Here is a 122799-nt window from a genome sequence, read left to right on the forward strand (position 1 = left end):
AACACTTTCTCCCAGACCTAAGAGATCACCATGTGTTGGTGCGCACCGACAACACAGCGGTGGTCTCTTACATCAACCACAAGGGAGGTCTGTGTTCGCGCACCAGATCCTTGTGTGGTCCCAGGGCAGACTTCGCTCGCTGAGAGCCGTCTACATCCCTGGGTATCTCAATATGGGAGCAGACATCCTGTCGAGGCAGGGGCCGAGGCTCGGGGAATGGATGCTTCACCCCGAGGTGGTGAAGCAGATTTGGAGAGTGTTTGGCCAGGCACAGGTGGACCTCTTTGCGATTCAGGAGACATCGCAATGTCCTCTCTGGTTCTCTCTAGTTCCTCCAGCTCCTCTAGGACTGGATGCTATGGTACAGATTTGGACGAGGCTTCGTCTGTACGCCTTTCCCCCGATCGCTTTGCTCCCGGGAGTTCTGGCGAGAGTGCGCTGGGACAAGGTCAGTCTACCACTGGTAGCACTGTTCTGGCCGGGCCGAGTATGGTTCTCGGACCTGATTTCTATCCTCGACGGCTCTCCATGGGAGATTCCTGTCAGGAGAGATCTCCTCTCATAGGCAGGGGGCACTATCATTCACCCCCGCCCGGAGCTGTGGAAGCTGTGGGTGTGGCCTCTGAGGGGGCGCAGCTCATAACTTCCGGTCTCTCAACCGAGGTTGCTGAGAACATCCTCAAATCCAGAGCTCCCTCTACGAGGAAACTGTACGCCCTGAAGTGGAAACTTTTCACTTCATGGTGCGGAGACCACCACCTCGACCCAGTTAACTGCCCGATTGGTACAGTGCTGGAGTTCCTGCAGGCCCGTTTCTCCGTAGGGGTAACCCACTCCACCCTGAAGGTTTACTTGGCGGCTTTATCGGCCTACCATGCCCTTCTCGGTGGCCAGAAAGTGGGTAAGCACCCCCTTTTTACACGTTTCCTCCACGGTGCACTGAGGCTGAGGCCTCCAGTACGATCCCGTGTCCCTACGTGGGACCTGGCTGTGGTTTTAGAAGCTCGCTGTAAGCCTCCATTTGAGCTTATTGAAGAGATCTCTGATCGCCTGCTTACTATCAAGACTACCTTCCTTCTGATATCTTCTCTTAAGAGAGTTGGGGATTTACAGGCCCTGTCAGTGGCCCCTCCTTATGTCGACTTTGCGCCCGGTCTGGCCAAATTACTTCTATACCACGGCCTGTCATGCTGCAGGCCTTCAGTCCTCCTCCCTTCCGGGAGCCCGACCAGTGGAAGCTTAATTGTATGTGTCCAGTGAGAGCACAGAGGAGAAGGACGGACCAATTGCTGGTGTGCTTCGGTCCTCCTAAGCGGGGTCTGCCTGCCTCTAAACAGACCCTTAGTCAGTGGATTGTGGATGCTATCTCTGTCGCTTACGAGTCCTCAGGTCTCCCCTCGCCTCTGGGGATCAAGGCTCACTCCACCCGAAGTAAGGCGGCCTCCAAGGCCTTCCTGGCAGGTGTTCCTATGCAGGACATCTGTAACGCTGCGGGGTGGTCCACGCCCCTGACTTTCGTCAGGTTCTATGGCCTTGATTTGCGGGCCACTCCAGGCTCGTCCATTCTCTCGCCCTCGTCGTGCTCCTGAGGGATAAACACAGGGCAGGGACTGGGAAGTCTGGTGGCGTGGGCATCTCCTTCCCCTAGTGTTTTCGACGCAGCTCAAGTTCCTGGAAGGGAATGTCTCAGGTTGCGTATATAACCCTGGTTCCCTGAAGGGAATGAGACGCTGTGTCTTGAGGCCATACTTCCGGCATCCCTGTAAGTGGTTGCTTCATTCCTAGAAGCAAACGCCGGTTCCACCGCACGTGCTTTTATGCTTCCCGGTCGGTGACGTCACCCGCCTATGACGTCTCGCCCTTCCATTTGACAGATTACACACTTGGTTCAGAGCGCGGTCACGCTGAAGGCATTCTCCTAGCGTTTTCGACGCAGCGTCTCGTTCCCTTGAGGGAACCAGGGTTACATACGTAACCTGAGAGGTTTTCTATTAAATAAAAAAATATTAGGAGAGATATTTAGAATAAAAAGACACATGCCTCTTAATGTAGCTCTTGGCAGGACTCAGCCTCAGCAATGTGATATACTAGCCTCTTTTAATGAGTCACTGAAATATTTCATACATTCAGCACTGTGCTTGCTGCCTCAATAGGATTGTGTTACATAAATCAGCAAAACTTCAAGAGTCATAGCCATAGTCTAGTGGTTAGTGCATGTGCTCCAGACATAGTGAGCCGTAGTGCTCTCATTCATACTCTCTACAATTTCCTGTCACTCAGTATTTGAGTAGTTGACATGATGTTATTACTTTTTTTAATATTGTGTACTCATTAATCAAGTAATCATGCTCAATTTTTGATAACCTCATATTAATTGAGACTATATAAACAATTTGTATGTCAAAAATTTGTATTTGTATGTTAAAAAACTACTGTGGGTAAGGGTCCCAAAGTCGGAGACCACTAGTGAAAGTTCATCTTTGCATTTTTATTATTAAAGTAGTATTAAATTCAAAATTACATTTCGAAGCCCAGTTTTTTTTTTTTATGTGGACTTTGGATTTTGATGTAAAAAAATATCTATTGACATATCTAATATTTACATCTATTAATTTTTTTTTAATTAAGAACCAAAAAAAGCACAATATACCGCAAAACATTTTTTTAGAAGTTTTAATAAAGATTATGTTTAACTCCAATTCTATTTCAGTTTTTCTACTTCTAGACTTCTACTACTATAAATGTCATGTTTAATTCAATGCCATTTCTTTGTAATTATATGTGAAATATACTAGCAATTTCAGAGTGAACATTTTTAATTTTTCAGTGTAAATAATGTAAAGTAGTTTAAGAGCAAGAGTTCAGGCATTATTGCGTGCTGTACAAATATTGAACAACTTGGCTGACCTCCTGCAGAAAGACACTGGGCACTGGGTAGTGCTGTCCTGCATTACCTACTATGTTATCTGAGAGCTTTGGAAAGAATACTTTACTCAGACTGACTGCTCTTAGACATTAGCTTCTAAGGTGACTGACAACTACAGTGGACGTCTAGGCCTAGGGAATACAACAGATCTATGATCAAAAACTAAAGCACGAGTTCAATTACACATTCAATGTCTCCACTAATAGCTGATTGCAAATCAAAACCAACAAGCACAAGAAGCCTAGAATCAATAAACAATACCATTTGAAGGAGGCCTGCAATAAAATTCAGAAAATAAATAACATGTACGCCACATTCTCAAGAGGCTTGCTATGCCTACTTCTCAGCGAATTAGTAAAAAAACAGAGGGACAAGCAACTTGACATACCTGATGGGTCCATGAAGAGGTGCAAATGCAGCAGACATTTAAGGCTTCATGGTTTCATTGTGCATGTGTGGTGCTGAAGTGGACAGCTCCGCTGCAATTAGAAAAACTCCTACAGCAGACAAAGCAGTCAGTACTCTTGTGTCCGTGTCTTTAGAGAGTGTCCATATCACATTCACAGAGCACTGGCAGGAGGCCCATCTTAGTTTAAGGTGGACTACAACTTTGTCAAGAAGTGCTTTCTATCTTCTAAAGCTGGATAAACTTGGGTTTTCTGGACAAAATACACAACTAATCTATAATTTATAGCCTAATTATATCTTTGCGCATGTCTATCTTGCAGTTATTTGACAGTTTGAATTTAAATTTAATTTTGAAATTTAGAATTTAGCAGGTGCCTAGATAAAGGGATAGTTCAGTCAAAAATGAAAATTCACATTCAAAACCTGTATCACTTTCTTAAAAGAACAGTTTTTATTCATAGAATGAAAGTCAATGAAAGCCGACTTGTATGGACAAAACAAAAAAAATAATGACAAAATTTTAATTATTGATGATGCAATTTTTAAGGTGAACTATGCTTTTTAAATAAAAAGGGCAAAGTGGTTCATTACATTTAATTGGAGTTAATTTGTCAAAAATGTTGTAACCTCTATGTTGCACCTCTTTCTCACTTTTCAGTTTTAAAACACCCAGAGCACAATGCGTTATTTGCTACATTGAGGTAGAAATTACAAAATAGAATTAAAGTATTAAATCATATATATTTCTTGTGATACTAACTACACCAAACTCAATCATATAAAATAGACATACAATAGAATGATTCATCTATTATTTAAGCACTGTAACTGGGAAATTTATGGATTCACACAATTTGTGAGGGGCTTTGAGGAATATTTTTGTTTCTTAGATGTACAATGGCAAGAGGCTGACTATTTTGGCCATTTATGTCAATACAAGGATTGAAGATGGGATAAACTGGGACAGAAAATTCAACACAGAATGAGTGGAGCAAAGCCAGCGTATCGCCATCATAGAAAGACACATTCCCTTTCTGGATATCTACCCAAACTCCAAGTTTTTGTATGGTTTTCCTTACTGCCAGTGGCTTTTCATTTGAGTCCTGACAAATGAGATATTTTCCATTACCATGATAGATGTAGCAGAATGCATTGTTAAAGTCACCATTGCAATGCTCTGAATCCTGATCTCCAGTAGCTGACCCATATGACAGGCCAATCAACCAGTAGGGTTTCTTCCAGACAGCCACTTCCCAGTAATGGGAGCTGCTGGAGAATCTCTCCTTGGCCCGGACACTGTACTGAGAGTTGTTGTTTGTTTTCTGCTTCCTCTCTGGGGTTGGTTTCTTACTCCAGTGTACCTCCAGCCTGTCTGCTGACACATCCAACTCAGGGTGTGCTGTTTCTGGGTCTAAACTTATTGCTCTGAGACCTGCAGGTGGAAAAATGTTATATGTTACATTATAAGGTAGGATTATTGTTAAGTCTATGTACGTCTAAGTATGTCATTGTGCATTGAAACATCACACTTACTAGACCACAGCCGCTGAGTGTTCTGAAGGACAACTTCATCTAAGTTATCAACCAGCTGTTCAACAGTCTTCATCTTGTCTAGGGTGCTGTACTCTTGCTCTATCACAGACACAAGTGGCAATTCCACCTGGGAACTAGAGCGATGATGCAGGCTTCTATTAAATATTTATTCTGGTACTAATTTCTCATGGCATAGTAGAGGAAAAAAAAACACTTTTAAAAATTAGAAAAAATTAATTAATTGGAAAACTGAAATCCCCATAACATACAGTGTTATGTTATGTTTATAAAATATTTAGTTTCTCATAAAGTGCAATTTCAAGAAAATGCAGAAAGAACTCACCGTAGTCCATGTTTTTTGAAATGCTGTAAAAGCAATTTTGTTTTATGTTAGTGACAAAATACAGATGAAAAATAAAAAAGGAAAATGTGCACAAAAATAAACTTATAATACACACCTGGAGAAATTTGACATCATTCTCTTCCTCGAGGAGAGTTTGGCTTGCTCTTAGGGCAGCATTAATATCTTTAACATGACACTTTAGTGACTCATTCCTCCATCTTAGCCACTTGTTGGTGTAAATCTCTTCTGTTTCTAGAATGGCCAACATCAGCTTCTGATCCTCCTCAATGTGGGCTTTTATCTGGCTGTATTTCTCAACTATTCTGACTCTATATGCTTCTGCATTTTTCTGCAAACCACCACAAGATGTCAAAAAAATTCAAAGCCTGGTGAACTTACAAGCTATCAGAAAACACAGCATATCAGAACACCTCTTGCTGCAATAAATTCAATAGTATATGACTCATATTGAAATACCCACCGACACCTCTGAAAATGGCTCCAAATCTTGCAAAGCAGACTTAGCTAAATTCTTCCTTTGTAGAAGAAGTGATTTGTTGGTCTCCAACACCTTCTAAAAACAAGATATGTGTCCATAAGTTCTCAATACACTGTTACTTTCCACAAAATTTTAGACATAATAATGGCCCATGAAGTAATTTGACAGTATTTATCTTAAAAAATTTCAATTTTTTGTTTTTTGTCCAGATCTATTAATTTATTTTTAAAAATCAAAATTAATTACCTGAATACATATCTTCAATAGATTGTGGATACTTATATCACTACTAGACCAATCTATCAAAATAATGTTGTTCACTCAAATTATCTGAAATTTAATTAATTAAATCTATCCTACCTTGAACTCTGTGCATGCCTCTTGCAGCGTAACAGCTTGATGGTTTTTGTGTGTACCAACTGCAATGCACAGACAGCACACAGCAATCTGGTCCTCCTGACAGAAGAGTTTCAGCTCATCCCCATGCTCATTACACTTAAAGGAAAACAAGTCTTCAGTTACTTTGATGATAGAGTGCCCTCTTAAAGCCTCTCTCTGCTGGTGCAGGAGGGTGTGAACAGAGCACAGAGAGGCATCGCAGGTGAGGCAGCTCTTCACAGCCACCTCAGTCTTCCCAATGCACTGATCACACATGATAATAGAAGGTGACATTTGAGATGATTCTTCTAGCAAAGGTGTTCTTGCAAAGGCATCCTGGACTTTCCTTTGAAGATCCGAGTTGATCTCAAGCTCGAGGTCAGGAGGAAGGAGGATTTGACATTCCGGACAGAACAGTGGCCCTTCTCTAGATGTTTTTGGGTCATCCATGTTCCAGACCACTTGGATGCAGGTTTGACAGAAGTTGTGCCCACATGGAAGGTGTACAGGGTCTGTGAAAGGCTCTACACAAACAGGACATTTTAGTTCTTCTTCTCTAGCATCCATGTCAGCAGACTTTCTACTGTCTGTGTGTGGGGGCTCTGCATGAATATTTCAAAGATGAGGTTCATGTTTCATGCCATTATGTTAAAAGTGTATTCAGTTACAATAAACTTTGCATGTCTTCTAATACAACACTATATAAAATATTTCAAACCAACTATGACATGCAGTGATATTCAAATCCATCCGTGTTTATTCAAGTCTAATCTCAAATATGGAAGAAAACCACACCAAAAAGCACACAAATACCTTTATTGCTAAGTTAAAAAAAAAGTGTAACATGTAATTTTGATATAAATTCAATTTTCTCCTTCCTTTCATGTTTATTTGTGTATATTTCACATTTAGGCCATTCATTTCATATCAGTATTTCTGCTATTGTAATTTATGTATAGCTCTGTGTACTGTATATTTAAACAGTCCAGTATATAAATGCACATTTTCTGGTTTGGATTACAATATGCATCACATATCGTTGTCATGTATTAATGAGAATCATCTGTAAACCACTTGAAAGCAAAACTATATAATTATTATACCTAATATGTATTTTGTTCATAGCAACTTAAACAAACATAAACAATTGTTTGAAACGTACATAGCAAAACGTGCTTACCATGTTGACATTCAAAAATGCGTTGTCTTGGTAACTACAAACTTCTTTTCTATTAGACAGAAAACAACGATATAATGGACAGTTTGTCTTTTAATTATATGACATGAGGCTAACGGAGTGCTAATAATAAACGAGCAGATTTGTTTTCAAACTGTGTAACAGCTACAAATTCGAGCATTAATCTCTCTGACGCTAGGGGGCAGTGTATGGATAATGGCGACGTAAATGCAGCAGATAAAAAACAAAGAGGAAATGTTTGCTTTGATGTGATGTTCACTGACTGCACGCGGGAATTTTGAGATCGCAGTGTTTACTTTGCATGGATGCAGCAAGAGTTGTTTATGCTAGAAATCTGCTATTTTTTAATCTTCTATGAAAGCATATGTGAGAACCGTTTGGATGACTGGAGAATATCTGCTTCTGGACTCATTTGAGCCGTGAAAGCGGTGGCTATCTTTATATGCAGTTGTCACAGTGCTGTGAGGGGTTTTTAAGTTTTGATATTGATATAAGTTAGGGGTTTATGTTATTGGATTCTCCGGCTATTATTAATTTATTTACTTACGGTCCACGATGATTAAGTGTAAATCCAGAAAATCTTCCGTAAGTAACTTAACTTATTTGATATTCATCTCTGATGCTTTGATATTCATCCTCATCTTACAATGAAGGTGTAAATGTTATCAGCTGTGAAAGTGTACTAACTAACTCCTGGTTGTTGTTGTAGATGGTCACTGGAGTTCAGTCAAATATTTCTGCCTTTTTTGTCTCAAAGGTAAGATAAGACAGTGAACTCTTCAAGTTGCTCTTAAAGGGATAGTTCACCTAAAATGTTTGTCGTCATATACTCACCTTTATTTATTTATATATACATATATGTATATATATATATATATATATATATATATATATATATATATATTAGTGCCTTGCGAAAGTATTCATACCCTTAATTTTTTTCACGTTTTATGTTGCTGCCTTATGTGAAACTGCTTTAAATTACTTTTTTCCACATCAATCTACACTCCATACACTATAATGGTAAAGCAAAAAAAAGGAGGTTTTAATATCTTTGCAAATGTATTATTAAAAATAAAAACTTAAATTATTCCATTGCATAAGTACTCATACCCTTATTTGGGACAGTTGGAATTTAGCTCAGGAGCATTCATATTGTTTGTAGGTGTTACTAGACTTTGAGTGAAGGTAACCTGTGGCAAATTCAATTGAATGGATATGATTTGGAAAGGCACACACATCTTAATAAAAGGTGAGGTGGGGGGGGAGTAATTTAAGAAGGGAAAGGGAAGTGGTGTGTGGCCAAGTAAATTTGTGCTCTGCATTTAACCCATCCAAGTGCACACACACAGTAGTGAACATACACCCGGAGCAGTGGGCAGCCATTGCTGCGGCGCCCGGGAAGCAGTTGGGGGTTCAGTGCCTTGCTCAAGGGTCTCACCTCAGTCGTGGTATTGAGGGTGGAAGAGAGTGTTGGTTATTCACTCCCCCACCTACAATCCCTGCCGGACCTGAGACTTGAACCCACGACCTTCGGGTTACAAGTCCAACTCTCTATCCATTAGGCCACGACTGCCCCTATTTAAAGCAGTTTAACATAAGGCAGCAACATAAAACGTGAAAAAAAATTAAGGGGTATGAATGCTTTCGCAAGGCTCTATATATTATTAGTCCACCAGATAGGCTCGGACCACACAAACGTCTATATATATACTATATCTTGTGGCAGAAAGTTACAGTTTTCAACTAAATTAGCAGTCTATGGAAGCCATGCAATAAAAGAATAAAATAAAGGTAAATTTGAGTTAGGGATGTTCACATTCATTTATTTCTCCTAATCGACAGCCGACGCTCGTTAACCGATTATTAACCATTAACCGACAAGATTATTTTAAATTAGAATTTAATTAAATTAGAAAGGATAAGTGTCTGTGACCCGTTAAAAATACAAAACATTTGTTTTCCGGGGATTAATTTTACATGCACAAAAGGCAGCAAACAACAGAACAGGAGGATTCACATGGTCATATATCACATTTCTGCGAGCGGAGAATATATAGGCTATATATAAAATGAATAAATTGGCCTATACGAGAAATATATCTTTACTTAAGAAATTAAGAAAAAGAAAGAAAAAACTGCAACAAGTATGCAGAGTTTTGGTTCATTTTTGTGCTGCGCAAAAGGAAACGGCAGAAAGCAGCATCCTATTTTTCTTTAGGGCTATTTTACAAAAGCACAAAGATTTGTTTGTATTGTGAATGTACACAAATAAAAGCAAACCTTTTCCAATTCCCATTATCTTTATGACTAAAAGGAGTAGTTGCTTCCTGTTAGAAGGAAAAAATTAAAATGAGTTGAGCTTTGCTACCTTGACAATAATGCAGCCTGTTCATTATCATAATAAAATACAGTCAGTCAAGCATATGGGAAAAAAAACCCTGCTCAGTTTAAATATGTAGAAAAATCTATGCCATTAAGCGGTATCACCGTACCGCCTTGATGTTATGCAAAACATTTTGTTTTACGTGGATATTGAAACGGCAGTGAAGTAGGCTACATAAATAATATTTTGGCATTCAAATACATCGCGAATATGGAAACATTTGATTTTGTCGAATGAGAGACACAACGTTGGTTTCAGTGTCGTTTATATAGCTATAGCTTCTTATATTTTTAATTCTTGTTCTTTTCTAAATACTGTTAAATTGAAACGATTTGTTGTGGATTGAGTGGAATAAAATAACCTAGCTGTGTTTACAGTGTTTATTATAATGTTTGTAAACATTTTGTGTTGGCATCAGGCCTATTTCTGAATGAAATAATAAAATGCGACTTTTTTTTCTCTAAAAAACTAAAAATTTATACGCGTAGCATTTTTTAACCATGCAGCATAAGAAATTAGGCCTACTGAAAAAAGAAAAAAAAACGTTTAACTGATTGTAATAATCGGTCAAAATTCTTACGGTCGGTTAACTGTTTAAAATGAGCATCCCTAATTTGAGTTCATATTTCAAAATTCTGACCTTATTCTCATAATTCCAAGACCTGATATCTCACAATTCTGATAAGGAAAAAAACTCGTCATTCTCTCTTTTCCCACCTGAGAATCATGAGTTTATATCCTGACTTCTGTTTTTTTTCCTCAGAATTGACAAACTTACTATTGTTGAGTTAAATCGAGTTATAAAGTCAGAACTTGGAGATATAAACTTGCATTTGTGAGAAAAAAGTCAGAATTGTGAGAGAAAATAAATGTTAATAGTAATAGGTTTAAATAATATTTCATGCTGTAACTGTAGGGCTAATACAGTACGTCCCCTATGAACTGCATATGTGAATTTTACGTAGACCTATTGTTTAAATCAAATTTATGCTTTTAAAGTAGAGTAATCATAGCAGTTTTCATCCATTGTCTGTTTAAACGTCTGTTTAGCTTCAAATGGCATCTTTAATGATAGTATTCTATAAGAATGGTTTGCATGCTGATTCTGACATCCAGAGATACAAAAATATTTTTTTCTCTTATTCCATGAGTTTTATCCGTTTCCCTTCACTTGTTACCAGTGTTTTTCTACCACCACTATGCGCACGCAGCTGCAAGTGACCTAACTAACAGCTACTCCAAATTGGTCTATTGTCCCAAACATTTATGATTGTATGACCTGTAATATGCATTTTATTTTTCAAATAATGAAAGTAAATGGGGTCTGAGGATGTCATTTAAAATTTAATTAGATTTTTTTTTAAAAGGCACCCACGTTTTCGTTAAATTAATTTTTTATGTAGTTACTCTTGATCCTTATATTAAATTATGTTGTTCAATAAAAGTCTTTGGAACCTTCTTAATTTTTTGTCTTTTTAAAATTCAATTTAAAAAGTAATCAATACCTTGCATGTTAAAGTAATGGCCACCCACTCTTATGTTAAAAATAAGGTTGACATCACAGCTCACACCATAACATAATTTTTGTTTTATCAGGTTTCACCAAAGTCACCTAAAAAAATTGCATCTGGGATTACAAGATTCCCCGGTTTATTGAAGACTGGTTTTGTGGAGGCTAAAAATGTCCCCTGCTCTCCAGCCCCTTCTGTTGTTCCAGAGACGCCTGACAGTCTGAGGAGCGAGAACTCTTCAGACACTTCATATGAGAACCGCTCACCTGTCTCCCGTGGCCTACATACTAAAGGTGTCAGGGGTAAACCTAGCCTGATGGCACGTAAGCTGATGCAGCCACAGAAAAACAGCAGTCCAGAGCCAGAGGAAGCTTTTGAGCTTAAGAATGGCCTAAGTCACTCTGGCTCTGTGAAGAGGTTGTTGCACAGCTCAGAGAACATCCAGAGTGCCAAACGGTCCAGGACCATGCAAGTTCAGAAACTACCTGATTGTGACGCAAGCTCTCCAGGGGCCTATCGAAATGCATTTTCGAAGAGTCCTGAGAAAAAAATTAAAGCAGAGTCTGTCAGTTTTGAGAGTAGCCGATTGGCAACTGGGTCTTGTGTGAAAATGAATGGAAAAACAAATGGTTTCTCAAAACTCTCAAAAAAATCCTCTAAACATCTGAGCTTTAGTACAAGCGAAAAAGAAAATTCACTTGGTGTAAACCTGAAGCCGGACATGGGTACAGTTTCTGGAACAAACGTCCTTGACCTTGTGATGTCATATAGTTCATGGGTACAACATGGATCTACTGAAGACAAAGAGTCTTTTCTCAGCTGTCCAATAACTAAGAAGAAACCCTTGAGAAGTGCTGATCTTCAAGCGAAAGACAAAATTGCTGATGGAAAAACTTTGCCAGTCCCATTTGAAGGTGATTTTACTGATCTGATAGACGATTGGTTTGATGATGGCATGGAGCAAAAATCGGAGGTGCCAAAACCCAAAAAGTTCAGTCATGAGTATGAATGTTTTATTCATTCTATTTATGTGCACATAAGTGAGCTTTAGTAATATTTGATAGTATGGTGATTTTTTTTGTGTATTAAAACCAGTATTATTTATATAATATTATAGATTTTATTAATATTTTGAATTTGCGTTTATTTTTATGTTTCTGCATGAACATATTTTTATATTTCTATATAAATATTATGTTTCAGCTTCTTTTCTTTAATAGATTTAGTTTGTTAACAATAATCCTGCTTAAAACTGGCTTCTTTGAATTTTAGAAAAAGCAAATGTATACCAGAGCATGTTATACTGGCCTCTGGTGTTCATAACCGATACTGGGTACTGGATGTACGGGATATCACCTCATCACGATGTTGCACGGAGAAGCACTTAATCATCACCTGCTCCAAGACGACACAGTCCAGAGAGACCTGTATTCTCAAAGATGGCTGGTACAAAATGTTACTTGGCATATGAAAAAGACTTATGAGAGAGTTGTTTCTTTCTGATTGTCTTCTTGTTTTTGAACTTTCCAACCTTTTTTCTAAAGGGAGAGTACTCCGGTTGCTGTTGGGGACGTCATTCACTTGGAAGGGAGGTGTGTTTCTGGCTTGTGGACGATTGATAGAAACTCTGGTTTCTTGGTTCTGCTGCCTGACCTGTTGATATCGGGGACCAGCATTGCCAACAGTATTCGCTGCATGAGGCGAGGGGTGCTGGGAGAGATGTTTAAGGTGTGGAAATTTAATGTTGTGCCTCAAACATAAGCATATGCACTGTCGTTCAAAGTTTTTGGTGTCAGTAATTTTTTTAATTTATTTATTCAATTGGTCAAAAATGACAGTAAAGACATGTATAATGTCTTTCTTGAACTTTCTTTTCATCAAAGAATACTGGGGAAAAAAATACTATGTTTCAACAAAAATATTAAGTTTACGTTGATCATTGATGATAATAAGAAATGTTTGTTGAGCACCAAGAAAGTGCTGAAAATTCAGCTTCGCTGTCAAAGAAATACATTACACTTTAAAATATATTCAAATAGAAAATGGTTATTTTAAAATGTACCAGTATTTCACAGTATAGGTGTTTTCACAGTATTTTTGAAATAAATGCAGCCTTGGTGAGCATAAGATAAAAAAAAACTTACCGACCAAACTTTTGAGTAGTAATATATTATAATGCACAGTATGGAAAATTAATATTCATTCTGAGATTTGCTTGATTATATTTAACAGTGTTAATGAGAGTGCACAATTATCGATATCAAATATCATTATCCAGTAGCTATCAAATGCAGAATGATCATACAGTGTATACTGCTCATATTAATGTTTTCAATAGCGGAGAACATTTAGCATTTATGTCCTTCCCTTAATTGATGATGCAAACCTTTCTGTGCTTTTAATTGTTCTTCTTTCAAAAATGTAGTGCTTAAAATGAAACAGTTTGTGTGATTTTTAAACAGGCTTTTGATGGTGGATCTAAGCAGATGTTAAATGGTACCATAGTTCATGACATCTTCCAAAAAGCAGCCATGTCCTCAGATTTTTCCCTAGAGAGGATACGGACATTTGCTGCAGAGGCACTAAGAAACCCAAACTACCTCGGACAAATGTAAGAGCTATCTCCATCTTTAGAGAGCTGTACTGTCTTTATAAACTATGTTTTTACATAGTTTTCTAGTTTTCTTAAACCTCCAATACAGTGTTTGACGACAGAAGTAAAGATCTCTGTTATGTGTCTTAAAAGGACTGTGCTTGTCTTTTACTTACTTTATTTAGGTATGGTCTAAAGCTGACCCAGGCTGACATGAAACAGGAAGTAGAAGAATATCTTCCCTCTTTATCTGAGTGGTCTAAACACTACCTCCACACTTCACCACAGGCTGGACAAAAGCAGCTCACTCTCAAACTGTGAGTGTATTTATTTAAAGAAGATTGAGAACATGGTGGGTTCGGTTTTAATACTATGAATAAATGTGGTTTGTGTGGTTATTTACCATCAGCCCTAGTGATGGGGCTCTGAGCAAGCAAGATGCCACCTGTAGCGTTACAGTCACAGATTTTGCCGACATCGAGGAGAACATCTGGTGTCCACGTTTTGGCCTGAAGGGGAAGATAGATGTCACAGCTGGAGTTAGGATTCATCGGAGAGGCAGAAAGCCCACAGAGAGGATTGTGCCATTGGAGCTGAAAACCGGCAAGGAGTCCAACTCCATTGAACATCGCAGTCAGGTACAAAACGCACATATTAAAAATATGACTATTTATGTCACTACTGAATATTGCTTATTATTTGACTTTTTTAGGTTATTCTGTACACTTTGATGAGCTCAGCTAGACGTTGCGATCCAGAGGCAGGCTTCCTTGTCTACTTGAAGACTGGCAGTCTACATCCTGTTGTGGGCAACCACATGGACAGGAGAGGTTGGTTTGCTTTGGTCTTTTTAAATGTATAGTTCACCAAAAAGAAATTCTGTCATTTGCGCACCCTTAAGTCATTCAGTTCATATATAAGTTGAGCTATTTTAATGGAACCTGAGAGACTTCTGTCCTCAAAGCACAATGCTCATTGTTTAAAAGCGATTAAAAGCCTAAACTAAATCTGCTCAGGATCAGAAGACTTGGATCACGCTGCTTGATCTTCACATGGATTACTTTTGTGGATGTCATATGGATGTCTTTCTGAACAGTTTGATGCATGACACTTTTGAAGTAGTTGACTGCAGAGAGACCGAAATCAAAAATATCTTCGCTTGCGTGTCAAAAATGAATGCAATGGGCTTATGGGTTGGGAGTGTCATGAGAGTGAGTAATGACAGAATTTACATTGTTGGGTGAAACTATCGCTTTGAATCATGTAGTTTAAAAACAAATGTTGCAAACAAGAGCCAATTGACTTAGTCATAACGGAGTAATATTGAAATCTAAGAGAGGCTTACATCCGTCTTATGACTGTACTGATTAATATTTTTTTTCTATCACAGAGCTGATTAAAATCAGAAACTCATTGGCCCATCACATCGGAAATAACCTTATTAAGGTGGATGAAAGAAGTCAAATGGCCCCATTGCCTGCCATTGTATCTGACCAGCAGACATGCAAGTACTGTCCTCAGAAAAGGAACTGTGCAGTTTACAACAGGTACTGTTTTTTTCTCTCTTCATGCATCATCTTCCATGACAACTTCAAACAGAGTTTTGTGATTTCATTGAGCTTCAGCTGAAATGCACCATTTTGTATAGAGCTGTAGAGAGAGATCCTGTGGAGAACTTTTATGAAGATCCACAGGCCTTTGTGCAGTCGGAGAGCGAGCACCTCAGCCATGTGCACCTCCAGTACTTCAGCCACTGGCTGCTGCTTTGCACGCTGGAGGCTCTCACCATGGAGAACAAAGGAGGTCGACGCAATATCTGGCTTCAGACTGCCCAGCAGAGGTGGGTGTTTTATAAAATATGACTTTTACTGTAAATTGTGTTATTCACCCATCATTTACTCACCCCTCATGTCATTCCAAACCCATTCCGAAGACTTTTGTTCAACTTTGAAACACAAATGAAATGTTTCACCAAAAATAGACACGCAATTTTTATATGAATTTTGAAGAGACATGTTTACTTTGTATTATATGTAAAAAGCCCTAAATAAATAAAAGATTAACAGTGTTTGTTTGAATTAATTGAATGCTTTTGGCCTTAATGAATGTCTCTGTTGCATCACTGTTCTTATGTTGTTCATTCACAGGGAGAAAAGTGGTGGCTGCTTGGGTAACATGCAGTTAGCTGGAGATGTCAGCGTCCTGTCTGATGGTGTATATAAGCACAACTTTGTGAGGAAGGAGGGCGATCAGACTCTCACTGGGCTGATAGTGGGCGACAGGATTGTGGTCAGTGATCAGGACTCTGTGCTTATAGGCCTTGCCACAGGATATGTCACAGAAATAACTGTCAGTGGAGTGACTTGCTCTTTGGACAAGTAAGTCTCTTGCAGATGCTTTTCATAATGCTGTTTAATATTACTGAATCTGAAATGTTCAAGGTTACATCAAAGCTTAATTCCACATTCATATCATTTCTAGAAACCTTTTTAAGTATTCCTCAAACACAGTTTTCCGACTGGACCAGGATGAAGGTGTAGGCGGTCTTGGCACCCATTTAGGAAACCTGTCTATGTTAATGGAAAACACTCCAACCAGGTCTGATCATAATTTTCTTTTTGTTCCTTTGACTTTAAATGTCTCACTGATAGTGTTTTTTGTTCTATAGTCAAAGCTATAAAATGTATATTTTTCTACAGTGAAAGACTGAGGGAGTTGGTTGTGGAATTCAGGCCTCCCCAGTTCATTGACAGCCTCAGCAGTGTTTTGCCACGAGACGCCAAGGACACTGTAGCCAACATTCTGAAAGGTGTGTTCAAACGCTGCCTTCTCCTGATAACATTGAACCATAATCTCACTCTTTCTGCAGTGAGATGCTTTAAAACATGCCCTTGATGTGTTCTTTGAATAACAGAACTTCTCTGTTCCTACTTGATGAGTTTTAATCATGTTGCTTTTTAGGACTCAACAAACCCCAGAAACAAGCCATGAAAAAAGTGCTACTATCCAAAGATTACACGCTTATCGTGGGAATGCCAGGTACTGGGAAAACTACCACCATCTGTACGCTGGTAAGAAAAAATGAATTTTGAAAACCAGTTGAGTTTTAGGACAACTGTATTCAGTTTCTTGTCATAATTTTGTTTGCATTATCTTTCTGACCTGTGGAGTGAAATTGTTTTTGCTACTGTTTTCTATATACAAAGGAATATTAATCTGACATTTATTTTACACTTCCTTGTTTTACAGGTGCGTATACTCCATGCTTGTGGCTTCAGTGTACTTCTGACTAGCTACACCCACTCTGCTGTGGACAACATCCTCCTGAAACTAAAGAGGTTTAAGATTGGCTTCTTGCGACTGGGTCGTTCTCAAAAAGTACACCATGACATCCTGCCCTTCACAGAGGACTCATGTCGGGCCAAAGGCATCCAAACACTAGAAGAGCTTGAACAACTGTATAACAAAGAAGTAAGATATATTAAAATACTTAATCATATAAAATAATTAAAATAAAAAAAAATGCACTGTTATTCAAAAGTTTTGAGTCTTTAATGCTTTTTGAAAGAAGTTTCTTATGCTCACCAAGGCTGCATATATTTAATCAAAAATAAACCTGTACAAAAAAATACAGAAAAACAGTAATATTGTGAAATATTGTTACAATTAAAAAATTTTTTTTATTTTTTTTATTTTTTTTTTATTGTAATGTATTTTATAATGTTTTTCAGCAGTCATTAGTGCAGTCTTCAGTGTCACGTGATCTATCAGAAGTAATTCCAATATGCTGATTTGGTGTTTAAGAATCATTTCTTATTATTAATGTTAAAATATTGTCCTGCTTAATATCCAAGTTCAAAAGAACAACATTTATTTGGAATTTTTTGGTTACAGAAATCTTTACTGTCCCTTTTGAACATAAAACTTTTGATTTCTTTCTAACCCCAAACTTTTGAACTGTAACGAATATGACATGTAGTTGATAATGTTCAAACTCTGATTGATTGCTCTACATTTAAAAATCCAAATAGTTTTGTAAAGCTTACCCCATTGTCTTTGTAGCTGATTGTGGCCACCACCTGTATGGGTGTAAAGCACCCAATATTCAGCCGTAGACGCTTTGACTTCTGCATCGTGGATGAGGCATCTCAGATCAGTCAGCCTGTATGTTTGGGTCCGCTGTTCTACGCCCAGCGCTTTGTCCTGGTGGGAGACCACCAACAACTTCCTCCGATTGTACAGAATGCTGAAGCCAGGTAGTACACTTCTGTACTCATTCAGAACTTTTTGAAAGATTGTCATGTTGAGCCGCTGGATACAGCAGTTACACTATCACGATATTATTACACTTCATCCCATAAAGTTGTTTTATTTCTCCATTGTTCTAATTTTTACTCAGAACACTGGGCATGGATGAGAGTTTGTTCAAACGTCTGGAGCACCATAGTGATGCAGTTGTTCAGCTGAATGTGCAGTACCGAATGAACAGGTGGGAGTTACACCAGTCAGACATTCAGACTAAGATATATGCGATCGTTAAATGGAAATAAATAAACAATATATGTGTAATTTGATAGAATGAGTTTAAAAATTTAGACTAAATCTTTAAAGGGATAGGGATTTACCCAAAAATGAAAATTCTGTCAATAATTACTCATCCTCATGTCGTTCCAAACCCGTAAGACCTTCGCTATTTGGAATACAAATTAAGATATTTTTAATGAAATCCAAGAGCTTTCTGACCCTCCGTAGACAGCAATGCAAGTACCATGTTCAAGGTCCTGAAAGATAGTAAGGACATTGTTACAATAGTCCATGTGACATCAGTGGTTCCACTGTAGTTTTATGAAGCTGTTAGAATATCTTTTGTGAGTAAAGAAAACAAAAATAACAACTTTATTCAACAATTTCTTCTCTTGTGTGTCAGACTTTGACACAAGTTCATAACACTACCACAATGCATGCGTGTGCATTCCTCTAATTAAAAACAAGCTGCAGCGCATCCACGTTCTACATCAGTATGCCAGCTCCTGCATCAGCAGCACATGCATGCGTGGTACTCTTTGTGAATGTGCGGTGGAGACTGACATGGAAGAGAAGAATAGTTGAATGAAGTCATTATTGTTTTCTTTGCACACAAAGTATTTTCGTAGCTTCATAAAATTGCAGTTGAACCACTGATGTCATATGGACAATTTCATTGATGTCCTTCCGATCCTTGAACGTGGTAGTGGCGTTGCCATCTATGCAGGGTCAGAAAGCTCTCAGATTTCATCAGAAATAACTTATCTTTGTGTTCCGAAAATTAACAAAGGTCTTACAGGTTTGGAACAAGTGTGCCACACTAGTCCTCAAAAGTGAAGCCATTGCATCTCGATCGCCCCCAGGTGGCTGGTCCCAGTACAGGTCATAAAGCCTGCCATCTCCGTGTAATCTAATGGGACATGAGACAAACTAAATTAAATTTCACTTCAAATATTTTGTTTTCAATCATGGTTTTTGTCATTTGATGTCGATTTTATCACACTGATGTAAGTTCAGGTGTTCGTTTTTTAAATCAGTTTGGTTTTAGTTAGTTATGTGATGCTATATAAACGGGAGTGTGACTTCATGATTGACAGCTCAGGACTTTTTCGGGATCTTCAGGAATAGATTGGAGTTGTATTTACCTTATTTCAACACACGCCTCTTATATGGCAATAAGCAGACAAAAATTGGAGCAGTCAGGCTAATTTAAAAAAAGAGTCAGAGGCGTTTGCTTGTGATCGACTCAGTTGGAGTGTGGGCGGGACGCACCTCCACTTCGCTCACTACTGCGCAGACTCTGGTCCCAGATAAGCGCAATATGGCCGCGCCCTATTGGGACGATGGCGGCTTCACTTTTCTTCAATGGAAGTGAGTGAAGGTGCGTCGTCCATCTTTTTTTACAGTCTATGGTTTGGAACGATGTTAATTTTTGGGTGAACTATTCTTTTAATATTAAATTTCCACTAAATGGGCATTAAAAACTCATGTGGAATACTAATAGGTGATTTTTAAGAATATTCACAAGCAGCAGTTCCAGCTCTTACTACAATTGCCATTTTCCGTCCTGCAGTGCGATCATGTCCCTGAGCAATGCTCTGATGTATGAGGGCCGACTGGTGTGTGGCTCTGAGAGGACGGCAAGCGCAGTGCTGCAGCTGCCCGGTAGAGCTCAAGTTGAGAAGGAGCTGGACCTGTTTGTGTGTCAGCCGCAGTATAGCGCTTGGGTCCAGGCTGCACTGGAGCCCAATATTCCTGTCTGTTTCCTGGACACCTCTGAGGTCAGTCTGACTTCCTTTTTTTCCTAGTCTTCATCTCATTTTACCTGTTATAGAATTCTAAATTTGTTTTTCATTTTCATTTTATCATTATGTACTGTACCTCTCTTCAGGTTCCCGCCCCTGAGACTGTGGAGAAAAGTGGTATCAGCAACCACACGGAAGCCATATTGGTACAAGCCCTTGTGACTCTGCTCCTCAAGGTCCGAACATACCATTTGTTGTGAAACACACAACCCCCCCCCGAAGTACTTAAAATTATGTTTAATTTTAAATGTGTTGTAGGCTGGATGCAGAGCGTCTGATATTGGGGTCATTGCTCCATATCGACAACAGCTTAAAGCCATCTCCAGTCTGCTGCAGAGAGATGCCTTTAAAGCTCTGGAGGTCAACACTGTGGACAAATACCAAGGACGTGACAAGAGCGTCATCATTGTGTCCTTTGTTCGAAGCAACCCTGAAGGCAATGTAAGTAGCCTTCCCCCCTGAATTTAAACAAACTACCTATTTAACATTTAAGCCAATTAACTGTTCATTGCAGTGATCGAGTATATGATACAATACATGGGCCATTATGTGCTCGATTATTTAACTATTCTCATGTGTAAAATCATTTTACAGCTGGGTGAGTTGCTCCAAGACTGGCGCAGGCTGAATGTGGCCATCACTAGAGCCAAACACAAGCTTCTCATGCTGGGCTCAGTGCCCACCCTTCACCGGTATGCACCGCTAGAGAAACTTCTCTGCCATCTTCAAAAGGAAGATATGATATCCTTTACAGCTGTGTTTATGTATGAGAATCTTATTGCAGGTTCATTCAGTGACGTTTTTCACTCTCACTTGAAATTAGTCAATAATTAACTTTTTTTTTGTTTTTGTGAAACAGAGTTTTTGAAATTCTCCTTAATTTAAGTCACATCTTCCAGCTGCCTGCTGCTGCTCATGAGGCACTACCCAGAATCCACCTGTGAAAGAAACAAAAACCTCTTCTGATCCATATAGTGTACGTCAAAGTTAATACTGTGAAACAATTACTTGGAAAAAAATAGAAGTGAAATGGCATACGTAAGCTTCAGATAACTATAGACACCTTTTATTTTGTTTTAATAATGGATGTGAAGTTTAATAATAAATCAGTGCTGACAGGCCCTAGTACATAATTACTCACAAGTTTCTTTGCCCAATTAATTCCTACCTCAAGTTGCATTTTTTTTAAATCTTTTACAGTTTTATCCATAGTGTACACAGTGTTTTGTGTGTGTGCGTTTTGTTTATATATAAGAATTTTTTTAAATTTATACTTTTTTGTTTAATAAAGATTGCAACAAATGTTACATTCTCTGACCTTTTTCCCCACCTAAAACTGTTGACGAATTAAAAGATATAATACATAGAAAAAGAGTTTGCAGGTCCGCGAATTTGGATTTATTAAATGGCATATAACTTGCACCTACACATTAATATAAGGAAAATTTAAATGCACTTGATTTCCATCAAAACCACAAGTTTGTCTAGATTTTAAGAGTTCCTTGAAGAATGATCTGCGCCTGACCAATGATGTCCACTCTACCATCATTTCTTATCTCCAGCTTTAGCTCGCCTCCTCGACTGGAGCACTGGTAAGCTGCAAAAACAAATATTGTGTTGATGGAATGCTTTATTCTGAGCCAAGAGCCTTTGTTCATGTAATCAGAACTTGGATTACTCATCCTTAAACATTTGCTTTTAAACTTGTTTATGTTAACTTCTCTTTTAATGTGGATTCTGTGTGTATGATGACATCATGCAGTGAAGGATAAGGAGGCCTTTACCCAACATTTTCTTTTTCTTCAGCTTTTCAGACCAGTAGCCAGCAAGGACTGTATGTGCAGACCCTTTTAGAAATGAAGTTGTATTATGATGCTTTGATTGCCAGTGAGAATTGATTACTCTGCATGTAAATGGTTTGAGTTTGCATGATAGACATTTCAAACTGCTTTTAAATGTTCTTCTCACCAGTGACTGGATCTTCAGGGACCCCAACCCATGGGGCAAAGACACGGGAGTAAAAGTCATATCCAGACTGAGTACTCTCTGCTCCTTTCAGTGTAATGATAAGACTGTTAATCTTACCAGTGGTTTCATCTCTCAGAAGAGACTCTGCCTCTGGCCTCAAAGACACAAGTTCAGACCTGCCAACAATTAGGAGTTGAAAAACCAAAAACCATTGTAAATAGGTAGTATATGGATAATTATTTTTTTTTTCTCTGACTGAATGTTGCTCTAAAAGTTTTTAAAAATATACTTCACATACAATTTGCAATAGATCATTAATTTTTCTTTGCAAAACTGTTTTCCTATTGCCCATAAACACGTTGCCATAATCAATAGAATTTTCTTGTAATTTTTTTTTAGAAATGAAAAGAAAAGAAGAGAAAATCCAGCAGTAACTACCTGTCGCATGTGTCAGCAAGACGAACCATCAGGTTCTTTATGGTTGGACTGTAACACACATCCTGAATGGGTAAGTCTCCAACAGCAGCCTACAAATGAAAAATAAATAGACTAGTTTCTACTTGTGTCATACTAAAAACAGAATTAGCACCTGGCTGGTAGTGTTACCTTTAAAAGTTCCTTGATTTCATGTTGGTCCTGCAAATATATCATACAAAACTCAATAAATTCAGACCACTACTTGATTAATCATGAGAGGCTATAGAAGAAATGGTCCTTGTTGTCTTTTGGTCATACCTGGGGGTTTGGTTTGTTTAAAGGAAAGTCCATTATTAGAGATTCTTCATGCTGGCGCACATATAGCTCCCCACTCATCGTCTCAAACACCAGCACAGGGTTGACATTTTCTGTGTGATGATATTGTGCTTTTAGAATAGTCACAGTCCGTTGTCTTTGGTTAAATATTAATGTAAGAACAAGTGATTCTTACTTTTCAGGTAAAAGAGCACTGCTGCTGAAGCCAGTGTTGCGTGTCCACATAGTGGATATTCACTTTTGGGAGTAAACCAGCGTAATCCAAACCTTACACCTTTTAAAATATAACAAGTCATTTTACAGCAAAGCATAAGGTTTTATATATATATATATATATATATATACATATATATATATATACATACATACATATATAAAATCAGCCTAAAAGAAAGAAATGGCTTTCCACCAAGTCGAACCATTGTAGATACCAAAAAGCACTTGTAAGTACTAAAGCAGACATATGTTAATCAGACCTGAAGAAAAATCCATATTCCGTTTTATGATGAAAGCAGTCTCTGATAAATTCATCTCAGCAGCAATGCTCTGATAAAGATCATCTCGTAGCTCCTAAATGTATTACAGAAAACGTTTTATTATATTGCAAAGTGCCAACACATTTAGATTTTACTTCCACGAATAACTAATCTATACACTATGAAGATAACATATGGAAGACTGTCTTGTGCAGTGTACTTACATTCTCTATGAGACATACTGCAGCAGGATTACCTTTAAAAGGCACATTGGTAAAAGCATCAACAGTAAATACTGGAATTTCCATTTTTTACAGTTCTTCAGCTCTAGGGATTTTTCTTGCACCTTTAGTATTTTTAGAGCGGTATTTGAAATCAAGTTAGACTTTGACCCTAATGATATAACAGCTCACTTTAAAGGTACAGACTCAAGATTTCAAAATGTCTTTTCAGACAGACCTTGTACTGATGTGATCTGTAAAATAGAGTTGGTGAGTAGAAGAGATGATAATGCTAATGCTATATATACAGTTAGGTCTATATATATTTGGACACTGGCACAATTTTAATAATTTCAGCTCTGTATGCCACCAGAATAGAATTAAAAATAAAGCAATCAAGATGAAATTGAAGTGCAGACTTTAAGCTTTAATTCAAGGGGTTAAACAAAAATATAACATAATATGCTTAGGAATTTCAACAATTTTTATACACATAAAATGCATACAATAAATATAATAAAAAAAAAAATAGTATTTAATATTTTGTTGAGAATCCTTTGCAGGCAATGACTGCCTTAATTCTGAAACTCGTGTACATCACCAAAGATTAGGTTTGCTCCTTTGTGATGCTTTGCCAGGCCTTTACCGCAGCTGACTTCGGTTGTTTGTTGGTGGGTCTTTCTGCCATTAGTTTTGTCTTCAGCAAGTGAAATGCATGCTCAATCGGGTTGAAATCAGGAGATCGCCTTGGCTAAACTCCTGGGCCCGTATTCATGAAGAATTTTAATGCAAAAAGTAGCTCCTAGTGACAAAATTCTAAGAAAATTCTTAGAAATGTGGGCGTTTACTCTTAAAATGAAAGAAAAATCCTAGTAAAGAAAAAAGTAATTCAGAAAGCATCTTAACCCTTAAAAGAGGTCTTAAGGTCAAACTTGTTAGGAGTATGGACGAGGACTTTTAAGGGGCTTAAGAGTTTCTTTAACAGCGGAGAAAATGGACGAAAATGAAGAGGGAGAAGAAATGTGTTGCACACAATGCATGACAGTGAGTTAATAAGACACTACACATTAGTTCGTGCAGGGATCATGTTTGTGACTGATCTTATTAAAGACATGCTAACATCTCAGACACCGCGCAGAATTGCCATAGCGCCAGAAATCACTACATTAACATATTTGGCAACTGGAAAAATGCAACTATGCAGCAGTGATGATTTGGGTCTGTTACAGCACTTATTAGGCTTATATGTCTCTGTTCATTTCCTATAAAACACAGTAAATATGCAGGGCCGGCGCCAAGGGGCCTTAATTTTTCCTTATGGTTTTACAGCCTAAATCAATCAATTTGTCATTTTCTTGTGTGGTTTTATGGATTTTCTTAGAGGATGTCAGGTTAGATAAATTGGCCAAATATTCAAATATATAATTTGTTCTCTACAGCTATATTGACACCATCTTGATTGTGAGGATAAATTCTGCCTAGAAAGTTGTCTAAGTGAGCATACTTTTGGATGGTCAATTGCTGTCACATATTTTTCTGTGCTGTTTTGTGCCCATCTGTAATTCTCTCTAATGTTGTACAGCTTACTGGACTGTTGTGTGTATATTCAAATTTGTTGTCCTTTTTAGGTAAACAGTAATTTGACTGTGGTCTGATAGGGGTGTTAGAGGTTTGACTGTGAATGCTCTGAAAGAGAGTGGATCTAGATCTGTGATCATATAATCAACTGTTGAGCAGCCATGAAATGAACTATAGGTGTACCTTCCAAGAGAGTCGCCTTTCACCCTGCCATTGACGATGTATAGACCAAGGTTTTGACAGCTCGATCAGAAGCTTCCCGTTTTTATTCACTTGGTTATTTCTTGAGAAGTTTACAATGTTTTGTGGGAAGGCCTGTCCAAAAATATAGTTATTCTCATTATCTGTGGTGTAGTCGGGAATAGATCCTGTCCTAGCATTTAGATCACCACAGATCAACACACTTCCCTGGGCCTGGAAGCAGTTAATTTCACTGAAGAGATATTCAAAGATGTCCTCGTTATAGCATGGAGATTCAGAGGGAGGAATATAGAGAGCACATAAGAAAACATCTTTGGTGGTTTGGGTAAGGTGCTTGTTGACTTTGAGCCAGATAGGGGATTCTTCTTTTTTAATTGTTTGGATGTATTTGTCAATTTCTTGTTTGTGCCAGATTATGATGCCCCCTGAATTTCTTCCATGTGTGTTTTTTTTTGTTTGTTTTTTTCTTTCCTCCCATGTTTTATAGAGGATAAAAAATATTTCACAGTATCCTGTGGGACAAAGAGTGACTTCTTCAGAAGAGTCAGAGGCGTGTGCTTGCGATCGACTCTGCGGGAGTGTGGGTGGGATGCGCCTCCACTTCGTTCACTACTGCAAGTAGGGCTCACTGCAGCCCACAAGATCCAGGGGGCGTGGTTGGATCCACATCTAGGGGGTGGAGATTGGTAGGTTTAGGGGTGGAGATGGGGTGGGTTTAGGGATCAGGGGGTGGAGATGGGTAGATTTAGGTACATGCAGTGCTTGAAGTGGGCCGGTACGCAGTGAGTACTTCTGTTTTCCACTTCAAGCACTAGGTATATGTAAGGTGGGAGGAGTTGGATCTGGATCCAACCACGCCCCCTGGATCTTGTGGGCTACAGCGAAACGCTCCTCCACTACTGCGCAGACTCTAGTCCCAAATCAGTGCAATATGGGCGTGCCCTATTGGGACAATGGCGGCTTCACTTTTCTTCAATGGAAGTGAGTGAAGGTGCATCGTCCATCTTTTTTTACAGTCTAATGCAAAACCAGAAAAGGCAGAGGAATTGTGGTCTGTAGTGCAATCGTCCTGGGCTGGGATACCTGTTCACAGGTGCCAGACTCCATGTGAAGCAGTTCTTAGAAACCGCGCTATTCAACTAAATGTTAGTTCAGTCATTCACAAGAAAGTTACATCTTCAAGCATTTTTCTGTTTGTACAGTAAATGTTTGACTTTGTAAAGATAAATACAGACACTGCTATTTTTTATAACAGCTTAATATTCCTTTTTCTTCACTTTCTGTTAAGTAATAACAAATTTGCTAAATTTAGTTTTAGAATAGAATGTGCAATGTTCTCAATGCATTAGTGTGTATTGAAGTAAAAGTTATTATAAGGACTTTGAGCTTTTTTTAAACATTTTGAACACAGCTGTATTTTGTTTCTTCTATTTGCGAATAATCGTATCAGCTGTTGTCACCTTTTCACCAAGCTGCTTGGCGTTGGTCTTGTAGCCCATTCCAGCCTTTTGTGGGTCTACAGTCTTGTCCCTGACATCCTTGGGCAGCTCTCTGGTCTTGGCCATGGTCGAGAGTTTGGAATCTGATTGATTGATTGCTTTTGTGGACAGAGAGTCCTCCTAATCTCAGCTCCTTACCTGTATAAAAGACACTTGGGAGCAAGAAATCTTGCTGATTGATAGGGGATCAAATACTTATTTGACTCATTAAAATGCAAATCAATTTATAACTTTTTTGAAATGCGTTTTTCTGGATTTTTGTTGTTGTTCTGTCTCTCACTGTTCAAATAAACCTACCATTAAAATTATAGACTGATCATCTCTGTCAGTGGGCAAAGGTACAAAATCAGCAGGGGATCAAACTATTTTTTCCCCAATGTATATATACTGTATATATTAGGGGTGTAACGGTTCACAAAATTTATGGTTCGGATTCGACAGTGGTGTCACGGTTCGGTATGTTTTCGATACAGCAAAAAGAAAGAACTGCCAAAGAATTTTCTCTAGCATTTCTTTCTGCAATTTCTTTGGCAATTTTTTTAACAATTTATTTACTGATTAAAACAAATTTTTTACTTAGAACAATGATGGAGCTATAGCCTACTTGACCCATCTTCTGGGGTGTCATCTTAGCAGCATATAAAACAAAAACAGCTCCGGTTTGAAGTATTCCAGCTGATGTAGCCTATTGTCATGTAGCAGAATAATCTTTTCCAGTAAGTTTAAATTGATTTGTACCATTTTTTTACCTTTTATAAAGCTATTTTTTTTCTAAAAGTGTGCATCACCTTTTGAGTAATTTTTTTAAATGTACTTTTAATAAGTCAATAAGACATTTTGGCTGTTACCAAGCAGTCAGTCAATAAAGTCAGTATTGACTAAATTCATCTTTGCAATGCAGATGAGTTGCTTCTGAATGGTATTAATGCAGTTCAGAGGGATGCTTTAACCTGCAGTTACAAATAATGCTTTGATATTTTAAACATAAAACGTTGACAACTGGTGTTTAAAATTAATTTAAAAAAAAATTAAATTAAAAGATACTTTAAATGCGAAATTATACCCGCCAGCAGGTGGCAGCAAGTCACTGTTAATAAATGAGTCATTGCGATTGAACCGAATCGAAACGGTTGATTCATTCAGGAACGCAATGCTGTCATATTGCTCAGAGACGCAAAACAGTGCTGTGGCTGTGTTTGGAATATTTTTGTTGTCGAAATTGACTATTTCAATTGTCAAAAATTGTCAATATGCTGTCTAAAACATAAGTCTCTTAAAATAACTACTTGCTTATTGAACTGTTGTAAGAATCATTTGTAATCATGCTGATTTTTGGAGAGAAAAAACTGAACTCTTCTGTGATATCGATTAACTATATGAAATTATGTAAATATATACATTTTCTGCCCCCATATCTTGAATTTTGTTATCATTCTAAATGAAATTTAATAGACTGTCACTGAATCATGCAGTGAAAGAAAGCACTCTAAATGTGCACGCGCACTAAACTAATAGGATAATATGCTGTAATGGGATTAGTCCAACGAATTGTTCGGTGTGTAATGCGTACCGAACCGAAAATAAATATTAGTGCTGGGCAACGATTAATCGCATCCAAATTAAAAGTTTTTGTGTACATATGTGTGTGCTGTGTATTTTTACGTATATATAAATACACACACATACAGTACATATTTTGAAAATATTTACATGTATATATTTATATTCATATAATTTATATTATATATAAATATATATATTTAATATAAACATAACATTTATAACACATAATGTGTATTTATGTATACATAATAAATATTCACAGTACACAAATATTATGTACACAACTTTTAGTTTGGATGCGATTAATAGTTGCCCACCCACACACACACAATGTATATGTGTGTATATATATTTTATATATACACACACACACACATATATATATATATATATATATATATATATATATATATATATATATATATATATATATATATATATATATATATATATATATATATATATATACACACATATACAGACAGACAGACAGGCAGACAGTAAATCATCAGTGCCTGATGAGTGATGTTAAGTCAACCTTCATCTCTGATCTCTCGCTTCAGTTTCTCCCTATGACTGTAGCCCTGGTTTGCTGCATCCTGAATCCGTATCAGAAGATCTAGCCTTACTCTGCCTAACAGACCATTTTATTAATATTCTGTAATAAAATTAATAAAACATGCATTCGGATTTGCAGACTTTTAAAACCAAATCATTTTTTATTCTATTTTGGCACATACAGTAAGTCCACTAAGTGAGCGAAACATCAGTTTGCAGATCTTTGAGAAAGAAATTGCACTTATAATCTCCATTTAAGCTATGAACACATTCACTGAGAAGGTTTTACAGGTTGTCTAGATTTTAAGAGTTCCCTGAAGAATGATCTGTGCCCTGCCACTGATGTTGAGTCGACCATCATCCCTGATCTCCAGCCCCAACTCCCCTCCACGACTGGAGCACTGGTATGCTGGCAAAACAAATACAGAAGAGATTAGTACCTTTTTGTGCATTTTAAGTTTTTGAGAAAACTATTTAATTAAATACTTCATGTGGACTAGTGTCCTTATCAGTTTCCATTCTCCAGAGCAGAAAAAGAAAAAAGGCATTTACCCAACATCTTCGTTTTGTTCAGCTTTTCAGACCAGTAAGCAGCAAGAACTGTATGCGCAGACCCTTTGAGAAATAATTATTAGTTTTTTAAAGCATGAAACATGTTCATATGAAATTTATGATGACTATAATTGTGCATTTCCATTTATAAGCTATTTGAATTCATGGCTTTGCATTCACATGAGGAAGCTTCTACAGATTTCTCCACATGTATTGTAGGCTGCTGCATTTTGAGAATTATGTGATCATTTCGGCTCACCACAGACTGGATCTTCAAGGATCCCTAACCAAGGAGCAAAGTAACGGGAATAAAAGTCATATCCAGGTTGTGGAGTTGAAGCTCCCTTCATTGTAACAATGACACCTTTAATTTTCCCAGTAGATTCATTTTTCAGCAAAGCCTCTGCTTCAGGCTTCAAAGATGTAAGTTCAGATCTGCCAACAAACAGTCAACAACCTTGCATGATGATTTAGATACAAAAATCAACTGTCTTTTTGGACAATATTGCCAACATGTTCAACAATTCTTGTCTGTTGCTTTTAAAAAAAGTTTTAAATGTACTTGGCACAAAATTTGCTTCTTTCTCGTCTTATTATAATTTTCTTCCTTGTTATTTTCAGAAATGCCTCTGGATGTCCAGCAGTACCTGTCGCATGTGTCAGCAAGACGAATCATCAATTTCCTTGTGGTTGGACTGTAGCACACATCCTGAATGGGTACATCTCCTACTACGGCCTGAAAATGCACATATAAGCTTGTTTTTCCTAATGTCATTTTAAAAACCTTACATAATGTTAAATTACTCACTTTCAAAAGATCCTTGATTTCATGTTGATCCTGCAAAAAAAACATACAAATCTCACATACAAAACTACTTGATTAATCATGAGAGATTTTATGAGTTGTACGAGAAAGCGTCTACAAGGTGTCTTTTGGTCATACCTGAGGGTTTGGTTTGTTTAAAGGAAAGTCCATTATTAGAGATTCTTCATGCTGACGCACATATAGCTCCCCACTCATCGTCTCAAACACCAGCACAGGGTTGACATTTTCTGTGTGATGATATTGTGCTTTTAGAATAGTCACAGTCCGTTGTCTTTGGTTAAATATTAATGTAAGAACAAGTGTTTCTTACTTTTCAGGTAAAAGAGCACTGCTGCTGAGGCCAGTGTTGCATGTCCACATAGTGGGACCTCATTTGTGGGAGTAAACCAGCGTAATCCAAACCTTGCACCTTTCAGATAATTTGATTTAAGTATCTATATAGTGTGTATTTTTTCCTTTCAAAACACATCAAATAATTTTACAACAAATCAAAGAGATTTGTGTTTATATTAAAGAAAGAAATAGCTTTCCACTAAGTGGAACTATTGTAGATACTAAAAGATAAGATCAGTACTAAAGCAGACATATGTTAATCAGACCTGAAGAAAAATCCATAGAATTCCTTCTTGTGATGAAAGCAGTCTCTGATAAATTCATCTCAGCAGCAATGCTCTGATAAAGATCTCGTAGCTCCTAAATGTATTACAGAGAAACATTTTATAATATTATACAGTGCTAGCACATTTAGATTTTGAATCTATACACTATGAAGATAACATATGGAAGACTGTCTTGTGCAGTGTACTTACATTCTCTATGAGACATACTGCAGCAGGATTACCTTTAAAAGGCACATTGGTAAAAGCATCAACAGTAAATACTGGAATTTCCATTTTTTACAGTTCTTCAGCTCTAGGGATTTTTCTTGCACCTTTTGTATTTTTAGAGCGGTATTTGAAATCAAGTTAGACTTTGACCCTAATGATATAACAGCTCACTTTAACTTTAAAGGTACAGGCTCAAGATTTTAAAATGTCTTTTTAGATTGAATTTATGTATAAATTAGGGCTATCAGTCAATACATTTTTTAAATCTAATTAATTACAGGGTGCTGTATGGAAGGCAGTTTCCGCCGCTGAATAAAAAATGTTATTGCGAATTTTTATCTCACAATTCTGACTTTTTTTCTTCGAATTCACTGAGATGTTCTCAGAATTATAACTCCCAATTCTTATTTTTTTTCCCCTCAAAATTGTGAGATATATACTCGCAATTGCGAGTTAAAAAGTCATTATTGCGAGATATAAACTCACAATTGACTTTTTTTTTCCTCAGAATTGCAAGTTTATATCTTGCAATTCTCACTTTATAACACACAATTGCGAGTATATATCTCACAATTTTGAGGGGGAAAAAATTACAAATTTGGAGTTATAATTCTGAGAACATATCAGTCTATATGTTTATATCTCACAATTCTGGGAAAAATGTCAGAAAAGTCGAATTGGGAGTTTTTATCTTGCAATTCTGACTTTATAACTCGCAATTGTGAGTTTATATCACGCAATTCTGAGAAAAAAGTCAGAATTGCGAGTTTATAGATCACAATTCTGGGGGGGGGGTAAACAGCTGTTACCAACAGTCTTCAAAATATCTTCATGTTGTGCAAATGAAAGTAGGCTAAGTCATTTCAGGTTTGAAACAACATGACAGTGAGTGAATGACAATTTATTTATATATACAGTAGGTACGGAAAGTATTCAGACCCCCTTAAATTTTTCACTCTTTGTTATATTGCAGCCATTTGCTAAAATCATTTGTTAAATTTAAAATCATTTTTTCCTCATTAATGTACACACAGCACCCCATATTGACAGAAAAACACAGAATTGTTGACATTTTTGCAGATTTATTAAAAAAGAAAAACTGAAATATCACATAGTCCTAAGTATTCAGAACATTGTCCTTCAGGATTTTTTGGTAGACAGCTGAATTCATGGTTCCATTTATCGCAGCAAGTCTTCCCGGTCCTGAAGCGGCAAAACAGCCCCAGACCATCACACTACCACTACCATATTTTACTGTTGGTATGATGTTCTTTTTCTGAAATGCTGTGTTACTTTTACGCCAGATGTAATAGGACACACACCTTCCAAAAAGGACAAACACTTTTTCACACAGGGCCATGTGGGTTTGGATTTTGTTTTCTCTTCATAAAAAAAAACTCTTCATTTAAAAACTGCATGTTGTGTTTACTTATCTTTGATTAATATTTAAATTTATTTGATGATCTGAAACATTAAAGTGACAAACATGCAAAAAAAAATTAAATCAGGAAGGGGGCCAACACATTTTCACACCACTATATATATATATATATATATATATATATATATATATACACACATGTATATGTTCTACACTAAATCGTTGCAGTGTTGTTTGTTGATAGCATTTGCATTTTTACCTATTGATATATTCTTGTAAATGTATGATCTCTCGCTTCAGTTTCTCCCTATGCCTGTAAAATAGACAATTTTATTAATATTCTGCAATAAAATGTATAAAACATCCATTTAGATCTACAGACTTTTAAAACCAAATATTTTTATTGTATTTTGGCATGCAAGTAACCACATTTCCCCATTCAGTTCACAAAACATCAGTTTGCAGATCTTTAAGAAAGAAAATGGACTTATTTCCATTAAGCAATTAACACATTCACTGAGAAGGTTTTGCAGCTTGTCTAGATTTTAAGAGTTCCCTGGAGAATGATCTGTGCCCGACCAATGATGTTGAGTCGACCATCATCCCTGATCTCCAGCCCCAGCTCTCCTCCACGACTGGAGCACTGGTATGCTGGCAAAACAAATAGAAGAGAATAGAACCTTAGTGTGCTTTTTTTATTTAAGTTGTTTGAGAAAACTATTTAATGGGAGGAGGGAAGAAAAGGCATTTACCCAACATTTTCTTTTTGTTCAGCTTTTCAGACCAGTGGGCAGCAAGAACTGTATGCGCAGACCCTTTGAGAAATAATTATTAGCCTTTTAAAGCAGGAAACAAAGTAATATAGTGGATTTTACCAACAGTAGCAAGGCTGGACCACACTGGCCGATACTGTTTAATCAGCCGATAGTTCTTCAAATGAATTCTGAATGAAAACTAAAATGGTGCTGTACAAAAAAAAAAAAAAAAAAAACAGTACTGAGCCGTACTAGATCTTGAAATTAACATCTTTAAATATTTACACAAAAAGGCCATATGAAATATGCAGGTATGCTGTCAGGTCACACCGGACGTGTCACATTCAGCCCAAACTACAGTCTAAAACAGTTTATTTAATCACCAAACGGTTCGCTTCAAAAATGATCAAAAAGCGGCATAAATTATTTTTGTTTATAAAAAAAAAAAAAGGGAAAGCGCGATCTGTATCATAGCTCTATATAGGCTCATAAACACTTTATTAGAGCCATAGAAATAGAAAAACATTTAACTGAAAAAGCACAATACATAATCTTCCATTCCAGGCTTAAGTCTTAAAGTAAATTAACAACGGTTTGGGACAAATTTAATGGAAAACTATATGAATGGTGCTCTGTGGCGCAGCAGGATTTGTGTCGGCTGAATGAATATATCGGGCTGATTCATAAAACAAGTTTACCAGTTAAGCCAGGCTTATTATAGTTGGTCTGATTTATTGTCACTTGATTTGGTTCCATAAAGCAAATTTACCATAGCTCAAGCTCAGTCACTCTGGCAACTTAGGCTGTGAAACTAACATTCAGTATGGAAGCAGAATAATGACAATAGTTTTTTTGAAACAGCATGCTGAATTCCACAAATCGAAAAAAAAAAAAACAGTTTTACAGCTGATCACTGAACGAGCCGTATAACAAACTCTGCACTGGATATTAAAATCCAAAATATAGTGAAAACTATTTAATAGCACAGTAACAAGATCGGCAGATTAAGACATTAACTTGTGAGCACAAAACACAAGATACTTCTCTTTTCAATATAAATAAGATTTTATTTATATAAACCTAAGACAAACTAATCTAACACATGAACACAAGCATTCACACGTTGCAGAAAGAAAGTAAGGAAAGGATGAGTTTAAGAGAATGAAAATGTGAAATCCCAAGTTTACAGCAATATGTTCAATTGCATAGACCTGAACAACCAACAATCCCTTATTTAACCCTCGCTTTGAGTTTCTCGATGAGGCTATAATTTATATTAAAGACACCAATTCATTTAGAACCTGGAGGTACTTGCTTGCATTGCATGTGTTAAGGGGTTTCCTTTGTGTCTCCTCATTGCAGACAGGGGGTTCCCCGAAGTTGCTGATTGGCTGGAAGTTCAATAGTCTTTGAAGTGAGGTCTTGGGCGTTGGCTGAAAATGCCGAGTTGGTCTGGTTGAAGTTTGAAGCGAGTGCAGTTGGAGCTGAACTTTGCAGCAAACTTACATTAGAACACGAAACTCCACGGAAAGAAAAGAAACTAAAGTAAAAGAATAAAAATAAAAGGAGGTAATGAGATTAGGTGGTTTTCTTCTCATTGTGGTAGCAGCTGGCACATGGGCCAGAGCACGCTCAAAGCACGGTGGCAAAAGAGAAGAAGAGGAGAGAGTGACTAAGAGGACCAAGAGAGCATTTTTAAGAAGAAGAGGACCAAGAGGTTGTAAGAGAGCATTTTTAAGAAGAAGAGAGAGTTTGATGGTGTCCTGAGTTTTTAATCTCGGCTTTCAGACCGTCCCATCTGGACGTCTTGAACAATTAGATACTGTCCTTGCTCGGGGTATTGCTTTGTTTCTCCACCCCATCAATAAATCAACATGTTATCTGTTCAGTCAGAGGTCGGAACTTTACAGGCTCTTGCAAAGTATACTTTTGAACATGGTTTCTATAACAAGACTATGATACATTTGACAAAGAATTGATTGGAAGAAACATTTAAAGCATGATTTTTCAAACTCATAGATACCAAACACGCATAGGAATCCTTCAGCTATTCAATAATGATTAGAAAGACATACATAATATGATTAAAACATGATAGTCTAATATGTGGGTTACAAACATAATATGGGGTTCTGCATAGAAATGTCCTTTTAGAATGATTTTATGTGCATATGAAAAAGAAAGTCTTTGTATAGTTCTATGGAGAACGAAGATATGTTCTTTAGACAAAGGAATTTTGGGTTGGTCTGTCTTCTATGTGGGGGAGAAGTCAGTCGTGGAACTTGTGATGGCCATCTCTTTGACCATCAGTCTTGATTATTTCCCCCAAATTTGACGGTCTCCTTCCTGAATTGGAATTATCAATAAGTGTTCTTTTGTCTCAAGGTTGTAAGCTGTTCTGTGAAAAAGTTGGTTAGTTTGCTTGCTTCAGACTAGTGGTGCCAGAATCTAATTTATGACATTGTCCTGTTTCCTTGGGGCCTCTCTGAATTCCAGCTCCTCGGGTTTCAATGTTCTGATGCATCTTAAATTTGTCTGATTCAGTCTCTGATATTCTACACCAGACTGACTTACTACAGTTGAAATTTTGCCAACATCTTCCTCACTGTACATACAGTATATAATTATTCTTATGAAATTACTGTAATTCAGTTTGTTTGTTTTTTTATATGCTTCAAAGGTTGTAGTTCACTCCTAGTGACTAGACTGACTTACTATAGGTGAAATTGTGCTACTACCTCCCTTAATGTAGGCTACATAAAAGTACATCAATATTTTATTCTACAACCTTTGGAACATGAACAATTCCTTTTGGGTCTTACAGATTTTTTATTTATTTAATTATTTTAGAATAATTGTGAATTGTACATACAGTAAGGGAGATATTGGCAAAATTTCACAACGCACTACAACCTGTGGAACATGAAAAACCCTTTTGGTGAATTACTGTAGTTTAAAAAAAAAAAGATTTGTGTACTGTACATACCGTAAGGGAGATAATGGCAAAATCTAACCTGTAGTAAGTCAGTTTTGTATCTAGCAACGTACTACAACCATTGGAACATGAAGAAAAAAAAAAACTTTCCAGGGATCTTTTATATGTAAATAATTGTGTACTGTACATATACATACATACATACATATATATATATATATATGTGTGTGTATGGAAGGTATTGGCAAAATCTCAACTATAGTAAATCACTATGAGCAATGCAAGCTTTACAATTTGATAGTGTTATTTTAAATCTTAAAAGTCATTTTAATTTAAATACATTGGACGTTTTAACCCAGTCGGTGGAATTGTCAGACGGTCCCTTGGATGCGATAGCGCGTCAGTGCTTTCTTCAGTTTACATTTGCAGCAACAATACACCTAGGTGGTTTTGAACTCCTTTTTTATGTCAATATAAAGTGAATGCTTACTGTTAAAACTAATCATGGTATTGATATATTTGTAGTACTTGCTGATGAGCGGCTGACATCCGATGCATCGGTGCTCTACTGCTATTCCTGTGGTTTCCGGATGTGCACCGCTGAATTTTCTGCCCAATTTTAACCACTGAATTTGTAGCAGCGAATTTGGAAAGTGAAATAAATAATATTCGTTGCCTGTCGAATATTATACATCGTATTTTTAAACAGATTGAATATTTTGGAAGTGAATTCTGGAAGGTGAATATTGAATTTTTAATTATGAAAATTTGTGTGAAATATGAAATATTCACAGGTTAAATAAACAACTATGTTAAATTTCAGGACCTAAAAATGCAAGCCCTGGAAATACAATGCATTAAAATGTAAGCACTGTTAATTGCAATGCATCTTTTTTTCGATTTGTGGAATTCAGCATGCTTTGTTTCAAAAATTATTGTCATTATTCTGCTTCCATAATTCAGTTGATCAGCAGTTTCTAGCCATGCAGCTTTTCTCTATGATTTTATGACAGCTGTAACTTTTATGGTTATTAGTACAACATTAAAACATTGTCCCCCAATGTAAAAATTGCATTCCAGACCCCCTCTCTCTCGTCGGGCCCTAAGAATAGTCCTAACCTTCCCCCCATTATGGCGCCCCCTCCAGCTGGATATAATGCACATAAATAGTAACAATCATTACATTATACATTTACGTCAGACATGCATGTGTTTTGGTCACATTGTTTTAAAGCTTGAGGGGCTGCTGCACATCCTCTCAGCCTTGATAGCAAATATACTGCTATACTTTCTCCACTAAAGCAGCATCTAGTCAACAAATTAATTAATTAGTTATAATATGAAGACAAAGTATACGGTATACACACCATTTTGTTGTCCATGTTATAACAGTCATGATGTTTTTTATGGGTGGAGCCTATCTGGTAGCAGAAAATTAGTTTTCAAGTGGCGGTCTATGGAAACTTGAGTTTATATTTCAAAATTCTGACTTTATTCTCGCAATTCCGAGATTATATCTCACAATTCTGATAAGAAAAATCAACTCGTCATTCTCTCTTTTGAGTTTATATCCCACACTTCTGGCTTTATTTCCCCCTCAGAATGGACAAACTCACTATTGTTGAGTTAAATCGAGTTATAAAGTCTGAAAGACGAGATATAAAGTTGCATTTTGAGAAAAGTCTCAAAAACGAATTGCGAGACAAAATAGGTAACGTTAAATTTAATGTTACAGGTTTAAATATTATATTTGCCCTACAGTTACAGCATGAAATACTAAGTTCCCTATGAAATGCATGTGAATGTTATGTAGACAAATTGTTTAAATAAAATTTATGCTTTAAAAGTGGAGTAATCATAGCAGGTTTCATTCACTAGCCTGTCCGTTTTAAACGTCTGCGTTTAGCTTCAAATGGCGTTTTTGATGAGCGTATTCTATAAAAATGATTTGCATTCCGATTCTGACATCCAAAGGCACAACAATACATTTTATCTCTTATTCCATGGATTTTTCCCATTTCACTCCACTTCTTAGGGTGTGTTTCTGCCACACCACAATGCGCGCGCAGCTGCGAGTGACGTAACTGTGACGTCTACACAAAATTGGTAGGGAGCGGCCCGGGTTCTGGCAAACAATTATCGGTGCCAATTAATTGACAAAACCGTTACATTGTTCAACCTCTAAAAATGGTGCACTTTCATTTATAAGCTATTTGAATTCATGGCTTTGCATTCACATGAGGAAGCTTCTACAGATTTCTCCACATGTATTGTAGGCTGCTGCATTTTGAGAATTGTGATATCATTTCGGCTCACCACAGACTGGATCTTCAAGGATCCCTAACCAAGGAGCAAAGTAACGGGAATAAAAGTCATATCCAGGTTGTGGAGTTGAAGCTCCCTTCATTATAACAATGACACCTTTAATTTTCCCAGTAGATTCATTTTTCAGCAGAGCCTCTGTTTCAGGCTTCAAAGATGTAAGTTCAGATCTGCCAACAACAAACAGTCAACAACCTTGCATGATGATTTAGATACAAAAATCAACTGTCTTTTTGGACAACATTTACTATACTATTAATTATTGCGTGATTAGATGTTGCTTTAAAAATGTAGGCCTACTTGACATAAAATTTGCAATAAATTCTCTCTTTTTGCTTTGAGCGAATTGTCTTCTGTTTCTCTCTTGACATTATTCATCTCTTTTAATATCCACAAATACAATGCCATTTTTAATATAATTTTCTTCCTTATTATATTCAGCCTCTGGATGTCCAGCAATACCTGTCGCATGTGTCAGCCAGACAAATCATCAGGTTCCTTGTGGTTGGACTGTAGCACACATCCTGAATGGGTACATCTCCTACTACGGCCTGAAAATGCACATATAAGCTTGTTTTTCTATATGTCATTTTACAAACCTAACATAATGTTAAATTACTCACTGGTGAACTCACTTTCAAGAGATCCTTGATTTCATGTTGATCCTGCAAATAAAACATACAAAACTCACTAAATTCAGACCAAAAAAACACTACTTGAATAATCATAGGAGACTACTGGTATATGAATTTTGTTGAAGAAAGGGTCCACAAGGTGTCTTTTGGTCATACCTGGGGGTTTGGTTTGTTTAAGGGAAAGTCCATTATTAGAGATTCTTCATGCTGACGCACATATAGCTCCCCACTCATCGTCTCAAACACCAGCACAGGGTTGACATTTTCTGTGTGATGATATTGTGCTTTTATAATAGTCACAGTCCATTGCCTTTGGTAAAAGATTAATTAATATAAGAACAAGTGCTTCTTACTTTTAATGAAAAAGAGCACTGCTGCTGAGGCCAGTGTTGCATGTCCACATAGTGGCATCTCACATATGGGAGTAAACCAGCGTAATCCAAACCTTGCACCTTTTAAAATATATAAAAACCAAAAGCAGACATGTAAATCAGAGTTGTTTGAGTATTTCAACATGCATCTCAGCAGCAGATTACCTGAGGAAAAATCCATAGAATTCCGTTTTATGATGAAAGCAGTCTCTGATAAATTCATCTCAGCAGCAATGCTCTGATAAAGATCATCTCGTAGCTCCTAAATGTATTACAGAGAAACATTTCATATTCTGATCTTTATAGCTGCTAACATGTTTAAATTAGTGCTGTGAACATAAAAAAATAAATCACTTTTTTTCTGAAATTAATCGATTAATCCCACTTAAATTTTTTAAATATACATTTCAATAATTTCACATATAATCTTCAAAATTAATGACAACATAAATACAGTATTTTACTATTTGTTTAGTGGCGTCTTTTTTATGACTAAAGGCGAGTATCACTGATACCAATACTACTACTGATGTCTATATGAAATAGATTTTTTTCCCCCTAATATTTAACCATGACAATAGCCATTCAACATTAGCTACAGTATAATTGAGAGCAATCAATTTTAACATTTATTAGACTTTAAAAATAACTTCTAATTAAAGTGTATTTAAAACAATCTTCACATAAACCAATTATAATAAATGTCATATTTAGCTATCTGTACCCTTCAGCAGGTAGGAAAAATACAGAAATTGAACAAAGTTATCAAACACTAAAATCTAAATTCAATATAGATGAATCCTTAAAGTTATTGATTATCTCTTTTTATGTTCTTTGATTAACAGACATCACAGCATCTGGTTTATTAGGTTTTTATGGGTACTATTACTTTACAGCTGCTGCTGAACTTGACGCGGATCTGACATGCATCGTATTTTCTCACAACTCGAGACTATGGAATATGGAAGGCCGTTAAGGCCAAAACGTGTGGTACTAACGCATCAACACGTAATTACATGTTAACACGCAATTACGCGTTAAAATAAGATTGTGTTAACGTGTAAATTGCGTGTTAACGCATAAATTACGTGTTAAGCTGTAATTACCTGTCAACACGTTAGTACCGCATGTTTTGGCACTAACGGCCTTCCATACCAGATTGAGGTCTCTGCAGAGCAAAAGTGGGCGTTTCTGACTTTGTGGGTGTTTTCAAACTGCTGCATGTTTCTAAACCATGCAATAAAAATGATGTCCGTTACCTGACCCCACCCCTAAACATACCCGTCACTATGACATGGGCCAGTCAGGTAATGCCCCTCTGTTTTGGCCTCACCCACTGATCTGGTAACTCCCATTACTTTCATGCAGAGACCTATACTTGTGGGGAGCACAACTCTTTACCTTTTCTGGCATGCTTCAGGTCTTAAAGGCTCTATTTAACGGACGAGTTGGGTGTGTTAGATGAGGAGGACAGTACTGGCGTGCTCCAGGACAGTTTTGAAAACCGCTGCATTTTAGAGACATGTTCTTACATCTGACTCATATATAACAAATATTATAATAAATATCATCAATATCAAATATCATCAATAACTCATATATAACTAACATACTACATGCAAAGTTTTAAAGCAGCTTTAAATTTTTTAATGCTGTTGAACTGGAAAAATGAATTGCATGCATTACCACGCTAATTTTGATAGCACTAGTTTAAACAATCAGGAACTAAAAAACAAAACTATCTCGTGCAGTGTAATACTTACATTCCCTATAAGACATACTGCAGCAGGATTACCTTTGAACGGTAAATTAGAAAAAGAATCAACAGTAAATATTGGAATCTCCATTGCTTATACTCTACAGCTAAACAGCTGTAACAAGTTTAGCGTGACATTTAGCAAGTCATAGTCCAGTGCTGCTTTGAGGCTTGCTGAAACTGACCCCAGCAGTGTAACCCCCCTTTTTAAAGTTACAGGCAGCACGTAATTATAAATATTTTTAAACAAATGAATTACATGCCAGTATATTTATTTTTTAGTTACACTTTATTTTAACGTGTCCTTGTTACCGTGTAATTATACAAATAAGTACTGAGTAATATTAATTAACATGTACTTACTATATGGTTAGGGTTAGGATTTGGTTTAGGGTTACTTGCATGTAATTATGTATAACTTATTATTATAATAGAAAGTAGCCTACATGTAACGTGTAACAAGAACACTTTAAAATAGTGTTACCTTTTTTTAAATATTAATACAGAATAAAATGTACACAATAAGTGCATTGCATCAAATGATTCATTAAAACGTTAGTACATAGTTAAACAACACTTGTTTATCTGTAATCAGTTGCAATATTAATATTGTATAATATATTTGCATTGTTGAATTTTTCCACTGTCAACACAGTCAATTATCACAGTCCATTATCACTAAAAAAAATATATATCTTCATCATAACTGTTATTTAGGAGGGAAAAATCAAAGTGAGAGTTCTAATTAGCTTCACTGGCCTTCTTAGCTGTACTTGTTTGTACAGAGCTGCAGATAGTCTCTCGCGGTAATACACATGGCTCTTTTATGTGTCTGTGGCGTTCGAATGTGCCACACTGCAGCATTATACAGGATTAAGTATAAACCTAGTGACTACGTTTGATGACTCTTCCTTGATGCATGCGCTTGGAGCCTCGGCTCACACGACAGGCCGTTCCGTGCGCCTGCAGCGAAGTCAGTGTCCTCCGACAGGCCGCGTTCTCGCGAGACTTCGACTCTCTGGACTACTGTACTGTCGTTCAGGGTTACCTGAGAGGACGGCGCTTGACGGTGAGAAGCTATTCGCTATTCATGTATATATTTCTTAATATTTAACTTTTCATTTATAAGTTGATCATTTACACGCAATGGTGAATATATTTTGTTTACTTTGGATTGCGGAAGTGCTGTTTTTTGTTCCAGAAACTGTCAACTTGTCGGTCGTTGATTCCTGTCAGAAGAATATCTCGCTAATGTTACAGTCGTTGTGTATAAAGTTCATCAGTTTCGGTTGCGGTTTGTTTGACACATGACCGAGCTGTTTTCCGAATGCTATATATAACATGTTAGCATGGTCTCAAGTTTAAAACCCTCCCGTATTTTGACCTACCAAGTAGTGGTTGTTTAGCTAGCTAACTAACTTAAATTGACGTTTAGTATAAGGTGCAAACTGATGTAAGCTTGTCAGTATTCCTAACTACACCAAAACATTACGTTTGTGTGAAATGTTATTATTGTTTTCTCTTTTTCTCTCTTGAAAGAAGCCCCTGGCGCTTGACAACATGGCTGTGTCTCAAAATATATCGACTTGCCTACCAAGACAGCATTTTTTGGGCGTCATATGTTCCAAACTGTCGAAATGCCCAGAAATTCCTTCCAAGTAGGCAACTTCCTGGGTTTGATGCACTGCCAACGTTGTCACGTTACAGAGAAAACACTAATTACAAACTATTCTGATCGAGTTAAGAGTATTGACTAATTAACACAGTGCTGTCTAGGTAGGGAATTACTGGTTTTGATACACTGCCAAGGTTGTCAAGACAAAAAGCAAAAACAAAACTAAAACTAACTATTTTGATCGAGTTTAGATAGGCAGCTCGCTAGGTTTGGAGGCACAGCATATGTGTTATATTAATTTGTTTTTCAGATACAGTCCTGTCAAGGTAAACATGTCTCATAATGATGAAGGATATGTGGTACGGATCCGTGGTTTGCCTTGGTCATGCACACAAGAGGAAGTGGCCTCCTTTTTCTCTGGTATGCAAACTCTCAAACTAAAAGCATCTTTTGTAGCACTCTATGTGAGTTTACAGAAAAAGAGCTGCAGTTATGATTTTCCCTTTTTACCTTACAGATTGTGACATTGTAGGGAAAGTGAACGGGGTGTGTTTTACCTTCTCCAAAGAGGGAAGGCCGAGTGGAGAGGCGTTTGTGGAGCTGAAGACATCAGATGACTTTAAAAAGGCTTTGGCAAAAGATCGTAAATACATGGGTCATCGTTACATCGAAGGTACATTCCTTTAGTGCACACAATGTAGAAAATTCTGTCAAAATGGTATTTAAAGGAATAGTTCACCCAGAAATTTAAATTGTCATCATTTACTCACCCTCCACTTGTTCCAAACCAGTTTGAGTTTGTTTTCTTTTGATGATATTTTGAAAAATATTTAACAAAGCAGTTGACTTCCTGTACTGGGTGAACTATCCCTTTTCCATGAATGATTGGACAATTCTTTTTTTTATTGAATATTGCATGGTTTATTATAAATTATTTATTTGTGCATACCATTTTTCTTGTTTAATTCATGTGCCCTTGTAATCAAAAACATTAACAAACCCTCCTTCTCACAACAACATTTCACAGATTGCCGCAAACAAGTCCTGCCCTACATTTTTTTCTTTTTCGAGAAGCCACTTTACTCAGATATGCATCACTATAGGAAAGAAAAGACTACCGTTTCATGCTGACTTAAATAGCACAAGTTAAAGCAGTTAGTATGGTTGTGCATTTGTTTGTTAAAATGTATAATAATTGATTGTCTGTGTCTTGACCCTTCCACAGTGTTTAAGTCAAACCGTAGTGAGATGGATTGGGTGCTGAAACGCTCCGGTCCCACAGATTATGAGAGCAGCAGCGGTTGCATGTTGCGTCTAAGAGGACTGCCGTTCGGCTGCAGTAAAGAAGAAATTTTACAGTTCTTTTCAGGTACATCTGTTGTTTCACTTCAACACCTCCTAGACTTGCAGATATTGCTAGGACATCATTGAAAATTTTGTTTTTTGGTTTGTGTCAATTCTTCCTTTTAAATGTCTTTAGATAGTTAGTCAGGTCATATTTTGAAGGTTTTTCTTTTTATATACTCAACCGATTATTAAGCATGTTTTGGTTATATTTAACATTATTTATGTCGCCAGCATCACAGAGGTAGCTGTGCTATGATTTCTTGATTGATTTTATGTTATGGATTTTATTTACCTTTGTGGTTTGCTCTAGGGTTTTTGTCTGACATAGGGAATGATTTAGGGGCTCAATTGGGGGGGGATGTATTTTCTGCAGATGAGAATGTTGCGGCTCTTTAACATGTCTCCCCATGTGGGGTTATTTGTCCTTGGGTTAAAGGGTTGAAAATCGTGCCAAATGGGATAACATTGCCGATGGACTACCAGGGGAGGAGCACAGGGGAAGCCTTCGTGCAGTTTGCCTCAAAGGAGATAGCAGAAAAGGCTCTGGGGAAACACAAGGAAAGAATAGGGCACAGGTGGGGCCGGCAAGACTGGGCTGGGTGCTAATGCTATCTCTAAATGTGGGGTGGGGGGTCATGCATCTTTCTGCTCTGGAAAAAGATGGTATGATCATGTTATTACACTTGAAATGTTTAATTTTACATTATACTCTGTCATGAAGGGACAAAAAAAATAGGCAGAAATATGATTTCGTAATATCGTTGGGCAACATACTGCAGAAGCAAAGGAGCCTTTTAATTAACAGGCACTTCACAATACTTTTTAAGATTTTGTTTCTGTCTGAAATTGGCCTTTAGATACAGCTAAATTTTATGATGGGGCAGAATTTCAGACACTTACTACTTCTTCCTCTGGTCAATAACTGACAATAAACTGTCAGTTATTGTGATTCCATAATGAATTTAGTCAGTGGGCCCCAAATACTGTCTTCCCTGAAATGTTCCTCATTGCTGTTAAACATTCAGCAGCTTGTACGTTTATTAACATGTTGCATTTCCAAATAAACTCAGGTACATAGAGATATTCAAAAGCAGCCGAAATGAAATGCGTGCATACTACGAAGTACCCCGGAGGATGATGGGACAGAGGCCTAGTCCATATGACAGACCCATGATTGGACGCGGGGGCTTCTTTGGGCCCGGGCCTGAAAGGGGAGGTGCTGTCCTGGACCAGATGCGCAGCGGAGGCGGTTACAGCAGCGGTATGCTACTTTAATAGTGCTTTGTAACTTTACTAATTCTCACTGGGTTTTAGTTAATAAGATGGGTAGCTAATTAACAAATGTGGGTTTGAATGGCTATGTGCCCTACCGTTCAAAAGTTTGGGCTCAGACGGAATAAAAAATAAAAAAAAAGGAAATTAGTACTTTTAAACTGTGAAGGTGCATTAAATTGATCAAAAGTGACAGTAAAGAAAGACATTTGTTACAAAAGATAACATTTTTTAAATAGGCCTGAATGCTGATTCATCAAATAATCATTAAAACTGTATTACCCATTCCACAAAAAAATGATTATAATAAAAAATATTTCTTGAGCAACAATTCAGCATATTAGTCACTCTGAAGAGTGACGTGACACTGAATTTTCAGCAGCCATTACTTCAGTTTTCAATAGCATTAAATTTTCTGCTAAAAATTCTGCTGCTTTGGGGAGTTTTCCTTAAAAAAAAAAAAACCTTACTGATCGTAAACTTTTGAACAGTTCTTTCACTGAAAGGAAGTAATGTGAAAAAAGATTTGTCTCTCCTTCATAAGGATATGGTGGGTTTGACAACTACAATGGCTTTAACAACTACTGCTTTGGTAACGGCATGTTTGAAGAGCGCGTGCGTGATGATAGAGGAAGAGGAAGAACGGGAGGTCATGGCTACAGCAGTGACTCAAACTCAGGCTTTCACAGTGGCCATTTTGTGCACATGAGAGGCCTACCGTTCCGCGCTATAGAGGCGGATATCGCACATGTAAGAAACACCACAGTTTTGCCATTTCTTGTGCATATATTCTTACAAAATTTAGTTTTACAGTAAAGTATTATTGACCTTGTGAGTGTTTTATTTATTTTTTTCAGTTCTTTGGCCCTTTAATTCCTGTGAGGGTACACATTGATGTAGGACCTAATGGAAAGTCTACAGGAGAGGCAGACGTGGAGTTCAGATCGCACGAAGATGCTGTATTGGCCATGTCAAAAGACAAGAATCATATGCGTAAGTTGTCTCCAAACTGTACCACTGTTTTCAGTATCATATTTATCCTCGCACTGTTTTACTCTCTGCAGAGCATCGTTACATTGAGCTTTTCCTGAATTCAACTTCAAGTGGGCCATCTGAAACGGGTTAGTATGACTGGGTGGAGATTGTTATTATGTAATAGTTTTGTTGAAGTGTATGGATGAGAAAGTGTGAAGACATTCAAATCTAAGTCTTTTGTTTTGGGGGCATAAAAACACTGCAGGCCGCGGAGGAGGTTTCTATAGGAACTCTGGTGATATGGGCTCTCGTGGAAGTGGACTAAGGGGGATGTATTGAGGATGCTTACAAATCATGCACTTTTCAACCCAAAGTTGGAACTTCCAGCTTGGAAGGTCTTTTTATATGAATATGTTTTCACATGTTCCTATGAAAAATGCCCAAACTATTTTCCAGGATTGAAGAAAATGAAATCGTAATCCATCTATATATCTAATATATATATATATTTGAGCTGTTGCATATAGATTGACCGGCTACTGTACATTTTGCTTAATGAATTTTATATGACATTCTGTGTTAAAGTCTAACTAAAGATATGCGCTTTGTATGTATTTTGACTCAGAATTGAATATGAATAGCTTGAAGCCCAAGTTGCGTGTGTGAGATTGCACATTTATTTTCTTTCCCAAAGCAATAACATCATTTTGGATGTTTACCTGTTTTTGCTGCTCAGTAAAATTTCTAATTGAAACCTGTGAAATTTACACATCCAACCTTTTATTGATATATTTTCATTTTTGACCTAAGAATGTTCATCGAAAACAACTGTAATGTAAAGAATAAAGTGAGATCTTGCTTTTTATTACACAGGAAGATTTGTGTAGTCTTGAGTTTTGTACATTACCGTTTAAAACTTCAGGGTCAGCATGTTTTGGTGGTATTTATTTAATCAAAAATACTATAAAACATGTAATCATTTAAATAATGTAACGGTTTAAAAAATGTATTTTAAAGCTGAATTTTCACAAGCCATTACTCGAGTCTTAAGTAATTCAGACTTCAGTAATTCTATACAATTTTAAACATCCATCTTCAGGTTGTGGTACACGTCTTTCAGCTGTAAAATCTTAGTAATTAACTTAGTGATATTTCAAGATGAACAATTATTGGACTGAGGAAACTTAGGTTTACTTAATTACTTAAAGCAGAGTTCATGCGTTCAGAACAGACAAACCAAAAAAAATCTTACTGACCCCAAACCTTTGATTAATAGTGTGTACTGCAGCACCTAAATGCTAAGATCCATCAAACTAGACTTTATAATCAACTTTAGTGGTTTAAGGCGTATGTATAATTTCATACATAAACTCCACATTTAAGTTAACAGCTGTATTTCGAGTAATTAACCAGACAAACATTAGCACAAATACTCAAAGTGAGTAGTGTTCCAGTTCTGTACCAAAGTATATCTGCAATTGTGAAATAATACCGTTTGCAGACAAGAAACCTGAACACCATATTCAGAACATTATTTCTGTGCTATTTGATGTGAATCCACCTCAGTCATTCTCGAGCAGCACTGACAATATTTTTTACTTACATATACCCATACATTTTTTGCCCATCTAGATTCAGGGAAACATTTCAAATCCCTATTTTGTCAGTTTGGCTTGTTATACAGGCACACATGAATGTAAGGTTATGTATTTCAACTGAATTTGAAATATAATTGCTCAAGAAATGATATCCCTTTAAGTAACTGCATTTGCTCACTTTTGACTCTTGAGGAATGAAACCTGTTCACCCTTACATATCAAAAGTATACTTACAATGCATGGGAGTGTTGTACTAGTATAAATAATCTAAATCAGACTACTTGCAGCCCAGATGGAGGCACTAACCCATTTGTAAACTCATTTTCTTTCATTGCACGCTCGTGACAAACACTGCATTGGCCATCTGCACAAGTGCCATTAAGTCTTCTGAGACAACAGGCCTATGTGAAATGTAAACTTCAAACACAGAGAAAGGAATGCATCCATTTTGGTCACTTTGACAATGCTGGACAGAGCAGTCTGTGAGTTAAAGCTGATTTTGGCCCTTGTGACGATGTGCTGTCATTTCTATCTTACGTGGCATTGGAGGAGCAGCGCTGGAGGAGCAGAGCGTGGCAGGTGTCGCAGACTCTCACGGGTTTGGGTGAAGCGGGGAGTGGCAGCTCATTATCCGAGCAGGCGTTGCAGAATATCTCCCCACAGTTCCTGCAATGATGCTGTTCAAACAAAGACAAGCAAGAGAGCTTTCAATTAAAGGGCCTGTTGTTGTTTTTTTTTTTTGGATCGGACTCAAAATGACTCAGTAGAATCTTCACTACTGATTTTCTGGGATTCATCCAAACAGTTGCTCTGGGGAATTTCCTTTTAGTTATTTTTCATGGGAGTTAAACATAAATCAGAAGTTTTCAGAGCAAGGTCCCCTTTAATGATAAAACAGGAGTAGTAATATTTTTTTTCCTATATTGTGACATACAAAGTCAAATGGATTATCGAAATGAAATTATCGAACAAAAAAAATATATATATATATATAAAATGGCAGGACTTGGTTCTATGCGTCACTTGTTGATTAGATGGAGGCAGATCTGAATGTCAGCTTAATTGTATGAAAAGGGGCTGGGCTAAATCTGTGTCCCAATTCAGGGGCTACATCCTAAGTAGTCCACAAATGTTGAACGGAACGTTGTTAAATGGAAAAGTCTAGCCTAGTGAAGCTTGTTCTTGTCACCTAGCAACTGTGACAGCCGCATTTGACGAGCAGCAGTAACATTTGTACAAGACTTGAAAACAGTCTGAAAACAAACCAGGGTTCACAACCCGTCTAAATATGTTCAGCCTGGTCCATTATATACTTAATAAAAAGAATAAACTACCAATAAAATAACATCCTGGTATTTGTTTTTATATATTATTAGATATATTAGATTTACTCATCCTCACGCCATCCTAGGTGTATATGATTTTTTTCTTTCAGAATAAATTCTGAGTTATATTATAAATGTCCTGACTCTTCCAAGCATGTAATGGGAGTGAATGGGGGTCGAGATTTTTAAGCCCAAAAAAGTGCATCCATCCATCTATCATAAAAACTACTCCACATGACTCTGGGGGGTTAATAAAGGCCTTCTGAAGTGAAGCGATGCATGTGTAAGAAAAAAATATCCATATTTAAAACTTTATAAGCCACAATCTCTGGCTTCCACTAACTGTCATACACAAGAGAGTGGCATTCCAGCAAAGTACGAAATAAGGATTTGGAAAGAAAAATGTCAGAGGATTTCGATATAAGCCAAGAGGAGACTGGTTTTTTGCTGTAAACAAAAGTTGGTTCTCACGAGACTAGCATATTCTCACGGAATCTTATGCTACATCCTACATCATCTGCTAGAAAGCCACTCTCTCGTGAACGTGTGTTTATAAAGTTTTAAATATAGATGTACTTCTTACACAAACACATAGCTTTGCTTCGGAAGGCCTTTATTAACCCCCTGGAGATGTGTTGAGCACTTTTTATGATGAATTTATGCACTTTTGGGGCTTCAGAATCTCAAACCGCATTCACTGCCATAATAAAGTTTGGAAGGGCCAGGACATTTTTTTAATATAACTCCCATTGTATTTGTCTGAAAGAAGAAAGTCATATACACCTAGGATGACTTCAGGTTGAGTAAATCATGGGGTAATTAAAAATTTTTAGGGTGAACGATTCCTTTAAAAGTGTAATCTGCCATTTTCTCGCTCTCAAAAAAACACAAAAGAGCGTCCCGTCATCTCCAGGGCACAATGTCTAAGCCTTGCCACATTGTATCCTCCACAGATTGGGAAACAAAGGATTCAATTTGAGGCCGCATTTGAAGGAGACTTCGAAGTGGAACAACATCTGTCGCACCACTGTGATACATTCAGTCTTGGAATGCAGCCTTCATAGGATGCAGCCTCTGAATTGGAACACAGTTTAAATGTTTGGAGACATCTGCATACGTCACCAGAAAGAAGTCTGTCATTTCACTGGAGGATCAAGTTATGACATTTTGATTAAATATTAAAGAGGTCCCAAAAAAATTAAACAGGTTTGGATGAATCCTTCACAGTAGGATGGATAACAGGCATTTAGAATTTGTTTTTATTTTTCATGCCGACTTCAAGAGTACAGAGCATAATTTGCCAACTCAAGTCTTTTATTCAGGCGTCATCTAATCCTTATTTGGAAATGTTTTCAAGTGCATAATCCAGTAGTACTTTGTGCCAGTAAATTTCTTTATTTAGAGCAGTTGAATTAGTGTGGATGTGTGAGAATGGACAGCAAGCTGTGATAGAGACACCGTTATGCATTACAGAATAGCTTTTTGGTTCTGACCTTTCTTCTGGAGATTGAAAATTCCTTCTCACAAAGTTTGCAATGCGTAGCATCTTTGTCCTTCAGCCAGACCTGTCCACCCTGTTTAATATGAACATGTTAAATTACATAAGGTTGATAAAATTTTGACAGTACAAACAAAAAAACCACTGTGGTGGTTTCTAATAGTACTTTGATCTATAAGCCACGTCTTTAAACATGTTCCAGGTACTTTCTTATTCATCTCAAACAATGTTTCAAACCTGAAGTGCCTTGTTGGCTTCTTTTATATCTTCGATTTTCAACTTTGACCTGAATAAGAAAAATGTGTATGAGTGTAAGTAAATAACATGATTTGAAGGCTCCCAAATGACACTGATGTTTAAATCATCCATACTCGCTGAGTTTGCAGCCCAGCTCCTCCAGCGCCTGTTCCTGCTCCTCACAAATTCCCTTCAGCTGCGTATTCTCATCCTGCAACCTGTGAAACTCCTGAAAGGACACGAAGACACGTCAGAGCACAATAGAGAATGTTTGGCATTCAGCAAAACAAAAATATCCATGAAGCAGCACATTATATGACACAAGCACCTCGGTCCTCATACAGATTTATTGTGCATTCTAATGGTTATTATTAATTCATCTTACTTTTTTGAGTCTGTTGATTTGCTGTGCTTCAGCAGTGAGTTGGGTGATGGTCTCTCGTTCTCTTTCCAATTCATTCTGTAACGTCTGCCGCCAGTCCCTTTCTATTTTCAAATCTGTTTCCAGCTGCATCCTAAACGAAAAGTGTCAATTAAAACCCACTTCCTATTTTCCACTCCAGCATTAATGAGACGTTGTGACAAATTCTAAAATTCAAATTCTATTCTATAGCCTTTGCAAAACTTACATTTGCTTCTCTCTCTGGGCAATCTGCTTTAGGAGACTGTCAGCTTTGTTTGTGAAATCCTGCTTGAATTTGCGCACCCCGTCTTCGGCACTGGCACGTTCCCTCTCGGCATCCTGCAATCTGGTGTAATTCAAACCAACTGGGTAAAACTACGGCTCTGAATGTAATGGAATGGGCGGGAATGTATTGGAACATATGGGAACAAAATAAAAAGATGGCCATAATTCAACAGCCACAATAGAGCGGGGACATACAGAGCCAGACAACAGAAATGTTGCGCTGCGGGAAAAGCCAGAAAGTTGAAATGAGTTGGCAATTTCATAAGGGTCGAGGCTACTTTGATTTTCTTGAACGGTTTTTTAACAAATAATAAACAGCCACAAGTAGTTGAAAACATCAAATTTATTGAAGATGGTGATAAAAGACATGTCATATTTGTGGTTTCTTTGACTGTTAAATGTTACAGGTAAATATTTATGCTATAGAACCACAAGAAAGATTTGCTCACTAAATACTATGTGGAAAAACAGTAACCATCATCAAATAAAACTTAAAAAGGGGCTAGTGAAGAACGATCAACTCATCACACAGCGTAGCGCCACACAACTAGCATTACAAAGAGCAAATTTATCTTAATATCAGAAGGAAATATCTTTGACTAGTTTGTATTGGTGCTCGGTATCTGTGCTAGCGCATTTTACAAACGACATAGCAAGAGTTCTTGTCTGGCTGAGTAGGTCTTTGTCGCTATTTGTTGATAGAGAAAACAATGGAATTATAGGAAGGGAGAAGATGAGGAAAAAAAGAAATGAAAAGGGGAACAAAAAGGGAAAGAGGATGTAAATATCAGTGAATTTCAAATTCATCCCAAAGCTTTAAGAAATTGTTAAGCAGTGCAGTCATAAAACATCAGAAATACGATGGCGGTAAATCAACAGAGAAGAAAGGGAAGGATGATTCGTGTGGACAGAAGTGGACATGACAGCACCACGTCACCACAAGAAAATAACACAAATGCTAAAGGATGAGCGTTTAGATGAGAGAAACCCATTCAATGCGCCTTCAGAATACATGCATGCAAAGTCCTTTGCATGCTATCAGGTATCCAACGCTTCTAGACCCTCTGAAAACCGGTTCTACTGATGAAACAAAAGCACTGATGGTTCGGACGCCATCAATGCACACTAATTTGATTTAGCCTGGAAAAGCAGATATCATATCCTGAAATGCATTTACACTGGTCCGCTAATGGTAAGGTTTCTTAATGTTTTTTGAAAGACGTCTCTTAGGCTTGACAAGACTGCATTTAGGCCTATATGTTCAAAAATACAGTAAAAGTAGAAAGCCTTAAACTTTGAACTGGCCATGAATGTTTTGAAACGTTTTTATATACACCATATAAATACAAGGTTAGAATCAGGCTAAACAAAATATTCTAATTTCATTCAAATAAACACTTGAAACACTCTAAAGTGACTGAAGATGTTTTTTGAATGCACTTCAGGAGTATGATGACTAAACATTATGATCGACATGAATCGAAATAAATTAGAAACTGCTTCTCACCTTTGTTCTAGTTGTTTCATAGTTGCCGTCATCTGATTGGTCTTCTCCTCCAACCGTGCGATCATGTCTTTTTTTTGTATCATGCTGTCATCTGAAGACTGTTGATGATTAAATTGCTTGATTACAAAGTATTTTAACCACAAATTGTCAAGAACACTTAATTAAAACAATGTTTTACCTGCATTTTTTGGTACATCTCCACATTGATGGCTTTAACTTCATCTAATTGGTGCCGAAGTCCAATCAGAGTGTCTTGCTTTTCATGGATGTCCTTTTCTAACAGTTTCATGGCCATTTCCATCTCCTGCTTCATGCTCACCTGCACAACCAGCTCGTTCTCCACATCCTTGAGCAAAGATGCATTCAAAAACAGGTTTGACCTCTTCTATGTGCCAGTGTGCCACTACACAATCTGAACAGAGGTTCCTTATATATATATATATATATATATATATATATATATATATATATATATATATATAAAAACACAGACCTGCCTGAGTTGACACTCCTCTTTGAGTTGGCGTCTTGCCTCGTTGTACATTTCATCCAGGCCCTGCCTTGACTGCTTGTACGTGTCAAGCTCGCAGTTCAAATCTCCTTCTGCAATCTGAATAGAGTACAATAAAGACAGCAATTATAGTATATACTGAATACTGTGTATCTTGCAGATAACATTTTTTACACATTTGATAATATTTTTATTGATTTAAACATAAATGGATCACAAAAACTCAAAGTTCATAAAACAGAAAGTTCTTCAGGAACACATAATATAATGTTTATAAGAACTATATAATAAGTTTGTGTGCATGAACTACTATCTGCCTGATGTGTGTCGTATACGAACACATTAAAAACAACAATACCTCAAGACGCTGCTGTTCTTTCATAAGAATTACTGAATTTTCTGTTCTGAGTTGGTGGTTCTCTTCTTGTAATTTAATTATGTTGTTTTTTGCTATTGCCAACTGTAATAAAAAAGATAGCAGCAACAAGTTAGTATACAATACTTCTATTTCACAGATGAGATATGTTCTTCTGAAATCAAACAGTACCTCTTCGATGAGTTTGGAGTTGGATTTTTCTAAGGACTCCACGCGTCCCTGTAAGCCTTGAACTGTAGAACTTTGACCAAGACAATTTTTTTTATAAAATTCATAAGCACTCATATCAAAATTTTAAAGTGCTTTGGTAGATGAATCTGTTTTTAAAAGCCACAAATCACTAAATATATCACAAAAGCTTTTGAAAGAGCATGAACTTACTTCAGCTGCCTATTTAATTCTTCAACATAGTTCTTCTGATCCAAAATAGCTGCAATTTGTCCATTTCTATTAAAAACATATTTATGATGGAGGTTATTTGAACAGCATAGTACATCAAGGTAATTATGTAATCAATTATTGTCTACCAAATATACTTTCTACCTTTCTTCACTTCTGTAGTCATCAATGTCATTCTTCAAGTACATGGAGAAGTCGATTACACCAACCTGTGGATTCCAATGCAAGGCATTAATATTTCTCAAACATAAACCAGACGGCAGGTTATTAAAAATGGCCAATAAACGACGCTCATACTTGTGTATCAAGGTCCTCGCCCTTCACACACAAGTTGGCATCTATGACGTTAAGTCCCACCAGGAGACCAACGATGACGGCTCCCTCCTCCTCCAGCATCACTGCTGAGTTCTCATAGAACTCACTGCAAATGCACACACACAAATGCTCTGACGTTTATCACTGGTTTATGAATATCAAAACAAAAAAATATAAATACATTAGATAGATAGAAAAAATACCTATTTCTATGGATGCAACCAAATATGATCACTTCAATATAACTGTCCAAATTCTAGCTTCATTTATTCAGTCTAAAAAAAAAAAAAAAAAAAAAAAAGGAAGCCACATGGTCTATAACAGGGGTTCTCAAAGTCTACATTCAAAGGTCCAAATCTGAATTTTCATCAGTGTCAAAGGTCCGGAACAATTTTAATAAACATACATAACATATAACAAATAAACACTCATTTAAAAAAAAAAAAAGGTTCCCTTTGCATTCAAAATACTTTAATAACAAGTGAAAAAGTGGCAAAACAATTAATTTAAGTGTCAGCAGTAGAAGTCGACCTATAATGTTTTTTCTCTGGCCAATGCCGATATTTAGAAATCAGGGCAGCCTATGGCCGATATATGATGCTGATTTTTTGGGCCGATTTTATCTTTTTTTCCCTTTATATCAAAAGAGAGTTTGCGTAAATGGTTATTGCAGGGCACAAGATAGTAAGAGTAGTAGTAGTAGCCTAATTCATAGTAATAATACATGGCTCAAAACTTAAGCACCTTCTCAAAACAGTTCTGAAGCATGCTTTTTTGTTTATGTTTGCTGACAGACACCGGTGTTTCCCGTAGACTAGCAAATGCAAGTTGATTCTCTGCCAGCAGGAGGCGCTGTTGGAGCGTGATATATAGCTGTTTCCCCGGTAACGACTGTAATCAAATAAGAGCTACTTTATCAGCCATTACAGGAAAGACCAAATGAAAATTGACATCAAAGCTTTTCTGAAGAAAACGGACGGTTCTTTTAAAAGATACATTCATATAAAAACACCCGCGCAGCATTTTATTGAACGAAGTATAAGCCTTTTGTAAAATCTATTTGTAGCGGTCAGTTTTGATATTGTGACAAGCCGCCACAAATAAATGTATACACTGGGCACTATAAGACAAATTGCCATAATATAAGTGATAGCAAAACAAAACAAAATAATTAAAATATTAGTGGTGAAATGTCGCCCGATTATGTCAAACGTCATACGCTCACTGGATGTCATGATGACAACAAATGTCATGAAGGAAAAGTTTCAATATCTCGCCTGCAATTTCGGACCTTCTCCAAAAGACAAAAAAAATAAGAATAAATAAACAAATGATTTACAAGTTTAACGTGCGTTTATCAAAGTAGGAAATATAATTAGTGTTCTTGAAATATGAAATAGAAGCGGGTCCGGATTGAATTCCCTCCGGGTCCGGATCCGGACCGGAGTCCGGACTTTGAGAAGCACTGGTCTATAAAAACATAAATATCTTTGCCTCATACTGATCAAGCCATGAAATTGCAATGTGTCGATTTTCCATTGTAAAAGAATTGCATTATATAGAATTTATTATGTTCCTAAAGCCTTAAAAATGGCTTTTGACAGCATGCACAAAGGTAATACATTTTTAAGTAATAATAATTCTCTTTATTATAGTCGTAGAGTAAAAGTCATTGCACACAGAGTCAGAAATTTTTGCACACGCTTTCCCGTTTTTTCGTATTCCCCATCCTATCCTATCAAAATGCATGCTACGGATGCGAAAACGAAAATTTAACCTGATCCAAATCGAAAGACGAACGTTTCGGAGGCAGTGTGCAAACGTGATTGACACAACGTGAGGTCGTATTTATTTTTTAATGTGAAAATTTCGGACTCAGTGTGCAGTGACCTTAAACGATCAAAAGTGACAGTAAATGCATAATACTCGTATGCTGCTCTTTTGAACTGTTTAAAATATAGACTATTACAATCGAAAACAGTTATTTTATATACATTCTTTTATAAAAAAAAAACTTTCTACATGTACTGTGTTGTCATAGACTTGTTTTAGCACTTGCATATTATTGCTCCTTTGTTGGTTTTGATTCTTCTATTGTCATCATTTGTAAGTTGCTTTTTGGATAAAATGTTTTAATCTGTAATAATATTTCACAAAAATACTGTTTTTAATGTTTATCAAAAAAAAAAAAAAAAAATGCAGCCTTAGTGAACATAAGTGACTTCTTTCAAAATAATTTAAAAAGACATAGCGACCACAAAGTTTTGAATGGTAGTGCATATAAGAAAATTATACTTTTAAATCTCAGTCAGTAGTAGCGGAAAGGATTTTTTTAGATGGCTACACTGGATGCACAACCTCTAGCGAGTACTGCTCACTGCACACTGATGGCCTGAGCAAGAAACACAACACTAGTTTGTCTCAGACACAACTTATCACTTCTCTAATTACTAATACCCCACCACAACTGTTGTGACAAAGGAACAAAGAATGAATTACAGGAAAATACTAACCTAAGTATATCTTTCCTGGTGATGAGGAGACGTAGGTAATCTGCTAATTTCTTCTGCATCAGTGCCAGTCTCAGCCATGCTCTGGCTCTGCCCAGAGGTGTCCTAACAAACACGTACAGACATGTTCAGCTTGATTTAAAAATCATAGATGGATAGACAAATACACAGATAGCTAGCTAGCTAGCTAGCTAGATAGATAGGCAGATAGTGATATGCATGATTCTGGAAATAGTCTTTACTTGCGGTTGCAAGTTTCAGTTTTGTCAGGGAACTAAAACTGAAATTTGCATTTCCCTATTTTGAATGGCACATTTCTTATTGTACTCAGGAATGACTGTAAGAAAGAATTTGTATATTTATACAGCAGTGGGCTTGATAGCTTTTTTTTTTAATCAGAGTATTTGAAAGATTTAATCAAAATTGAAATGCTACAGATGTGTGCGCAATGTAATCAATGTAACAGTAAGGCTGAACTTACTTAAGGCCGGGAAGGTCTCGTACACTGGCTGCGATTTCGCCTGCTTCTGGGCAGAGCTTCTCAACCATCTCCAGAGGCCCCCACAACGACTTGTTGTATCCAAGAAACGATTTCTTCACTGGGAGATGGAGACAAATGTGTTTGTTAAAGAATTTAGGATCACAACATATAATACGGAGTATGCAAAAGCTTTGATGAAACACTCAAAATAGTATTCAAATTTTGTTGCAGCACTGGCTCACTGGACAAGAAGTTCAGATGATCTGTCATCTGAGAATGAATAAAGCATTTCCTCATTTTCTTTTCCAATAATAGATAAACACTGCATAACAGTGGCTGCTATCTGTCTGGTGCCTAAGAATAACACTAACATAGGCCTATAGGAAATATAAAAGAGATTTTGTAACAGACACTAAATCATACATTCTACCAAAAAGCAAGCATGTAAAGACTTTAAATGATTATGATGTTGTATAACAGTTGTGGTAACAGATGTGTTAACAGATGGTTCTCTGTGGCTGGCTGTTTGGTGATGGCTGAACATACTGTACCTTTGAGACCGTGTTTTAGGCAGTGCTCCATGACAACAAAGAACTGTTGCAGAGGCGGATAGTCAGAGTCCAGAGTTCGTCCAAAGCTCAAAGCTGACTCAATCAAGCCTTTGATGCTAAGCTTAGCCATATTAAGCAAGTTCGCTCTTTCCATTGCCATAGGATCTCGAAACGCTGGAAGACACAAAGTCCACAGACTAATTCATCCAAAAATTATATCATTGTTATGGTGGAAGGACATGACAATGAAAAACAACATCCACAACTCATCGCAGCGCTTTAACCTCTGGCAGTTTCTTTAGAACTAACATGTGACCACACTTTGCGTGGCTGAGTTTAAATTTTAACAAACCCTTAAAGCGCTTTCACTGGTTTTGACTGTACTGTCACGCTCCACTCCTTAACAGCAGCATTTCACTTTTTGCTTTCCGTTTCAACAACAAATACTGGACAAATTATATACTTATTAGTTTTGAATTGTCAGTGATACACTGGACTCTGTTGTCATCATCAGGCTAATCAATAATTCTTATGCAAACATATTCAGACATGCTCTGTCGAACAATACACACACTGTGGTAATCTACTTCCCACTTATATCGGTTGGTTCCTATTTCCAATTTATTTGTATATTATTATGTGAATGAAGCTTTATTCTATCAGATTTCTTGGGTAAATAACTTGATATTTTTTGTATTTCTCCACTCTTCCTAATGTTATTATTAAATTAATTCACCATCAGTTTGGTTATTTGTCATGATCATGGGAGGAGGGTAAACACCAATCATGAAAAACCAGCAGCATGCTAATTTGGCAGATAGGCCTATCTCATCAATATAATACATTTTTTTACAGTAACTGTATGAATGAACTGGTGCTTTGTAGTCTTAAAACACCAAGATTTATTACATGCGCAAATGAATACAAACCAACAAGGCACACTTTTCATGACATCATACCATTATGACATCATGCAGAAAATGTTGTATGGCAAGCCATTTTAATAAATGTCTTAAAACTAATATAACTACTATGTATTTCTGTAACTGTTACTAGTAATTATTACCAGTGAGTATTATTTAGTACACGGCTAGTATACATTTAAATTTCACTAGTAACTAATTATTACATAATCATACTTATTCTTTATCTCCTAGGCACAATAGACTGGTTTCGGTAATTTCAATCAATTGCTTTTTTGCTTGTTTTCTATTATCATTAGTCTGAATGTATACTTTATAGTTCAATTAAAAATCTCACTAGGAAGATTAAAAACTTTAAAACAATCAGAACACATATTTGAAGAGGTAACTAAACAATAAAGTAGTATCTCTTACCAGTAAAAATGGAACAGCTATTAGCAACAACTGTATTTACAAAGGCCTTCTAATCAGAAGTGAACAGCTAATACATAACCACACAGATCCAAATTGAATTCAATGGAAAAAAGTTATTGTTACCAGTAATAATGGACTAGTTACTTCGCACACTATTGGGATGCTGACTAGTAGCAATGGGATATATAATACTAAAGACAACCAACATGATAAAATACTATAGTAATTTGTAGTAAATTCTATAGTGTTTTTGACTATAGTAAAGTGCTTGAATGAATTTGTGATAATTCTATAGTTGTTGTGGTAATATAACAACTAATATAAACAAATTACCCAATACTGTACTACGTTTTCTACAACTATAGGTTATGTTATGCCACAATACACTACAGTTTAAAAACTAAAATATACTACAGTTTATCAGTTCACTATAGTTAATAGTACAGTATGCTGTAGCATACATTAATAAAATGTTGTAAATACTATAATACAGTATCAGGGCTCGCAAAATGTATCACTGCCCTGCCCAACGGGCTACCTTAAATACAGGGCTCCCACGCAGTGTTCCCTCTAAGCTGAGTGCGACCGCATTCTTTCTTTTCTGCTGTGGTCGCGCAGAAGAAATGTGCCTCGCGCACACAAAAATTAGTTGGGAAGCCTTGATTGAATGCCGCCAGTAAAAGGGAATATAGAGCTGATGTCACGATAGAGTTAGAGCCGGTGAATGCGGTTTACAGGTTTCATAGAAAGAGAACGATGTGCACCAAATGAGTTGCTGTAGAAACTGAATACTTCAATTGTTGCGGTGCGCTCAACACAAGAGACAACGCAAAATCAATGACATGTGAAATAAAACGTCCTCATGTATTAAAGAAGAGTGGCTTGAGTCTCTTGCTCATCAAGGCTGTATTCATTTAAAAAATACAGAAAAAAAACAGTAATATAGTGAAATATTATTGCAATTTCTAATATTGGTTTCCTATTTTAATACCTATACTTTAAAATAGTATTTATTCCTGTGATCAAAGCTGAATTTTCAGCATCATTACTCCAGTCTTCAGTGTCACATGATCCTTCAGAAATCTTTCTAATATACTGATTTATTATCAGTGTTGAAACTGTTGTGCTGCTTAATATTTTTTTGGAAGCTGTTACTTTTTTCTTTGATTCTTTGATTAATAAAAAGTTTAAAAGAACAGCATTTATTCAAAATAGAAATATTTTCTAACAATAGAAGTCTTTACTATCTATTTTATCCATTTAACACATCCTTGCTGAATAAAGTTTATTTAACTTTCTTTAAACTTTTGTAAAGTATCTTTAAAAAAAGAAAGAATTTCTGACCGCAAACTTTTGAATAGTTTATATTGTAACAAAATCTCTATTTTGACTAAACACTGTTCTTTTTAACTTTTTTTTTTTTATAAATATCACAGGTCCCAAAAAATACACTATAAAAAAATTAAAAAGCAGTACAAGTGTTTCCAACATTGATTAAAAATCAGTGTATTAGAATGATTTCTAAAGGATCATGTGACACTGAAAATACTGCTTTGCTTCACAGGAATTAATTAAATTTGAAAGTATATTAAAATAGAAAACATTTATTTTAAATTGCAATAATATTTCACAATATTATTTTGTGAAATAATATTCAGTATTTTTTATCAAATAGATACAGCCTTGATAAGCATAAAAAACTTCTTTAAAAAAAATGTATTGATCCAAACTTTTGAACTGCAGTGTATTGTACAGTAAAAAAAAATTCTCAGGTAACCTAAAATATACATCATTTAGTTACATCAAGGGTCAAATCAAATATAAATAGTTCATTAAAGTTAAAATGTACACACTTTTTTTGTGTGCATGCTGTACAGGTCTGGTATAAAGAATGCTTTTGCTCAGGTGCCCGAAATGTCCACCCAATAGAGACAAGTTTTGCTCAGCAAGAAATAATTAGAGGGAACATTGCTCCCACGGGTCCTTAAATTTGATACAACTAAATTGAAGAGTTTTTAAGGCCTTAGACAGTGCGTTAAATGGTATTAAATGCGTTAAATGGTATTAGAAATCATTTTTCAAATTGCCTTAAATAGATTAAGAATTCTGCAGATACCTTGTAAATAGTAAAATAAAACTCTTTCCTTTATTTGTTGATATTTGTGTATTGAAAATGTTTTTGATTGACATTTATGGTCTTTATTTTATTTGGGCTAGTTAAATTAATTTTCAGGCTACCAAAATCTGAAGAGTACCTGCCCGAAGGGCTACCAGAGATTTAGAAATTTTGCGAGCCCCGAGTATTTACTATAGTATGGTTCAAAAACACTAAAGTATTTTTTTCATGTGGGAACTGAGTAACTAAAAAAATATTAATCAGTATTGTACGTATATATTTTAATAGACATTTAAAATAAGTACTAGAAACAAAACAGAATTCGTTTTAAACAAAAAATAAAAATAAATGTTAAAACTGCTTGCCATACAAGTAACGTTAGGCTCTGCATCTGAACAACTGAATCCCGACTTCAGCAACGGGCTTTAATGTTATCCATAACCTACCCTTGGCACCCCATTCTTCTGAAAATGGCGATGTTTTGTGCTCTGTCACTTTGGGCAAGACGTGAATGCCACCCGAGAAGGTTTCTGAAGCTTTTCTGGCTAACGCGAATATGGGCGCCTGCCATCTCCCGTCTCCAGATTTCATGGCAGCGCCGCTCGCTTTCTCACCGGCGGCCGATTTATCCTCCTGCAATCTGAGGATGCCGAACACTTGCGCTCTCTCTTTGTTGTTGTCTGCTTCTGCCAACACAAGGTCCTGTTCTGCAGGTGTCGCCATCGTTAACGAGAATATCATACAGCTGCACCTAACCAGCACGGCGGAGATGTGTTGAGCGGCATTGATAAACACTTCACGACGCAATTCAAGCGCTTTCCCTTGTGATGATGTTCCTTGTCAACGCCCCGAAGGCCACGTATGTTTCCCATTCATATGATCATGTTATCTTTTGCGAACAAATGGCTAGATTGTAGATTTGTTTACACCCAGGCACTCCTGCACGCCCCGTCTGCAGCAAAGGGGTGGTGGCATAACGTTAAAAAAGACGTAATTCAATGGAAGAGTATGGATATACTACCCTCTACCGCTTGTATGGATCATTGTCCTTAACTATTAAATATTTAATTTACAAAATTATGAAATAATCACGGGTTAACAGCCTTAACACATCATATTTATTAAATTATTATGGTTTATCTTGATAATGGCGGAAAACATGGCGTAATTATAAAAATGGTTGGTGATTCGTTGATGAAAGGATCGATGGTTTAAAACAAAGTGAATAGTTCTGATCATGCACCGACTCATTCGCCTATTTCACTTTTAAGGTGAGTGACTGCATTCCTTTTCAAGACAAAACTTAAGAAAAACTCTTAAATGAGGTCCCTCTTATTAGCATGCAAATTTAAATAAATTAAACTCGATTTGTTCGTGTCCGACTGGGATGCATACTTCCATGCTGTATGCCCTAATTCACAGAATACAGTAAGCAAAAAGTACCCGGATGACATAGTACTTCTACCAATTCTGGAGTGCACATTTGATGGACACTTTTCTATCCCATGAAGCCTCAGCTGGAGAGGATTTGTGATGCGACTGGCACTGGTACTGGCGGATATCTGAATTTCATTCATACTGTATAGAATATACTTTTTTAGCAGTCACAAGTAGTACCTACTAGACAATTATGTGATTTCTTAATTTTTTTTTTTTTTTTTTTTTGCCATTATAGGCTATTTCTGACCGCATTTTTTCCTGTTGAAAATTCCTTTTGCAGATTCAAGTCACTGGGATCAATCACAATCCCCATTATAAATTTTGAGTCAATTAGCATCTCTGACACTGAGGAATTTAATATTGTGCTTTAAAAGAACACTCTGCTGACAACCACCTCACTGGTGCTGAGTCAGGATTATTCTCCTAGAGTAGGGTGTCACCATATATGCTAGTTACAATGGGGTGGGTCTGGAGTTCCAAACAACTATTACTTCTATATATGTATTTTTTAACTTAGTATATGAAGTTCTAGAAGCTTACCTTGACTGTAGGCCAAACGCTCCATACTTTCGCTATGGGTGATGCCCCACCGGTGGAGGCTCTGTGGGGAATACATGACTGCTGCTCCACAACCCCTTTCAGGGTGAAGACTGAAGATGAACTTGTTTCTCCGTAAGCCCTGAATACACTGAACACATACAGACAATACAAGGGTGGTTAACATTTAAACATCACTTACATATGTCTAACTGAACTAATAGCATACCTATTGTCATTTATTTGTAACTAACTGAAATTGCAGAAAATAAAAGCTGATTGCTGCATACAGCTGATGATCTACATCCAGACTCGGTCACAAACTCAACATGTTTCTGTTGTTTTCTGCTGATCAGGATCTGGCTATCATATGACTCTGATTTCCTGCACCACTGTCCCGCCTCACATGGAAGGAAATGTATGCACATTCGGACTGAACAGACAAAACACCTTAAGATTTCAGTGCAGTAAACATATAGAGCTGATAACAACATGAATTCAAACATCTCATGCTTTGTCATCTTGCTTAGGCACTTACTTCTGCTTTAAAATGTAACTGAATCACTCATTGGTGCTGCAGCAACATAAAAATTATACACACTTACCCTGTTAAATCCACACCCTGTGCTGGTGTTCTTCTGGTACTATTGGGCTGGGAAAGCTGATTAGATGAGGTGCAACCATTTGCTGCATTAGCAGGCAGTTGGGAGGAGATGTCTCTCGCTGGAACAGCTGAGTGCTTTGGGTGCAGGGTAGCCGAGGCGGTCAAACAAAGGGGGCGGGACATGTGAGCATACTGACCAGCCAATAAGTGTGAAGCTGCAGGCTACTCAGGAGGTGGGATTCTGAATGATAGCCTTCTGCACTGCAAGAGAAGTATGAATGTGACAGGCATACCACTACCAGGCTAAGTATTACAGCTGATGCTTATTGCAGTTGCATTGTGTGTGATGCTTTTGTGTAAATGCATGCCGATTTCAGAGAAAATAATGAATATACACTATTGTTAAAATAAATGAACACTTTTATTCAGCAAAGTTGTATTCAACCAGGGATATTCAAACCTGTTCTTGGAGGGCCACTGACCTGCAGTGTTTAGCACCGACTCTAATTAAACACATCTGAAACAGCATAACATAATACTGTTCATAATATGAAAAGTTTCCTGAGCACCAAATCAGCATATCCTAATGATAATTCTGAAGGAACGTGATACTGAAGATTGCTAATAAAAATCAGCTTTGCCATTGCAGCAATAAATAGCATTTTAAAAATATTTAAAAATAGAAAACGGTCATTTTAACATTTTATAATTTTGTACTGTATTTGTGATTAAATAAATGCAGCCTTGGTGTAGGCCAACATAAGAGACTTTCAAACACTCTTACTAACCCCAAACTGTGTTCTATTCCCAGGATGGCCTTATTTAAACAAATCTGATCTTTTACCTATACAATATTACCTGTATTCAGTCTTTCTTTAAATAACTAAAACGAATCAAATGCCATTATTATCTTCAGTGACTTCCATGAAATTCAGTACTAAAATCCCTCTCCTTCTATGCATTCTTTAACCAGAAGATGGCAGTGTCCTCCAAAAAGAGAAAAAAATCTTAAACTGTATTCATTTGGTCTTCTATCAGTTTGGATCTTGCAATAATACTTTATTATTAGTGGTGAAATGGTCTTTCCACAATTAAATTAAGTGTGTTTCTAAGATACATAATTTATTTTTTTCATAATTTGAAGCAGGAAAGGTCACAGACAGGCAGCATGAATCATTAGGTTAATCTTTCTAAATCATCATTAATTAATCTCCATCACATCATTACTTCTTCAATTACTTCATCTACATTTTCAGCCTTTAATTTAAAATAAACGTCCACTTCAAGTGGACTTCACTTGAAGTCTTCACAAGTGGATTTCGTGCTTGTAATCCTCCTGAAAGCATGAAGCTAAATATGTTGTGATGAGAGGGCAAGTATCAGTAAAGAGCTTTCATCTGGTTCATTTGTTTTCAAGTGCTTTGCATTAGACTCATACAGTTGGTAAAACTCCTTGGGGTTCTTGAATAGTTGCATTCATGCCTTTCATGCAAACAAACAAATCAAAATCTTATATGTAAACACTGAGTGTGATAATGTGGCAGTGAGTGTATTTAACATGCTCACTATCCAGTAGATAAAACCAACTCAAAATAATAGCCACAGTTCATAGTTCCATGGCACACTTTTGAATATGCTTGGTTAATATCTTGGATGGATTCCACCAATTCCAAAGACTTCCAGCATAAACAATCAAATAAAGATTCAACGCTTTTTAATAAACATTGGGTTTAGTTACATCAACATTTTTATATTGTATACCAGGTATACAAGGCAGTATAGTGTCTTTGTTGACATTTATGGTTCTATCCTTTAAATCCATTATACAAATGAGTTTTATAGCAGGAAAAGATTCTTTAGATTTAAAAAAAAAGGGATGGTTCTTCTATGGCACTGTTGTAAAAAATTGGAACCATTATTTTTGTGTTGGAGCTTCAACACCATTCATGGGACGTTTCAAGCATTAAAATTTACATGCCTCAAAATTTACATGTAATTACACACTTTAGCTTTCCATCTCATAGTTATTTTATGCAGTGTAAAAAATGGAAAATCTACATTATGTAAAAGTAGTCCTCACAGCCATCATTATAAAGGGCGAGGAGGGTTTTCATTACCACACAAGCCTTCAGCATTGATGCCTTCCTGTGAAAATCACAAGAACCATCAAACTGGATAATCTTGCTGTTCAACAGAATGGTTTTGTTGGATTTGGTTCCATCTTTCATGACACTCAACATTGGTTTAAAGCCGCCCAGTAACACAAAAGATGCCACAGGCACGGGACCAAGAATCATGGGCAATGCCATGAATAGGAAATTACATCTGATTGAGTTTGAAAGGTTCTTCAGACATTTAACCAGGCAACAACATTTGATTAACTGCTCGATCCTTGGCACACCCTTTAGACGACTCTTGCTAAAGGATTTTGGTTGGTTATAAATAGCATTGCTCTTTCACATCAGTATAATGAGTGCATATTTTGTCTCTCCATTTCCATACCCTTGGGAAGAACGTATTTGCCATAGAGATGCACTCAAACGTCACGGTGAAGCTCCTGTGAAATAGTCAAAGTTTAAAGATGTTTTTGTTGTTTAATATTCATAGTTTTTGTGCACACAATGACATGGTGACAGGCTGGTGTAACATTTATAACCATAGGGAAAGGGAAGGTCAGTTAACTTATAGTACTGACATTTTATTGTGTGTTCAGAACTCAAGACAGCAAAGTGATGAATTTTGATCTTAAACATCAGTTATTATGACAATGGCCTGAAATTCATATCTCAAAAGGATTTGTGTGTGCGCAGATACTGATATTGAGTAATACTTTAATTCGTCTGCCAAAGGGCATAATAAATGAGTCCAAGAATGCCTCTTTTAGATCAGCGAGGGGTGTAGACGGCAAGACCTAAAGTCCTCCTCTACTTCATTATTAACTGAGCCCAAGGAGGTAATTATGATCTCGTCTATTTAAAGAACAAGCTCAAATGAGGAAAGACCTCAGCTTATTAAATAAATAAAGACCTCCTGCTAGAGAATGTGGGCTGGCATCTTACTACATATTGTCTTTTAATCTTCGGACACTGTAATTCAAATGTATGATTATAAAGATCCCTTGCAAAGATCTTTTATTTCATACACGCATGAAAAAAAAAAGGAAATGTGAGGAAAGAAGATTCCGCTCTGTAATTAATGGTGCTTTCTAAGGCAAAAATATTTTATTGCACTATTTACAATATTATTAATCATACATTTTCAGAATCCTTGACCCTAAGTGTAGACTTTGTTACGGAACTTATCCAGCATTGTTTGTGCTCTAATTTTGTTCCTTGTTCATTAAGAACAGCTATACTTTTGTATGCCTTCAAACTAATTAAAGTGATGATGAAATGGAAATAGCAACTAGCCTTTTCTTCTTTAACTGACAGATGATAAAATCGCCTCTAAATTATCTTAAATTTGGGCTTCTTTGATTTGGACCAGTGAACACCCTAGCAACCATTTAGAACATCTTAGCAACAGAATAGCAATGCTCTGGCAACCGCTCTAACATTATAGCATTATGACTGCAGGTTATTCATGCAAAAAAAAAAAAACACTTTTCTGCTTTTCCTTTGACCGTTTTCTTCAGAAATGTAAAAATCTACAATTTATATTCTTTAACCTATACTTAACGAGGTCAGAAATGCTTCTTCGGATCTTTCTGAACCACTGCACGGTGTTGATGAATATGTGGCTGATCATAGATAAGAATACAGGACTTATGATCAATGGTTCATTTTCTGTGATGGAATGATGGTGCTTTCCCATCACTATGTGTCATCTAGCAAGTATAATTATCTCTTGTACTTTTACGTTTATGTTCTTGGTAGACACGTTCTCATGACTTACAAGAGAGTGAAGCATTGTGTTGTAATGACTGAATCAGCAGGTAGAGAAGAATGCAAGAGGAGCTAGGCCTACTATCACGTCCTCGGTTCTGTCAATTCACTCATCTCTTGGATAGTCGGCAGTCTTGTATCAATTTGAAGGAGATTATTTTGTGATAATGTGATTATTCCGCTTATCACCAAATAAAGAAATAAATATGGACATGAAATATTGATTAGTTTATAAAAAAAATCTAGCTCGTTACAACATAGGCTACAAACAATTGTTTTAGCAACAAAGACGAACACTGCAACAATATTACAGTAATATTAATATGTCTTCTGAGGTCATTTTCACTGGAATATAGCCTACCTGATGGCAAGATGGCGTCACTTGCATTTGTGTCAAGAGCAAGAGACAGGAATCAAGGTTATTATTCGATATAGGCCTTTTGTTAAAGCCATCAACCCACATTATTTCAATTTGTTTTTAAAATAATTGTTTAACAGCAGAACTCCTAGTGAAGGAATACAATGATTCTGTCGGATGTTATTAAGTAATAGTACAGTTCAAATCTAAACAAAAGCTAATATTCACAAACAACTTTAGGGTTAGCTGACCTATCTTGTGATATCACTCTGGAGTTGGTCTATCAGCAAATGCTGCCACACCGTTACATTTCAACAGGTAAGGCCTACTTTTTAAGTGTTCCTGAAACAAACAAGTATATAGCTTACTGTTGGACTTCATAGGGCACAATTTTCTGACCTAATGAAAATGACAGGTGATTGTTTGTCATCACATTTAGAAGATCCCACGTTGTGAGTCTCCACTAAAGACTGCAAATCATGTACACCTCACAGGACTGGTGGACAAACAACTGCTTGATTTGTAGAGGTAGTGCCATTAAACTCAGGGGGTTGATTCATATTTCCTCTAGCATGGAGAGGAAGCTTACTTGTAAACTAGTAAACAGCAGGGGAGCACTAAGGATGGATGAGCTCCTTGCGAATAAGAAGCTGTCTTTAATAAGGATGATGTAAAGTTGGATGATGGGTTGGCATCCCATATAGAGCTCACAGACACAAAGAGGTAAGAAGAGGTCATGATTTTTTTTTATATATAAGCATAAACAACTCTCTAAAAGCATATACACTATGTGAAAAACAAAGACAAAAGTCCAATAAATCCCAGTAACGGCATATAGAGTCGTTTATTTTAGGTTTCCTCTACAAATGTGTTAAGACTGTCCTAAATGAAATGAGGTTCTTATTAAAAAAAAAAGGGGGCACTTGGTGAAATGTTCTTTTGGAAGATTTTACCGGCTCATAAATGACCTGGCCATGTTTCTGAGTCTGACATCATCTTCCAATTATGTGTGAGAAGAAGATGGGGGGGGGGGGGGGGGGGGGGGGGGTGATGTGAAAAATGAAATAAAATATATAATAAAATTAAAAACAATATAAGGTAATATTCATATTTTGCAATTCAGCGTACAAATATTGCACTATAAATTACACATGACAAATTTTTCTGTATGTCACTTACCTGCTGGGTGACACTGGACTTCATAAGTCTTTTTTTTTTATGAAATTCTCTTTCACCCTTACTATAAAAGACATATGAACCTTTGAGTCCCAGGCTGTGGTCAAGACTTTTCCAACTACCTTTCCTAAAAGCCTCTTTTCACTCCACAGGAGACCGTAAAGTTTCATTCACATGCAATAGAAGCATCCCATCAAAAAGGCCCTTTTCTTTGATGAAATGTATGCAAGTGTGACTGATTTTAACCTCCTCACAATGATCAGATCAGAACTTCTCCTACAATGGTTTGTGATTGCAGCAATGGCAGGGGTCATCATCACTTCTCCTTTTGACAAACCAAAAATCAAGAGGCAAATTTTATAAGATGCTGTGTTGAGATGACTGCAAGAACCCATTTGATTTCTTCCTATTTTGACATTCAGAAACATTCATTTAAAAAAATAAAACTTTATGGTAAAACTGGTACAGAGCTCGGCTTAATGTTCTAACCTATTAGGAAGCTGTAATCTAACTCTATAAATGAATTGGAGCTATAATAAATTATATTTCTTTATACATTATTATATTTCACGATCATATTTTGGGTACAGACAATGTTGTAAAGACGAAACTGATCTTACTTTTCATATTTATAAAATGTATGAAACAGAAAGGATGCCCAATCACAAGCATTATTGAGAATGTGAAACATACTTTATCAGAATCTGTGGAACTTATTAGAAAAACAGTGACTATATTTGTTTACGGTTTTAAAAGAGATAAAAGGAAATGGAACAAATAAGTGGGTAAAACACAGACTGCCACATATTGACAATACCAGACGATATCAGACCATGTCTAAAGTGCAATATTGAGAGTGCCGCAGTCCCCCTGCAAACACAACAACCAGCATGACAGAGAACAGATAAGATGATCCACTGAAGCAGCAGAACACAGCTCTGTGAACATCATTTATTCATTCAATCAGCAGGACACTCGCTGTGTTCAGGGCAATGCTCAAGCTTTAACAGTCAGGTCAAGATATAGTCACTGAAATCACAAAGACAGCAGAGAAATCCAGAGATAGACCAACAAAAATGTTAATGCTTAATATTATTCACTTCAATCTGTTTGTTTGCAATTATCTTTCACTGAAGAACATATGAATGCAATATTTTGTGCATTAAAAGAAATATGCCATCAGATGATTCTCCTGTCATTTAATGACAGGAAACATCCATCTTATGTATTTCTTTATAAAAACAGGTCAAGTTATGCAGTTAAAATATAAAAACCAACACCATTTGGCAAAAAGAAAGGGAAAAACACTTTAAAGATATACAAGACATACACATGCAGCTCTGACAGAAATATGTTGAGTTCGAAAAATAATCTAGACAAAATAAAAATATCATGAGAAGCACAACATGTAAACGATGGACATTAAAATTCACAGATTACAAAATAATCAGCTCATAATAAGCAGTATATTATTAAAATGAAGAGGAACAACCCATTTCAGGTAAAGGCTCAATCTGAAGTAAAAGTTATTAAATTTAAAAAATGTTTTACAGCAAATATGATGAACTAAAGGATTGGATTTACACAGCTTTTAAATGTGGAAATGTTTTATAGTCAGGATTTATACTATTGCTCATCTTAGACACAATGTACAAAGGAAACAGCACTCTTATTATGATCAATGTAGCTGCCGTTTTTTATAGACTTTAACGGTAGAAGTTAACTTGTGAAGAGCACTGTTTGCACAGGTAATACAATTCCAGGTTTCTTTTTTCCAGAGACTAACAGGGAAACGGTTTAGAAAATTGACACCCTGTCAAACACAACTAACCTGTGTAAAATCTAAAGGCATTCTGACTCTGTCAACATGACGTGTCTTTAGTGTACTGCTTCAGATCAGATTTAGTCCTGAGACAGAAAGTCAGTCCTAGCATAAATAAATTTGACTAAAAAAAAAAAAACTACCCATTTTCAGCTGACAGATGAAATAATAAATCCTGGGAGTAACTGTGAAAACGATATTGACAGTACAAAAATTGCTTGCATCAGTGTGTCTGTGGCTGATATTACAAACGTAAACCGTATCGTTGAGTTTTGCAGAACTACAAACAGTCCATTTCATCCACAGCACATGATATTACCTGTATAAATCCTTTTTTCTTTCCAATTTAAGCTTTTTAGGAGTTTGCACTTAGTCAATTAAAGGCATGCATTTGCAGCATTTGGCCCACTTGCTTTGGTACTTGGTGTCCTTGGTTCCGCCGTCCAGCAGACCATCCATATAGTGTCCATACTCCTCAATGGCATCTTCCACACGGGTGATATAAAGCCAGGTAAAGATCACACCAAAAAACTAAAAAAATTAAAATAAATAAATAAATAACTTTGGACAACAAAATTGTCTTCTGTGGAAAATAAATAAATAAATGCACTGCAAGCACCCCACAGCATAAAAACTGGATTGAGATCTAGACTGTGACTTTGCCCTTCCAAAACCCTCAAAAGATGACCATTTTGCACTATTTGTGCAGCCTGTTTTTTTTAAAGGTTGCCTGATGCACACTCTCATTAACTGTTGCCAGAGCTGCCTGCAAATCTATTGAAGGCACTCTGAGGTTCTTTGGGACTTCCTGATGCATTTGCTCTTGGGGTGAATTTGGTGAAACTGTCTGGTCTGTCCATATTGCCAGTGGTCTGAAACATTCTCCATTCATTTTGCATACAATGGCTTTCAAATCCTTTTCAGATGCATATCTTTAAACAGTCCTTCTTGTCTGAGGCTCAAGCAGTTCTTTTATTTTCGATATAATGATACCATGTACTTCAATGCTTATGACCAATCTAGACCAGTTTACTGAGGTTTATAAAAAGTGTGGCCAGGATTGCCAGATCTGCGTAACAAAACTAGCCCAATAGCCATTCAAAGAAAAATGTCTCGTTCATGCTTGTCACTATGATAGCAGTGAATAGCGACCACCATCAAACTTAAAATAATAATTTAAAAAAGTATCACAGAATGATCCCATGCGACATGTGTCATATACTCTAAGTATTCTGGGGGTATGTGATAGGGTTTGGTGAAAAACAAAACAAAATGTAATGTATTATTTAATGAAAATCCTGACTTTGGCCGTCACAGTCATGAGACTCTATTAGCACAGCTGTTCACACAATCAAGATTAATAAAAGCATGACAAAATCCATCTACCCTCTTGATATAAATATGTTGTGTTCAGAACAATAAATTATTGCATTGCTATCTGTCATTCATGACAATCAGGTTCCAGTCTGGAGATATTCAACTCAGTGAAGAAAAGTACATTTCTAGAAATTTCATGTAATGTTTTTATTAGTCTTGATTTCTCGCAACTTGCACACTTTTCCTATAGGTGAGTCGACATGTGGCATCATTCTGTGATACTTTTTGCATCTTTTTAAAAAGCTTGATGCTGGTCGCTATTCACGGCCATTAAATGGAAGAGTGCGTGTGGGACATTTCTTTACATTTCTCGTTTTGTGGTCAGAAAAATAAAGAAGGGCATACAGCATTAGAACATCACAAGGGTGAAGAAATGACAACTTAATTTTCATTTTTGGGTGAATTTTCTCTTTAATCTGCACACTTATATGCTATACAAATTGTGCAGTAATATAAATCTTGTAATAAACAACTGGGATGTTTCACAGTGTGGGCAGATTGACTAATGACTTCCCCCAACTGTGAATCGCCATTTACGGAAAAACTCCGAAACTAATTATGAAAGCTTCTCGGTTTCAAGAATTTTTTTGTAAAAAAAAAAAAAAAAAAAAAAAGTCCCACTGCTCCTTACTCAAACATATTTGCACACATGCACACAAACATCAGACTGAAAAACATTACAATCCAATATTATGTGAAAGTCATTGCTGGAGTCTCTCTCAACAATACCTGTACTTATCACAGATACAGCACTATATCTTCTGGCATAATTTCCTGCGAAACAGCGTACAGACAGGGACCGTCTGACCAAATAGAAACTCAGCCCTGTTTCTAGCACCTCGAATGTACTGGAGACTTAAATTACATTTGGTGTGCATGAGCTTTCTGTGTTGGTGGGTTATTATCAAAGTTGCAGCATTATTTAAATTTCCACAAAATAGATTCAAAATTTATGTGATTATGATAATCTACATCTGTGACTCTGCTGTGGTGTTTTTCAGTGAAGCTTTAACACTGGTTAAAGTGGAAGGACACACAGAAACACCTGCACATTAGAGGCTGCTTTTGAAAGTGAATCAGATTTCTAGACTGCTAATTTGTTGAAAACTTGTTTACTCATGGTACTCTTTGGAGAAATATTTAAATTCATACAAACCATGCCTCTCTCACCACCCACCTCTTAATCAGTGTGGAAAACACTTAATGAGAGATACTTTATAAAAGGGTTCTTAATTACACTGAATTTATGAGTGGGCACAGCTAATGATGAAACCTAAATAAAGACTAGAAGAAATATCCTCATAAATCAAATTCTTGGTCTTTTGAGGAGAAAAAATATTGGCATTTTGTTTTGTTTTGGAAAGTTCTGTCAAAGTCAATATACGAATAGGAATAATAGGATTTCCAAAAACACTTTTTGAGATTAATTAATAGTTATGCTTTTAATTTGAACGTATTAATAATGATAATTAATATTAGTAGTAGTAGTAGTATTTAGTAATAGCTAAATGTATTACTTTAAATATAGCACATTTACACAAATCAAATCTAACGTCCTACTAAAGTGAAAATTAAATAGAATTTTGTTTACATTTTTTTTTTTTAAATGAGTAAGAAAAAATGAGTGCTGTGGTACTACAGATTTTGTGACGTTCAATGCAAAATGCATGTCTGGAGTGAGACAATAAAAAAAAAAAAAATAATAAAATAAAAATAAAAAAATGTCCCCCACAACCCCACCACCCTTGTGAAAACCATTTAAAACTACAGTAACTGCTGTCACAACTCTTATCTCAAACTCCTCAAACACTTTGAAAGGTTCTTACAGGCAAAGAAAAATGTCATTTTGTTCTTGGCAAGCTCGCAGGCTTTCAATTAAAAGTGAAAAGGGCATGTATGCTTTATGTAAAGTAGATCATTTGTATTAAAAAGTCTTATGCAGACTATCTAAATCATCTTCACTGATAACCATAAGTCTTACCTGAGGAACTAAGATGCCCAAAAGAAGTCCAGCCATGATTTTATAGTTGTCCATGAACCAAATGAAGACGGCATTAGTGCAACCACGGGTGTAGATCACATCTATATTTTCGATCCTCTGCGGGCAAAGGTCAGGCAATATAAATGTTATTACATTGCAGAGTCAAAAAAACTGCCATCACTTTATGTCACTTTAACAACTAGTGTTATAAAGTGATTGATTGAAAATGTATTGAGAGATAGTTGGATGCGGTTATAAGGCAGATCATCATCTGTGGTGCTGCATATCCTCACAGCCTGTTAAAATTCAAAGGTGGTTCTCATAGCTCTTCTCAGATGATCAGACCTTTGACCCCTCCAAATGAATGTATTTATACCCGATGGATTGACACAGGACACACAGCACTTTTAAAATATCAGAATGCACTTATAAGCTACATTAACTTTCTTGATTCAAGGAGGTGTGATCAGGGCACAGGGGAAGTTGTGGCCTAATGGTTAGAGAGTTGGACTCGTAATCCAAAGGTTTGGGGGCCGGCAGGGATTGTAGGTGGGGGGAGTGAATGTCCAGCGCTCTCTCCACCCTCAATACCACGACTGAGGTGCCCTTGAGCAAGGCACCGAACCCCCAACTGCTCCCCGGGTGCTGCAGCATAAATGGCTACCCACTGCTCCGGGTGTATGTTCACAGTGTGTGTGTGCACGTTGGATGGGTTAAATGCAGAGCATGAATTCCAAGTATGGGTCACCATACTTGGCAGTATGTCACTTCACATACCTCTTTCACCAGGGCCTTGTATCCACACAACGTATTAACAACTTCAGCATGCTGTAATACACAAGCAAATGCAATCTTATTATTTTCATAAAAACACCTAGATTCATACAGTAGGTAACAGTTTTATCTTGGATTTCTCACATCAGCTGTGAGATTATGTAATAGTACTGATTTGGCAAACAGCAAAACCTCTTGTGGGGAAGACATTTAACATTCCCAACCCGCTGTATCATAGGTATGAAATTACACTTGGTGCTGATTAATGACTAGCCTACTCTCTACATAACAGGTTTCCATTACACTAGTTTTGATGCCCGTTCTGTCATTCTAAGTTACAGAGGTTTTAGTCTTAAACTAATGCGGTGATAAGACTACTAAGCTTTATAAATGAAGCTGAAGTCATTCTGTGAGTAACTGTACACATTTTGATTCGTTTTAAATGGTTAGTTCACTCAAAAACTAACATTCTGTCATCTTATACTCATCCTAATGTCATTCCAAATTCATAAGACTTTGGTTCATCTTTGAAACCCAAATGAAGAAATTTAATGAAATGATATATTTCTATCCCGTCATTGAAAGTTCAAGCAACTTTCAGTCAATGTGCTCCATGTATGTGCATTGATAAATGTTTCTAAGTAAATAGAAACTTAAATTAAATCTATTCATCATATAAAGTGATAGTGTCTCTTCATAAAAGTTGGACTGAACTTGTTGATTCATATGGGTTTCTTTCCTGATCTCTTTATGAACTTTCTGAAGCGTTAAAGTTTTGGTTGTATGAACTTTCAATTATCTTAATGGAGTGGGATTAAAGATAATTTCATTGGTATTAAAGGTAATGCCTTCATATTTGATTTCAGACTAAATTTTCTGATGTAATCTTCATATATAGACCGCAGCATTGTTTTGTCTTAGACTGAAGTAGTGATGAGGTAATGCTTGTCCATAGGTAATCTGCACACAGCTGGACGTCGGCAAACAGGCTCTGTGCTTTTTCCAAAACTAATGAAAAATGCAGTCCTTTTTGACTGCAAGACCTGCTTTAGTATCGCACTTTTAGAGGACCTATTTTTTAACTGCCCTATGCAACTCCAAAAATGGGCTCTTTTAATATTCAGGTAAAGGTAATTTCAAGCTGGGTCTCATTACGAATGCTCTGGCTTGTGTTGAGAATGACAAGAAAATAAATGCGCAAGAAACTAACAAAAATAGCTTCTGTCTTTATCGGTGTAACAATATCTTCCAGACTCTTCCAGACTTGCAGATGGGTCAAAATTCCTGTTAAGCAGCACATTTTCATGTCATTTAATGGACTTTATAAGACACATTTCAGATTTGGGGAACACAAAAAATATATTCCGATTTTTTTCTATACATTGAAAGTGAATAAAATCTAATGGTGTTTGGAAACCAGCATTCGTCAAATGATCTCCTTTTGTGTTCCAGAATTGGTCACAGGTTTAAAATGACATGAGGATGAGTAAATTAGGACAGAATTATCAACATTTTTAGGTGAACTATGACTTTAACTAACAAAAGCCAGGTCCCTTCCACCAGGAATTGACATCGTTTTTGGCATGATAAAAGCAGCACTCATACTCATGTAAACGAACTCTCAATCCCTCACTGGGCAATGGCTAGCGCTAGCTCTTTATTTCCATCCTGTTAGACAGCTTGTTCATGCTATTGCCATTGTGTAAATCATCAAGTTATCAATCAATGCTTCATCAGAGCATATTTTCGAAAGTCTGGTACCCTTATATAGACATACTTCTTAAAATATAACACAAGAATATTCACTTTCGGCAGTTATAGATTACAAATGTACACAACACAGAAATTATCCAGATAGCACAGGATCATTATGAGCTCAACGATTTCCATAAATGAACAAAAGTAAAGCAAAGCAACTGGGTATTATAAAAACTGGAAAACCTGAGCAGAAAAACACTTCATGCATCATTTCAAAAGTATGATGTGTGGACAAAGTTCTTTCCCATTTCACTGGAAGTAGTGCCATTGTTTTTGCACCTGTAAAATTTGGAATGTGCCAGTTATTTGTGAAACTGAAAGCAGACAGGAGTAGATCTTAAATGTGACAAAACAAAATGGGGAATACCGAGAAACACAAAATGACCATTTTTTATGCTTTCCATTTGCCCACATTCCCCCCTTTAGATCTCCTTTCAAGTGAGCAAACAGTAACCTCATGAAAGACTCACAAAAGAAATGAAAGCTTTTGTTTCCAGTCAAGTGAATCAGGGCTGATCTAAATTTAGAATTTAAGTATTTGCTTCCATTCAGTTTAAGCGCTAACATTTAAACTACACTTAAAAATGCTAGGATTATATTTCTTTAACAGAAGGTTTATTTATATAGGTTATTCGACAGCCGATAGCAACGACTTTGCCAAAGTTTACAGACATACAGCAATATCTGTTTATGAAACATTTGCAAAAAGATCCTGGAGATAAGAGGACTCTGCAATAATATGAGCTAACCTTCTGCGTTAACAGGACACCAAATTAATTCATGACTGCAGCTTCAGACACATTCATTTGACTATTTTATCTAATATGCACACTAGATTTTTTTTTTTTTTTTGAAAGATGCGTCTGTAATATTGTAAAATATTATTACAATTTAAAATGTTTTCTGTTGTTGTTTTTAACATATTTCAAAGTGTAATTTATTTATATACATATAATACATTTTCAGCAGCCATTACTCCAGTTTTCAGTGTCATGTGATCCTTCAGAAATTACTCTAATATGCTGATTTGAATTTGCTCATGATGAAAACATCTGTGCTGTTTAATATTTTTGTGGAAACTGTGATACATTTTTATGGGTTCTTTGATGAACACAAAGTTCAAAACAGCAGCATTTATTTAAAATCTTTTGTAACAATGTAAGAAGTCTTTAGTGTCATTGTTGATCAATTTAATGTGTTTTTGTATTAAAGCATTAATTTCTTTAAAAACAAAAAACTAACAAAAATCCTTATTGTGCATGTCATATAAATGTGACTCCCCTAATAAAAAAGTAATATTTAAAATACATTTATTTCATACTAAGTACAGTCCAAACCTATTAAAATATTTACTGAAATTTTGCTTGATACTTACTGAAATAAAACTGTAACTAAACTTTAGTGTGCACAGCGCACATTTCTTAATATTAAGCCTAAACTGTGTTTTAATGTCACTACTGGTGAGAATTGTATTATCTTTGAATAATATCAGTCTTTAAATGCAATATATTTAAAGTGTACCTGAAGTATACTTGCAAATGTTACAGTTTAGCACCATCAAATATAATTTCGTATATCTTTAGTTGGACTTCAGCACTACTTCTGCACAATTAAAGTGCATGAAGTACAAAATTAGTTGTTAAAATGAGCAGACTCATTTACCAGTTTAGTATAATAAAAGTACAACTGCAGGGGATAATTTATTAAGTACATAACCATGTAAATGTATTTGTAGTATATTTAGCGTGAAATAAATGTAATTCAAATACATTTAGTATTTAGATTTTTCACTAGGGACTTGTTGCAAGAGCTGTGTTAAACAGCAAATTTAACATAATGAGTGAGGGGTGTGTTCATGTGTGTATAGGTTGACATGAAAACATTCATAGACAAACCTTGCTCGGACAACAGGTGTAAGGCACCGCACATGCTAGAGGACCAGGAGCAGAGCAGTTATGATACATGTTCACCTGCCAGTCCGTGAAGTCAGTTCCCCCACAACATTTGAACTGGAAAAAAAGAAATCAAAGCAGTAAAAATCACTTGTGGATTGAAATATCAGCAAAGCTTCAGACGAAGGCCAATATTATTTGGAAAAGTTCTGGCACCGCTGAAGACAGTGATATACAAGACTACTAGAAGAATATTTGTACATTGCATTTTTAAAAGCAACATTTGGGGAATGTACAAATGGTTGGATATGAGTTGAATTTTCTAGTGTGTCATCAGCTAAATTGCACCTAGGTTGACAGGGCATGAAACACGAGAGGTGAAATGAATGATCCGCTCTGTATTCATTCATTGAGCCAAAACTTTCAGAGGACAAGCATGAATCAATTTTAGGCTCCCGTCTTCCCTCAGCGAATGGCACAATTCATATTCCAGCCCCACAGCTCATTTAAATCTCAGTGAATAACATTAGAGGTAATTACGTAAGCAATTGCTTGATTCGCTCATAAGAAACACATCTCATACTGATGTACAAGAATTATATGACAATCAGCTTAAGGAAAACAAAGAGCATAATTGTTTGATGATATCCTACTGTGGAAGGCTAACAGAAACTAATGCAGCATGGAATGTCACTCACAAAACAAATAAATGAGGAATGATCAGGACCACTGGGAATGAAGCCACTCGACACATCAGCCAGACAGAAAACAGAAAACACCAATTATGTTTCGATTCACATGGTCTTGCGCAGTGTTGCACTACTGTGAATGGGATATCTGTAAAATCCACTTCACTTAACAAAACTGGCTCATTTAGAAAGATTTTTGAACACTGTAGAAACTGTAGAAGCTGAACAGAATAACAGAATTCATTTTCACTGCTTATTTTAGCCTAAATTTGTGATGTACTGAGGGGGAACAAAATGACTGTCAGGTTTCTTTCTCCCTCTAAATCTTGTGAATTGATATTCCGATGTAGACTTGCTCCCTGTGATGTTTTTATTGTCCTTCAGATTGAACACATCTTCCCTCTATTGGAATCTTATTCAAGATAATTATCCTGTAAATAAGAAACAAATACCTACTGTGTCATGTTGGGCTTTTTGGGGTGCTGTTTGACAGAAAAAAATAAGTTAAAAAAACCCCATTCAAACCACAATGAAAGACTGCTGTGACAGGCACTGACTGTGGTTTTCAAAGAAAAATAATCCCTTTTTCATAACAATGGACCAAACAGAATGTGCTAAACCTTTTCCTTTCGACCATCACAGAGTGAGGAATGATTACTTGAAATCAACTGTTCTTAGAGGTGCCACTCACTCTACTTTTCTTTTAGGTCAAGTCAAAAAGGAGCTTGTTAAAAAAAATGAAATTGCTGTAATATTTCTATACATGATTGAGCACTGCTGAACAGCTCGCTGTAATTACTCACATTAAACAGGTACATGTAGATGTGCAGGGTGAGGTATGCATCTGGTGGACTGGCACAGAGTCATTCTCTTGCACCTGAATACACCTCTGTATTCACTTAAGAGTGTTTCTATTGAAATCTCTGAGCACTGAAATGTTGTAGATGTGTCTGCTGGGTCCCTAACATTTAAACTACAAGTGGTGCTGTTTAAATGGACTCGTCCTATAAATAAACAAATACATTTCTAATGGTTGGTTTCAATGTGTTACTTCCGAATGCATTCAAGGAGATGTTGTTACCTAATTAATGGTCATAAAAAAGTACATCTGAATTGGCATTACATCTGAGTAACATGATTATAAGGGCCTTATGATTTTCGTGATGTGGAAAACACAGACTGAATTGTATTATCCAGTCATTAAAACAGAATTTATAGAGCAGAATGTCATGGAATTAGGACATCAAGTCAAAATTAGAGCTGTACAATTGATGCTCATAGTTTTTTCAGTGTCTGCTGAGTCCGACTAGGAGTACATCCACCTGAACTTCATCTCCAGAGCTGCTCTGAGATCTGCAAATAAATTCTTTAAAAGGTCTTCACTATAAACTTCAAATAAAAGTTCTGTTTAGCCTGAAAAATGGCAGAATTGATGATAAAAATTCTAAAGAAAAAATAATAATAATTATACTATTTTTGTACTTTTGTAAATAGTTCTTTTTGTAAAAAGGAACTGCTCTATTTACAATCTTTAGATTAAAAGATTGATTAAATTCATATTTTTTTAAAATAAATTAATCATACATTTGAATTAAATCAAAACTGAAAATCTAGAAAAATTAAACAAGTTAAGATTTCATATGGCACTATTTTATTTTTTTTAATAAATGATTACATTATTAAATTCAAATGATTAGACATGGATTTTAAGGATGAAAAAAGAAAAACTTATATATATATATATATATATATATATTCAGGACCCTACCAGCTTCTTTTATTTTAAGAAACAAATAAAGAAAAATAGTTTGAAGTTCAACCAATTTTAAACAGAATGGGTTTGCTAATGGCAGTGCAGAGTGAGTACATGCAAAGAGATCTGGACCTTCATAGTTTCATTATGTGAAACTTTGTTGACAGATCACGTTTAAAGATGCCTTCAATGCAATTAAAAAGTCAGCATATTAAATCTGTACCTTTCATGCGTTCATGATAAATCTCTTACCGTTTTCTGAACAAAGTCCATGATGTTTTTGAAATCAAGGTCATCATAGTAATTGACCATGCCTTTACGGATGTTTTTGTTGAGAAGGTCCTCTGTCTGATTGGCAAAGAAGGTCAGTGTTATAACAGGAAGATGTTGTTTTTGCAACAAAATGTAACAAGTCTGATTTCTTTTAGCATGGGATGTTGAGTCTTTGTTGTTGCAGTTAGAAATAAACTCAATAAAACTGCAATATCTGAGGACTGGTACAATTAGTTTCTTAAAAAATATGATTGAAATTATGTTCACAATGATGATGCTCTGGCATCAAGCTTATTTTGTTAACGATTGCTGAAGTGTCAAGAAGCCAAATAAATTTCCACATCCAGCAGACGCTGAAATACAACCTCAACTAATCAGAAAACAGTCATGACCCAGCAACCATGTAACAGTACTCATAATTATCTTTTTTAAATTAGCATGGATCCCATTAGCCCAATGAAATGAATAACAAAGAGACTACCAGCAATTATTGTCACATTGCATGGCTAATGACTATAAAATAGTGCAATACTGAATTCTGTATGTACACATTTCTTTTTGTGAGACATGTCGCAGTCTACCACTTGGAAATGTACAACCCAAATTCTGGAAATGTTGGGACATTTTTTAAATTTGAATAAAATGAAAACTAAAAGACTCACAATCTCACAAGAGTTTCAAATCACATGAGCCAATATCTTCACAATAGAACAGAGAGAAAAACAAACGTTTAAACGGAGAACGTTTTACACTTCTCTCCACTAAATGAGCTCATTTCAAATTTGATGCCTGCTACTGGTCTCAAAAAAAGTTGCCACGGGGCAATAAAGGGCTGAAAAAAGCAAGAAATGTTTAAAAGATTCAGCTGGGAGAACATCTAGCAACTAATTAAGTTAATTGACATTAGGTCTGTAACATGATTAGCTATAAAAGGGATGTCTTAGAGAGGCAGAGTCTCTCAGAAATAAAGATGGGCAGAGGCTTTCCAATAGTAAAAAAAGTGCATAAAAAGACTGTGGAATACTTCCAAAACAATGTTCCTCAACGTCAAATTGCAGAAGCGTTGCAAATCTCATTATCTACAGTGCATAACATCATCAAAAGATTCAGACTTCAAACTGTTTTGAAAAGAAGAGGAGATGGTACTCCATGATAAACACGCCCCCGTCCCAACTATTTTAAGACCTGTAGCAGGCATCAAATTTGAAATGACCTCATTTTGTGCATAAAATTGTAAAATTTCTCAGTTTAAACATTTCTTATGTTATCTATGTTCTATTGTGAATACAATATTGGCTCATGTGATTTGAATTTAATTTCATTCAATTCATTCAGTTTTCATTTTATTCAAATTTAAAAAAAACGTCCCAACATTTCCGGAATTCGGGTTGTACATCGAAAAACCAGTCTTTTTATATAAAGGAAGGGATTTGTCAAGAACATCATAAATGAAACTAGAAAGAAGATAAAGATGGCTGTACCTGTCTCCTAAAGATCAAAGCAAGAATCCCACTGACAAGCTCCAAAATGAGACAGAGAGCCAGCATGTAAAGAAACTGCAAAGCAACAGTAAACAGGGGATCTCAAATGAAACAGAGACACACGCACATTACTCAGATACAAATGAAACACAACGGTTGCAAGTCTGTTTCTGCCCTACATGGGCAGTGAGTCCATCTATGCATGCGTGTACAGCATCCAGTGACAATTTGTTTTCTAGCTAGTGTGATTAGGCAGTTGTATTAACAGAGAAACTGGAAAATAAGAGACTTTTCTTCATGAGACAAACTTCCACTCTTGCTCTGAAAATGGAAGCACTCTTAGTACTGTTTGTCATTTTCAGCCCTGTTGATAATAATTGCACGTTAATTCTACATCAGGCGATCTGATGTTTGACAAATTGTGAATGTGTAGTCAAAAAGTGTTATTCAAATGGTTCCTTTATTCAAACTGATAAATGACTCATCCCTAATGATACTCAAACGAGTGTAGTGTGGTTTGTTTTGCTACTTTTTTTTAGTTTAAGTGATTTAAGAAAGAATGTTTTCCACTTTCTACTATTGACCCACTTTACTTTTTGTGGAATGCAAAAGATGTATTTTGAAAAATGTTTTTGTCCATATAATGACAGTCAATGGGGAGCATAACACTAGGCATTGACTTTCAATATGTGGACAAAAACAAAATACATTTTGCACTCCTCTGTAAAACGCAAGTCATACAGGTTTGTAGCAACATGAAAGGGTGAATAAATAATGACAGGATTTTCATTTTTAGGTGAACTGTCTTTTTGTGCTAATGATATTTTTTGTTTGCTTCATTCAAAAAGAATCATTATAAACAATAGAATATGAAAATCATTATGGTTTTAATGATAAGTGATGTGCTGAAGAGGACACTACTATATGCAAAAGTCTGATGGAAAAATGAAAACTTACCACTTTGAGAAGGCACAAGTTGTCTCTGAGAGACGCCAGAACGCCGATGAAGGAGATGATGAACATGATCACACCGAGCACAATGAGGATAATGGCAGGAGCCAGGAATACTCCTTCCAGAGTTTTGTACTGTTGCCTCTCCACCTCCGCATAAATTCCAATGGCCAAAATAAAGCCCCCTATGAGCTGAAACAAAATCCCACAAATCAGATCATTTGGATTTCATGCAAAATTACATTACATTACAGATGGGAATAATATCACTAGCCCTATTAGCAGCTTACCTTTAAAAGGCACATGGGTTAAAAACAGCACAAAAGAGTGCATTTAGTCACATTCAGGGCCTCGAAAAGCCACAAAAATTTACATTACTGAATCTAGGTGTATATTCTTCAGTATGTTTTTCATATTTAAAGGTATTATGATTAAAACAAGAGCAAAGTAAAGCTATGTGAACCTGTGACCTCCTGGGTTAATGTATTCCAACCTTAAATCTTAATGGCTCCCCAATGCGCCATGTGATTTCCATTTGGAAATATTCTACATGATTATCATACTCTACTGATCGGAGCTGTGGCTGCCTAATTGTAGAATTAAAGCATGCGGTGTGAACCACAAACCATTTCTGTATCACAATAAAAAGTAGTAGAAAGTAGATCTGGGGGAAGCATATTCAGATTAAGTTGTGCAAAACGGACATAAATGCACTTCTGAAACCCTGAGAAACAAACACTGAACTCCAGTGACATGGCTTAATGGCACAATTGAATAATAACCATCATAATGCTGCCCTGGTAATTGCAGTAAAACCACTCCAAGGCACACCTGTTAACTTGTGTGTGTGTGTGTGTGCGCGTGTACATATGGGCTTTACAACACATTTGTTGTGCTAATGCATTCCTTTGTCATTCAACATCACACCAGCATGTAGTCTGTACGGATAAGTTGTAATCTTTTTCCTCAAATGAATGGAGGCATCATCGGTATGTACCGATGGGATGTCTTAGATACCGATGGGATGTCTGGTAGTGCATAGATAAAACAGTAAATATTATAAACTTAAATAGTGTGTAAATAAATTAATATTTCTAAAATTATACTGTGCTGTTGTTCAGCAATGACATCAACGGATCAAGTTTCAGAAGGAAGCAACTAAAGTGTATGGTGAATGTGAGGGGGTGTAAACAGGTCAAACTGGTGGAAATGAATGGCCTAATTACAGAGTAAACAACTCACCCACTCGGACCACTTTTAGTCTTGTCCAAATTAAAATGAACTTGAAACATGAAATGATCTGTGGGTGATCCGGATTTAATGAAGGTCTATATAGTTTGGTAAAATTAAAGGTCTACCTCCGTGTTTACCATCATCATCATCAGGTTACAGAGGGTTTATTGACTAATGGGCTAAAAAAGATGGTGGATAAAATAAAAGGTAGTAGCGTTTAAGATAAACAAATGTGTGTTACATGTATTTTTTTTATTATAAAGCAATATAAAACTATTAACATACATAATGTTAATTCTCACTACCTATACATTTTTTAAAAGTATTTTATGCACACCAAGGCTGCATTAATTTCATAAAATTAAAACAGTAATATTGTGAAATATTATTATAATTTGAAATAACTTTTGTATTTTAATATATTTTAAATGTAATTTATTCTTGTGATGGCAAAGCTGAATTTTTAGCAGCCATTACTCCAGTCTTCAGTGTCACATGATCCTTCAGAAATCATTCTAATATGCTGATTTGCTGCTCCTACTGACCCCAAACTTTTGAACAGTCGTGTAACTGTAAGCTAATGAGAATTTGATGTGACTTGATTTTAATCATTTTATATAAACATATAAAAGAATATGGTAGCATTGATTAACCCGGACCTGTAAACATAAATGAAACACAAATTTATTACAACAAAAGCAAAGCCCCTCTCTGCATTTCAGAAGACCACCAAACATTATAATGGTTTTTAATTTTTTATATTTGTATTTATTAGTTATAACAAATGGCAACACTAAAGAGGTATTGAAAGACTAAAAACAGAAACAAGAAGTGCCTTTGTTTAGTTCCCTAAATAAGGTTACAAAAGCCACCTGGGAAATTGTTTGGAATGTGTCAACCAGAGTTATGACCTTTGGCATACTATAAAGACTGAAGGCATAAAGGTTGATGGAATCCAAGACCACCACCACCTCACTTCAGCAGAAATTCTCTCAGGCTGAAACTGGCTCCACCTGGTTGGTCATTATAATCCATTTATTTTCACACATCTTTATGTCAAAACACTTTGCTTAAACACTATATGAAAACAAAGAGCGTCTGGATAGTAATCTACAAAACCTCTAGGACATGCATCTGCAAATATATACAATTCAAAACTACTTCTAAACATCCAGAATTGCCATTAAGCCAATCTATGAAGTTAGCACAGGTCAAGCTATTTGTACGCAGTTGTAAGTGCACTTCAGAATGTCTTTTACCAATCAACATGAGTGCACATTAATCAACAGAGATGGTGAGCAGATGTACTCCCTTGCCTTCGTGAGCAGAATAGCCATCCATACAATAATTCACCCTTGCAGCCCTGCATGAGGCACGTGCACCAGGTCTCCTGTGAAACTCATGATGAAAGCAGCACAAAGTGTGAGCTGGGTCAGCCAGCACTGTAATACTTGTGCCAATGGGCCACCAAGAGCCTCGGCTGGTGGCATAATGGTCTGAAATGGGGTCCTATGGGGCCCATTGTTTATGCTGTCAGTGTGATGGGTTCAACATGTGCAGACCTGCTCTTGACATAAAACAGAGAGAGAAGCACAATGGTGCAGCCCGTGGTATTTCAAACCTCTGCTGTAACAAAGAGTAGCTTTGACACCAGCCTTTAACTCACAATAATCTTTTTCAAATGTCAATAACGGATGAGAATAAAGATAACTACAGAATGTCACAGTCCCTATGCCATGACAGCACCTCAAACTTGAATAACACTTCTATGAAAAGCATTATTTGCATATAAAACAGTATAAAGAATACATTAATGGCACAATTGTGAAATGTATACAAACGATTATTATAAGAGTTTATGCAAAAATTATGCAAAATAATTCAAACAATAGGAAACGCTATTGTTCTCTTTCATAGGTTCACTCAACGCTGCGTAGCTTACGCAATGGGAACACCCCGAGGTGTGACGATTGTCTGAAGCCCTTATAGAATCACGCCAATTCATTGGCTGATGGCGCGAGATGCCGCCCCTACGTCATACGTGATTGACATAGACCCGCGATCGCGCCATCTTACTCCTCAGATTTTCCTCTCTTCAGAAGCGTTCGCTTCTCGCGGTTTTTCTGGCCCATTTTCGAAGACGTTAGTCTGGGATTCTTTCCACTTCAGCGACCGCATCTGTGGAATTGTATTCTCCTAGTGGTGTGTGGAATGGATTTTAGTCGGTGCCAACCGCCGTGCTCTCTCCTCATCGCGAGTGATGACCAGCACGGTAAGTGCGTCAGATGTGTGGGCCTGGCCCACGCGCGAGACACTATTTTTGGCATTTCCAATTGCAAGTACTGCGAGAATTTTACTTTAAAAACCTTGCGCGCTAGACTCGCGGTTTTTGACCGAGAATCTGCCGTTCTCCCTCGCCGCGCTGCTCCGGAGGCCTCCTCCCTCCGCGAAGCCGGGGCTTGGGGTTCGGATGCGGAGCTCGAGGCTATGGAGAGTGAGCAGTTTTCACTTTCTCTCCCTCCATCGCCTGGGCGTTACCGCGCGATTTCTCCGGTCCAGTTTTCTCGCGGCTGTCTTGCACCCAGCCCGGAGGCACGGGAAGCCGTTTCCTTCGGGTTGGAGGATATTTTGTATACTGCGGCCTCCGACTCTGAGGACTTCGGAGCCGCGCCATTCGACGTTCTCCCGCCTAGCGGCCAGGAGGCTTCTCCGGCCTATTCTGAACTCGTGGACGTTTTGGCGCGCGCCACTGAGAAGTTGAGCTTAGATTGGCCGGACGAGCCTCGCGAGTCCCAGTCATCTAAGCTCGACGAGCGTTTCCTCAGTGGCTCTGGTTCGCGCCCGGCGAGGAGGAAGTTGCCTTTCTTCCCTGACCTGCATCACGAGATTTCCAGGTCTTGGAAGCAGCCTTTCTCTTCCCGCCTCACTAATGCGGCGGCCGCTGACTTCACCAACCTCGTTGGTTCTGTGGAGCAGGGGTACGCCGCAGTCCCGGCGATCGAGGACACGCTCGCTGCACACCTCTCGCCGACTTCCGCCCCCTCGTGGAAGTCTCGCCCTCTCCTTCCGTCCAAGCCGTGTAGAACCACCTCTGCTTTGGTCGGTAAGTCCTACATGGCGGCGGGACAGGCAGGCGCGGCTCTCCACACTATGGCCATCCTTCAGGCCTACCAAGCTGAGGTACTGAAGGAGATGGATGAGGGGGATGGTGTGACCCCCGAGGCTGTTAAGGAGCTTCGCAGGGCTACCGACTTGGCCCTCCGTGCTACTAAGCATACAGCGCGGGCGGTTGGACGCAGTATGGCAGGTTTGGTGGCAACTGAACGCCACCTGTGGCTGAATCTGACGGAGATCAGGGAAAAGGAGAAGGCTTTCCTCCTTGACGCCCCGATCTCTAGCTCTGGCTTATTCGGTGATGCGGTTAACACTGTAGTCGATAAGTTCAGGGCTGCTAAAACGCAGTCAGCTGCGTTTAAGCAGTTCATGCCACGTCGTGCGCGCGAACCGGCCTCTGCCTCTGCCTCTGCCTCATCTTCTAGGGAGCGCCCGGCCCCCAGAAGGGAACCAGTCGGTAGAGTGAGCGATCGCGATCCGGTGCATCCCCCACTATACACAGTCTGGGGAGCCCGTGGTCGTTCCGCTACTCGCCAGCGCCCCCGCAAGCGGATAGACTTGAAACGCCCGAACAAGCCCTCCGCGGCGGCTTCTTCGGGTCGCTCCTGATATGAGTATCAGGAAGAGGAGAGCTTCCCCCGCCTCGTTGGATCGCGACGGACCGTTAAAACGTTTCTGTCCGTCTCTGAGTTGCTCTCCTCCGCCAACTGTGCCATCCTCGCCGGTAGTGACGTCTCGAGGAGCGCAGGTCACTTCCCCTCTTCGGCGACCATTGAAGGTAAGAGACACTTCAGGTTTTCTCCCCTCAGAGTTGCTGCAGGCTGCAGACATTGTACACGCGGTAAGGGACGCCCAGCGCTTTCCCCCCGCGCCAGTATCTCCTGCCCTTGCCTTTATGGCCTCATTAGGTCATGCCTCTGTGCACGAGGACGCTGTGAGCTCTCCTCTGCTTCAGCTAGGTACTTGCCCCTCCCTTCAGGGGGACATTCAAAGCAGGGACCCCGTGTTGGTATCCCCCTTGATATGTTCCACTCCGCTACCTCTGTCGGCCTTCCTCCACGCCTGGAGGGACCTGCCGGGAGTGTCGCCCTGGATTCTTCGTACAATCCAGTTTGGTTACACACTCCAATTTGCACGCAACCCCCCCCGTTTCAACGGGGTTCTTCTTACTGCTGTGAACAGCGCCAACGAGGCTTCTGTCCTACAGCAGGAAGTCTCCTCGCTTCTGCTCAAAGGGGCAATAGAGGAGGTCCCCTCTTCGGACCTAAAGCACGGCTTCTTCAGCCGTTACTTTCTAGTCCCGAAGAAGGATGGGGGTTTGCGTCCTATACTAGATCTGCGCAGGCTGAATTACTCTCTCTACAGAGGGAAATTCAGGATGCTGACGCTCAAGAGCATTCTTTCCCAAGTCCGAGAGGGGGACTGGTTCGTCACTGTCGACTTGAAGGATGCCTACTTTCACATCCAGGTGGTTCAGAGACACAGGAAGTTCCTCAGGTTCGCCTTCGGGGGAAAGGCTTACCAATACAGGGTTCTTCCCTTTGGGCTAGCTCTGGCCCCTCCTCAACTACCTGGACGACTGGCTCGTTCTAGCCAGTTCCAGGGAGCAGGTGATTCGTCACAGGGATTCTCTCCTTTTCCACCTTCGTGCGCTTGGCCTCCGGCTGAATGGCCAGAAGAGCGTGCTCACTCCAGCTCAACAGACCACATTTTTGGGGGTCTGTCTGGACTCAACCTCGATGCAGGCCCGTCTGGCCCCTGCTCGGGTGGAAAGCATCCAGTCGTGCTCGGCCCGCTTCAGGCTAGGCCGTCGCGTATCAGTGGGCTTGTGTCGCAGGCTCCTGGGCCTTATGGCAGCGGCTTCCCCGGTTCTCCCCTTGGGGCTGCTCTATATGAGACCATTCCTCTGGTGGATGAAGTCCCTTGGTATTCACCCCTCTTGGCCATCCCTCCGCCTACTAAGAGTGTCGGGCGCCTGTCTTCGCTCCCTCTTAGTGTGGCGGGACCTCAATTTTCTCCACACAGGAGTGAATATGGGGTTAGTCTGCCGTCGCCAAATGATAACGACGGATGCTTCCCTCTCAGGGTGGGGGGCGGTCTTCGAGGGAAGACCGGCTTGCGGTGTTTGGTCAGGCAAGTACCTGACGTGGCACATAAACGGTCTGGAACTGAGAGCGGTTCACCTAGCTCTCACTCACTTTCTTCCATTCCTGGCGCACTCTCACGTCATCGTCAGGACGGACAACATGGCGGTGGTGTCTCACATCAATCGCCAGGGGGGCTCCCGATCGCGCACCCTGAACAGGCATGCACGTCGGCTGCTTCTTTGGGCACAGGGCAGATTCTTGTCCCTGAGAGCGGTCCATGTCCCAGGGGTCCTGAACCTAGCGGCGGACTTTCTGTCAAGGCAAAAACTCAGGTCGGGGGAATGGATGCTGAACCACCGGACGGTGGATCAGATTTGGGAACGTTTCGGCGCAGCAGAGGTGGACCTCTTTGCGTCTCAATGTCCCCTTTGGTTCTCCCTCTCTCATCCTGCCTCTCTGGGGATAGATGCGCTAGCGCACCCATGGCCAGACATGAGTCTGTATGCTTTCCCTCCGATCAAGCTCATCCCAGCAGTATTGTGCAGGGTGAGGACATACGGAGTCCGTCTTCTCCTAGTAGCCCCGTTCTGGCCTTCCCAGACGTGGTTCTCGGAGTTGGTCTCCCTTCTGGAGGGCGAGCCGTGGGAAATTCCAGTCAGGAAAGACCTGCTGTGTCAGCTTCAGGGCAGAATTTGGCACCCACATCCGGAGATCTGGAAGTTGTGGGTATGGCCGATCATAGGTCGCCCTTAGCTTTTGGTCTCTCAGATGGAGTCCGTGAGACCATTAATAGTGCCAGGGCCCTTTCCACTAGGAAGCTCTACTCCTCCAAATGGAGGGTTTTTGAATCCTGGTGCTTGGCTCATGTTGTAGACCCAGTTTAACTGCCCGGTTGGTTCAGTGCTGGAGTTCCTACAGGATAAGTTTTCGGCTGGAGCGGCCGCTACCACCTTGAGGGTCTACGTTGCGGCTATTGCTGCTCGAAGGGACTCAGACGATGTCCCGCTGGGTAGACATCGTCTAGTATCTTCCTTTATGCGTGGGGTTAAGCGCTTGAGGCCGGTTCGTCCTCCTAGTTTCCCTTCTTGGGACCTTTCTGTTGTCCTGAAGGGGTTGATAGAGTCTCCTTTTGAACCTCTAGAGTCAGCTCCCGTGAGGATTCTGACATTAAAGGTTACTCTTTTGTTGGCGTTGGCCTCGTTTAAGCGTGTGGGAGATCTGCAGGCTCTGTCGGTCAGTGAGTCCTGCACTGAGTTTGCTCCTGGTCTAGTCAAGGCATTTCTGAGACCTAGGCCTGGTTATGTCCCCAAAGTTCTCTCTACGTCTTTTCGTTCACAGGTGGTAATGCTGCAGGCTTTCTCTCCCTCCTCCTCGAGTGAGGGCGATGATAGGCTTCATCTGCTCTGCCCTGTTAGAGCCCTGAAGGTGTATGTGGACCGTTCCAGCCAGTGGCGTAAGTCCCTACAACTGTTGGTGTGTTTTGGTGCAGGCCGCAAAGGGCTAGCCGCATCTAAACACACAATATCCCACTGGGTTAGGGATGCTATTTCGTTGGCCTATGAGGTGCGCAGTCTGCCTTCACCTCTGGACATCAGAGCTCATTCCACCAGAGGGGTGGCCTCCTCCCAAGCTTTGTTTAGAGGGGTTCCCCTGGAGGACATTTGTATGGCGGCAGGTTGGTCCTCTCCGCATACTTTTGTGAGGTTCTATAACCTTGATGCAAATACAGCTCCTGGTTCCCAGGTTCTCTCTGTTTGAACCAGCTAGGTTTGTAGTGCTCTGGTCTGTAATGGGCCAGGTCTGGCAGCGCGTTAGCTTGGCGTGTGTGGTATTTCGTTCCCATTGCGTAAGCTACGCAGCGTTGAGTGAACCTATGAAAGAGAACGTCTCGGGTTACTTGCGTAACCCATGTTCTCTGAGTAGGGAACGAGACGCTGCGTCCGCTGCCAAGCTCCTCTTGCTGTCGACCTGCTTCTTCGACAGGAAAATCTGAGGAGTAAGATGGCGCGATCGCGGGTCTATGTCAATCACGTATGACGTAGGGGCGGCATCTCGCGCCATCAGCCAATGAATTGGCGTGATTCTATAAGGGCTTCAGACAATCGTCACACCTAGGGGTGTTCCCATTGCGTAAACTACGCAGCGTCTCGTTCCCTACTCAGAGAACATGGGTTACGCAAGTAACCCGAGACGTTTTTCAAACAAATGGGGACAGAACATTAAAATTAACAATAAAACAAGCATTGCATAGTAATTATAATCTGGATTTCTGTTTAATCAGATCTGAGTTTGAACTGTCAAAGGAATTTAAAACTGAAAATATCAGAGCTTATATAACCCCAAATGACTCTCTAGTTTATTTTTGGTAAGTCACAGGCTGACTACAGTAAATAAGAGTATTAGGTAACTTGAGAACTACAATATGGAAATACATGCTTGATATTGTTTTGAATTAAAAGCACTGGAGTATTCACTAATGACTTAAAGTTCAGTAAAGTACAGTACAATGTTAGAGAGAGAGCGAGATAGTTGTGTATCTATAATATGATATTTTCTTCAATACTATATTTACTCTCTTACCTAAGGTATAAAACCTAAAAGGTACATCTTTGTACCTTATTTAGCCCTAAATAGAACATATTAGTAGTTTAAAAGTCGATATTACCACCTAAAGTGTACATATTAATAACATTCGAAAGGACACACTACTTCAGTGACAGTTTGATATTATACTCTTGTAAAGCATATTCCAATTCCATTTTAGGGTCAATCAAACTACACTCGCCTCATGAATTTAATGTAGGTTCAAAACAAGCTTGACCTTATAAATACAGGCCTTACAAATAGCAAACAAACTTCATACTAAAGACAAAAGAAGAAAGATACCGTTCATGAAAATGAGAAAAGTTCTCATGTGGTATATTCCTAACACATAAGCTATTCAACAATCTTGAGCTAAGTAATAATGATTAGCCTATGTGCCAATGAAATATGAATGATGGTTCTAATGGCCTTTGACTCCATGCTAGATAATGGTCGGAGTTTATTTGATTTATTTATTTTAAAGGCACGGCTTTGCACAGTATGACCACACACATCTGATGCAATCAATAACAGAAGCTAAACAACCACTAACCATTCAAATGAGTCTGTTTCAGTTTCTATCTGCTTCATTTAAATATAAATACTGCTTATTTGTTGTTTTTTGTGTATATTAACACATACATTTACCAAGAAAGTCGTTGCTATTTAAAGTGTTTTCATTAGCCTATATACTATTGCCATTTACGCTTAATATTTTCTACAGCGACGTCAGATATTTATTAATAAATAAATAGATAAACATTTGCAAGGTCATAAAAACATTTCAATTTACTCTACTAAGGATATCGATAATTAAATGAGTAAGAAACCCATAATCCTACAGTCCAGGAGAATTACTCGAGGAGGGTGGGGTCAAGAGCACTGGAACAGGTAATGCGTGACATAATAACATTATTAAAATATATAAACAAACTCAAACGTTACTAGCAGACTTGTAATATTGTTTGCTTTCTCTCTGTTCTTTCCGACTTTTTAAACCGCACTTGTGTACATTTGCTTGATTTAGCCTCATAGACTTGCCACACCGATTTATTATTACGTATAACAAAAACAATCAAACTCACCCAGAAAATTGTTGCATATACGATTAACGAGAACTTGAGAAAGAGGTACGAACACCTGTCGCAATATCGGACTTCATTTGACATGTTAAAAACGTATAAATTACACGAAATACGTTCGCGTAGTGGACACTTCCTGGTTTGTTTGTATCTTCTACCTGAGTGAGCACTGAGCAGAGCACGCGCTCCATTATCACAATCACAATGTTTTGATTGACAGCTGGTTTGTCCAATGAGAGAGCGGGATTTCACATGGCGTGTATTTCAGGAGTTTATGGTTTAAGAATAAGAGAACTCTAAAAGGATATTACTTTTTGATTTAACACTACAGTCAACACGAAAATGTTATATATTATTGTTATATATTCATGTAGGCATATATTAATGATATTTAAATGCACCGAATGTAACAAAACTCATAAAACACGAACATTTTCATTATAGATTTATGCATCTAAATATGTTTTTAATGTAGACACCACTGATTTAACCACATTTCTGACTGCTGACAGTGTCCTTTTTGTCTTCTTCTTTTTTTTGCACTAGAAGAACCTCAACAGATTAAGCCTGTAAATCTCTGGCAGAAATTTCCGTTTTAAAAATAATAATAAAAATAGAATAAAAAAAAAAAAATGGGTGTAAGATAGGGTAAGATGCTCTCCTTAAATACGATGTGGATGAGGATGATGATACATCAGACAATGTGTTAATAAAGGATTGCTAATTAACAATGTAAAGTGTCATTAATGTAGCTAACATACTAAATTAACTACTGTTTAAAATTTTATTTTGATAATTTAGTTGAATAGTTGAATAACTGGTGATTGAACATGAAAGGTAATCTGTTAATATATTTAATTGTCTATTAAAAAGTAAAGATATGTCATTATAAACACTATGAATACAAATTTAATTATTTCACTCAACTTACCTACAGATATCTGAAATGTACATCAAGTTAATGGTAATATTAGCCTACATAAAACCCCCACTAACTACAATAAATATTTAATTTAAAAATAATAACAACACACCACTTGGGTTCTGTGCCAAGTCATCATGAGGGTCTAATTTTATCTTTTTACTTCAAAATAAAAACTGTAACTTTTACTCCACAAAACCAGAAACACTGATGTGTCCACAACTCCCTCACAGACTGCAATTTACCAGAGACACAAAATAAAAAATAGCCATTAATCAAAAGTGCTGGGATGAGATTTTGCCATTTTAAGAGTAAAAAAATGAAGGTGGGGTGGGGGGTTCATCTTACCCTAATTCGCAAAATAATGAAAAAGACATCTTCAGACATCAACCTGAAATATCCTATAGCACTCGAAGTGTCCAAATAAGAGTAATGGACACTAACTCAGTATCCACTTCCTCCACCTGCTGCCCAGACACCTGTCTCACTGCTCTGACAAAATGAACAAATATCACCTCACACAACTGGAGAAAAGAGGGGTATCTAAGCAACGTCTCAGCAGAACAAATACAGCAGACCTTACGCATGCTCTAAACTGTGACATATTTCCATAGTGTGCGCTACAGGGGTTTGCCAATTATTAATGACAGCAAGCTGTCCACGGTTAACGTCTCAATGCATGCCAATTAAATATTTTTGGTTTTCGCCAGCTTTTTAGAAGAGTGTAGGATGCTGTGCGTCACAATGCGCGCTGGCAAAAGTGTCTCATTCAACGTCATTGGACCCGACACACCTCCAACACTTGGCACACATTCCTTCAGTTTTTCAGTGCTATGCCATCCCTTCAGGCGCAATAACGAACTTCAGCAAGCGGTTTGGACAGGAGGCGCACTGACCACACTCACAGTTTGGAAAATGAACTGCTGCAAATGTCTAATATACACAAGTTTACAATGTCGTAGCGACAGCAGAGCGAGTCAGTCACTGGAATAAGAATACAGATTGATTTATCACCTGTGACTACGGACAAATAGGCTACAATGGATACCACTTTGGACCCCCTTTCAACATCTCTTCTCTACGACGAGGAAGATGGAAACGAAACCTCTACCAATCTATTCGAGCAGCCGGACTGGCAGGTGGCACTATGGGCGATTGCATACTCTTTAATCGTAATTGTGTCCATCATTGGCAATGTCACTGTTATTTGGATCATTCTGGCACATAAACGCATGAGGACAGTCACCAACTACTTCATTGTAAACCTCGCCTTTTCTGATGCATCTATGGCAACTTTTAACACTGTCTTTAATTTCGTGTATGCTTTGCACAATGACTGGTATTTTGGTTTGGGATACTGTAAATTTCAAAACTTTTTCCCAATAACAGCAATGTTCTCAAGCATTTATTCAATGGCGGCTATTGCTGTTGACAGGTAAGCAGACAACAAAGCACTTCGTTGAAAATCATTGTGGTTATATTTACTACAGCACACTTTATAAATTGCAATTAATAATCTAAAGATTTTTTGTTATTTTTCAATCTTCCCATGGATTAGGATAATTAATCATCATGCTATTATAATAATATGACATTAACCATGCCATAAATCAGTTAGAGATGGGCTAAGTTTCTGTGATAAAACACAGATGAGGTTATATGATCTGTTAACCTTCTGATGCCAGCTGGTTTTACATGTTTTTGCTGGTCATATATAAACGAGCTGGTCCAAGCTGATCTAAATGATGAATCAGGTGGACTGACATCCACCTGGTAGACGAAGCTGGTTAGAGCTATTTTTCGCAGCAGAGATATAAACCTAATTCGACCAAATTTTAGGTTTTGTCACTGTGCATAGAGGAAAATAGCTCTAAATCCATCAACTCGAAGGCATAAGTATAAAGCTTTTATCTGTTGACCACCACCAATCTTCCATAGACGGTCAAAATTAGTTAATTGATAGGCCAAATAAATCTTAAAATTCATCCCCTTTTAATGATAAATAGCTCATATTTTCATGAGCAACTGTCGTGGTTACCTAAAAATGTTGAGAAAAGCGTTTAAAAGCTCATGCAAAATCAATAAAAATGCTGAATTGATTAGGACCCACACTTAAGCTTTCAATGGAGTCTAAGAACCTGTGCGCATGTAGTTCGAGCGCGCAACGTCCCCGAACATGTAATTTACCTGCGCGCGTTTCCCTGAAAGTCCATTTACTGCGCGCAAATAATGCATTTGTGACATTCCTGGATAATGGATTGTGGATTGAGCGTGTGGATTGTGTTCTGATAAATAAGAGTCTGATTTAGTGACCAACAAGTAGATGATAATAATTAACCATAACGCAACCTATCAATCCTATCTTTCTGGATGTGCTCCAGTGATACATTATGCTGCAGTAAATTCCGTCCAAAAAGCGCTTTATGCTCTGAATGGCAATAGAAGGGAAACTCAATAAAGTGGTATTGCCAGCCTTTTCCATTTTGTTATTCATATATATCAAATTTTTGGTAGCCTGCCATTTAAAGGCATACGTTCACTTTCTTTAAGATGTTCTTGGCTGAAATCCACAGATATATGGCTATAATCCACCCTCTGAAGCCCAGGCTCTCCTCCACTACTACTAAAGTTCTGATCGGGGTCATCTGGACCGTGGCTTTTTCACTGGCATTTCCTCAGTGTTATTACGCCAGCACCAAATTCTACTTCCCTCGGACAGTTTGTATGGTGGAATGGCCCGACGATTATGGAGGGAAACATCAGCTCTCGTAAGAAAAGTGCACAAACACTGTATCCTTTTATTCTGTATGATTACACAAGCTTTGCTCAATTCTTACTGACAAGAAAATCATTTTAAAATAGGTTAAACATCGAGAGCAGCCTAATTTTTCACTTCTGAAAGATTTTAATGCCCATCAAAGGCATAACATAGGAATTTTAAAAAATGACAGTAGAGGATTCTTACCTAAAAAATGTGCATTTATGTAGATTTGACTGAAGTGGTGCTTGATCTCATAGGTATCAGATTGCTGTGATTATCCTGATCTACTTGCTCCCTCTGCTGGTGATGTTGGTGACCTACAGCCTGGTTGGACGGAGGCTGTGGGGCAGCGAGATCCCTGGAGAAGCATCAGACCACTACCAGAACCAGATGCAGGCGAAACGCAAGGTTAGTGATGCTAGTATTTACTTGTGTAATTTTGTTATTTATTCCAGTTTCTCTACATAATCACCTACCTTATGCCACGTGCCCACATGCACACTCAGATGAAGGCAGTTGTCATGTTTCTAAACTCTAAATAGATAGCTACATCTGAAAAAAAAGTGTATTATCATGAGCAAATGTAGTTAAGCTCCATAAAATATTAAAGAATCAATGGTTAAAACCTTCTATAGGGACAGAACGCTTTTCTTCTTGCTGAATGGAAAATCAGCTTTTTCATTCCTTTCACATATTTCTTTCTTGTGTCCTTCAGAATAATAAGCCTGTCCAGAGAGATTTTTCATTGGTTGCAGCAGCTATTTATGGTTTTGGAAAATTGTATTTTTGCAATTTATTAAAGGTTGTGAAGATGATGATAGTGGTGGTGACGACCTTTGCAATATGTTGGCTTCCCTACCACATCTACTTCATCCTGGGGAGCTTCAACAGGGACATATACAAGCAGCACTACATCCAACAGGTCTATTTGTCCATCTTCTGGCTGGCCATGAGTTCCACTATGTACAACCCCATCATTTACTGCTGTCTAAACCAAAGGTAAATGCACATTACATCACAGGAAGGAGAAAAAAATATATGTAAACACATTAACATGGATATTTAGTGCAGCATTTGCATTGATGTCAGTTAATCTATTGATCCCTAAAGTTTAATTTCAATACTATTATCATTATTTATTCTTCAGGAAGTCCCATTGTTAATGCACAGGAAGTTAACATCTAGCATCTGCTGTCCTTTTTTAGATTCCGCTCAGGCTTTCGCAAAGCGTTCCAGTGGTGCCCCCTCGTCAAGATTTCTGAGGAGGACAACATAGAACTGCAGCACATGAGAACCTTCCACATGAGACGCAGTTATCGCACTGAGACCACCAGCATGGTGGTCCGTAATCATGCAAGCGAACCAGAAGACACCACATCCAAACTAATCAAAGCCTGAATTCTACAACATTTCAGTAATGAGGGTGATAAACATCCCTGTTGGCGATTATTAAAATCAAGCACGACCATACTTGCACTTAATACCTCACAACAGAATTAGATTTTCCCTCTTATTGTTCTCTGTGGATTCAGTGGGCTTTACAGGTGGAGTATTCATCTACTCATATGCCATAAGCACCAAGCCTTATTTGTTTCTGTGTTGCTGCTTGAAGTGCTAGTCCTAGTATGTGTATATATCAGCTCATTTTGTAGATACTGCATATTCTGTTCAAAGGTTTGGGGTCAGAAAGATTTTTTATCAAGAAATGAATGCATTAAATTGATCAAAAATAGCAATAAAGGAATTTATAATTATATTTCAATTAAATACTAATCTTTTGAACTTTCTATTCATCAAATAATTCTGAAAAATATATGTTTCCACAAAAATATTAAGTAGCACAATTGTTTTCAACATTGATAATAATAAGTGTTTCCTGAGCACCAAATCCATGCATATTAGAATGATTTCTGAAGGATCAAGTAACTCTGTAGACTGGCGTTATAGATGCTAAAAATTCAGCTTTACAGTTTTTTTTATTGCATTTTTTATCAAATAAATGCAGCCTGGCTGAGCATATGAGACTTTCAAGTATGTAAATAAAGGGGAAAGGGAAGTGGTGTGTGGCCAAGTATGGTGACCCATACTCGGAATTTGTGCTCTGCATATAACCCATCCAAGTGTACACACAGTAGTGAACATACACCCGGAGCAGTGGGCAGCCAATGCTGCGGCGCCTGGGAAGCAGTTGGGGGTTCGGTGACTTGCTCAAGGGTCTCACCTCAGTCGTGGTATTGAGGGTGGAGAGAGTGTTGGTTAATCCCTGCCGGACCCGAGACTCGAACCCACAACCTTCGGGTCCAACTCTCTATCCATTAGGCCACGACTGCCCTCAAAATATTCATATTACTGACCCTAAACCTGAACAACAATTTACCATCTTAATCCATGCACCACTATTGAGCAATGAATGTTTTAAGCTGTAAATATTGGTTAAATGTCAAGTGGCATCTCTAAATGTAAAAACAGAACTGCAAAATCAGCATTAAATTGGTCAGAGCATCTGTACCCAAAGAGTATGGATTGATTGAGATATATTCAGTCTGGTGTAAGCAGTCTGATGACTTTTGGGTTGATTTGATAGCGTTGGAAAAAAGAGACAAAATTAGGTGGGAAATATGTGTTGCCTAATTATCTATAGTGGCTAAAATATAAACAAAACCAAACAGTTGTAATTGTACTGTAAATTGACAAGCAAGCTTACTTTTCAATGGTACTCAATGTTTACAGAATGTATTATATTTAATATATATCTGCATGTACTTCCATACGCTTGACTGTTTAAAGAGAATTGAGTATGTTTCCCTTAGTTTTAGCCCTGAGATATTTCATTTCAAAGGTAATATGTATTTTTTCTTTCAAGTACAACATCCAAGAAATTCTAAACTGTAGCTGAGTAATAATTAAGCTGTATATAAGCTGTCTTCTATTTTGTTTGTTATGCTGTCACATATACAGTAATGGCAGTGGGTAATGCACAATTGATATTTTTATTGATTTTGTTGGTAAAAATCTCATTTGTTTGTTTTTCTTTTGCATGAGTGCCTAAGATCTGTTTAATTGTATGAATGTATGAAATCTGAGTAAAAGATATCGTACAGTTAATGCGTTACTAGTGCATTACATTACTAGAGTTTGGTCAAATACAAAAGTGTAAAATAGAACAGAGGGATTGGGATGTACCTAGATATGACAACCCAGGTATACAAAGCTAAAAAAATAAATAAATAAAATAAAGAGTAAATACCCAGTAGCCACAAAAATAAGACAAATAATCTGACTCTACTACATCTTGAAGCTTTTGATCAATCAAGGCTCACATTTGGCTCCCTTAAGATAAAGTTTAAATCTTTATTTATTTGTGATTTTTGAGGATAATTTTAAAATTGAGCCATTTTGTTCAGGCATGCTTTTTCCGCATCACCTGCAAATCAACTGTCAATACATTCATTCAAGATAGATAGAATAGGAATTTATTTTATTGCACAAACAATCACATAGGATCTAAATAGTGAAGAAGAAAAAAACGCTACTGTGTTTGGGCAACCGCGAAGGATACCACAGAACACAAATTGAGTTGATCAAAATATTTTTATGGTTTTCTCCTATATAGGTTTTTCCATGAACATCTATTTATATAGTGCAACTATGAAATAGTACAAAATCAGTGGATGCCAGACCTCAGTTACCAAATAAGGCATGCATTCATCAGAAGATCTCTGAGCCACTACACAGATTCACTCACATCAACTACACACTCACAAATAACCAGCCAGGGCACACAGAAGGACATTTACTGGGAATCAGTACTGATAACCTGCAGATCTGCATACACACAGCAAAAAGCTGACAAAAGCAATACGCATGATACACTCCGCTAAATTCTTCGGGAATGAGAGGATAAGACAATTTCAGAGAAAGTGGATATGCAAAGGCAATAGGTTTCCTGTCCTTGTTCATTTGTACGGCAACCAATATAAGGGGTTTGAATTATCAGGAAGGCAGCTGTGACTGCGAGACTGAACTTGCCCGTCTTCCTCACTTTGACCGTGACCAATGAGGAGGCTGTTATGGTTAGCGAATGTTCCTCAGATGTTTTGCAATATTCACACCACAAACTGCCACACAGACAATTGACAATACGCAGAGGTTTGGAATTAGCTTGGCATAATAGCCACAAAATACCTTCTTCCCCTCAGGTATCCATTTCTTGTCACGTCAACCATCAAATATAAAAATAAAATAAATAATATCGTCATATACTTGGTCAAATATCTTAACTTTAATGTTTGTAATGTGTTTACATTTCTTCCCTTTTTCCAATATACATCCATAAATACTTTAACAACAGTTTAAGATCTTTGTATAGTTTGGGTGGACACAGATAGACCAAACCCTAATAACACACAAAGACATACACAGAGAAAGGCTGACATGTAGGAGTGAGATAAGAAGCAAAGGGGTCAAATCACAGCTCTGGGCATGAGCAGAAGGATGTGCCGGATAGTGGTGGATGACAGCCAAATCACAGCTGCAAGTGGAAATGTATACGCTCTGCGAGAGAGCTAGAGAAGGAGCTGAGGGCTTGTTCGATGCAGGGTTCAGCTCTTTTGTTCTTGCTGGCGGAGGCGGCACCCAACGGCGGTGATCAAGGCGGCGCCTTTCCCGCTTCCATCTTCTGAGAGCAAGAAGTTGACGTTGCATTTGGGGGCGAGCTCCTTCACAGTCTGATGCATTATCCGTGAGAAACTGAAAAGAGGCACAAGTCAGGCTCCACATTTATGCACTGTAGCTATAAATACAATCAAAAATGCATTTATTTTGCATGTACTTACTGTGGATGGAGCTTATACAGAGTGCCATCCACCCCAACGGTGATGTCCAGATGGTCCAGACCACGGTTCTCTCGGATTTTGTCTACAACAGCGGCCATTCCTGCTCCACAGAGCTGGGCAGCCCGGTGGGAAACAGCTCCACACACTTCCTTGACGATAATACTGTCGTCACATGTGCTGTCCAGGCCCAGATGCTGCAGAATGGACCTGACCTGCAGTAGCGCCAAACGGTCACTAGAGGGAAGAAACAACCATTAAAGCAATTTGAAATGTTTCTAAACAGGATGTATTTAGGCATTTCAGTCTATTTGGTTTTTGTGATGAAATACGGCAATGTCATTTGAGTAGTACCTCTCGATTTGGGAAAGGAACTTGGTTTCAAAGATGCCCCTGGTCTTCAGGGTCTCAGAGATCTGTCCTCTGAAGAGGAAGCCACGTTTTGTCAAATCAATCAGGATGTTCCGTACAATCTCACCCAGGTACATGCCACTGCACATCTTCTCATATCTAAAAGTGAAAAAAAAAAAAACGTTAAATTTTTAGATCTCAAATATGCCAAAACATTATAAAAATATGAAATATTGCACACCATCATGCTACATTTACAAACACCAGGTTCCACATCTTCCAGACTTGCTTTCTTAGGCTGAAACATTTGCTTCAATTTATTTTCACATTTTTCTTTTCTTCACACTTGACTGGGTAAAACTGCTCACTTTTGTTTGCCGGCATTGAGGGAGAGATCATCCACAGCATTATCATACTGAGTCCTGATGTCATCCAGGCAGCCATTATCTCCAAACGCTCCCCACTCCATGTTCACACACATCCTGCCATCCACTCCATCAACCGTCTCAACGTTTTGCATTTCCTCCATGTAGCAGGCATTGCTACCCGTTCCTAAAATCACACATATGAATATCTTAGCATGTTTTCCTAACTCAAATGTGCATATAAGACTAAGGTATTTAGAGGTAAAATTGTATTATTTAATATATACATTTAATATATTGAATAATACATTGTATTGTATTTACCTGCAATTAGCCCAACCTCACATGTGGGTTCCTCATATGCACAGGTCATCATTGTACCCACTGTGTCATTCACTATGGCAACAACATCCAAATCAAACTCCTGTAGATAATATAGCATACACAAAACATTCGTCACACTAGTATCAAGATTACTTTATAAAATCTTGTATCATCTTGTTACATTTCTGACAGTATGCCATAACTCACCTCTCTCCTTTTGATCGCCTCTCTCAAGAGGCCGACAACATCTTCTCCTTCACAGTCTGTGGCTTTAAAGCCCTTTGTCCAAGTTACCAGAATTCCCTGTATTCATCAAAGCATGATAAATCATCAGGATATCATTCAATAGATGAGCAAATGAAGTCTAAAAAGCAAACAAGGCAGCTCACCGCATCCAGACTAGTTTGTCTGCAGGGGAAGGAAAAGGTAAAGCCCAGAGGCAGGCGGGCGTTCTTCATCCCCATATAGTCCAGGAAGTCAGATATGCAGTACACAATGTGGTCAAATAGCTGCAGGTGGTGTGGAACAGAAATTAAAATAATTTAGTGTTGAAATGTTGCCTTTACTTAGAGATAAAAAATTTGTTATAAATCATTACGTAGCCATTAATTAATAAAACAGCATATCATATATCATATCACATCATTTCGTATGTACAATACCAGTCAAAACTTTGGCTTGGGGTCAGTACTTTTTGTTTTGTTTTTTAAATCTCTTATGCTTAGCAAGGTTGTATTAATCTGATTAAAATACAGTAAAAACTGTAGTATTGTGAAAAAGTATTACAATTTAAAATAATAGTTTCCAATTTAAAATTCCTGTGATGCAAAGCTGAATTTTCAGCAGCCATTACTCCAGTTTTCAGTGTCACGCGATCCTTCAGAAATCATTCTGATATGCTTATTTAGTGCTCAAAAATATTTATTATTATCAGACTAAAATTTGAAATTTTTCAGGATTCTCCGATGAATAGAAATCTATTTTTACTGGTATATTTTAGGTGGTGTACAACTATATAAAAGATGCTTTTTGTGTAAGTCTAGTCTTTTAATGAGGTGCAAATACGTCACAATGACCACGCACCTCTTCTCCGGTTCCTTGCATTACTTCAATGGGAATGGCGTAGATTTTATTATGCATCTCCACAGTTCGCTTCTTGCCGCTGCGAATCTTTACCAAAAGCACCCTGAAATTTGTGCCTCCAAGATCCAGAGCCAAAAAGTCACCATTTTCTATATAAAAGAGAAAATACAGAAATACAGAGAAGTCATGATCCTGCAGCATACAAAAATGTATTAAATAATGCCAAATTTATAATTTAGGATAATAACGAGAGCATAAAGTTCCTGTGCCATTGTTTAATTTTATTGCTCTATTTGTGAATTCAGATGGTTTTAAATTCTCAGCACATTTGCTCAGTATTTATATTTGTTGAATGGTGAAAACACATCTGCATGCACTATTCTTAACTGAGCTGCATATTAAAACTCTTCACCTTAAATCACCATCAGGGAAACAAAACAATGTCATGTGCCTGTATTGAGTAAGCCTGGGATTATACTATGATGCAATTCAACAGGGATGAAGAGAATTTCATTTACTCATAGCAGAGGAGCAGGCGGATTTTAGACATGATGCATGAATGCATTTTGCTAAATGTAATTATGACACTGCATTTTTAGTGAAGGAATGGCAGATTATGTCTGGGGGATCATTGCCCATCTAGGATTCTTTGCCTATTTTTAGGAAAATACACTCTATAGCTGTAGATCTTTTACCAGTTCCATCCGGGGTGCTCCGCACATAAGTGGGCAGCATCTTGACGGTTGCTGTGTTTTGGGTGTTCTTGCTCAATCCATTCTGGATCTCAGTTCTCATTCTCTTTTTCACCTCCAGCAGTTGTTCTTTGGTCAACCGGAACTCTGCCAGTGTCTCGGCAATCTGACGTGTCTGATCGGCCAACCGGGAAGCCCAGGCTGTTACCATTGCAGCCCCTTTGCCACTTCCACTCTCAGAGAGCAAGAAGCGAACATCAGACTCCGGCACCAGACGACGCACAGTTTTGTGCAACCGGCGGGCATACCTGGCAAAAACAGAGGTTTTGTGGATTCAAATGTCAGTCTGTGTATTACTAATTACAAGTGTGGACTCTTTCTGTAGGTTACATAGTTATGTAATACTTTGTACCATGTGACCTATAGTTCGGTTCACACAGAACACGTGTTGCGCTTAAAAACACAACGGCATGGAAAAAATGCCAATAGGTCATTTTGTAAACCTGCCCTCGATGGACCTGTTTGACCGTTGCGCTCATCTTGAGTCTTTCACAGCGTCTGGAACGGGTTACACGGCGTTCCAAAAAGCTGCGTTTACCTTTTAAAACACATTAAGATGTTTTTCAATGGAAAAGAATGTGTTAAGTGTGAATTGGCCCCAATTTGTTTAAAATTTTTACTTGACTGCCGCGTTTTTAGAATAATGTCAACGGTTACTTAGAATGCAGAGACCGACTTATCGGAATTGGGTATTCCAAAGTGTCGTGTAATAAGAAAGATAAGAAGCAAAGCCTTATTTGAACATTCAAGAGTTTTAAGGCTTGTGTAAAATATAATTTTAGTCTTGTCCAGCTTATATGAAGGACACACTGTCCTTTAGCCATATCCTCTTCGCAGTACAGAGCACTGCTATGTCTTTCAGGTTTATTTAAAGACAGTCTATTCTGACTTTCAAAGAGGTCTATAAATTGTTGTGAATATGTGACATGAATGTAAGGTCAGTGTAACAACAAATAGTGGAGCAGCTGCTCCTATGGAAACCCATTCAATGTGTATTAATAGAACTCGCCTTTGTCTGAAGAGCCCTCAAGAGGGTTCAGCGCTCACTCAGGGTGTCACATGCACCTGCAGATGCATTCCTGAAACCCTCTGTGATGATTTACTAAGCATGCCGGGTACATACTATTACTGATAAGTCATGTTTTCATCTGATTTTAATCTGATTGGATGATCTGAATGTAATACTCACTGTGGGTGCATCTTGTACAGGGAACCATCGATGCCCACTGTGGAGCGGAGGCGCGGGCTGTTTTTATTGTCCTTGAGACGTGTGAGGATTGCACCCAGAGTGGCGGCAATTAGATTTGCAGAGCGAAAAGAGACAATAGCGCAAACATGCTGCACAGCAATGCAGTCGTCTTCAGATGGCTCTACACCCAAGCGTGTCAAAATCTCCTTGGCTTTGGTAAGTCCTTCTTTGCTCCTAAAGAAAGAAGTGGTACTGTTTTAAGGTTTAAAATATCATGATTTTTAGAGTCATAAAGGACCTGAATAGTTCATGTAGCTCTGCCCTCCCCCACCCCCCAAACATGCTAAAAATGCACTGACCCTCAGGCCATCCAATATATAGATAAGTTTGTTTCTTCGTTGGAACAGATTTGGAGAAATTTAGTATTACATAATTTGCTCACCAATGAGTCACCTGCAGTGAATCTGTGCCATCAGAAGAGTCCAAACAGCTGATAAAAACATCAAAATAGCCCACAACACGACTCCAGTTTATCTATCAATGTCTTGTGAAGTGAAATGCTGTACATTTGTAACAAACAAATTTATCTGTAAAAAACCCTGATGAATTTGTTTCTGACAAAAAGCTTTACATAAGGCGTTAATTGATGGACTGTTGATTGATGGAGTCATGTGGATTATTAGCTGTTTGGACTCATTCTGTTGGCACCCATACACTGTAGAGGATCCATTGGTGAGTAAGTGCTGTAATTTCTCCAAATCTGTTCTGATGGAGAAACAAACTCCTCTACACCTTGGATGGCCTGAGGGTGATTACATTTAAATTTTTTGGGGGTGAACTATTTCTTTAATTTCAGTCCTCTAGTGACAGTGATTCCATTTTTCAAACAAGATTTAAAGGGATAGTTCACCTTCAGTTGGTCCCCATTGACTTGGATTGTATTTTTTTTTTCATACCATGGAAGTCAATGGGGAAAACCAACTGAAGAGAACTGTCCCTTTAGGTACATTTTTTATTTAATTAATTATTAATTTATTTATGGTCATTATCAAATTAATAATGACCATAATGAAATGAAGGACAACTCACTTCTCAATTGCAGAAACATGCTTGGTCTCAAATTTTCCTTTTGTAAGCAGCTCTGGGGTGATGCGGCCCTCAAACAGCAGGCCTTCCTTAGCCATCTTGACCAAGATCAGCCTCACCAGCTCACCCATGTACATCCCGCTGACCATCTTCTCAAACCTGAAAACAGCCAACATTTACCTTTACCTCTTCAAACATTCTGATAAATTATGCTAAGATTTTTTTTTTTTTTGAGAGCTTTTAAAGTTCTGTGACTTACAACTGCTTTCCGGGGTTGAGGGACCCACGATCAATCTCCCTGTCAAACTCAGTTTGGATATCCTCCAATGTGCCGTCGTCTCCAAAAGCCCCCCATTCAGTATTAATACACATCCTGCCTTCATCTCCCTCCACCAGGTCAATGTGTCTGAGCTCCTCCATGTAACATGCATTAGTGCCGGTACCTGCGGGATCACAGCAGCATATGCCATAGCAGATGTTTAAGAATCCAGAAGCTTTGATCGAGCATATTTAGAATATCAAATATTTTTGTGGTATTCACCATTCATCTGTTCACCGAGGGAAGTTCATTTTACAATGTTGCTGTGAGCAAATCTATTTTAATTTTAATTTACATGATTCAAATGGGCATTACAAATCTACAATTCTAATTTTAAACTCATTTGATGTCCATTTAAAAGTCTGGTAAAATACATAAAATAGAGAGGTATTAGGACAATTTTTTTTACCAATAATAATGCCGACTTCACAGCGCTGGTCATCAAAGCCACAGGTCATCATAGTTCCCACAGTGTCATTGACAACAGCCATGATATCTGCATCATAGTCCTGTAAGTGAATTATTACACCATTAAATTCTTCAGTAAAAAGTCTAAAATGAATATCCAACTGTATACCATCCATAAAATAATAGATTACTTTATTAAACTCACCCCACGTTTTTTGATGGCTTTATTAAGTAGCTTTACTACATCCATTCCCTCAACCCCACTGGCCTTAAAGCGCTTTGTCCATGTTAGCAAAACAGCCTGTAGAAATACAATAGTAAAATGCTGTCATAAGTTTATAAGCAGGATTCAATAAAAAATCTCAATTGTTTAAACTGGATCTGTGACACACAGTAGTAGAAATATATAAAATGTAAATGTCATAATTTCTTGGCAAACCATATAGAATTTAATGTTCCGTTACCTCATCCAGTTTGGAGTGTGCACAAGGGAATGAGAACGTGAAACCCATTGGAAGCTTCTTGTCTTTAATTTTTTGTTTCTCCATGAAGTCTCCAAGACATTCTGCAACATGGTCAAACAACTGCAAGAAATAATGAGTACAAATGTACAAAATGGAGACAATTAAGATTGAAGACAAAAGCTGGATGGCTTAGACAGAAGATCAAAACACTATTTCTATTATGACAACTCTTGGTTATGGGTATAACAATGTTAATGTATTTGGTCTTGGCGGAATAGATCTGCTATACTGCTGCCGCTAAATTGCAGCTGCTGTTGTAGATTATTGCTGCTGCTGCAAAGCAAGTGCAGGAACTTGCTACTGCCAATATAGATACTGCTGACATGGTACTGTGAGTATTTAAGACATACTGCTGTCTTAAATACTTACAATAGCATATATAATAACCCGTATAAGATCTATACAGGAACTGGGGAAGGTGGAGGATTTCAGAGTAGGGCTGTGCGATTAATTGAAATCGAAATCGCGATTTGAGACGTTGCGATTTGCTAATCGCAAAGCCTGCGATGTGGACGCGATATTACTCTGTTCCAGAGCATATGTATGACTGCCAGCCTTGAGTGACAGTCTTATTAACCAACAGAGTGAGAGCACCTCCACTCTCCCCGATCAGCACTGCTCTAGCCAACTACATAAACTCCCACCGTTTAAAAAGGGTCAGATCAAAAGTTAGGCAAATTAAAACTAAAGAAAAACGTATGTAACTTCAGCTTTGAAATGACAGACAACGAACACAAAAGGTAATCTGCAAGAGCTGCGTCACAACCCATATCAAGAGCTCCCTTATCGGTTCTGCTTTCAGTACTGGAGAATAAAAGATACATTTTTAGATGTTTTTATTAGTAGGCTACATGAACGTTATCTTACACATTTTATCTCCCCAACAGATTAATTTGAAATAAGTTTGTTCGCTAAATCAGAAGACCGCACACACAGCCCGTGTCTCTGAATGCTTCTCATAGTCGCTCCGCTCTGCCCCACGCTGCGCGTCTCCCGCGTTTCACGGACGAGCCGTTTACACGCAGCCTGTCTCCTAATGCTGTTTTATACTCGCGGTCTCTCGCCTGGTTCTGCTCCGCTAGTCTCTCACGAGCGCATCTGGCAATATGGACGAGGCCTGACGCACGTGCGCAACCTGTGTCAACTCGCGCCTGGCTCCGCGTTTAAAATTAATGTAAATAAATACTTGCCAATATCACTTGGATGAAATTAAACATTCAGCACATTTCCCACTTGTTCTTAAAATCCCAAATACTTAAAAATGAATAAATCAGCCCGTGTAACATATAACACTTTAATAATTGACTAAAGAAATACAGTTCTTTATTTATAAAAAATAAACGCATCTTTCCTGTGAAATTCAGTAATTCTGTAATAGTAGTGATATCATTATAATCTTCCCTGCAGAAAAAACAAACAAACAAAAAACATTGAACCCCTCCCAAAACACAATAGAAGATGTAATGGATTTAAAGGTTATAATGGGAATTGTATTGTATAATGGTGTCTATGTAAGGGATAATCAACGGCTAGCCGTGCATTACAATTTATTTGACCTCCACGTCGATTTTAATGCAGGACGTGGAGGCAAAGAACCGCCCCACACGAAGCGGAGGGAAGAGCATTAAAATCCTTTAATGCACGGCTAGCTGTTGATTATCCCTAACATAGACACCATTATAGTCACCATGGTCATTTGCCAAGTTAAAGACAAGTTAAAACTTATTGCTCTTTGCAGCGCAATATTTGACCGGAAGGGTAAAAATTATGGTTATTTTCGTCAGTTAACGCTCCTTGGGTCTAGCATTCTGCCAGCTTCAAATCAGACACAGAGATGAAATAGTGTGGTAGGACCACATTTATTTGAATGAATTATAGCATGTATTTCAATTAAGTGTCGATTGAGATGTGTGTTGGTTAGTGTGCATCAATTAGCAGCGCATTTAATATGGAACGGTGATTAAACTGCCCTGGAACAACCTGTGTAGTTAAACGAATTTAATCAACACCTGCCAGCCAATCAGAATCGAGTATTTAGACAGACCATGGAATAATGGTATTTGATGCATTCTTTTGGTGGGATGTAATCTAGCTACCAATAATAGAACAACAGTAATTCCTATTGGAATAATGCCCAAAACAAAAAGGAATTTTGTAATGTTTTTTATGGAAACTATAAGAATTTCTGTGATGGTTTCTATTGTTTTTTTGTTTGTTTTTTCAGCAGGGTAACGATACTCATACTGTGCTGCACGTTATTGACAATATTGAGCTGAAGCTTGACTTTGCAAATTTAAAATAGCAAATCAAATCGCAATATCTGTCAAAAAAATCGCTATTTGATATTTTTCCCCAAATCGCACAGCCCTAATTCAGAGGAACGTTAAAAGTGTGCTGGGAACTGCTCTAGTGAATGATAACTAGCCATTCAAATGTAAAGTAGCACACTCATTGGCTGCGTATGCAACATGAACCAATCAACTTGTGCCAAGTAGTTTAGCGCTGTGAATATCATCAGTTTGCTAGGGACCCATCAGCCTGTACCATCTAGAGTTTCATGACAGAACTTGGCACTTAACTGTCTAATGTACAAAAGCCTTTATATTAAAGACTTTTATATTAAGCCTTTTATATTAATGTTTGATCGTAAGCACTAACATATTGTCTATTCAGATGACATTGTTCAATATCAATTCATACACTTAATTTCACACATATTTTCAACTAAAATTGGTTGTTTATGATTTCAGGTGGATGAAAAACTGGTCATGTACCCGTGATCCGCTGCCGTGGATGATGTCCTCTGGAGTCTCATATATCTGACTTTCCATCTGCACTGTCTGTTTCTTCTCATGAGACACTTTCACCCGCAGAATACGGAAATTAGAGCCGCCCAGATCCAGGGCAATGAAATCTCCTTTCTCTGTAAGTGAATTAAAGAAATCAACAATATTACAAGTATTTTTCCACTATCAAGAGTTCACAGGTTAACTTAAAGACTTAGTTCAGCCATTTGTCATTTTTAGGCGAACTATCCCTTTAATGATACTTAAAAGCATGTAACATTAAACTAGGTAGAATGTTCCCCTTCTGGAATTTGCTTTATTAAGCTACCTAAAGGACACTGCCACTGTTATCCTTATGACAACATGGCAGAAACCTGACTGGGTACAGTGTACCATTCTTGTAATGGCAAGACTGCATCAACATTTATTTTGGTCGTGACCAAGGGGGCTTAATCAGGAATGCTTTTTAACCGAGCTGGCGAAAGGCAGAGACGAATCACCCCAGGCAGCACTCTCACAGCGAGACAAAGTGCATTCTTACAAACAGATTCTTCAGAAAATCTTTGCAGCAAAATGGTGATTAACAAGTCTGTTTACGCCATAGATTGAATAGAGAAAGAGTAATGCCAAGAGAGCTTTGTGTTACGTCAAAAACGCTCTCTGTATCTGTCTTTTTGCTTCTCGAAGCTCCTCGACGTGTCCAGATTGTCGATATTATGTGCAGTGCTTGTTGCCAAGCAACACTGAAACTCAAATGCCTTTCTTTTTTCTTGCTGTCTTCTGTTTCTAGGTTGGAAATGAGGTGTCTGGGAGTGTGAAGATTTTTAATACTGTAAACTCAGCATCAACTGGAAAGGTCAGTTAACTGGAGTTGCAGGTTATTACAATAAAATGTTATTCACATGAAAAGGATACATAACAAAACTGTTTCAACATCCTAAATGTATTTTTTAATGACTGAATTGATCTGTAGCAAACTTAAGTAGTTTAACAAGATATTAAAACCATTTCAGGAAAACTTTGAAATGAGTACAAATATAAAGGGTAATGTAAAGTAAAGTGCCATTCACATTCTATAACTATGCTGTTATAACTATGCTCTGTATCTCAGATGATCTGTTATGTAACACCTAAAATCACATCAAACCACAAGAAATAATTTGTTTTAAATGCAGGTAAGTGGTCACTGGTGGGCATTTTCATATAAGAGACTTGCTGTAGACACATAGGCATTTTATCATTGGGATGTTAATAGTGTAGTGTCCAGCACCTTAGAACTAGAGAGCTGCTCTTGACAAGCTATTCTGGACTTGATGTATGTATACTATGCTATTGCAGCGATGAATGGATTACAAAATCAATTGATGTGGACACAAAATCAATCAGATTTGTCCATGTTGTTCTAATTGTTTTGAATTACTTTGCTGCAACATGAGCAAAAAAAAAAAATCATTAACTAGAATGAAACTGCCTTGCAGAACACATTGTAGTATGGATGCTAACAAATTGCACTGAAGTCAACTTTCACATGCCAATCTGACTGGGATTACAGCTCATATAATCCGTGATGTAACCCAGTGAGTTTGGTTGGATGCTGCAGGGCATGTAGAAAGGCATGAGCACATGTCAATGCAGCTCTCAGTGTGTTGTGGCACAGGGGAAATCGGTTCAATATTGTGAGCACACAGAAGTAGATTCACCCCATTCTATACAACAGTAAAGTTTGCATAGAAAATACATTTGGAGCCAGGCAAATGTTATTAATTCATAATCTATTTAAAAGAATTTTACCAGAAGGTGACTTTAGAATGTTTGCTTAGCCTTGATGCATGTTATTGCGATTGAGTAAACTCTGGCATGCAGTACCTAAGATTTATCTTAAAAATGGAACAAACAAATGGCTAAAATGAAAATTCAGCAGATTGAAATCTACACTTGCAACAATACTGGTTAAACTAGTTTTCTTCACAACTTGCAAACAGCTTTTAATGAATACCTTCTAAGGTTCAGGTATCTCTGAGGGCATTCACTTAAAGCGTTACTTCAATAGTAAGCATTTGACCTCTTTGATTCCAAAAATCTAAGTTTTGGTCAAACGTATTGTTCTTTCTTTTGTCAAAGCATTTAAAAGAAGTACAACGAAGAAAGCTGACATTTCTTTTCGAGACTGATTTGCCCTGATGGACAGACCTGCAGACTCCACAGTTTGCTTGACACTGATTTATGAGGAAAGCCCGGCTGGTTTTTATTTCTATACACGGCATCCTTTCTCAGCTACTTCCAAAGCAAGCTTTTGTAATTACTTAAGGATTCTGTCATCAGATAAAAGGCATTTATTTACAGCCATAAAAATGAAAAGCTCACCTGATCCATCAGGAATGGACCTTACAAAGGTGGGCAGCATCTTGACGGTAGCTGTTGGGTTAGTGTCTCGTCCCAATCCGTTCTCCATTTCCCTTCGGAAGCGGGCCATGATGTCGCGCAGCGTCTCATCAGAGAACCGCATGGCGTACAAGTATTTGTCAATCTACACAAATTGACACAAAATGAACAAATTACATTGTGCCCTTTGCCCCCATGTTTTCTAAAGCACCCAGGTGTTTCTTAGTAATCAATATTGATGATCATGGTGAACGTCAGTTGTTAGGTCAGTGTGTCCTTGAAATATATGGCCTGTGGCCTAGATGCAGACATACCAGAAATATGGGCAATGTCGTTTATAAACACAGACGATATTCATCAGGAAAATGGCTATAGTGGAAGATGTTTCACTGCAACAAAAGTGAATTAATACTGTAAACATAAGCACCTGCTCTTGCATATGCTGACTCATGATTGAGCCTTTAACTGTAGTGTGAGCACATGAGAGATTTAGGCTAAAGTCGGTGTTTGATGCCACTGATGAAAAAATAGTTTACATTAGTATGCAAAGTGTTGTTCTTTACATTCTCTATTTGGTGATACACTTACAGATTAATAACAAATATTCTGGAAGACAATATTATTATTATTATATTATTATATTTGTGAGTTTGTATTTATTTATTAATTGTTTGTCATTTGTTCAAAATAATTTTTCAATCAGATATAGTTCTGTACATAGTATAGTCTTCCAAACCATATGCAAATGCTAATTATGACACATCACACATGTAAGAAACAGTATATGCCAGTAAAATCTCTATTTACATGACAACATTTCTGCATGAAAGTTACTACAGTATCTTTCAAGTTGTTAAATTTGTTTTGTTAAATAACACAAGGAGAGAGGGTGTAAAATGGGTCATTGTGTAACCGCCATGAGTAACATCCAACTTCCTTGTAAAAACATGAGAGCAGTGGTAAAGCTGCCAGGACCGTCTAAATGAGGGTGAAGAGAATGGTGGCTTTATCTTTAAATGAGCTAAGAGCACTCACATGTTCTTCTCTCTGTGTGATTTGTTTGCAAAGGCTATGTCATATACGCTATGCTTCACCACTGTTTAATCGCTTGTTCACCAACTTCCTGTCACATTAGCGACAAATAACTTTTATAATCAAATTATATGTATGGCATCTATGGGTCGTAAAACTCTTATCAGGAGAGAGTAGCAGGTGCACAACTGAATCACACAGGATGGATTTCATTGCAGCCTGTCATGCCTTACACATATTGTTATAGTAACCATGTTACACAATACAACTGTTGCTTCTTATTCTGAAGTATTAATGTGCTTCTGGGAACAGTGTTGTTACTGTTAACTAAAACTGTAAAAAACATTTGATTGAAATAAAACTTAAATAAGATACTTAAATGTTTGTTGAAATACTTAAACTTAAAAAACTTGAACAAAAATAGAAATGTGTTTTGGCAGTTAACTGAAACTTCTACAATAAATTATATAATAGTGTATTAAAAATACTAAAATAACACTGTTGTGGAAATTAATAATGAGGTCTATAAAATATCTGACTTGTATCCAAACCATGATGACTTTTTGATGCACATTGCCAGAGAAAGTGGCACATATGTAACTCTAAATTTCAAAAGTTTGAGGCAAAAAGAATATCTGGTTATTGGTTAATGAATTTTGTGCAAGTATTTACAAAATAGTACTAAGAATTCAGCACAATATAAGGTAATAAGGATGGCAGAATTTAGTTATGTATTTTTATTACAGATTATTAAAATGGGGAAATTTAATAAATTAGTATCTAGGTTTAGGAAAATAGTTTAGGAAAAATGTATTATAGAAGTAAATATATAAACCACCTATGTATTAATATCTAAATCTGTGTGGTAATATTAGAGTATTTCTCAAATATTTCTCAGTTAAGGTAGGACTATTAAATAATCACATTTAAAATGGTATTTTAAAATCAAGTTTTTTTTTTTTTTTTACTAACAGAGTTAGATTATAGAGTGCATATCCTCAAAGTGAGACACACAGGCATGTGCATACATGCAGGGCTGCTCTGTTTACACCTTTCCCTCCCTCCACAATTGCATTCAAACACTGTCAAAACTCCCCGGCAAAGGCAAGCCGTTAGTCAGCTGTTGAAACCCGACTCTCTTCCTACGGGGGAGGGGGTTGATGCTCACGACCACCTTCCCCCACTCAGAGACGTACTCTCCAGTAAGCACGTTCACACAGAGACACACACAAAAAATCATTCTTCTCCTTATGGCAGCTCTATTACGCCCCACATCCTGCTTTCAAGGACATTGCAGCATGAACCCGACAACCTATGGCGACGGCGTCGTGTCGTCATTTGCAAGGGTATACCTCGTCCCCTCATTCTCGCCGTCGCACATTGTGTGACGTAGAAGCTGCAGATGGAAGGACGTGAGATGAGGCGCATCTCACGACTCTCTGCTGTAAAACGCAGGCCTGTGTCACCTGTTGTCACGTGTTTGGAAAAGCTCGCAAACGCTCGTGAGGGCGAATTTTGAGCAGCACTTGTTAAAGACAAATGATGAAACTCACCTTTTTGACCTGGTCATCCTTCAGTTCAGTGAAGTAGTAGGCCAGAAGCTGTGCCGCTATCATCCTGCTTCACCTCTTTGGTGAAAAAGCAACAGAAGAGAGAAGGACAAGCCTTACGATCCTTTCTAGTGAGGCAGGCAAAACAATTTGAGCCCAGAAGCAACGTGGGTTAGCTGTTAAACGAGAAGCCGGCACGTAGGGGTGTTCCCTCTCAGTGTTACGACAATGTCTGACTCTCCTCGGCCTAGGAAGTCAAGCTGCATATAATGCCCTTGCATGAGATGCAGCAGAGGCTAGGATGGGGAACGGCTAAAGCCCTACCTACTCACTCTGCTCCTATTGGCTGAGCTTTATGGGCAGGCTTGTGAGGCAGAGCACAGCTGACAGCCGCCCTCCTCCTCTGGCTCTCCTTCGTGCTTCTTCCTCTCAGATCCCACCTCCTTCTTCCATTCTATCTGCTCAGTCCTTTTCCGTCTTCCTTCCTCCTCATTCTCTTCCACTTTGAGTGAAAGAAAAAGGGGTTCACCTAAGAGGCACGTAGTGCACATTCTCAGTGCGTCACATACTCAAAGCCTCGCTGCTTGAGCTCTTAAAAGTAGTTAGGTTGGTAGATCTGGGCGGAGAAGCAGAAATGCTGAGTAATGCTATAGCCAAAGTCATATCAGCACAGATGCATGTTTCCTGTTTATACAGTTCAGAGACAGGACCATTAGAAACGTGTGACGCTGGCGGAAAAAAGGAGACTTCTTGTGACGTTATTTCGAGGGTAGTCGGCAGGGGGGATGGTCAAAAGGATGGTGGCAAAAATGACATTAGGGGTCAGTCTGGAAAGACCTAGCCTAAAATGTGTGAACAGCTGGAGATTATTTACATTTGAAACAAGAGAGGATGCGCATGACATGTTGATGTTAAAGTACACATAATGACATTAAAATGTCAAGGAAATTAACTCCTTGTCTTACAATATCCATGTCATTATGTGATTTAATTGTCATTTAAAATGTTCCTTACAATGACTGAGGCTCTAAAATAGCCATTTTGCATCACATCGATTTGACACATGCGCTTGTTAATTTTCTGAAAAGGACTGCAACACTTAAAAAATACAAGCATTAGGCAAATATTACAATGATTTAAAAAATAAGTAAATAAACTTTGTTTAATATTTAACGATTAATTCCCTTTGATGTATGATGGATGTTAAAATAAATAAAATAATTGGTACCCTATAATCTGGATATTATAAATTCTAATATAATAAAATAAACAAACAAACATAAAAATCCCTGTGATATTAGCTGGTCATCGTATGTATTAATTAAATAAATAAAACAAATGATGTCCTATATTATATATACTGGACATATTAAATGCTGATGAAAATATAAAATACATTTTAAAAATAAATAAAAAAAAATGTATATATTAAATGCTGATTTGAGGAAGTAGTGTTAAATGTGATTTAGCCTAAGCTGTTAGGGTTTACTTTACAGTATCTCCAGGGAATGTCATGGTGGAAAACATTCAAAGTAAATCCATAGAAGCAGGTGAGGGGATGGTGACACAGGCCAGATGAGCTTTACTGTGGGTCGTGCTTCAAGGCACACAGCCACCCTCCCCCTCTCAGAAGCACGTGAACGTGAGAGCCTAACATCCTCTTTCTGAGCAGAGCCAATCACAGTGAATTTCACTGAGATGCGTCACGAGAAGCATCACAAATGACAGATTTGATTCATTCATATATCTAAACATATATTACAGCACATATTTGTCCCGGATATGTGCAAATGATTGAACTGAAAAGTTGTTATTTTGTAGAGAAATACCGTTTTATAATGCAATTTTTTAATAGCAATACACATTGACTATATTCAGTCTTACGTATACTAAGAGACATTTCAATTAACTCGCAACTGCAATTTTAAAAGTAAAAAGTAAAGTCGTGACGTATTGTCAAGTATGGTGACCCATACTCGAAATTGGTGCTCTGCGTTTAACCCATCCAAGTGCACACACACAGCAGTGAGTAGTGAACAAATGCACGCACACACACACACACACACACCCGGAGCAGTGGGCAGCCATGCTGCGGCGCCCGGGGAGCAATTGGGGGTTCGGTGCCTTGCTCAAGGGCACCTCAGTCGTGGTATTGAGGGTGGAGAGAGCGCTGTACATTCACTCCCCCCACCTACAATCCCTGCCGGCCGGGGACTCGAGCCCGCAACCTTTCGATTACGAGTCCGACTCCCCTTTTAGGCCACGACTTCCCTTTCTAAGATTTCCCTGAAATGTAATTTTAGTCATAGACAGTGGCAGTGCAGAAACTTTTACAGCCCATAAAAGACACCAATGCCTTTTATTTATAATACTTGAAGGTGACTCAAAGTGAGATAAGGTTTCCTAGAACAGAGCTGTTCATATTCTACAGGCCATGCATCATAATGGCAAGAAATGTGACCGTATGGCACACATTCAAATGTCGCTCATTCCTGAAAGTTCATTTACAAGGGAACAATGTCCAGCCAGTTGAGTACTTTGCATAGTTGAGCAATTATGTCACTTCCTGGTAGATTTACTCAGAGCGTTATAGGAGTGTAAAGGAAGTGAATTTGTCTTTCACAATATCCATGTCATTATTTATTTTAATTATCATTAAAAATTTTCATTACAATGACCGAGGCTCTAAAATACTCATTACATCGATTTTTTCAAATTGAAGTTTGAATAGCGGAGCAATGACTTCCTGGCAGATTTACTCACTGTGCTAGAAGTGTTTGTGTTTGCTTAGTGTCTGTGACAGTGGAGATATGATATATAATAAATAATGTCTGACATTTTCACAAAATAACCTACCCAGTAGGCCTACTACACCCATTGACAGCTAAATGTTCATGCATGAATGAGCAGACAGATACTGTGACAGAGGTTAGTTTTTTCAAGGTCATTGGTCAGTTCTTAAAAATGGCCAGTCCATTCTACTTCTTAATAGTCCTCACAAGGAGGAATGGTTAAGCCAAATCATCTAATTTTTCACAAAACTATTCCAGAAATTCCCAAAATGAATTTTTGATTTAGGTATTGTGTGGAAAAAAACTGTGTCATTAAAAATGTAAGACATAAATTATAATTATTTTGATAGTGTTATTTTTTTTTTTTTGGTTTTTGGGTTATTTTGGTCATGACTAACCTTTGAGATTTGAATTTGTATGACAAATTTGTACTCATAGAAGTAAGATGAACTGCTGTGATCAGTGCGATTAGCTTATTAAGCCAGTCCATTGGAACTGTGAATTTGAGATGCATAATTAGAGACATTTTAGTGAAAACATTTTTACTTACTGTTTAACAGCTGCTTTCTAAAATGCTGTAAGAAGTAGTCTAATTACACCATGTCCTCAACAGAACATCCAGAAGAACAGGAATAAACCCACAGTATGTCTGTCTCCTTCTAACAAGTCTTTAGTTTACTGAGGCAGAGCAAAACACATCCTCCACAAGGGGTAAAATAAATGCTCATGATTTAAGCTTACATAAAATGCATTAGGCCTAATATAATCGTCATGAATCTGTCTGGAATTTGCACTGTGGACCTGGATAAATGATTTGTCATTTTACTGTATACGTATATGTCAGAAATGACAAATAAACTTAATGTATAACCCAGTACTATAATAACATTAGGGTTTTGCTGAAATTTAAAGGATTTTTAAGGATCTAAACACTACAAAATGTCAGCCTGTTCTCTAAACACAGCTATTTGAACAGACACAAGATGTAGGAAGTTTTGTTACCTTATCACTTTCCATAAATGAAGGCAGGTGGGTTACTCTTTTAAAAAATAGGATAGAGAATCTCACCGTCAGCTGAACTAGTTGGCTCCTTGAGATCAAGTCGGATTAAACACACGCTCTTGTATAACACAACAATGCCACCGCATTGAGAAGGGTGCTATTGTAAGGATTGTAATTAAGCTTGTACTTTTGATACTTACTGATATTACACAAATAACAAATAATGCTAAATATTGTTCCTTGTATCGAGTTAAATTAAAGAGGTAAAAAATATGCTACAGAATGCAATAATTTTTTTATCAAGACTACAGGCAGTGTTACCAGAGAGAAGTGTCTTTCTTTATTACACAAAGTTAGCTAACCTAAAAAGTGTATTCTTACAAAGTGAGCATGTCTGCATGCATGCTAGCACCATGCAGGTACGGTGGCGTGCTGAAGAGCATGGCTACTAGCTGCAGCTACTATTGTTCGGCAGTGAAGCTAGTTAGCATTAGCGGGAAGGATTACGATGAGTAAACTTTTCCCTTCCTGCTCCATGAGGATTTGTGAGCAGGAGCTGGCCTGGTTGAACTGCTTTGTAATCCCTTAGGAGCTTAAATTAGTGAGCACAAAAGGGAAATGTGCTAATGTTATCCCAAACAGATCTATTAAATCTTTGAAAAGCTGTCAAATATATCTTAAACGTACATGCTGTAGAATATACAGTTCTGTTCAAGTTTGAGGTTGGGAAGATTTTTTTATGTTTTTGGGAAAAAAAGGTCTCTTGCTCACCAAGGCTGCGTTTATTTGGTTGAAAAATACAGTTAAAACAGTGATTTCATGAAATACCATTATAATTTTAAATGATTGTTTTATATTTTAATATACTTTAAAATGTCATTTATTCCTGTGATGGCAAAGCTACATTTTTAGTATCATTACTCCAGTCTGTGTCACACAGTCATTCTAATATACTGATTTGCTGCTCAAGAAAGGTTTATTATTATTACCAATGTTGAAAACATTTGCCCTTTTTAATATTTTTGTGGAAACCATGATACTTTTTTCAGGATTATTTGCTAAATGTAATGCTTAAAAGAACAGCAGTTATTTGAAATATAAATATTTTGTAACAATCCTTTTCAGATTTGATCAATTTAATGCAATTTAATGCCCTTGCTGAATTAAAGTATTTTTATTTTATTGTACTATTCACTCTTTTCCATAGAATTACAATGAATGTGGACTGGATCTTCAAAAAAGATGTAAAAATATGTTAAAATAACTTGGTCCACTCACACACACTGAATGAAAATGTTGACTTTCCTTAAAGGGATAGTTCACCCAAAAATGAAAATTCTGTCATTAATTGCTCACCCTCATGTCGTTCCAAACCCATAAGACCTTCGTTCATTTTCGGAACACAAATTAAGATATTTTTGATGGAATCTTCAAGCTCTCTGACCCTCCATAGACAGCAAGGATACCCTGAGTAACCGTCTTCCGACATTTTGGAGAGTACCCCAGAACGTAATCAACATAACCTGCGTTTACATTCAGTAAACAGTGCAT

General features: G+C 37.6%; 10 protein-coding genes across 17 annotated transcripts; 3 read left to right on the forward strand and 7 right to left on the reverse strand.

Moving 5' to 3' along the window:
* Window positions 1–3763: 3763 nt before the first annotated feature.
* On the reverse strand, window positions 3764–6683 carry LOC306884106 (E3 ubiquitin-protein ligase TRIM62-like). Its single transcript, XM_079439790.1, has 6 exons — window positions 6070–6683; window positions 5692–5784; window positions 5326–5559; window positions 5211–5233; window positions 4868–5001; window positions 3764–4766 (listed from the first exon to the last, which is right to left on the reverse strand). Exons 1-6 carry the CDS (start codon window positions 6652–6654, stop codon window positions 4180–4182), a joined length of 1656 nt encoding a protein of 551 aa, XP_079295916.1. The 5' UTR covers window positions 6655–6683; the 3' UTR covers window positions 3764–4179.
* An 827-nt stretch (window positions 6684–7510) lies between these two features.
* Window positions 7511–22286, forward strand: LOC306883836 (DNA replication ATP-dependent helicase/nuclease DNA2-like). The gene is made up of 24 exons (XM_079439326.1): window positions 7511–7870; window positions 7995–8042; window positions 11268–12184; window positions 12455–12628; window positions 12727–12910; window positions 13645–13793; window positions 13961–14092; window positions 14185–14413; window positions 14488–14605; window positions 15166–15322; window positions 15424–15615; window positions 15923–16153; window positions 16257–16373; window positions 16475–16584; window positions 16737–16846; window positions 17025–17246; window positions 17838–18031; window positions 18175–18264; window positions 19873–20080; window positions 20191–20280; window positions 20363–20545; window positions 20699–20845; window positions 20995–21080; window positions 21667–22286. Exons 1-23 carry the CDS (start codon window positions 7841–7843, stop codon window positions 21046–21048), a joined length of 4086 nt encoding a protein of 1361 aa, XP_079295452.1. The 5' UTR covers window positions 7511–7840; the 3' UTR covers window positions 21049–21080; window positions 21667–22286.
* On the reverse strand, window positions 21342–23667 carry LOC306883837 (phenazine biosynthesis-like domain-containing protein). The gene is made up of 9 exons (XM_079439327.1): window positions 23526–23667; window positions 23302–23395; window positions 23001–23099; window positions 22808–22917; window positions 22679–22708; window positions 22511–22599; window positions 22073–22248; window positions 21889–21951; window positions 21342–21701 (listed from the first exon to the last, which is right to left on the reverse strand). Exons 1-9 carry the CDS (start codon window positions 23607–23609, stop codon window positions 21589–21591), a joined length of 858 nt encoding a protein of 285 aa, XP_079295453.1. The 5' UTR covers window positions 23610–23667; the 3' UTR covers window positions 21342–21588.
* Window positions 23668–29117: 5450 nt separating this feature from the next.
* On the reverse strand, window positions 29118–31237 carry LOC306883839 (phenazine biosynthesis-like domain-containing protein). The gene is made up of 9 exons (XM_079439329.1): window positions 31109–31237; window positions 30899–30992; window positions 30610–30708; window positions 30417–30526; window positions 30282–30311; window positions 30121–30209; window positions 29733–29908; window positions 29474–29536; window positions 29118–29330 (listed from the first exon to the last, which is right to left on the reverse strand). The coding sequence occupies exons 1-9, from the start codon at window positions 31190–31192 to the stop codon at window positions 29218–29220; spliced, it is 858 nt and encodes a 285-aa protein (XP_079295455.1). The 5' UTR covers window positions 31193–31237; the 3' UTR covers window positions 29118–29217.
* A 1808-nt stretch (window positions 31238–33045) lies between these two features.
* On the reverse strand, window positions 33046–39601 carry LOC306883838 (phenazine biosynthesis-like domain-containing protein; the record flags this gene model as incomplete). The annotated part of the gene is made up of 7 exons (XM_079439328.1): window positions 39508–39601; window positions 39311–39420; window positions 39155–39184; window positions 38982–39070; window positions 38514–38689; window positions 33260–33322; window positions 33046–33158 (listed from the first exon to the last, which is right to left on the reverse strand). Exons 1-7 carry the CDS (start codon window positions 39563–39565, stop codon window positions 33046–33048), a joined length of 639 nt encoding a protein of 212 aa, XP_079295454.1. The 5' UTR covers window positions 39566–39601.
* Window positions 39602–42285: 2684 nt separating this feature from the next.
* LOC306884588 (heterogeneous nuclear ribonucleoprotein H-like) lies at window positions 42286–47366 on the forward strand. 5 transcript variants are annotated; one of them, XM_079440577.1, is made up of 10 exons: window positions 42286–42350; window positions 43207–43316; window positions 43414–43569; window positions 44122–44265; window positions 44680–44818; window positions 45314–45504; window positions 46060–46265; window positions 46373–46508; window positions 46580–46636; window positions 46756–47366. In XM_079440577.1, the coding sequence occupies exons 2-10, from the start codon at window positions 43229–43231 to the stop codon at window positions 46827–46829; spliced, it is 1191 nt and encodes a 396-aa protein (XP_079296703.1). In that variant the 5' UTR covers window positions 42286–42350; window positions 43207–43228; the 3' UTR covers window positions 46830–47366. The 5 variants fall into 5 exon arrangements, with proteins under 5 accessions (XP_079296703.1, XP_079296701.1, XP_079296702.1 ...); XM_079440575.1 differs by having other exon boundaries at window positions 42294–42350; window positions 46724–46951; XM_079440576.1 differs by lacking the exon at window positions 42286–42350 and adding an exon at window positions 42355–42373 and having other exon boundaries at window positions 46724–46951.
* On the reverse strand, window positions 47251–62898 carry LOC306884587 (RUN and FYVE domain-containing protein 2-like). Of its 2 annotated transcripts, XM_079440571.1 has the most exons (18): window positions 62386–62898; window positions 58487–58660; window positions 57936–58053; window positions 57458–57559; window positions 54927–55050; window positions 54774–54838; window positions 54612–54677; window positions 54402–54471; window positions 54213–54314; window positions 53837–53953; window positions 53522–53689; window positions 53344–53441; window positions 51778–51897; window positions 51534–51663; window positions 51283–51377; window positions 51149–51197; window positions 50907–50987; window positions 47251–48765 (listed from the first exon to the last, which is right to left on the reverse strand). In XM_079440571.1, the coding sequence occupies exons 1-18, from the start codon at window positions 62678–62680 to the stop codon at window positions 48622–48624; spliced, it is 2118 nt and encodes a 705-aa protein (XP_079296697.1). In that variant the 5' UTR covers window positions 62681–62898; the 3' UTR covers window positions 47251–48621. The 2 variants fall into 2 exon arrangements, with proteins under 2 accessions (XP_079296697.1, XP_079296698.1); XM_079440572.1 differs by lacking the exons at window positions 47251–48765; window positions 50907–50987; window positions 51149–51197; ... (1 more) ...; window positions 51534–51663; window positions 51778–51897 and adding an exon at window positions 52163–52524 and having other exon boundaries at window positions 62386–62895.
* Window positions 62899–70562: 7664 nt separating this feature from the next.
* On the reverse strand, window positions 70563–94990 carry LOC306884072 (tetraspanin-15-like). Of its 2 annotated transcripts, none has more exons than XM_079439723.1 (8): window positions 94792–94990; window positions 84696–84881; window positions 83739–83813; window positions 82237–82332; window positions 79546–79659; window positions 75896–75946; window positions 75119–75235; window positions 70563–72291 (listed from the first exon to the last, which is right to left on the reverse strand). In XM_079439723.1, exons 1-8 carry the CDS (start codon window positions 94873–94875, stop codon window positions 72130–72132), a joined length of 885 nt encoding a protein of 294 aa, XP_079295849.1. In that variant the 5' UTR covers window positions 94876–94990; the 3' UTR covers window positions 70563–72129. The 2 variants fall into 2 exon arrangements, with proteins under 2 accessions (XP_079295849.1, XP_079295850.1); XM_079439724.1 differs by having other exon boundaries at window positions 70877–72245; window positions 94792–94950.
* A 1760-nt stretch (window positions 94991–96750) lies between these two features.
* On the forward strand, window positions 96751–99869 carry LOC306884171 (neuromedin-K receptor-like; the record flags this gene model as incomplete). The annotated part of the gene is made up of 5 exons (XM_079439889.1): window positions 96751–97145; window positions 98284–98478; window positions 98729–98879; window positions 99274–99470; window positions 99677–99869. The coding sequence occupies 5 exons, from the start codon at window positions 96751–96753 to the stop codon at window positions 99867–99869; spliced, it is 1131 nt and encodes a 376-aa protein (XP_079296015.1).
* A 1637-nt stretch (window positions 99870–101506) lies between these two features.
* LOC306884573 (hexokinase-1) lies at window positions 101507–121349 on the reverse strand. 2 transcript variants are annotated; one of them, XM_079440540.1, is made up of 18 exons: window positions 121249–121349; window positions 114855–115017; window positions 112479–112627; window positions 109645–109764; window positions 109386–109481; window positions 109182–109281; window positions 108713–108896; window positions 108457–108612; window positions 107368–107601; window positions 106122–106426; window positions 105427–105575; window positions 104733–104852; window positions 104551–104646; window positions 104344–104443; window positions 104023–104206; window positions 103658–103813; window positions 103307–103540; window positions 101507–103220 (listed from the first exon to the last, which is right to left on the reverse strand). In XM_079440540.1, exons 1-18 carry the CDS (start codon window positions 121261–121263, stop codon window positions 103073–103075), a joined length of 2709 nt encoding a protein of 902 aa, XP_079296666.1. In that variant the 5' UTR covers window positions 121264–121349; the 3' UTR covers window positions 101507–103072. The 2 variants fall into 2 exon arrangements, with proteins under 2 accessions (XP_079296666.1, XP_079296665.1); XM_079440539.1 differs by lacking the exon at window positions 121249–121349 and adding an exon at window positions 117458–118072.
* Window positions 121350–122799: the final 1450 nt, after the last annotated feature.

The sequence above is a fragment of the Barbus barbus genome (assembly GCF_936440315.1).
Source record: "Barbus barbus genome assembly, chromosome: 18".
Classification (NCBI taxonomy): Eukaryota; Metazoa; Chordata; class Actinopteri; order Cypriniformes; family Cyprinidae; genus Barbus; species Barbus barbus.

What these genes read in the sequence shown, in the direction of transcription:
- LOC306884106 (XM_079439790.1), bottom strand. Translation starts at nt 6,654, where the DNA reads ATGGATGCTAGAGAAGAAGAACTAAAATGTCCTGTTTGTGTAGAGCCT. An exon ending in AGGCATGCACAGAGTTCAAG is followed by an intron (nt 5,785 to 6,069) that starts GTAGGATAGATT and finishes TCTTGTTTTTAG; the next exon opens with AAGGTGTTGGAGACCAACAA. An exon ending in TTCAAAAAACATGGACTACG is followed by an intron (nt 5,002 to 5,210) that starts GTGAGTTCTTTC and finishes TCATCGCTCTAG; the next exon opens with TTCCCAGGTGGAATTGCCAC.
- LOC306883836 (XM_079439326.1), top strand. Translation starts at nt 7,841, where the DNA reads ATGATTAAGTGTAAATCCAGAAAATCTTCC. An exon ending in CTTCAGACTGCCCAGCAGAG is followed by an intron (nt 15,616 to 15,922) that starts GTGGGTGTTTTA and finishes GTTCATTCACAG; the next exon opens with GGAGAAAAGTGGTGGCTGCT. An exon ending in TTGTGACTCTGCTCCTCAAG is followed by an intron (nt 20,281 to 20,362) that starts GTCCGAACATAC and finishes AATGTGTTGTAG; the next exon opens with GCTGGATGCAGAGCGTCTGA.
- LOC306883837 (XM_079439327.1), bottom strand. Translation starts at nt 23,609, where the DNA reads ATGGAAATTCCAGTATTTACTGTTGATGCTTTTACCAATGTGCCTTTT. An exon ending in AGTGCTCTTTTACCTGAAAA is followed by an intron (nt 22,918 to 23,000) that starts GTAAGAATCACT and finishes ATCATCACACAG; the next exon opens with AAAATGTCAACCCTGTGCTG. An exon ending in CTTGCTGACACATGCGACAG is followed by an intron (nt 22,249 to 22,510) that starts GTAGTTACTGCT and finishes AATTGTTGGCAG; the next exon opens with GTCTGAACTTGTGTCTTTGA.
- LOC306883839 (XM_079439329.1), bottom strand. Translation starts at nt 31,192, where the DNA reads ATGGAAATTCCAGTATTTACTGTTGATGCTTTTACCAATGTGCCTTTT. An exon ending in TTCTATGGATTTTTCTTCAG is followed by an intron (nt 30,709 to 30,898) that starts GTCTGATTAACA and finishes ATTATCTGAAAG; the next exon opens with GTGCAAGGTTTGGATTACGC. An exon ending in CTTGCTGACACATGCGACAG is followed by an intron (nt 29,909 to 30,120) that starts GTACTGCTGGAC and finishes GTTTGTTGGCAG; the next exon opens with ATCTGAACTTACATCTTTGA.
- LOC306884588 (XM_079440573.1), top strand. Translation starts at nt 43,181, where the DNA reads ATGTGTTATATTAATTTGTTTTTCAGATACAGTCCTGTCAAGGTAAAC. An exon ending in AATTTTACAGTTCTTTTCAG is followed by an intron (nt 44,266 to 44,679) that starts GTACATCTGTTG and finishes CTTGGGTTAAAG; the next exon opens with GGTTGAAAATCGTGCCAAAT. An exon ending in TAGAGGCGGATATCGCACAT is followed by an intron (nt 46,266 to 46,372) that starts GTAAGAAACACC and finishes TATTTTTTTCAG; the next exon opens with TTCTTTGGCCCTTTAATTCC.
- LOC306884587 (XM_079440571.1), bottom strand. Translation starts at nt 62,680, where the DNA reads ATGATATTCTCGTTAACGATGGCGACACCTGCAGAACAGGACCTTGTG. An exon ending in GCGAGGACCTTGATACACAA is followed by an intron (nt 54,839 to 54,926) that starts GTATGAGCGTCG and finishes TGGAATCCACAG; the next exon opens with GTTGGTGTAATCGACTTCTC. An exon ending in AGATGTACCAAAAAATGCAG is followed by an intron (nt 53,442 to 53,521) that starts GTAAAACATTGT and finishes AATCATCAACAG; the next exon opens with TCTTCAGATGACAGCATGAT.
- LOC306884072 (XM_079439723.1), bottom strand. Translation starts at nt 94,875, where the DNA reads ATGTCAAATGAAGTCCGATATTGCGACAGGTGTTCGTACCTCTTTCTC. An exon ending in CTTTGATCTTTAGGAGACAG is followed by an intron (nt 82,333 to 83,738) that starts GTACAGCCATCT and finishes TTTGCCAATCAG; the next exon opens with ACAGAGGACCTTCTCAACAA. An exon ending in TGGGCATCTTAGTTCCTCAG is followed by an intron (nt 72,292 to 75,118) that starts GTAAGACTTATG and finishes TAATTTTTTTAG; the next exon opens with TTTTTTGGTGTGATCTTTAC.
- LOC306884573 (XM_079440539.1), bottom strand. Translation starts at nt 117,520, where the DNA reads ATGATAGCGGCACAGCTTCTGGCCTACTACTTCACTGAACTGAAGGAT. An exon ending in AGGATGACCAGGTCAAAAAG is followed by an intron (nt 115,018 to 117,457) that starts GTGAGTTTCATC and finishes CAATTTGTGTAG; the next exon opens with ATTGACAAATACTTGTACGC. An exon ending in GTCCATTCCTGATGGATCAG is followed by an intron (nt 112,628 to 114,854) that starts GTGAGCTTTTCA and finishes ATTCACTTACAG; the next exon opens with AGAAAGGAGATTTCATTGCC.